Source organism: Helianthus annuus, chromosome 4, assembly GCF_002127325.2.
Source record: "Helianthus annuus cultivar XRQ/B chromosome 4, HanXRQr2.0-SUNRISE, whole genome shotgun sequence".
Lineage (NCBI taxonomy): Eukaryota > Viridiplantae > Streptophyta > Magnoliopsida > Asterales > Asteraceae > Helianthus > Helianthus annuus.
This window is the reverse complement of record NC_035436.2, coordinates 206,552,149-206,696,327: the sequence shown is the minus strand read 5'-3', so window position 1 is coordinate 206,696,327 and position 144,179 is coordinate 206,552,149. Positions and strand designations below refer to the sequence as shown.

The 144,179-nt window shown below is 36.4% G+C and overlaps 7 protein-coding genes across 11 annotated transcripts; 1 reads left to right on the top strand and 6 right to left on the bottom strand.

Annotated features, from left to right (window-relative positions):
- Positions 1 to 4,802: 4,802 nt before the first annotated feature.
- Positions 4,803 to 6,315, bottom strand: LOC110938218 (delta(12) fatty acid desaturase DES8.11). The gene is made up of 2 exons (XM_022180674.2): positions 6,235 to 6,315; positions 4,803 to 6,133 (listed from the first exon to the last, which is right to left on the bottom strand). The coding sequence occupies exon 2, from the start codon at positions 6,111 to 6,113 to the stop codon at positions 4,980 to 4,982; it is 1,134 nt and encodes a 377-aa protein (XP_022036366.1). The 5' UTR covers positions 6,114 to 6,133; positions 6,235 to 6,315; the 3' UTR covers positions 4,803 to 4,979.
- A 39,626-nt stretch (positions 6,316 to 45,941) lies between these two features.
- On the bottom strand, positions 45,942 to 47,478 carry LOC110938221 (delta(12) fatty acid desaturase DES8.11). Its single transcript, XM_022180676.2, has 2 exons — positions 47,383 to 47,478; positions 45,942 to 47,291 (listed from the first exon to the last, which is right to left on the bottom strand). Exon 2 carries the CDS (start codon positions 47,278 to 47,280, stop codon positions 46,147 to 46,149), a length of 1,134 nt encoding a protein of 377 aa, XP_022036368.1. The 5' UTR covers positions 47,281 to 47,291; positions 47,383 to 47,478; the 3' UTR covers positions 45,942 to 46,146.
- A 12,114-nt stretch (positions 47,479 to 59,592) lies between these two features.
- LOC110938222 (guanine nucleotide-binding protein subunit beta) lies at positions 59,593 to 68,195 on the bottom strand. Of its 2 annotated transcripts, XM_022180678.2 has the most exons (7): positions 67,978 to 68,194; positions 67,813 to 67,907; positions 63,717 to 64,080; positions 63,450 to 63,510; positions 62,482 to 62,857; positions 61,263 to 61,376; positions 59,593 to 59,735 (listed from the first exon to the last, which is right to left on the bottom strand). In XM_022180678.2, exons 1-7 carry the CDS (start codon positions 68,081 to 68,083, stop codon positions 59,700 to 59,702), a joined length of 1,152 nt encoding a protein of 383 aa, XP_022036370.1. In that variant the 5' UTR covers positions 68,084 to 68,194; the 3' UTR covers positions 59,593 to 59,699. The 2 variants fall into 2 exon arrangements, with proteins under 2 accessions (XP_022036370.1, XP_022036369.1); XM_022180677.2 differs by lacking the exon at positions 59,593 to 59,735 and having other exon boundaries at positions 61,028 to 61,376; positions 67,978 to 68,195.
- A 3,279-nt stretch (positions 68,196 to 71,474) lies between these two features.
- LOC110938223 (cyclase-associated protein 1) lies at positions 71,475 to 81,176 on the bottom strand. 2 transcript variants are annotated; one of them, XM_022180679.2, is made up of 11 exons: positions 80,778 to 81,173; positions 78,753 to 78,918; positions 78,585 to 78,649; positions 77,200 to 77,500; positions 76,127 to 76,274; positions 75,828 to 75,937; positions 74,371 to 74,426; positions 74,230 to 74,286; positions 74,008 to 74,151; positions 72,461 to 72,543; positions 71,475 to 71,993 (listed from the first exon to the last, which is right to left on the bottom strand). In XM_022180679.2, exons 1-11 carry the CDS (start codon positions 81,168 to 81,170, stop codon positions 71,609 to 71,611), a joined length of 1,908 nt encoding a protein of 635 aa, XP_022036371.2. In that variant the 5' UTR covers positions 81,171 to 81,173; the 3' UTR covers positions 71,475 to 71,608. The 2 variants fall into 2 exon arrangements, with proteins under 2 accessions (XP_022036371.2, XP_022036372.2); XM_022180680.2 differs by having other exon boundaries at positions 71,867 to 71,993; positions 72,449 to 72,543; positions 80,778 to 81,176.
- Positions 81,177 to 89,706: 8,530 nt separating this feature from the next.
- Positions 89,707 to 99,678, bottom strand: LOC110938224 (probable receptor-like serine/threonine-protein kinase At4g34500). Of its 2 annotated transcripts, XM_022180681.2 has the most exons (7): positions 98,679 to 99,676; positions 93,435 to 93,539; positions 92,466 to 92,588; positions 91,853 to 92,023; positions 90,900 to 91,029; positions 90,247 to 90,456; positions 89,707 to 90,000 (listed from the first exon to the last, which is right to left on the bottom strand). In XM_022180681.2, the coding sequence occupies exons 1-7, from the start codon at positions 99,260 to 99,262 to the stop codon at positions 89,923 to 89,925; spliced, it is 1,401 nt and encodes a 466-aa protein (XP_022036373.1). In that variant the 5' UTR covers positions 99,263 to 99,676; the 3' UTR covers positions 89,707 to 89,922. The 2 variants fall into 2 exon arrangements, with proteins under 2 accessions (XP_022036373.1, XP_035844747.1); XM_035988854.1 differs by lacking the exon at positions 89,707 to 90,000 and having other exon boundaries at positions 90,258 to 90,431; positions 98,679 to 99,678.
- On the top strand, positions 94,119 to 96,074 carry LOC110938225. Of its 2 annotated transcripts, none has more exons than XM_035988855.1 (4): positions 94,119 to 94,519; positions 94,641 to 94,710; positions 95,141 to 95,172; positions 95,856 to 96,074. In XM_035988855.1, the coding sequence occupies exons 1-4, from the start codon at positions 94,257 to 94,259 to the stop codon at positions 95,881 to 95,883; spliced, it is 393 nt and encodes a 130-aa protein (XP_035844748.1). In that variant the 5' UTR covers positions 94,119 to 94,256; the 3' UTR covers positions 95,884 to 96,074. The 2 variants fall into 2 exon arrangements, 1 of the variants encoding a protein (XP_035844748.1); XR_002591292.1 differs by having other exon boundaries at positions 94,313 to 94,519; positions 95,127 to 95,172.
- Positions 99,679 to 112,398: 12,720 nt separating the features above from the next.
- Positions 112,399 to 118,390, bottom strand: LOC110938227 (probable LRR receptor-like serine/threonine-protein kinase At2g16250). The gene is made up of 4 exons (XM_022180683.2): positions 116,014 to 118,390; positions 114,525 to 114,653; positions 114,181 to 114,203; positions 112,399 to 113,234 (listed from the first exon to the last, which is right to left on the bottom strand). Exons 1-4 carry the CDS (start codon positions 117,987 to 117,989, stop codon positions 112,642 to 112,644), a joined length of 2,721 nt encoding a protein of 906 aa, XP_022036375.1. The 5' UTR covers positions 117,990 to 118,390; the 3' UTR covers positions 112,399 to 112,641.
- Positions 118,391 to 144,179: the final 25,789 nt, after the last annotated feature.

Sequence of the window (144,179 nt, the reverse complement as noted above, 5' to 3'; positions counted from 1 at the left end):
ATTATAAAATGCAACCTCGGGGTCTAATATGTTAAAAGATTTCTTTTTGGGCTGAAATGGTTAAACTGGTTAAACCATAGGGGCCAAAACAATAATTTACTCTTATTTGTCATTTACTATTTTGTCCCCTCATATTTTTTACCTAAGTCATTTTTACCGATTCATATATTGTTCTCCTCGGAAAATTTGTGTATTTACCACCGCATAAGACATGAAAACACATTTCAAAGTAAAACAAAAAATAAACGTGTAAACGGGTAAACGAGAACTCAACACATTTTTGTTTAACGTGTTTGTAGATTTGGTACAAACTCGTCTACGTGAGAAATAACAATTCCATAATCTACGTTGGCGTGTAGATCTTCTAAGACTACCCGTGTTGAGTCTTCATAGTGAGTTCAAACAAGCCTAAAAATGGAAGAAAAGCACAATTCTCTGATTGCCAATGATTTGGAACCACCGGCTTCATTGGAGCTACAATATTCACAAAGAAGAGTTGGAAGGATGAAGAGGAAAGCTTCGAATCTTAGCAACAGAAATATTTCAGCTTCGCCACGTACCAGCATCCCATTCGAGAGAACCCTTCTCAGTGTTGTTTTCTCCTATCCACGTAGGAGGAACTGAATGATAGGAATTTAGTTCAGTTAGATATTTAGGAGATAAATTCAGGACACAAAGAAAAAGAAGTTTTTGGGGATTTTGGAAGAGTAATTTGTATTCTTTGATATCATATATATATATGTGTGTGTGTGTGTGTTTGTGTGTGTGTGTGTGTGTCTATTTACATGCTAAAGAAAAATAACTGCCTTGTAGGTCCCTAAAGGAGGATCTAAAGAACCTATTCCTTGTTGGTGAACACACAAACAAGTGCGGAATCCTTGTTTATGTGCAAATCAAATCAAAGAACACAAACAAACACAAGATGGATGTCATTGTTAAAGCTCAATGTTTATTTCAGCAGAGTAACATTACATAAACGCTTACAACTCTCTGAAAGTGTTCTCTCTTGATGAAACAGAGTCACTCTGCTGGTATATATAGTCCCGACCAGTAGAGAATACATCGAAATACAAGTAAACACTAAAATACAACGAAACATGGCTTGAAAAAAATACACTACAGCGAAATAGACTTGAAAACTATCGAAATAACTTAAGTTCTTATCGAAATAGGACTTGACATAAGCTTCACATTGAAACACACATGAACATAATGTATCGAATAGAGTATGGTATACTTGTAATCGAAATAGACTAATGTGTACAAGTCTATTTCGATTTCTTATTAATTTCGATCCAACAAATAATACTCTATTTCGATATCAAGATCCATTTTCTATTTCGATGACAATGCTTCTTGAATCTCCATGTTTGTATGTTTATTTCGATGCATTGTCTTTCATCCACTAAGCAAATTAGCATTATATGACAGGAGGATGTCATATATGTTAACCTTGAACTGAATCGAACCGAACCGAGCCACATCCACACAAAAGTGCATCAACACACCTACTAACTACTAACCCACTATTCTTAACCTATGACCCACTGCTGATCAAGATAATGTATGAAATAAACCGGAAGTAACTCAATTAACTAACCAGGTGGCATGTCCCACACTTCCTCATGGTCGGGATTGATAGAGTTGGTGACGGACCCATGAACCCTTTTAAGGGGGTTGAAATTTTTGGGGTCGATAACTATGATTATATATTAAATGTTTAGGTGTGGTTCAGGAAGGTCATATATAAAAAGACAAAATAAAACTCATATACATAACAACTGTACATAAAATTTCATTACAAATGCATAATGAAAATACAATATCTCTAAAGTTGCTCTCTGCGGACTTACACCATCTAGAGAGACATTCCTAACCAAGTCTTTTTCAATAAAACAAATATAACTATCTCTCAAATTATCATCAGCAAATTTGATTGCAAAACAGTCGCAGAAAGGCATTTGCGATGGTTTTGTGACTATTTTGACAGTCACACTCGGTCATTTTCGTAGTATATTCAATTTGTATATAATTTATAAAGTTGGCGACATATATATTGTCGTAAATTTCACCCACACTAACAGTACGCTGCCATTAAGTCAATCAACAAAATTTGATGTCAGTATTCAAACATTTGCTCATTGAGTAGCAACAAAATTAGTAGTAGACAAAAGTATTTTCTATTTTTACTTCTTTGAATTGAGTAGCAACAAAATTAGCGGTAGACACAAGTATTTCCTCTTTTTACTTCTCTGAACTCTAAAATTTGTCTAATTAAGAGCATTCACAACTCCACCATATTCTACCCTATAATTTAACTAAAAATCACATCACCATTTTTATCTTTATCTTACTTACAAAAAATCACATTTATCAAAATTTATCTCTCAACGTAAAAAACTTCTATATCTCATCCAACATTTTTATCTTTTATCTTACTCACAAACACTTATTTTATTATATTCCTTATTTTTATACACTCACGATGATAATTTGATAGAAGATGAATAGTATGGGTCTATTGAATTAGTCTTATGTATCTAACCTATCTCTAGTAGTAAAGTTTTTATTAATTTAGTCCATTCTCCCAAATCTGCTTCTCTAAGTAAACTATTCAATTTTCAGGTTTAGATACTATGCGACGACTAGAATGGCCATACAAAAGTTTTTCTTTGCATATTAGGATATAATGCCACTATTGCAAACAATATAATACGTGGTATAATGCTCTTTCTATATTCTCAACCACAAGTATCGTTGAAAGCTAATAATGTTCTTCATGAAACGAAATTCACGCGACCATGTAGGAGCTTATTAAAGAGGTTTGAATCATGATTTTGGTTCATGTTTTTCTTTCTACTTGGTAAACTTCTCATTACAAGTTAAAGCAATAATATGGTTACTCTGTTGAATTTTTTGGTGTAGTCTGTGTAGAATATGTATAATATATGTATAAAATTTATAGAATTTATTGGTTTTATTCATCATATTAAGTTTTGAATGTTTGAGTGATTTACACCAATACAATCATGTGATGTTATGGCATCATTTGATTTTAGTATTAGAATTTATAAGTAGTAGAAAATCATACGTTTATTTTTCTATTTGATTCCACCAAAAATAATACGATCAAAATGCGGTGGCAAAAACCTTGGTTGCTAAAGCTATTAATAGAGTTGATCGCAGTAGTTACTAACAATCGCAAATCTGGTCACAAGATACGATCGCAATTGTAGTCAGTAACACTTCGGTTGCAAAGTCCATTGCAAAAAGTTCAGCTGCTAATAGTTTAATCACAAAATAGGTTGCAAAAACGATTCAATCACACAGTTGGTAGCTAAATTTAACTTTGGTTGCAAAATCAGTCACAAGAATATTTTGGTTGCAATAAATGGTCGCAAAAATGATTACGAAGGTGACCGCCAAATATGATTGGAAAACAGTCACAGAAAGGCATTTGCGATGGTTTTGTGACTATTTTGACAGTCGCACTCGGTCATTTTCGTAGTATATTCAATATGTATATAATTTATAAAGTTGGCGACATATATATTGTCGTAAATTTCACCCACACTAACATGACACTGCCATTAAGTCAATCAACAAAATTTGATGCCAGTATCCAAACATTTGCTCATTGAGTAGCAACAAAATTAGCGGTAGAGAAAAGTATTTCCTCTTTTTACTTGTCTGAACTCCAAAATTTATCTAATTAAGAGCATTCACAACTCCAACATATTCTACCCTATAATTTAACTAAAAATCACATTTTTCTAAATTTATCTCTTATTCTAGAATACTTCTAACATCTCATCCACCGTTTTTATCTTTATCTTACTCACAAAAATCACATTTTTCAAAATTTATCTCTCATCCTAAAAAACTTCTAACATCTCATCCACCATTTTTATCTTTATCTTACTCACAAAAATCACATTTTTAAAAATTTATCCCTCATCCTAAAAAACTTCTAGCATCTCATCCACCATTTTTATCTTTATCTTACTCACAAACACTTATTTTATTATATTTCTCACTTTTAGACACTCACAGTAATTTGATAGAAGATGAATAGTAGCCTTTAATATATAAAAAAACTAATGTAGCAATATTTCAAATTATAAAAATAAGGTGTAGATTTTGTGATTCTAACATGGAGTGAAAATGGACGATTATTAGAAATTTACTTTAAATTTTTAAAAATAGAAGAAGATCTGGTGGAGTTGTTGTGTATGCTCTAAGTCCAACTGATAATCCCTTCAACCTTAGTTATTTATACCTCTTGATTTTAAAATATAAAAAGTAGTTAATAGACAATATTGTTTTTTAATCTCTACTTAAGTTTAAAAAAAATAAACAAATTTGCTTATTTTAAAAATATATATGTGTAAGTCTTATTACCTACACATTTCTAGATAAATGTTTAAAAATAAAAAATAAAAGATTAAATTAGTTTGATAATTTTTATTTTCATGACCTACATATTTGAATGTATGAAGTAAACTTTTTTGAAAGTAGGAAGAATAGATAAAACAAACTAAGCAATTTAATCAGTTTGTTCTTTTTATAGCCGTAATAATTTAACGTCAAAGATAACAATTAGATTAGGTTATCTTTCCTTCCGCGTTAGAAAGATATAAAACCATTTAAACGATTTGAGTTTGTTTTTTACCGTCGTAATGATTTAGTATTAGATACAACATAAAATTTAAGAATTAAAGTTTAGGGTTTACATAAGATCATCTTTCCTTTTGTGTTAAAAATGATTTGATAGAAAATAGAGATCGCTAATATGGCGCCACTTGTATATTTATGGAGTACATAAAATTAGAAATGATAAGTACACTCACAGAAGATCACAAGAAATTGCACACAAATGGCACTACATAATCAACATGCACGGTTGAGCCATGCATAACCCTTATTATATAGGGAATACAAATACTTAAGCGTACACTTGCATTGTTCATGTACACTGATTACATTTTATGGTACCAATATGTGCCTTTGTGTTCGCTATCTTCATCCGGTTCGATGTAGATGCATTCCTTGGCCTCTCTCCACATCGCCTTGAAAATAGGGGTCCTATCGATCTTATAAAACTCACCCAAGACTGGCTTGATTGCGTCTCTTGCCTCCTTTGCATGATAATGTGGAATGTAGGAGATCAGATGATGCAAGACGTGAGTGTGGGTGACATCATGGAAAACCCTATTCAGGAATCCAAAATCCCTATCAATTGTCGATAATGCCCCTCTGATCCAGTTCCATTCGGTTGAATCATAATGAGGTAAAGAGAGATGGGTGTGGTGCAAATACGTGATCAACACGAAAAACATGTGTACACCTAGCACCGGAATTAAATACATGCATGTCACCCAAGCTGCCCCCTTCGCTTCTACAAGTAGTTTAGTTGCATACAAAACCGCGAGAATACCAATATCAGATATAACAACCTGAATCCTTTCACGCTCAGTGAAAATCGGACTTAGTGGATCAAAGTGGTTGGCGAACCTCCCGTATTTCTTGCCAGAAATGTTAGTCAAGAGGTACAAAGGAAACCCTAGAGTTAACCTGAAAACCAAAGTGAACACTCGACCAGGGGGATTGTTAAGAAGCTTTGAGTAAACTGCAACTTTGGCCTTGCGTTTAGGAATGTAAACTTCATCGTTATCAAGCGAATTCGTGTTGGCGTGGTGGTTCCGATGGCTGTATTTCCAAGAGAAATAAGGGGTATAGAGAGCTGAATGGAGGACGAACCCAACAATGTCATCAATCAATTGGTAGTCACTATAGGCGTGGTGACCACATTCGTGACCGATGACCCATAGCCCAGTGAGGATGCTAGCTTGACAAAACCAGTAAACCGGCCATGCTAAGTAAGCCCACGGGGTAGGTAGAAGAGGGATATATGTGTTGGCAAGGAAGTAAAAGACATAGGCCACAATGAGGTCATGAACAACATAGTAAGATGAACGGATGACAGATCGTTCGAAGCAGTGAGCAGGGATTGCTTTCTTTAGATCACTTAGAGTGAATGGTGGATCAATGGGGACACGTTCGAGGATGTTTTTGCCCTCAGATGGGTCTGACATCCGGCCACCTGCACCCATGTTGGTGGATGTTTGATAACCTGCATACATATATAACAAAAGCAAAATAAAATATATGTATATATATCAAATGAAAGAGACTGAAATACTGGAAGTTTAAGCTCAAGAAAGAAAGTGAGACCTCAGAGATGAGATATGATGTTTGAGTTCTCTTGTGTTCTGCTGGTGAGTGTCTTTGGGGTTCTTCCTGCTTCACTTTTATAACCATGGGTTGCCAAAAAGTTTGGTCCACTAGCTATGCAATTGGTCACTATTTTAATCTCCAACTACCACGTTTGTGAATAATTAATCAATGTTTAGAATACACCAAAGGTATTTTTCTTATTGGGTGCTTAATCAGTTAAATTAAGTTGATCAATGTTTAGAATACACCAAAGATATTTTTTAGAATACACCAAAGATATTTTATGAATAATTAAGTTGAATAATTAATCAATGTTTATGAACTATTTTTACTTCTAAAATAAACTAAAAACTCATAGAAGTTTAATTATATATTGGATAACTATACTAAGAGACTATTTTGAATATTACTAAAGAGACTTATAATACCTTAAATAGTTCTTATATACATACTTGAACGTTTAGTCTTCTATATAGAAGTGACCATTATACTCTAAGAAGTATTTTGATAAAACTAGAAAAATAATCCATACATTGCACTCCTTACACATGGTTCTAAATAATATTTATAAAAGTTAATTTGTAGAGTTTATACGTTGCACTATCTAGATTAGTTAAATATGGGGTGTTAAACGGGTCGTGTTCATGGGTTAATGTGTCAAACTGAAATGTACTTTAAAATTTTATACAAACCCAAACACGACACTAGTATGAAAATTTTGTCATTGATGAGAACCGAAACGCAATACATATAAAAACGACTGATTTAACCAGAATGATCTTTTGTATACTAATACTTTGAAATTACAAATTTACAATTACAACAGGAATACAAATCTATATAATGAATTACGTATAAATTACCGATTTTAATTACTTCTCTTTTAATGTTTAAATTTTCCCATGATATACGCAATTAGGCTTGCAAATGAGCTTCTTCGATGGGAAGTTCGTTTATGTTCTTTATTCTATAAAAGAACAAACATATTTAGTTAGGGACAACAACGGGAAGGGGGCTCTCTCTTCTTTCAGCTAGCTGATTGATTCTCCTGTTCACGAACGAATATGAACACACGTGATGTTCGTTCATTTATTTTCATTTAAGTTTGTTTATCTATACTATATTATAAAACATTTCCTCAAAGGGCTTCTTAAAAATTAAGAGGTATAAGTTTAAATGCTTGTTATACAACACATAATGCATATATTAATTGTTTTAGAAGGGTAAATTCGTCTTTAAAGTCACCAGCCATCCATGTAGAACTATCATCAGCCATCCATTTAGAACTATCATTAAATCATTAATTGGATATAGATTAAATCATGCAATTGGATACTTCCGTTAAAAATTTTTGAGCTCCTCATCATTAAATCATTGATTGATTCAGATTAAATACTATAAATGCTACATTACTACATTCAGCTAAATCCTTACGTTGAAAATTTTTGCCCTCCTCATCATTAAATCATTAATTGATTAACATTAAACACTATCATTAAATCATTAATTGGATATAGATAAATACTACATTTAGATTAAAATGTTCCTGGATTCATCGACATTCAGGTTAAATTTTGAGTCCCCCCAATCATAAACAACCTTCCTCGATTCATCTACATCCTCGTCGGACCTCGAATACGTCACCGAAGCCAACCCGAGTCATCGACGTCAACATTCGAATCTCATCCTACAATCCTTTTTCTCCCGGAGATCGAAGAAACTCACCAGAGCAAGTCGAGGACCTTACACCGTTCGGTATACGTCTTATTTACTTATTGCCAAACCATTCGTTACTAATCTTACATTAAAACCACCATCTATTCATTAATAATCATACCCTGTAAGGTTGATTATCATGGGTTTCAGTAGGATGGGTTAATGTACACTACTAGAAAACTATATATTTTCCTACGAAAGTTTCCCACAAATTTCCCACAACTCAAATTTTGTTACAAATTTTGTACGGTTTTCTAACAAAAAAGAAAACCTAATAAAACCCAAAACTTTTCTACAATTTTCAAACAAAATTTCCACACAAAAACCATTTGTAGCAATTTCGTCACAACATTTATTAGCTTTTCGACAAAATTCAGACAAACTAAACTAAAAGTTTATACAATTTGAAACCACAACAAAAATAAATAATTTAAAAATAAAATTTCTAAATTTGTCGGAAAGTTGTAACAAATTGATACCGTTTGCTACATATTTTCGACAAAAAAGGTTAATCTATTTTTCATTTGTTAATTTTTGAAAAGAAAATAATTTTAAAGAAAAAAAATTTAAATTAGTCAAAAATCTGTAGCAAATTGAAATTAGTTGCTACGGATTTCCTACAAAAAAAACTTAATTCATTTGTAATTATTCATTTTTAGAAAAATAAATAATTTTAAAATAAAATGTCAAATTTGTCGAAAATGTGTAGCAAACTAACACCATTTACTACAGATTTTCTACAAAAAAAAGTTATTTTATTTGTTATTTATCAATTTTAGAAAAATAAATAATCTTAAAAAATAAAGTGTTAGATTTGTCAAAAATTTGTAGCAAACTAATCCCACTTGCTACAGATTTCCTACAAAAACCATTATTTATTTGTTATTTATAAATGTTAAAAAATAAATAATTTTAAAAATAAAAATGTTAAATTTGTCGTAAATTTGTAGCAAACTAACCCCATTTACCACAGATTTCCTACAAAAAAGATTTATCAATTTTAGAAAAATAATTAATTTTAAAAAATAAAGTGTTAGATTTGTCAAAAATTTGTAGCAAACTAATCCCACTTGCTACAGATTTCCAACAAAAACCATTAGTCATTTGTTATTTATAAATGTTAAAAAAATAAATAATTTCAAAAATAAAAATGTTAAATTTGTCGTAAATTTGTAGCAAACTAACAACATTTACCACAGATTTCCTACAAAAAAAGTTACTTTATTTGTTATTGTCAGTTTTAGAAAAATAAATAATTTTAAAAAATAAAGTGTTAGATTTGTAAAAAATTTGTAGCAAACTAATCCCAGTTGCTATAGATTTCCTACAAAAACCGTTATTTATTTGTTATTTATAAAAATTAACAAAATAAATAATTTTAAAAATAAAAATGTTAAATTTGTCGTAAATTTGTAGCAAACTAACACCATTTACCACAGATTTCCTACAAAAAAATGTTACTTTATTTGTTATTTATCAGTTTTAGAAAAACAAATAATTTTAAAAGTTAAAATGTTATATTTGTCAAAAAATTGTAGCAAATTAATCCCACTTGTTACAGATTTCCTACAAAAACCGTTATTTATTTGTTATTTATAAATGTTAACAAAATAAAAATGTTAAATTTGTCTTAAATTTGTAGCAAACTAACACTAGTTACTTCCTAAAAAAAATAATTTTAAAAAATAAAATATTGATATACCATGTCATACTATATGATATACGATACCATACTATACTATAGTATACGATACTATACTATATTGTACGATACCATAGAATCCTATCCTATCCTATCCTATCCTATCCTCTCCTCTCCGATCCTCCCCTCCCCTCCCCTCCCCTCCCCTCTCCCTCTCCCTCTCCCTCTCCCCATCCCCATCCCCATCCCCATCCCCATCCCCACCCCACCCCCACCCCACCCCACCCCACCCCACCCCACCCCATCCCATACCATACCATACCATACCATACCATACCATACCATACCATACCATACCATCCTATCCTATCCTATACTGTACTATAGAGAAAAATGCCCGGATAGTCATTGTGGTTTCGCATTTTTTCACCTATAGTCCCCAACTTTCTAAAATTACCTGAATAGTCCGCAACTTTTTATTTTTTGTTCCCGGATAGTCCCTGAGTCTAACTTCAGTTTATTTTCTCTGTTAAGTGGGTGTGAAATGACAAAAATACCGTTTCCTTTAAACAGTCATCGGTCGTCGTTAGAATCCTACCGGCGACGTCGTCAACCATCATGATGTCATTAGAGAAGAAGGTGATGGTGGAGGGTGGAGGAGGGTGATGGTGGGTGGAGGTTGAAGATGAAATGTGGTGGTGGGGTTTTTCTCTAAAAATGAAGAAGATGCCCGGATAGTTGTAACACCTCGAAATTTTTGCGTCCAATAATGTGCCGACACGTGTCCTAAGTTTACACGTGGCATTGAAGGACTAAAATTGACAAACCTTGAATATATGTAAATTCGAGGATTATAAATGTCAATCAAGGGTAATATACTTTATAGTATCCCTAAATGATGCTCGTACCTTCAAACGGATAAATCATGGATCGTACGGAAACGAAACGCGAAAGAAAGTGAGAGATTACAAGCTATAGGGGTTAAACGTGTCAACATGTTTAATTATACCTCTGAGTGACCATTTAACGAACCCGAGGCTTCGTAACAGTAAAATACGCTCACTAGAATATAATATATAAATTTCGCGAAGTTCCGTTTTAAAACGAGAAAGTTATGATCAAATCCGTATGCGAGGGGTAAAAAGCGTCAATAATAAAAGTTAAAACCTTTCTAATAATATTGAAAATAACCAAGGGACTGAATAATACATAAAAATAACACGAGGCCCTTAGTTGTAAATAACCAAGGGCCAAATCGCAAAGTTGCCCCTTCGGTTCCGAAAGGTCAGGTTATTAATTACAAAGATTCTGATCATGATTATAAAAGATTCAAGTTACCCCTTCAAAACCCGAAAGGTCAAGTTGATGATTACTAAAGATTTCATTATTTATTACTAAAGATTTTATCATTATTACCAAGATTTAGTCATGATTATAAAATATTCAAGTTACCCCTTCAAAACCCGAAAGGTCAGGTTAATGATTACGAAAGATTTCGTTATTAATTACCAGAATCTCGTAATCATTTCAAAAGATTTAAAAGCCTTGAAAAACCACCCTCTCGCGACCCGCGTTGAGATTTGGGGTAAGTGAAGGCGGGCCGCGAGCCCCCTAAGATACGCGCATGATTTTAAAAACCAGGCGACCCGCGTACAAGGTGCATGGTTCCCCCATGCGGGCCGCGTCAGGCGCCCAGATGCAGAAACATGCTTAACTTGGCTGTTCAGCCTTCTAAAAGCCATGACCTGCATTTAAACCTTCAAAGTGACCCCTAAACAACTCCTAAACACTAGGGACACATGTTGGAAGGTTGGGGTTAGTTGGGGGACTTGTGTGTCAAAATTTGTTGTGAAACCTTACTATAAAAGGGCATGTTTGGTTCATAACCAACACACAACTCAAAACACACTCCTCTGGTCATTCTAAAGGCTCTCAAGCATTTCTCTGTATACTCTAAGCAAGACCCAACTTCTGTAAGTCGTCTAGATCCTTTGTAGTTTGATTTATGCTTAGATAACTACTAGAAACCAAACCGTCGTAACTACGGTTTGACTTCAAAATAAATCCGTAATGGCTCAGTCTTATTGCGGATCAAAAGTAGTTATGAGTTGGTATTTATGTGGGTAATAAACCCCTAAAAGGGTTTCCCCTGATCACCACTCTAACCATGTCAAATGTCGAGTCAAACGTGCACCTAAAAAAGTCAACAGAATGTCGTTTTGGCGAATCTTGCATAATCTGTAATGTATATGCTATGAAACCTGTTTAGACACTCATAAAACATGATATTAAGTATATAAACTTGTTTGCGCTCGTTTGAATCGACCATTTGCTATATTGAACCGGTTCGGAGCCGAATGTCGCAAAAGTTTGACTTTTGCATTGACTTCAGTTCTGACCCGTTTTAGTGAGGTATAGATATGCCTTAGGACTCTCTTAGGACCAGGTTACATGATGGTATAACCCTCTGTGACCGGTTCATTGTGTGTCCGAGTCTTTTACGCATTTCCGCTAATCGCCTAAAAGTTGACCGTAACGCCCTTTATAAATTTAAACGAGGTTTTCGGACATGTGAACGGATCATGACCTTGGTTACTGATTTCTAAGCATGTCCCAAAAAATTTCATGTCAATCCGAGGTCCAGAATAGGAGTTATGCCAAATGGCGCAAATTTCGGAACTTTGGTAATTAAATAGCGCATTTAGCATAACGCCTACCTAAACCAAGATTTCGTCCCCAAAACTTTTACCTACTGTTTTAAAATAATATTTGGGGATTTTTAAAGATTTTTAATCATTTTTACCCTGCTCATAACCTACGGTTATGGCTACGGTTCGGTAAATACCGAATATACCCTTTTGGGCCGTAACTTGAGTTCTATAAGGTCTTTTGACCCGATTCCAGTTGCTACTGATTTTAAATAATAAATAAAGTATTTTAGACTTTATAAACTGGTCGGGAAACTCAGATTCCCTGTAGAACTCATAAACCCCTTTAAAAACCTTTAAAATGACCGAAAAACCCCTACGGGGCGTATAAAGGACAAAAACTCGTTACGGGCATTACGGAAGGTATCCTACTGATACCACAACCTCTTTAAGGCATATTAACTTAGGAAACAAGCGTAAGACTCTTACGGTTACCCGATGCGCCTTTTGCGCGTACGGTTCGGCGTACATAACTAGTTTACATGAATTAGCCGATGCGGGTCAAACCATATTGTTTTGACCCCAAAATCCAGAGTGTGAATGTAAGACCCACATAAAACAAGTCTTCGAACTTGTTTGGGCGAAATCACCACTTGTTCCCGGTTTTCGCCTTTCACGCGATTAAACCGTATATATTCCTTTGAAACTGACCGGTCTAAGCTACGGCTATTATAAAGACCCGTTAGGATTCTAATAGGTTGATAAAACCTTCGTTCCAGATTAGGAGCCCAGTAAAAGTACTTGCGACTACTGATTAGAATATACGGCTGAGTTATTATTCTTGCTATTTAAGACAGGAGCTAGCTCAGGTAAATACTCTTAACTTATTTCCCTATACGGGCTTGGGATACGGTATAATAATACCGCTTGGTCGGGTATTGAATATTTAATCGGATTGTGATTAAGTTATTGAGGTAACCCGGTTTGATCTGTATTGTTTGAAATAAAAGCCTTTAGGGGTTAATGACCATGTCCCGGATATCCTTGACATCATTGTATTATAAAATGGTCACGTCTTATGCACGGGGTGTAGGCATACACCTGACAGTTGCATAAGGGAAACGGTATCTCACGCTCAGTGGGCCTATACTTGTGATGTGTCTATTAATCATGACTCGGTTTCTACATCGGGCCCTGAACGTACAACGAACATGTAAAACTGTATACAAGATCATAACTATGATTGTCCCAAGTTATAAAAAGATTAATCTTGCCTCTGGGTATTTTAATCAAAAGATATTTTGTGCCATGTGCATTCAAATAAATTTTCAATCATTTTCCAAAATGAGTCAGTTGAGTGTATTTACCAGTGTAAACTGACGTATTTTTCCAAAAAGATTAAGTGCAGGTGCTATACGTAATAGGCTGGCTACTCCAGGCATCATTATTCAAGTCTTGCAAGCTTTAGATGTCAAAGTCTGTTGAACAATACTTTTCGATATTATTATTTGATCCCCTGTGGATACCTTTCGACTATTTGTAATACATTTGATATTACGAACAATAGTTGAATATAATTATCTTTATGCTTCCGCTGTGCATTATTATATTGTGTGGTTTGACTATGATGTCTCCAACTACGTCACGGTAATCCCCACCGGGCCCACCGGTGATACACGTGGAAATCGGGGTGTGACAATAGTCCCTGTGGTTTGGCCTTTTAAAGGAAGGGTATTTTTGTCATTTCACAGTCACTTAACAGAGAAAACTAACTGAAGTTAGGCCCAGGGACTATCCGGGAACAAAAAATGAAAAGTTGGGGACTATTCAGGTAATTTAAGAAAGTTGGGGACTATAGGTGAAAAAATGCGAAACCACAGTATTAAAATCTACCAGTATTAAACCAACTCCATTTTGACCCGTTAGGCCGTTACCCAACCGATATGGGTTGATTTTGGTTATTTGTATTGATGGGTAAATGGATTTAGAAAGGGAATCTTAAAGGGAAACAAATCGAAAACTGTCCAAAGCATTTTTCAAATGCATCACACCTACTTATCACTTTTGTTATTTAAATAAGTGGCCAGAATGTGCTTTTGGTCAACCACCCAGCCCACCTGTTTCTACTACTGGCCCTTTTGATCTATAACCATTTTGACCCGTTACAAGAACTGTTTCAAGTATGGTTGTCAATAGCGAATAGCAGACGATAGCGACAAACTACCTATATGCTATGTACTGATAGCGATGAAATAGCGGGCGCTATTTCATGTTTAGCGATACTCTAGAGAAAAATTTAAGAAATATCTTATATGTATATTTTATCAAAAAAAAAAAAAATTACAAAAATCTCGCCATCTGTTGCTAAATCCTATAGAGAGCCATTAATCCACTTCGCTACGTAGCGCGCTATAGCGCTCGCTACGGACGCTATTGACATCTATGGTTAACAAAAATTACGGGTGTCACCGGTCATAATTTGGACTACTAAAATCCATTTGCCAAGTTAAAACTTAAAACGACAACCTGAGCATTTGCAGTTGAAATAACCTAAAAGAAAATAGTTCACCTTGTGGTCTAGGGTGAGCCAGGGACTTGGCATGGTTTTCCCAAATTTTCCAACTGTAGATCTGATGGGAGTGAAAAAGAACATTATTTTAGACAAATAATGAAGAAACTAAAGGACTAAATATATGGAGAAAAATGATTTTTTAGAAAAAAAGCTGAAGATATAGATTGAATATATGTATTAACTGAAAATACAACAAAAGAAAAGTACAATACTTAGAATCAACTGCTTTCACAAATTATCTTTGTAACATTTCAAAGAAAAGTGAATACTTAGAATCAACATTTTCTTTCTGAAAATACAACAAAACCACAATAAATGAAGTGAATACTTTTAAATTGGTAACCATGAAAACCCGTTACCGAAAACTCATGGGACCATGACAGTACCTTGCCAACCAACAGGATCATGTAAATCGCAACTTTTGTTGGGCAAGTGGCCTTAAAAGGTTATCGTAGGAAACCGATGGGATCAACATTTGAACCGGAGACCTCTATTAGGGGTAATTAGGTGCGTACTAGTCCCCTTGAAAATTTGAAATACTTGTCATCCACCCATTGGGTGGTAGTTCACAAATATGCAAGTTTTTATAGTTCTCAACCAATTGAACAACCATTTATTGTAGTTTTCTTTTAGTTGTTTACTTAGTTTGTTTATCTTAGGTTAGTGGGTGGTTGTTTACGAAATTGGCACATAACTCTATTTTCTACTTATATACACGTTTTTTTTGTTTTCCAGTTATACGTTTGCATTGGCTTACAAAGACCAAGATTTTGATCTTTCCTTTCAGGTTAGATTTTAATGTTAATTACTATTCTGCTTTTTTAAATTTGAAATTTTATTTATTTTTTTTACATCCCTAGAAAATTGAACTGAACCCTTTAATTGTAGGTTTGATTATTTCTGGTTCATATATATTTGTGTGTGTATAGGAAGATACTAATGAAAGAGACAATTATGGGCCACTTTTGATTCTTATAGGGTTGGTCCTTGGTTATGGTTTATTACCAAATTGCGGGTATCAAGTCGGTTCGGTTTATCACCAGGTGAGATTGAGTTATTGTACCATGCTCACCCCTAATTTTAATTATTACAGCACTGGAACACTGAAAAATGGCAAAAAAAGTCGGAAGCCGGGAGAACAAACCGCAAAAATGACTTATGCCTTCATACAGGCGGGTCAATACGATTTGATCAACACCGTGTCAACATGGTCAGCTAATCATAGTTCTGATTTTAATTAACTACATTTACATTTAACACTTACAAGTTACATTACTCGTTTTTATGTAGGATAAAGAAAAGGGTAAATCAGTTGGATATCTGAAAGTGTTCTTACAGACCCATGCCACTAAGGAATGCAAAAAGATGTTAAAAGATGGGGAGATAACTGAAAAAGATTATGATCAGTTAAAGTTTGTTACCGAGCGTGCAAGACGTTCATATGTAAGCTCTCTTTTATCATTTATTTATAATTATTCTGACGAGTACGCGCAACACTTTTACGAGTTGAAGACATTCATTTGATAAAATTTTAGGTCGCGTACGCGCAACAACTTCAAGATTTGTATGGGGACATAGAATACAATGATTTAGATTTGTGGAAGAGTCTACATCCTGAATGTAAGGGTTGCAAGACGTTTGGCATAGGATCTTCTGATCCTGATTTTTTGGTGACCGGGAAAATATCATCCAGAACTTGTGAGTCTAACGATGATGCCCGACACTCGCAGGAGGTACCATTATTTATTCTTGTTATTTGATATCGTAAAAAAATTTAAGATACTCGGAAGAATGAGTTTGCTGAAATAGATGTAAATAAGTAGGAAATAGAGTTATTCACTAGATGATAATAGGTTTGATCTAAGGCATTCAATCCTCGGCTCGAATCAAACCATGTAAAGCATATATAGTAAATCATTTTTACTGTATATGATTTTTACTATGTAACACAGAAAGAAAAAGTTGCTTCTAAAATCAGCCTCTTAAGTTTCACACCTTGGCTTTACACTTTTTGGTGTAGCAGCAGTAGGTTCAGTAGGTTCAACAAGAACATTCTAATGACATGTATAATATAAGGTTAGAACACACTCTAAGTCATTAAAGTGAGTTTGGTTGCTTCGACCTTAATTAAACACAATACGTTGTTTTAACCAATCTAGAACAATATAAATAATCGGGAAATGATAGGCGCAATTAATTGCACTTATTTTACTTGTCGCGACATGTTAGAAGACTTAAGAAGGTAAGTTGTATGCGTTTGAACACGTCCAGAGCGAAATCTTAACTGTTTTCCTTTAAGTTCACCAGGTAAAAATAGTGTTACCCTTTCAACACATTTGTCATGTAAAACTAAAACGCATTCAAGACAGTCAAATTGGCATAGCATATAAACTGAGTTGTAATAAGTTGTGGTTTCGCCTACCAGACCATACAAGACATGTCTCGTATTCGGATCATATCTTTTGCAAGTGCGTTGACGTCGTATAAACGACATGATTTTGTGTTCTCCCTCTCCTGGAGAAGCTTGCATCAGAAAGAATCATTTATAAACAATAATACGATATTTGAATATCGTATTGTTAAATGATATGTGAATTTTGACCATATGTTTTTGTTAATACGTATTAATTATATCTTTTTGTACAACTTTCAGCTTCAAAAAGTTCAGGCGGAATTAGAAAAAGAACGTGAGGCCCGACAAAAAATAGAATCCCGTTTCGAACAATTTCAAGAAGAGCGCGAAAAAGAGCGGGCCGACCAAGCGGCATGGCAAAAAGCTATGGAAGAAAAGCTCAAAAACATCGGAAATAAGTAAAAGCTCTCGTCTTGTTAAGTATTAGATTGTTAAAGACCGGATTAGTTTTGAATGCTTTTAATTAGGATTATTTGTGCGTTCTGGAATGTTTTAAAATTTTTGGAATGTTTCGAAATGTTGTTTTAATATTTTTTAGAATCTTTTAGAATTTTGCTGCAATTATTTTTGGAATATAATAGTAATTTTGCTGCATTTTTTGCATAAAAAATGGTTTTATTTAATTTCTTTAATTTGTTAAAGCTTGTCACAAATCTGTAGCAAACAGCTTGTAGGAAATTTGTAGCAAACAGTTGCAGGATTTTTTCCTGGGTTGTAGGAAATTTGTAGCAAACAGCTGCAAGATTTTTTCCTGGGTTTGTAGGAAATTTGTAGCAAACAGCTGCAGGATTTTTTCCTGGGTTTGTAGGAAATTTGTAGCAAACAGCTGCAGGATTTTTTCCTGGGTTGTAGGAAATTTGTAGCAATCAGCTGCAGGATTTTTTCCTAGGTTTGTAGGAATTTTGTCGTAACCTTTAAATTTTGTTTTTTTGGTTTGTAGGAATTTTGTCGTAACATTTAAATTTTGTTTTTTTTTGTTTGTAGGAATTTTGTCGTAACCTTTAAATTTTGTTTTTTTTTTGGTAGAAATTTTGTCGTAACCTTTAAATTTGGGTTTTTTTTTGTTTGTAGAAATTTTGTCACAAAACGTAAAAAAAAACATTTTTTAAGTTGTAGGAAATTTGTCGCAAAATTGAAAAATATATTTTTTATTTGTAGGAAATTTGTAACAAACTGTTAAGAGAAAGTTTTATAATTTTGTACGAATTTTGTAGTAAAATAAAAATAATTAGTAATAAGTATGGATAATTTTTCACATTAGTGTTATTAATTTTAAAAGTAAAATATCATAAAATAAAGAGTAAACTTCCGTTTTGCTCCCTGTGGTTTGGTCACTTTAACGGTTTTGCCCCAAACCTTTAAAAATAGCCATTTTACTCCCTGATGTTTTGGTTTTGTTGCCAGTTTGCTCCCTGCGGGGAGCAAAATGGAAAAACAAACAATTTGAATGGAGTTAGAGGCGGGGAGCAAACTGGCAAAAAAACCGAAGCATCAGGGAGTAAAATGGCTATTTTTAAAGGTTTGGAGCAAAACCGTTAAAGTGACCAAACCACAGGGAGCAAAACGGAAGTTTACTCTAAAATAAAATACAAAAATAGGCATAATTGTGGAAGAATTGCAGGAAAAACATAAAAAACCGGTTTGTAGGTATTTTGTGGCAATGCTTGTGACGATAAATTTTTGTCGAAAATTTGTGAGAAATTTTGTCAGAATCTTGTAGCTAACCTGATTTTCGACAAGCATATTTTGCACGAATATTTTTGTAGCAAATCTGTAGGTAAGACCAATTTTCTACAAATTTGCTACAAATTTGGCTGTCACAAAGTAGCCACTTTTCTAGTAGTGGTAGAAGATGACTTATTGTTGGTATGTTCATACTGAAGGAAACAAGGATTCTGGAAAGAAGAAGTATCGCCGGAGACTTCAAAAGCGTCGCCGGAGATCGGAGAAACTCACCAGAGCAAGTCGAGGACCTTACACCGTTCGGTATACGTCTTATATACTTATTGCAAAGCGATTCGTTATTAATCTTACATTAAAGAGTAATCACATCTTGTCTTCTGAGTTGTACCTTAAGAGAAATCTTAATTAAAGCTCTTTTGCTATACAATTTTTATATTTCAAGGTATGTTTGCTTTTCTAACAATTTGGTATGCAGATTGAACTCTTATTAGGCCTGCTAATATGTTTTCTTTGTTTATTGTGGGTAGCTAAATTACATCATGGGCATTTGGCTAATGCGGATGGCAATGGAGATTAGGTCTTGACTATATCTACAGCTTTGTCACTCGTAAGTCTTGTTGATTTGGGTTTTTAAACAGTTTGGCTTGATGGGGAACTTGCTCGATATAAAAACAGTTTAAATTGGGTCCTGCTCAAGAAGTTGTGAAGGCTCGAGCAATTACAGTTCTTAAAACAAAAAAAAGAATGTCAGGTACTCTTTAATACGGCAGACTTTGTGAATCTGCATATATTGTAGATCCATACTTGCATAATATATATTGTTTGTAATTGCAAATGTTAAGAATATGAAATGTCGTATGTGGGTGCATGCATTTTGTAATACTCGACCGTTGGGCATTGGCCCGGGATGCAAACATGACAATACTCGGAGAAGACGTGTGATAAGGTGTACAACAATGGGGGTGTGGTTCTCCCCATAAGGAGATCAAGGCTAGCATACTGAAGCCAGGTGTAGTGATGTGAAGATTGTGTCATTTGTTAATACATACATAGTTGACGTATTCAGAGGTATAGCTTCTATTATGTGTTTTATTTATGTTTTTTAGGTGGGTGTATGAGTGTTCTTTCTTTTATTATAATTATTATTTTTATCAGCATTCTTTTGAAAGTTGTAGAAATCTCAAAGACCTCAATAGACGAGCTAAAGTTTTTTCTATTATTTTTCATTTTTTCCATTTGATTAATCGTTGAGGTTATGAAATATAACTTTCAATTCTATTTGATGATTTTAAGTTTTCATAGTTAAAGTTATGAAATGTACCTTTGAAATCTATTTGAGAATTACAGCAAAATACAGTTCATCATTTTAAGTTTTCATAAAACAATAGTTCATTATTATAAAAAAATATATAGTTCTTTCTATTTTTGAATTTGAGAAACTCGATGTTTAAAAAAGGTTGATAAAAAAAGAATTCCAGAGAGTATTTATAAAATGATTGTGTAAAATATTATACAAAATTTACCTTTCAGGAGGTAATATCTATATCACTATTTATAATCTATACTCTTATCTATAATGCTAACTTGCTAAGACAAATTCAATATGTTGTATTCTCGATTAACCAAGCCAACTCATCTCAATCCAAGTTCACATCTTCTGCTTTTTACCAAGTGAGTTGTATTGTCTATTCCGCTGCAACGCGCGGGTTTCCCACTAGTACTTTAATAAATATATTAGGAGTTATATTTATAAACATTTAATAGGCTTTCTAACTTCTGATATGAATATAAACAATTGATAATTGGGCTTTTTATTAATAAAAATGGGTTTTATAATAGAACTTATCGTAAGTAATCAATAATTTATATAAAAAGGCTAATTTATATTTGGTCATTTGTGTTTGTTTATGTTTGTTCAATTATGTTCATTTAAGCTTATTTTTTTTATGTTCATTTACATTCATAAGCTGTTTATTTAGGTTTTAAATGAACAAACACAAACAAAGATGAACATGCCCAATTTTTTAATAAACGAACATAAATAAAAGAAATTTTTTGATTATGTGCACATGTTTGTGTTCATGTTCGATTAATTTTAAATGAATGAATGATTGTTTGATTAATTTATAAGCCTATATACCCAATTGTTAGGTACTGGAGTGAAGAAGTCAAATAAGTGCTGAAGGTTTATATTTGTTTGAAGTTTTAGGTAGTGAATTTGTGAATTGATTAATACATTCAATGGGGCCAAGTGCAATAAATCATGTGTTTTGAATAACTGACGTTTTTAATACTTATTATCTCTATCTACCCAAATTTGTTTTATTGTTAATGTGACAACCCGAACTTTAAGGTTAGTGCTTTCAGTATCCCGAACTTTAAGGTTAGTACTTTCAGTTCTCATGATTCCGATTCTGGCTATTATTTTCTTTCTTGTTCTTGTTTTTTTTATAAATGGTTCAACACCCGTAACCTTGTTACACGTGTTAAGAGGTAGCGTAGCGAATATTGAGTAATGGGCCAATCTGTATCTTGCCAAGGAAGTGTAGGCAGCCCATCTTATTTGAGCTTAAGCCCAATGTCACGACCAATAATGTACCGCCCCCATTTATCAGGTTTTGTGTATGCGTAATTGTTGTGGTTTATCACAACAACTCAAACAAACCCCTATTCTCTTATATCTTCTACGCCTCTCTTAACACTCCTACCCAATTCGATTAGGATCACTTTTACCCTTTGGTGTGGGCTTAGGCCCAGTTTGGTTAGTTAGGAACAACCGCCCCAAAGCCTTAGGTAATATATATATACGAACTATAATGTCATTATCTTCTTGATTTGCTTACAAGCTAAAACAAACCCTATTACTCCTTCGTAATTACGTACGGCAACAGTAGAGCACCCCCTTCGAGATAACACTTTGTTCGGCAGATTCTCGGTTAGTGTTAATATTCTTCTTGTTGAATATGATGGGTTGAATATTCTTCTTGTTAATATTGCATGTTGTCAGATTATGTCGGTTCATTGGATTTGTAGAATAATGGTTTGGTTAGGGTGGATAAGTTTGGCATTGAATGTGATGGCCATGTGTGTGTGTCAGAAGTAGTCCAAGATATTAACATGAAAGTCATTAAATGATGATGTATTGTTGTTGTTGATATGACTATAGATGCCGAGTGTTGTGGGTTATGATTGTACGTATGATTTTGATTGACAATTATTTGTTGAAATTGAATACGAGTAGGTAATACAAGTAGGTAATATATAAATACAAGTAGGTAATATAAATCGATTGCATCTTTTTTTTATTTTGGACTGAATACAATGGTTAGGCTGACCACACATGGGCCGCACCTCACACACATACGATTGAGTTGTATTTATTAAATTGGGCCAAATACACAACAGTTTGGGCTGCTAGTAATATTAGATGAAATTGTGTATTTGGGTAAATCTTGACTACATGATTGTTGATGATAGTAACTATGCACAGGAATCGTTTGATAGCATGTTGTACCGATAAGGTGTTTAATTCAGTGTTATGTGAACTGGTTGCTAGATTTCTTAGATGAAAGAAGTTTTGGTTGGGCCGATTATAACCAAGCCTGTTTTGCTGGGCCAATAGATGTAGTTGTAACATGAAGGAAGTATTGGGCTGGTGAGTGGGTCAAGTAGGAACCAACAGAATATTGGTCTAGAATTACGTGGGTCACGCTTAGGAGAATTACATGTTGGGTGGTGAACTGTTTAATGGAATCATGGGTTGCACCTTTTTAGTGGACACAATGAGGCTAGGCAATCGTTAGATTTGTCACCACTAATGTGTGTAATTATATGTTAACTGAACTAATTGTGATGAGATATGATATGAACTGAGTATACATTAGAGACTACTTAACTGACTTCTATGGTTTGAACTTTATGTGTGTGCTACGTGTATCTTGAGTGTGTGATATGAGAATAAGGAATACGTAGCTTGTTGTACGTGAAATATGTGATGTATGTGTACGTAGAACTGACTGTTATCGGTAACCCTGTTAGGGCGTGTTCTGTTCGACTAATAAACAAGATATTTAATCTTACCGAGCAAACCGAAGGTGAGTTCACTGCTCTTTTTCCAAGCATGCATCCCGGGGAGGGATATTGGGTAACGTTCCGGGAAGGAATGCTAGTTATTGGGATGTTTGTTATTATTACTCAGTTTCTATCACATAAGACCCCATACATCTGCCGACAATTGCCGAGGAGGCAACGAGGTTATTAGTTGATAGCGCTATTAGGTTTGGCACCCTCACACCGTACCAGGGTGGTCGGGCGTGAACTAATTTCCTTAAAGCATGACCAATGTTTTGATAGAGACATTGGGGTTGGGCAAACACATCTTGTAGCCATTTCGGTAATCGAGTTAATAACAACATCAAATCAAATTGATAAACTGTTTTGTATATACATCTGGTAAAACTAAACTCGGTAACAAAACCTTGAACTCACCAGCGTTGTCTGACACACTTGTTTGCATGCTTGTAGGTCGTTAGCTGTTTTGCATTGGAACTTGCTGTCTGGAGTAGCTGGAATGGACATGGGTCGACTGGGGGAATTAATGCTATTGATTTCTTGATACTATACATTGGTTTTTAAACTATTTAACTTCGTTTATTTTGCTTCTGCTGAATACTTTAGTTTTCTTTTGAACTTAGATGGTGTTTTATTAATAATCAAGAACTTTATTTTAGAATTCATGTATGGGTTCTATGTAATTAGTGGCTCGTTGCTGGTACGTCACACGCCTATCAGGGACACTCCCTAAGTGGTATTTTGGGGGTGTGACAGTTTGGTATCAGAGCCACTGGTTATAGTGAACTTGGTTTTTAAAACGTTTTTATAAAACCAGACTATAACCGAACAACTTCAAAAATCGACCATGACACTCAGCTCCAGATTGCAAGGTTCGTCTTCTGTTTACTTTATGCATTACTTGTTTAGTAGTCATACACTTACAGTTTGCACAAAACGATATATTAGCTACTATGGTGACTTGATAGTGTGACACAACCCTTCGACTTTTGTGAATCATAATCCTGTAGTACCCACTGCTTGGCTATTTGAATGCGGGGGGAAACTTTTAGCGCAAGTTAAGAGGCACCGAGATGAGCATGCAAATCGCCTTATTATTATGGGTGCACACATAATGATAATGTGGGGTGCATGTAAGTCCCAGTGAGGCTTAACGAACGTGAGAAGGATTCTGCCCTATTATGTGTAAACTTGATAGTTGTAGATTTTAATGTGAAACTTGACTTTTACCTCATTTCGACCCTTAAGATAGTTCCCTTCTCTTATTTAGAACCATGAGTGGACGTGGAGGAGGCCGAGGTGGTGGACGTGGCCACATTGCTTTGACGCAGGCCGAATTAACCAACTTGATCAACACTCGTGTAGCTGAAGCCTTAGCGACTTACCAGGATGGTACGATATGTGCCAATTATTTTCTATCCTTGTGTCGTATACTCGAATCTTACCTGTGCGTTGTACGTTCTTTCGTTTTAGGTCAACCTGCGAATCAAAACAATCCACCTGCTCCACCTGCTTGTACGTTCAAGTTGTTTATGGATTGTAAGCCACAGACCTTCAGTGGGACTGAAGGGGCTGTAGGACTCTTGCGATGGTTTGAGAAATCAGAATCGGTATTCGCGATGTGTAACTGTCCTGCTGGGGACAGAGTGAAGTATGCTACGGGCACGCTCGAGGATGGTGCCCTGACGTGGTGGAATGCCCAGGTTCAGATGTTGGGTATCGAAATGGCGAATGCCACCACTTGGGATGACTTTAAGGAGTTGATGAGGGAGGAGTATTGTCCTCGTGATGAGGTTCAGAAATTGGAGAACGAGTATTATAATCTGAAAATGGAGGGATATGAGATTGAAGCATACACGAGGAGGTCCAATGATTTAGCAACCTTGTGCCCTAACTTGTCTCGACCCCCACCTCGTCAAATCGAGTTGTATTTTAAGGGCTTAGCACCAGCTGTTAAGGGGTACGTTACTGCTGCAAACTTAGACAATCTGCCCCGTATCGTTCGTTTGGCACATAAGATCACTGACCAAGAGGTCGAACGTGGCAACTTGCCGCCACGTATTTCGGCTACTACTTCGACTGCTACAGCCACCACACCTGCCAGTGATAACAAACGCAAGTGGAACGACACTAATAAAGCAACCAGTGCGGGTCAATCTCAGAAAAGGCCTGATAACAGCAACAGCCGTAGTTTCAGTCAGCCTTCTTCAGTTAATCAAGGCCAGGGCAGCAATCAGAATCAGGGTTCTTATGTGGGAAAGAAGCCACAGTGCAACAAGTGTGGCTATCATCACTATGGGCAGTGTGTCAGGACTTGTCGTATATGCGAAAAGGTGGGCCATGAGGCCAAAGACTGTAGAGCCCCACAGCCAAAACAGCAGCAACAGCAGAACCAGCAGCACCAGCGACAGCAAAGGCAACAACCTCAGCAGAATCAGGGTGTTAAGAAAGGGTGTTTCCAGTGTGGGGATGAGGGCCACTTCAAGCGGGATTGCCCTCAGTTGAATCAGAATGCCAATAACGACAACAATGCTGGGAACAATAACAACAGGAACAACAACAATGGGGGCAATGGGGGAAATGGTGCACACGTGAGGGTGTTCACTACTGGAGCTGGGGAAGCTGCAACGTAGTGACTGGTACGTTTTCGATAAACGATATATTTGCTTCTGTTTTATTCAACTCTGGTGCCGATTGGAGTTACGTATCTTTGGAGTTTAGTAGTCGTTTAGGATTGAGTCCTACACCTCTTGTCACTAAGCATATAGTAGAACTAGCTAATGGTAAATCGATAGAGGCTTCTCATGTTTTGTTTGGTTCTAAACTCGATCTCATGGGTCAAGTGTTCGACATTGACCTACTCCCTGTTACTCTTGGAAGTTTTGACGTAGTCGTTGGTATGGATTGGCTGTCCAAGCACCAGGTGGAAATTCTTTGCAAGGAGAAAATCGTCCGTATTCCTCTCCCTAGCGGAGAATCCTTATCGGTTCAGGGTCATCATAGTGGTGCCATGGTTGGTATTATCTCGGCAATGAAGGCTCAGAAGTGTTTACGCAAGGGCTACCCTGCTCTTTTAGCTCTTGTTTCTGACTCACAGTCTGATGAGAGAAGGATCGAGGATTTTCTAGTGGTTTGTGAATTTCCCGATGTATTTCCTGAAGAACTCCCTGGTTTACCTCCACATCGTCAGGTGGAATTTCAAATCGACCTCGCGCCAGGAGCAGCCCCGATTGCTCGTGCTCCTTATCGTCTTGCGCCAGGAGAGTTACAGGAGTTGTCGAATCAACTCCAAGAGCTGTTGGATAGGGGTTTTATCCGACCTAGCTCTTCGCCTTGGGGAGCCCCAGTACTGTTTGTAAAGAAGAAGGATGGGTCCTTTCAGATGTGCATAGATTATCGTGAGCTCAACAAGGTGACAATCAAAAATCGCTACCCTTTACCACGCATTGACGACTTGTTTGACCAGCTGCAAGGGTCAAGTTTTTATTCTAAGATCGACTTAAGGTCGGGCTATCATCAGGTACGAGTCAGGGAGGAGGATGTTCCAAAGACGGCTTTTCGAACGCGGTATGGCCACTACGAGTTTTTGGTTATGCCTTTTGGGATGACTAACGCACCAGCGGTCTTCATGGATCTCATGAATCGTGTGTGCAAACCGTATCTCGACGACTTCGTTATTGTTTTCATCGACGACATCTTGATCTACTCCAAGAGCGAGGAGGACCATGAGCGACATCTACGTCTTATCTTGGAGCTCCTGAGGAAGGAGCAGCTTTACGCAAAGTTTTCTAAGTGTGATTTCTGGATTCGGGAGGTACACTTTCTGGGGCATATTGTTAATGAAAAGGGGATACACGTGGATCCTGCTAAGATCGACGCTATTAGGAATTGGGCGGCACCAAAGAATCCTTCGGAGGTGCGACAATTTCTTGGTCTTGCAGGGTACTATCGTCGGTTCATTCAGGATTTCTCAAAAATCGCTCAACCTCTTACCTCCTTGATGCAGAAGAACGTAGTTTATTCTTGGGGAATGAAGCAGGAGGATGCTTTCCAACTTTTGAAGCAGAAATTGTGCAGCGCACCGATTTTATCTCTACCAGAGGGTACCAAGGATTTTGTGGTTTATTGTGATGCTTCTATTCAGGGCCTCGGTTGCGTGTTGATGCAGCGCAACAAGGTGATAGCATATGCTTCTCGACAGTTGAAGGTGCACGAGAAAAATTATACGACTCATGACTTGGAGTTAGGAGCTGTGGTTTTCGCGTTGAAGATCTGGAGGCATTATCTGTACGGTACCAAATGCACCATCTACACGGATCACAGAAGCCTTCAGCATATCTTCAACCAGAAAGAATTGAATATGCGACAACGGCGTTGGATAGAGCTTTTGAACGATTATGAGTGTGCCATCAAGTACCATCCGGGCAAGGCAAATGTTGTGGCCGACGCCCTCAGTCGAAAGGATACTGCACCCAAGCGTGTGCGAGCATTACAACTCACCATCCAATCTAGTCTTCCTTCCCAAATACGAGATGCTCAGGTAGAAGCGCTGAAACCAGAAAACGTCAGGGCTGAAGCTCTACGCGGATCAAGGCAACAGTAGAACAAAGGGGAGACGGCGCCTACTACGTAACCGGACGCATCTGGGTCCCATTCTATGGCAATTTACGAGAACTTGTAATGGAGGAAGCACATAAGTCACGCTACTCAGTACATCCTGGTTCGGATAAGATGTACCACGATCTGAAGACTACGTATTGGTGGCCTAGCATGAAAGCTCACATAGCAACTTACGTTAGCAAATGTTTGACTTGTGCTAAAGTCAAAGCGGAGCATCAGAAGCCCGCGAGTCTACTTCAGCAGCCAAAGATACCCACGTGGAAGTGGGAGCAGATCGCCATGGATTTCGTTACAGGGTTACCAAGGACTCAGGCTGGAAACGATACTATTTGGGTGATTGTTGACCGTCTCACGAAGTCAGCGCATTTTCTGGCAATCAAGGAAACAGATAAGTTTTCACAGCTGGCAGGAGTTTATCTTAAGGAGGTGGTTTCTAGACACGGGGTGCCAACTTCTATCATCTCGGATCGGGATCCGCGTTTCACTTCTGAATTATGGCAGTCAATGCAGAAATCGTCCGGTTCACAACTCGATATGAGTACCGCTTATCACCCACAGACGGATGGTCAGAGTGAGCGCGCCATTCAGACGCTTGAGGACATGCTGCGGGCATGTGTTATCGACTTTGGCAAGAGCTGGGAAACACACCTGCCGTTGATAGAGTTCTCCTACAACAACAGTTACCACACTAGTATTTAGGCAGCTCCATTCGAAGCATTGTACGGGCGGAAATGCTGTTCTCCTCTCTGTTGGGCCGAGGTGGGTGATAGCCAGATCACAGGTCCTGAGCTTGTACTTGAAACTTCAGAGATGATTGTTCAGATCAGGAATCGGATGGCAGCGGCGCGTGATCGTCAGAAAAGCTACGCTGACAAGCGTAGGAAACCGTTAGAGTTTGCAGTGGGTGATCGGGTTATGTTGAAAGTTTCGCCGTGGAAGGGTGTCGTACGCTTTGGGAAGCGCGGTAAGCTTAATCCACGTTACGTTGGGCCATTTAAAATCTTGGAGCGTATCGGTAAGGTGGCCTACAAACTTGAGTTACCTGCTGAGCTGGGTAATGTTCACGATGTCTTCCACGTGTCGCAATTGAAGAAGTGTTTGGCTGATGAAACACTAGTGGTGCCATTTCAAGAACTCAAGATCGACGATAAGTTGCAGTTTGTCGAAGAGCCGATAGAGATCATGGATCGGGAGGTCAAGGTGCGTAAACATAGTCGTATTCCGATTGTGAGAGTTCGTTGGAACTCAAGACGTGGACCGGAGTTCACGTGGGAACGCGAGGATCAGATGAAACTCAAGTATCCACATCTATTCCCAAAGAACAAGTCCAAGCCTGGTGAACCTAAGACTAATGCGACTAGTGAATTTCGGGACGAAATTCCCAATCAAGTTGGGGATGATGTGGCACCTGGGAAAAACCGGCAACAATCTTGATCTATCACTTCATCCTTCTGTGCATACTTGTCAAATTTCGGGACGAAATTTCCTTCAAGTTGGGGATGATGTGACAACCCGAACTTTAAGGTTAGTGCTTTCAGTATCCCGAACTTTAAGGTTAGTGCTTTCAGTTCTCATGCTTCCGATTCCGGCTATTATTTTCTTTCTTGTTCTTGTTTTTTTTTTTTATAAATGGTTCAACACCCGTAACCTTGTTACACGTGTTAAGAGGTAGCGTAGCGAATATTGAGTAATGGGCCAATCTGTATCTTGCCAAGGAAGTGTAGGCAACCCATCTTATTTGGGCTTAAGCCCAATGTCACGACCAATAATGTACCGCCCCCATTTATCAGGTTTTGTGTATGCGTAATTGTTGTGGTTTATCACAACAACTCAAACAAACCCCTATTCTCTTATATCTTCTACGCCTCCCTTAACACTCCTACCCAATTCGATTAGGATCACTTTTACCCTTTGGTGTGGGCTTAGGCCCAGTTTGGTTAGTTAGGAACAACCGCCCCAAAGCCTTAGGTAATATATATATACGAACTATAATGTCATTATCTTCTTGATTTGCTTACAAGCTAAAACAAACCCTATTACTCCTTCGTAATTACGTACGACAACAGTAGAGCACCCCCTTCGAGATAACACTTTGTTCGGCAGATTCTCGGTTAGTGTTAATATTCTTCTTGTTGAATATGATGGGTTGAATATTCTTCTTGTTAATATTGCATGTTGTCAGATTATGTCGGTTCATTGGATTTGTAGAATAATGGTTTGGTTAGGGTGGATAAGTTTGGCATTGAATGTGATGGCCATGTGTGTGTGTCAGAAGTAGTCCAAGATATTAACATGAAAGTCATTAAATGATGATGTATTGTTGTTGTTGATATGACTATAGATGTCGAGTGTTGTGGGTTATGATTGTACGTATGATTTTGATTGACAATTATTTGTTGAAATTGAATACGAGTACGTAATACAAGTAGGTAATATATAAATACAAGTAGGTAATATAAATCGATTGCATCTTTTTTTTTATTTTGGACTGAATACAATGGTTAGGCTGACCACACATGGGCCGCACCTCACACACACACGATTGAGTTGTATTTATTAAATTGGGCCAAATACACAACAGTTTGGGCTGCTAGTAATATTAGATGAAATTATGTATTTGGGTAAATCTTGACTACATGATTGTTGATGATAGTAACTATGCACAGGAATCGTTTGATAGCATGTTGTACCGATAAGGTGTTTAATTTAGTGTTATGTGAACTGGTTGCTAGATTTCTTAGATGAAAGAAGTTTTGGTTGGGCCGGTTATAACCAGGCCTGTTTTGCTGGGCCAATAGATGTAGTTGTAACATGAAGGAAGTATTGGGCTGGTGAGTGGGTCGAGTAGGAACCAACAGAATATTGGTCTAGAATTACGTGGGCCACGCTTAGGAGAATTACATGTTGGGTGGTGAATTGTTTAATGGAATCATGGGTTGCACCTTTTTAGTGGACACAATGAGGCTAGGCAATCGTTAGATTTGTCTCCACTAATGTGTGTAATTATATGTTAACTGAACTAATTGTGAGGAGGTATGATATGAACTGAGTATACATTAGAGACTACTTAACTGACTTCTATGGTTTGAACTTTATGTGTGTGCTACGTGTATCTTGAGTGTGTGATATGAGAATAAGGAATACGTAGCTTGTTGTACGTGAAATATGTGATGTATGTGTACGTAGAACTGACTGTTATCGGTAACCCTGTTAGGGCGTGTTTTGTTCGACTAATAAACAAGATATTTAATCTTACCGAGCAAACCGAAGGTGAGTTCACTGCTCTTTTTCCAAGCATGCATCCCGGGGAGGGATATTGGGTAACGTTCCGGGAAGGAATGCTAGTTGTTGGGATGTTTGTTATTATTACTCAGTTTCTATCACATAAGACCCCTTATATCTACCGACAGTTGCCGAGGAGGCAACGAGGTTATTAGTTGATAGCGCTATTAGGTTTGGCACCCTCACACCGTACTAGGGTGGTCGGGCGTGAACTAATTTCCTTAAAGCATGACCAATGTTTTGATAGAGACATTGGGGTTGGGCAAACACATCTTGTAGCCATTTCGGTAATCCAGTTAATAACAACATCAAATCAAATTGATAAACTGTTTTGTATATACATCTGGTAAAACTAAACTCGGTAACAAAACCTTGAACTCACCAGCGTTGTCTGACACACTTGTTTGCATGCTTGTAGGTCGTTAGCTGTTTTGCATTGGAACTTGCTGTCTGGAGTAGCTGGAGTGGACACGGGTCGACTGGGGGAATTAATGCTATTGATTTCTTGATACTATACATTGGTTTTTAAACTGTTTAACTTCGTTTAATTTTGCTTCCGCTGAATACTTTGGTTTTCTTTTGAACTTGGATGGTGTTTTATTAATAATCAAGAACTTTATTTTAGAATTCATGTATGGGTTCTATGTAATTAGTGGCTCGTTGCTGGTACGTCACACGCCTATCAGGGACACTCCCTAAGTGGTATTTTGGGGGTGTGACAGTTAACTTTTGTTATTATTTAATGAGTAAATTACTGTTTTGGCACATGTGGTTTAGTCAGTTTAACTATTTCAGTCTAAAAAGAAATTTTTAATATATCAGAGACACTGAGATTGCATTTTATAACGGTTTTCACCCCTAACACTAACTTTGTTGCTTTTTTACAGTGTAATGTAAGTTTAATTAAGTCATTGTATAACTTAAGGGTTGTTTTTTATAACTACAAAGTTCTTTAATACTTAAGAGATTATTCATGCAATTACTCAAGTTATTTTTATTATTTTGTTATTTTCACGATTATTATTTAACAAATATGTTTTATAGATACATATAAATATGTATTTTCATTAAGCATTTGTTTTTTTTAAACGTCGTTTTTAAAATTATTTGTTTTTTAACCTTTTTTAAACTGTTTGTCGTTTTTAAAATTATTCATTTTTAAGCCGCTTGTTTATTAAAATCGTTCTTTTTAAAGTTGTTTGTCTTTTAATGTTTTTCTTAAACGATTCATTTTATACCGTTCTTTTTAAAATCATTTTTTTAAACTTTTTTAAACAATTTGTTTTTTAGTCATTAATTTTTTAAAGTGTTTCTTTTTAAACCGTTCCTTTTAGAACCGGTTTTGGTATCGTTCATTTTGAAACTTTGTATTCAGTTTACTTATAGTCATTAGAAAAAATAACTTCAGAAGAAAATGAACGATTCAAAAATCGAGGGAATAATTAAAAACGATCGATTTTAAATGAACGAGTGGTTTAATAAACGAAAATTTAAAAAAAAATGATGTTTATAAAAAAACAAAACCTTAAAAAAATAAGTTAACAAGTGTAAGCAACTAGAAAATGCACAAATTTAATAAATGAAAGGTGGAAAAAAAAACGAATTTTGAATAAACAAACGATCCAAAGAAATGGAAGATTTGAAACGAAATAAACCATTCTAAAAAAGTTTGAAAAATGAACGATCTTTTGCAAACTTTTTATTAGAATGTTCTTTTTTTTCAAATATTTTTTTTTTGTTTTTTATACACGTCGTTTTGTAAAATTTAAATAATGAATGACCTAAAAAGTGAGTAGTTTATAAGTGTTTAAAAAACAAATGATTTAAAAAATGGTATAAAATGAAGTGTTTAAAAAAACTTCAAAATACAAACGACTTAAAAATGATTTTAAAAAACAAATGGTTTAAAAAGGAACAGTTTTAAAAATGATAGATGGTTTAAACAAAATGTGAAATAACAAATTATTTTTTAAAACGACTTTTATAAAAATAAATGGTTAATAAAAATACATATTTATTTGTATATTTATAACGTATTTTATTAAATAATAATCGTGAAAATAACGAAACAATAAAAAAACTAGAGTAATTCCATTAATAATCTTTTAAATATCGAAAGAACTTTGTAATTATCACAAACAACCGTTAAGGCATATATTGACTTAATGACCCTTACACTTAACTGCAAAAAAGTAACTAAGTTAGTGTCAGGGGACAAAACCGTTATAAAATGCAACATCGGGGTCTAATATGTTAAAAAACTCTTTTTTGGGCTAAAATGGTTGAACTAGTTAAACCATAGGGGCCAAAACAATAATTTACTCTTATTTGTTATTTACTATTTTGTCCCCTCATATATTTTACCTAATTCATTTTTACTGATTCATATATTGTTCTCCACAGAAAATTTCTGTATTTACCATCGCATAAGACATGAAAACACATTAAGTAAAATAAAAAATAAACGTGTAAACGGGAACTCAACACATTTTTGTTTAACGTGTTTGTAGATTTGATACAAACTCATCTACGTGACAAATAACAATTCCATAATCTATGTTGGAGTGTAGATCTTCCAAGACTACCTGTGTTGAGTCTTCATAGTGAGTTCAAACAAGCCTTAAAATGGAAGAAAAGCACAATTCACCGTTTGCCAATGAATTGGAACCACCGGCTTCATTGGAGCTACAATATTCACGAAGAAGAGTTGGAGGGATGAAGAGGAAAGCTTCGAATCTTAGCAACAGAAATATGTCAGCTTCGCCACGTACCAGCATCCCAGACGAGAGAACCCTTCTCAGTGTTGTTTTCTCCTATCCACTTAGGAGGAACAGAATGACAGGAATTTAGTTCAGTTAGATATTTAGGAGATAAATTTGGGACACAAAGATAAAAGAAGTATTTGGGGATTTCGAAGAGTAATTTGTATTCTTTGATATCTAATATATATTTGTGTGTGTGTGTGTGTCTATTTACATGCTAAAGAAAAATAACTGCCTTGTAGGTATCTAAAGGAGGATCTAAAGAACCTATTCCTTGTTGGTGAACACACAAACAAGTGCGGACTCCTTGTTTATGTGCAAATCGAATCAAAGAACACAAACGAATACAAGATGGATATCACTGTTAAAGCTCAATGTTTATTTCAGCAGAGTAACATTACACAAATGCTCACAACTCTCTGAAAGTGTTCTCTCTTGATGATACAGAGTCACTCTGCTAGTATATATAGTCCTGGCCAGCAGAGAATACATCGAAATACAAGTTCACACTGAAATACAACGAAACATGGCTTGACAAAATACACTAAAGCGAAATAGACTTGAAAACTATCGAAATAACTTAAGTTCTTATCGAAATAGGACTTGATATAAGCTTCACATTGGAACACACATGAACATAATGTATCGAAATAGAGTATGGTATGCTTGTAATCGAAATAGACTAATGTGTACAAGTCTATTTCGATTTCTTCTTAATTTCGATCCAACAAATAATACTCTATTTCGATGTCAAGATCCATTTTCTATTTCGATGACAATGATTGTTGAATTTCCATGTTTGTATGTTTATTTCGATGCAATGTCTTTCATCCACTAAGCAGATTAACATTATATGGCAGGAGGATGTTATATATGTTAATCTTGAACTGAATCGAACCGAACCGAACCGAGCCACATCCACACAAAAGTGCATCAACACACCTACTAACCCACTATTCTTAACCTATGACCCGCTGCTGATCAAGATAATGTATGAAATAAACCAGAAGTAACTCAATAACTAACCACGTAGCATATCCCACACATCCTCATGGTCGGGAGTGATAGAGCTGGTGACGGACTCATGAACTTTTTTAAGGGAGTTGAAATTTTTAGGGTGAATAACTATGATTATATATTAAATGTATCGGTGTGGTTCAGGAAGGTCATATATAAAAAGACAAAACAAAATAAAACTCATATACATAAAAAATGTACATAAAATTTCATTACAAATGCATGATGAAAATACAAGATCTCTAAAGTTACTCTATGTGGGCTTACATCATCTAGAGAGACATTCCTAACCAAGTCTTTTTCAATAAAAGAAATATAACTATCTCTCAAATTATCATCACCAAATATGATTGGAAAACAGTCGCAGAAAGGCATTTGCGATGGTTTTGTGACTGTTTTGACAGTCGCACTCAGTCATTTTCATAGTATATTCAATATGTATATAATTTATAAAGTTGGCGACATATATATTGTCGTAAATTTCACCCACACTAACAGTATGCTGCCATTAAGTCAATCAACAAAATTTGATGCCAGTATCCAAACATTTGCTCATTGAGTAGCAACAAAATTAGTAGTAGACAAAAGTATTTCCTCTTTTTACTTCTTTGAACTCTAAAATTTATCTAATTAAGAGCATTCACAACTCCAACATATTCTACCCTATAATTTAACTAAAAGACACATTTTTTCTAAATTTATCTCTCCTTCTAAAAAACTTCTAACATCTCTTCCACCATTTTTATCTTTATCTTACTCACAAGAATCACATTTTTTCAAATTTATCTCTCATCCTAAAAAACTTATAAACATCTCATCCACCATTTTTATCTTTATCTTACTCACAAACACTTATTTTATTATATTTCTCATTTTTATGCACTCACAATAATTTGATAGAAGATGAATAGTAGCCTTTAATATATAAAAAACTAATGTAACGGTATTTCAAATTATAAAAATTGTTGGTGCATCCGTCTGTCGACTTCGTCTTGTATCGAGTCTTGTACTTAGAATGTTAGATTAGGGCATGTAGTTCGAGAAATAGTGCTTTAGGTTAATTCTGCTTGTAGTGGTTAATTCCGCTTGTAGGGTAATTCCGCTTGGGATATGCTTGTATGCTAATTTCGCTTGAAAGTGTGTTGGAGTAATTCCGTGCGGAATTAAATTCCGTTTGGAAATCTAATTCCGCTTGGGATTGTTTCAAGCGGAATTACAACTCTATAAATACCCTCCCAAGCGAAATCATTGAAAACATTCTAAGATTCCGGTACCGAAGTGCTGCCGACGTGCCGTTTGATTGTAAACTGGATTAAATCAATAAACAAGGCATTTTAAAGTGATTTCAGCTGTTTTTCAAGTCCGTTTCTCTGTTTCCGCCTCTGAAACGGACAAGAGCTCTTCTGATTGACTCGTTTGGGTCACGATTCGATACTACAATTGGTATCAGAGCTCAGGAAGAAGAGTTCTTGCCAAAACAGCCTTAATTTCTGTCTTCTACACCTTCTTTTTGAAATTGAACTAGTTTTCACGGTCAAAATGTCTTGAATTTCACATATTCTGTGCGAAACGGTGTTTTAATGAATCCTTGAGAAAATTGGACCTTAATTTAATCAAAATTTGATAAAATTGATAATTCCGTTTGAAAAACATATCGCAAAAATGACGTCAGCCTAATTCCGCTCGAAATTACTGATTGATTTAAAACGAAATTAACTAATTCCGCTTCTGAGTATAATTTCGTTTGAGCCTGTTCACACGAAATCACCTAATTTCGCTCGAGATTAACTATTTCCGCTTGAAATAGTTAATTCTGTTTCAAAGTGTTATTCCGTGTGAAGTAATTCCGCGTGGAATTACTAATTCCGTGTGAAATTGGTATTCCGTGTGAGTAATTCCGTGTGAAGATTTAATCTCGTTTGAAGTTGTCTGTGCAGGTAATCTCGTTTGAGGAGGAATTTCACTTGGAAAGATATTCCGTTTGAAACTTCTAATTTCGTTTGAATTTGTAACTTTGTGAAGAAAATGGACGAGGATTTCTACCATGCGTTTGCTACACCGATTGCTCCTGTTACTGCTGCTGAGACATTGTACAGTGAGAATGAGATAGGAACGTACCAAAAACCACCCAAGCTAATGTTCATTGAAGATTTCAAAGGTTGGCAAAATCGATTTGAGAACTGGGTGCAGGCATATAAGTTTGACGCATGGTGTGCTTTAAACAAAGATTACGAGAAATCGAAAAACGAGCGTGGGCTTGAAAAAGCTTTTTGTGATTTTTCTGAGAGTGATAAATTGAAGTATACAAGTGAGAAAATGATGATTAGTCTTCTACAACAAGCAGTAAAGGAAGATATCTTTGTTTTGCTTCAACATGAGGGTACTGCTAGATCGATTTGGAATGCATTGATTCAAAAGTTCAAAGGAAGTGCAGATATGATTAAAAACATAAAGGCGTTACTGTAGAAATCATTTGATATGTTTGTAGCTTTCGAAGGTGAATCAACATAAACAACCATCGACAGATATTGTCATCTTGTTTTGGAAATGGGAAGATTGGATATAAAGAAAGATGATAAGGAGTGGGTTGATAAATTAGCTGAAGCATTACCACAGCATAAGTGGGGAACTTACTTGATGATTGTGAAACACATGAGGAAGTCTGAGAATATGAATTTGGCACAGTTCATTCAGAAAATTGAGGAGCATGAATTGGATATTCAGAAAACTGCTATCATGACGAATCCAAATGCTCAACAAGATGTCAGTTTATATTACAGAGGGAACAAGTTTGAGGCTACCCCCAGCTCCAGCCCAAAGATCAAACTGGTTTTAGTGCTGACAGTTCATCTGGAACAAAGGGTAGTAATGTAACTCAGAGTGGTGGATATTCGTCTTCGTTTTCAAGCTTTGATCCAAATCATACAACCTCAAGTCCTCAAAGACAAAACTCAACAAATCTTCAATGCAATGTTACATTGAACATTCAGAATGGTCAAAATCTGTCTCCAGAAGTTGCAAAACAGCATATGGCATCACTTGTTGCTATGTTGGAATCATATGAAAACTTGATCAGTGGTAAAATTGGAAATCCAATGCTAATCAAAGAGGATTATGACCAGATCGATGCTGAAGAACTAGAGTTGATGGATGTGAAGTGGTGTTTAGCCAGTGCGTTTAGGAGAGCAGAAAAGTTTCAGCAAATCACTGGTAGAGATGAATTTCGGGGAATGGCTACTTCTCCTTTGGGATTTGATAAATCAAAAGTTACATGTTTCCGTTGTAAAGGAAAGGGTCAATTTAAAAGAGAATGTACAAATAAAGAAGCAACGGGGAATCAAGAAAAGAATGATTATTATCAGAAGTCAATTTTTCATCAGATTACTCAACAAAGGGAACCACAAACTGCACATGATCGGGACATTGATGATGGAAAAAGGAAAATGATCGAAGATGCAAATAAGAAAGCTTATTTTGGTATCATTGATTAAGATGATGAGAAAATGGCTGCAGGTTTTAGCTGGGATAAATACGTTCAAGAAAATCCACACTTAAGCTCAGCTTTTGTTGCTCGAATCTTGGAGGAAACATCTGACAAATCTAAACCGAAAAGAATACCGATTTTTCCAGAGTTGGGAGTTGATGCAGATACTGATGATGAAGAAGAATATATTGAAAAAGCTAGGAGAGGTTTAGATACTGATAGTTTAATTTGTTTTTTGCAGAAAAGATCGAGATGTTGAAAGAAAAAAGAGCTGCTCGATTGAAAAGATAATGGGAAGAGACAGAAGCAAGAAAAGCTGCAGAAGATAAAAGAAAAGTAGAAGAAGAGAAAGCAGAAGTTGAAGAAAGTTCAACAAAGAAAGCTGAGGGAGAGAAAACTGAAATAGAATATGAAGAACCAATGATTGAGAAAATAGTAGAAAAAATCGTGGAAGTAGAGAAAGTGGTAGAGAAAATTGTTGAAGTCGAAAAAATAGTCGAAGTTGAGAAACTTGTTGAAGTTGAAAAGACTATCGAGGTTGAGAAGATAATTGAATAAGTGATTGAAGTTGAAAAACCATGTTTGAAGTGTTTAGAATCTTGCAAAACTTGTGAGGAGAAAGATAAGAAGATTGTTGATTTAGAGAAAATTAAAGAAGATTTACTGTCTGATGTGAAGTATGTGAAGGAATCTTATGATGTGCTGAACAAAACAGTTGATAGTCTGAAGAGAACAAATTCAGAAATTGAAAATGCAATGACAAAAATGAACTCGATATTGATGATGAAACAGAAGGTCATCAATGAGTATATTGAAGATTGTGCTAAGCTAAAGCAGGATTTAGAGCTTGAGAAGATTGAGAGTGAAAGGATTAAACGATTACTGTTGAGTTATGCAACATGTGATTATTTGATTGATCGTGTGTATCCTACTGTTGCAGGTCTTGAAGCTTTCAAGAAGGAAAAGACTGAAGATACTGATACTGGTAAGAAACAAAGTGTCAAGTATAACAGATGTCCGCCTTCGATCTATGAGAGTTATTCTCCCAGAAAGCCAAATGAGGAACAAGTAAATAAGGCTCTCAACATCAAGTTAAAGTATGAAATCATTGATGAATTACCAGACAATATTGATGTTACATTCACAGCATCTGACACTGATCATGAGTCTAAGTTATTAAAGAAAGTGGTTGATCAGGTGTTGGATACGGATGAATAGTCAAAACCGGAGTCTAAGTCTGAAAGTTCGAGTTCGTCAGAAAAGAGTCCGAGTTCACCAGTCAAACGGGTTTACAATAAAGAATTCCTGTTGTCAAAATCTAATTTGAATGATGGATCAATTAAAGTAGCTTATACTTTGAATAATTCAGACAAATTATATTCTGATGAAGAATTTCCAATAAGAAGTGTCAAAACTGAAAAGATCAAACAGGTTTTCAAATTAATAGAAATTAACATTTCTGAAATAAAAGATTTAAATATTGATGAAAAACCTAACAAATACACTTCTTCAAGAATTCAACAAAGAGTTAACAGGAAAATGGGTTACGGTTGTGGTTATGGTTTTCAAAAGAAACCAAACCATAACAGTAATTTCAAAAAGAAAGGTCTTGGTTTTAGTTCTTCAAAAAATTATAAAAATGAGAAAAGTTATAAACCAAAAACAAAATTTGTTGCAGGAGGTAGTTTTGATGAAGAGTAGAAGAAACCATTCTGGAAACAATCAAATCAAGAGTTTCTTGCTGAAGTAAAGAAGAATGTGAATAAATTTGCTCCAAGAGTTGACATAAGAACCTGTTTTAAGTGTCAAAAAGCTGGACACATTGCTTGGAACTGCAAAGAGTCCAATTATTCAGAACAGGGAGTTTCTTCTAACTCTGAAATGAGAAGGAAATGTGTTGGTAATTCAGAACAATCAAAAGGAAAAATTGAAGTTGATGAAACTTCAAAACGTTTTTACAAAAGGAAAGGTGATTTGAACAAACAGAAGTGGGTTGTTAAAAGTTCAGATAGTAGTTCTGACAATGAATCTGATTCCATAAAATCAGAGGAGTCATTTGTTGAGAAAAAATTGAAAATTCCATTCCAGAGTTGAACGATGAAAACTTTCCACCGTTAAGGGCAGAAAATTTGAAATCAAAAGGTAGGTTTGAAATTTCAGATCAATTCTTTGTTGGTAAAAAGAAATTTGATGCTGAAAAGGTGTTTAATGGAAAAGTTAAACATATTTTTGGTAAGATGGTTGATGGGAAAGTAAAGGGTGCTAAAGAATTTTATAAATCAAAATGTTGGTGGGATAGGTGTGTACTAGAATCTCCCAAGGCTGGTCAGGCTTGGGGGAGAGTATTTCCTAACTGAAATCCTGACTTGTCGGAGCTCCCAGGTTGGTAAGAGTGGAGCAGGAATTGGCATCATTCTTTGTATCAGGTTTGATTGGATTGACCTACAAGTGGTAAATCAAGGACATTAAGTTGTACTTGATTTTCTACAAGTGGTAGTTGTTATGAAAACCTAAGATTGTAAAAATTGTTCAAAGTGGTTGAAAGAGCAACGTGATGAATTGAACCCTAAACTACAAGTGGTAACATCACAACTAATTTTTCGGAAAAACCATTGTGATTAAAACAAACTTAAGTGTTTTGAAATCATAATGGGAAAATGGTTTGTTGTGAGGGGGAGTTCTGAGTGTTGATGACAAGTGGATGGAGAATTGAAGCTTGAAAATCAGTTGTCACTTTGCTTGTACAGTTTGTTTTCAAATGTCTTATTCATTAGAAAATTTGAAAAAGCCAAAAACATGATAAAATTCAAAAATGAGTTTGTTGTGAAAAAGAGGAAATGATAGTACATCAGTGGACTATCACAACACGCTAAAGAAATGTAAAGTCAAAAATGTGATAAACGATTTCATTGTGGATGTGCCAGTAGGTTTTTGCACATTCAGTAAATTGTTTTCGAGATATAAACATAAAATTCAAACTTGCTTATCTCTTGGGGAACATTTCTTGAATAGATGGGTTACCCCCGAAATCTTGTTTGAAAGGTCTCTCTTTCTGAGATACTAGGTCTTTATACTCAGTGATATCTGGGGTATTATCCCGGGACTTCTGATTTTGCGGAAGCAATGGCCTAGTCCCCGTAAAATACTTTGCATTTGCTTGAAATATAGCATCGCCCTCAGTACAAAAAATGATGAATCATTGCAAAATGTTAATCATGTGTTGTTGAAGAAAAGATTCTCTAAAGGGAACACACCAAAAAGACGAGCCGTCATCTCTTTGCTGAACGGAAGTTCTGACCTGAGCTCTCACGGTTTCGCATTTAACCCTTTACAGATATCATCTAGGTATATTCACCTGTAAGACTGAATATTGGGATCTGGATACGGGAGTATATTCAAGTGGTGGGACACGTGAATAGGTTTAAGTCTATTAAATCACTAATCTCGTATCTTGAAACAGTTGAACTTTGTGTGAAAATTTAAGTGGATCAGTATACTAACAATCTAGGTGAATTGTTTAGAACTTAAAATGTTTAAAGCTTAACGGTGTTAGTGATGTGTCTCAAAAACTGATATGATCCTCTTACACAAACTCGCAAAAATAATGTCTGTAAATATTTCTTTACTGCATTTCATTATAAAACTCCAAAAAGATTTTCAGTGTGTTTTAGCATAAATTTTTTGAAAATACAAAAAGATTTTCGACAACTGATGATGAAAAGCTGATTTTCAAAATTCCAAGTGCTAAACATGACGAAGAGTTTTTGGAAAGAGTTTGTTTGAAAGTTATATTTACAAATGGTCATCAGATATATTAAATGCTAAATCTTTCAGATCGATTCTTGCAATAGTATAAAGTTTGTCAAATTGTTAAAAATCTTATTTTGAGGGTGAGGATGTGTAGGACAGCCTGGATTCTGATTCTGAGTAGAGAGGCAGGTTGCGATCCTGATCCTGTGAAAGCCAGACTACGATCCCAGTACGTCTTGAGGGGGAGTCTGTTAAAGAGGGAGTCTGAAGATGTAAGAGCTAGGAATTTGATCCTGAAGATGCTAGAGACTGATAGAGTATCATCTAAGGGGGAGATTAGCTGAAGATAGAGTTAAAGTGTGATAAGAGCCAGATAGAGATTCTGGAAGCCCGAAGACTGATAAAGACTGAAGACTTTAAAGACTCGACACTTAAGACTCGTCAACATTCGAGGGGGAGTCTGTTGGTGCATGCGTCTGTCGAGTTCGTCTTGTATCGAGTCTTGTACTTAGAATGTTAGATCAGGGTACGTAGTTCGAGAAATAGTGGTTTAGGTTAATTTCGCTTGTAGTGGTTAATTCCGCTTGTAGTGGTTAATTCCGCTTGTAGGGTAATTCCGCTTGGGATATGCTTGTATGCTAATTTCGCTTGAAAGTATGTTGGAGTAATTCCGTGCGGAATTAAATTCCGTTTGGAATTCTAATTCTGCTTGGGATTGTTTCAAGCAGAATTACAACTCTATAAATACCCTCCCAAGCGAAATCATTGAAAACATTCTGAGATTCTGGTACCGAAGTGCTGCCGACGTGTCGTTTGATTGTAAACTGTGTTAAATCAATAAACAAGGCATTTTAAAGTGATTTCAGCTGTTTTTCAAGTCCATTTCTCTGTTTCCGCCTCTGAAACGGACAATAGCTCTTCTGATTGACTCGTTTGGGTCACGATTCGATCCTACAAAAATAAGGTGTAGATTTTGTGATTCTAATATGGAGTGAAAAGGGACGATTATTAGAAATTTACTTTAAATTTTAAAAATTAGAAGAAGATTTGGTGGAGTTGTTGTGAATGCTCTAAGGGGGGTGTTTGGGATTGCTTTTTCAAAATAGATTATGCGTTTTGAATAATCAGAATCAGATAATCAGCTGTAACAAAACGTGCTGCAGAAAGATAGTGTTTGGATTTGATTATGCTGTTTGATATCACAATAATCAGATAATCAACTATTGAGTGTTTGGAAAATATATATATTTTAAAAAATAAATAAGTGAAATGACAAAAAAAGACATTAACCATCAAATCAAACAAATAATATCAAGAAGCCAATAACAACAAACTCCAGTTCAATCGCTACGCCATATGATTTCGATGCAAGGTAAGTAAACAAATTATTCACTATTCTGCATTAGTACCGCAATTGCAACAGATAAACATTCAACTGGATTGCATAATATCTCTTGCAATTCTCTCTCTTACCGAACTCATATACAGATCGTCTTGCCTACGACGTGTAGTTATGTCTTCTTGTGTTCCATTAATTCTGATGGATGTATCACCTTCAACGTCTTGAGTTGGACGATAAGTTTCTTGTTGTGCTTTGTTAAATGCTTCATCAAAATGACCTTTCATCCTAATGTAGCTGTGAATTTCCATGGATGCTATCACAATGTTGACCTGTGTTTCATAAGAGTAAGTAACATGCATATCTTTTAATATTGCCCACCTTGCCTTCCATATTCCAAATGTCCATTCGATCACATTTCTTAAAGATGAGTGATAGTAGTTAAATGTCTCTTTTAGTCCTTTTGGAGCACGTTGGGCAGCTGTTTGGCCTCGACGAAAATCAGGTATACGATAACGAACATCATTTCCTTTATATGGAGCAAGATAGTCTCTGGTATTTGGGTACCCTACATCAACAAAATAGTACTTATCTGTATAAATTAAACTTGTACTTCAATGCAATGGGTTAAGTAAAAATATATCATAAAACACATATAAAATAATACTAACCACCCGTCGGACGAGGAAATTTCACCTCTGGCTTACGTAATGCTTCTAAAAAAATTCTTGTGTCATGTGCAATGCCTTCCCATCCCGCCCATGCAAATGTAAAACACATATTAAAATCACATGCTGCCATGATATTTTGTGTTGCATATCCTTTTCTACCAATATATTTTGCTTGTTGATGTTCTCGAACTGATGCTTTAACATGTGTCCCATCAATAGCACCAACACCCCGCTCGTTTACACCCCTAATCAATTCTGCACAATTAGATTAAACTAAATCATTAAATTAGCAGAGATCCACAGCAAAATTCTGTTAACAATTGCATCCATGTCTCAAATCAGTAAATCTAGCAAATAATTGATCACAAATTGCATAAAAATACTACCTCTTATTTCACAAATTATGTTTGATAACTTTTTCATCTCATCATCTGCATACAGTCATCTAACAACATGCAACTACAGTTCTAATCTATCGTCATTCAAATATATAATTATAATATTCTAGTTTAGTTTCTTCTATCACATGTATATGTTATAATGTATAGTATAGCTCATCATTAGCTGCTACTGAATGAATGTTTATACATGATATACATTATCCGTACACTGTTACATCAACTATATTCTAGTAAATTAAGTTTATATATGATTGATCTGTTACATCAAGCCTTTAAGTAAACATAATTATACTATACATAGGGCATGAGTCGGCCTTCAATAAGGACAACTACTTCCGTTATCAGTAAAATACACTAAACTTGACAGACAGTATGCAAATTAATCATTAATTGTAACCTATCTGTTTTATTTGTCGACAATAAATCATAAGTTAACTCAGCCTCTTAAACCTATCCTGATCCAAACGACGAACAACCAACAGCAATTTCATTGAATCAAACCAATTGCACCAAACCGAAAACAAAAATAATTAACAGGACGAATACCTTACGCAGGGCAAACGTCAGATGCCAGAGGTAACAACAGGAGAAAATTAAGAGACGAGAAACCCTAACGCACCGCTTTCAATCTGTTGTGTGGGAAACGAATGGCTGGAATATCACGCACCAAGAAGAGAAGAAATAGTTAGAAAAACAGAGTGAATTTATACGATTAATGTGAAGAGAAGAAATAGTTAAGAAATAGTTGTGGTGATCGAAGGTAAAGAGGATGATTGGGGATCGTGATGAAGAAGCATACCACTTGATGAAGCGAACTGCAGGCAGCGGAGATCGATCAAAGGATCGTGATGAAGAGGTAAACTTCCATGGGAATTTTGGCGGCAGTTATGGCGCTAAGTTTTGTGGAATCACGTTTTCCTGCAGTAAGGGGTGACTTACTTATGGATTATCACGTTTTGAACTCTACAAAACGTAAAAAAATCACTTTTTATTAATTTTTTACCAAACACTCAAAATAGATTTTTTGCGATTTCAAAACACAATAATCAGATAATCAGGTTGAAAAAGTAATCCCAAACATCCCCTAAGTCTAACTGATAACCCCTTCATCTTAGTTATTTATACCTCTTGATTTTAAAATATAAAAAGTAGTTAATAGACAATATTGTTTTTTTTATCTCTACTTAAGTTTAAAAAAAAATAAACAAAGTTGCTTATTTTAAAAATCTATATATGTGTAAGTCTTATTACCTACACATTTGTAGATAAATGTTTAAAAGTAAAAAAAAAAGATTAAATTAGTTTGATAATTTTTATTTTCATGACCTACATATTTGAATGTATGAAGTAAACTTTTTTGAAAGTATGAAGCATAGATAAAACAAACTAAACAATTTAATCAGTTTGTTCTTTTGATAGCCGTAATAATTTAACGTCAAAGATAGGGTTTAGATTAGGTTATCTTTCCTTCCGCGTTAGACAAGATATAAAACCATCTGAACGATTTGAGTTTGTTTTTTACAGTCGTAATTATTTAGTATTAGATACAACATAAAAATTTAAGAATTAAAGTTTAGGGTTTACATAAGATCATCTTTCCTTTTGTGTTACAAAAGATTTAATAGAAAATAGAGATCGCTAATATGGCGCCACTTGTATATTTATGGAGTACATAAAATTAGAAATGATAAGTACACTCATAAAAGATCACAAGTAAGAAATTTCACACAAATGGCACTACATAATCAACATGCACGGTTTAGCCATGCATAACCCTTATTATATAGGGAATACAAAGACTTAATTAAGCGTACACTTGCATTGTTCATGTACACTGATTACATTTTATGGTACCAATATGTGCCTTTGTGTTCGCTATCTTCATCTGGTTCGATGTAGATGCATTCCTTGGCCTCTCTCCACATCGCCTTGAAAATAGGGGTCCTATCGATCTTATAAAACTCACCCAAGACTGGCTTGATTGCGTCTCTTGCCTCCTTTGCATGATAATGTGGAATATAGGAGATCAAATGATGCAACACGTGAGTGTGGGTGACATCATGGAAAACCCTATTCAGGAATCCGAAATCCCTATCAATTGTCGATAATGCCCCTCTAATCCAGTTCCATTCGGATGAATCATAATGAGGTAAAGAGAGATGGGTGTGGTGCAAATACGTGATCAACACGAAAAACATGTGTACACCTAACACCGGAATTAAATACATGCATGTCACCCAAGCCGCCCCCTTCGCTTCTACAAGTAGCTTAGTTGCATACAAAACCGCGAGAATTCCAATATCAGATATGACAACCTGAATCCTTTCACGCTCAGTGAAAATCGGACTTAGTGGATCAAAGTGGTTGGCGAACCTCCCGTATTTCTTGCCAGAAATGTTAGTCAAGAGGTACAAAGGAAACCCTAGAGTTAACCTGAAAACCAAAGTGAACACTCGACCAGGGGGATTGTTAAGAAGCTTTGAGTAAACTGCAACTTTGGCCTTGCGTTTAGGAATGTAAACTTCATCGTTGTCAAGCGAATTCGTGTTGGCGTGGTGGTTCCGATGGCTGTATTTCCAAGAGAAATAAGGGGTATAGAGAGCTGAATGGAGGACGAACCCAACAATGTCATCAATCAATTGGTAGTCACTATAGGCGTGGTGACCACATTCATGACCGATGACCCATAGCCCAGTGAGGATGCTAGCTTGACAAAACCAGTAAACCGGCCATGCTAAGTAAGCCCACGGGGTAGGAAGAAGAGGGATGTATGTGTTGGCAAGGAAGTAAAAGACATAGGCCACAATGAGGTCATGAACAACATAGTAAGATGAACGGATGACAGATCGTTCGAAGCAGTGAGCAGGGATTGCTTTCTTTAGATCACTTAGAGTGAATGGTGGATCAATGGGGACACGTTCGAGGATGTTTTTGCCCTCAGATGGGTCTGACATCCGGCCACCTGCACCCATGTTTTGATAACCTGCATACATATATAACAAAAGCAAAATAAAATATATGTGTATATCAAATGAAAGATACTGGAAGTTTAAGCTCAAGAAAGAAAGTGAGACCTCAGAGATGAGATATGATGTTCGAGTTCTCTTCTGTTCTGCTGGTGAGTGTCTTTGGGGTTCTTCCTCCTTCACTTTTATAACCATGGGTTGCCAAAAAGTTTGGTTCACTAGCTATGCAATTGGTCACTATTTTAATCTCCAACTACCACGTTTGTGAATAATTAATCAATGTTTAGAATACACCAAAGAATTTTCTATTATTGGGTGCTTAATCAGTTATTTTAAGTTGATAATAATATAAACTATTTTTCATTGGAAAATTTATCATAATCAAGATAAATTATAAAATAATGGAAAATTGTAAAAAAAAAAAAAAAAAAAGAAGGTATCATAGTTTCATGAGTAATACCCACTTAAATAGAACTGTTTTTACTTCTATCGTAAACTAGGGTTGTTCACGAGTCGAACCGAACCGATCAGACCTTTGCTCGTGCTCGGTTCGTATACAAACCGATCCGAACCGAACCGAGCATGTTTTCAACCGAGCCAAATTCGAGCGAACGTCTTTCGATCCGAGCATTTTTTGAACGAACGTCGAGCGAGTATCGAGCTTCCCAGAACAAACAAGGAAACTAACGATGGGAGTGCTACTTATTAGAATAAAGTGCAGTTTCCGTCCCTAATGATTCGTCCAATGGAACACAAGTAAAAATTTAACAAATAACAATGAATACACAAACACTCAACTAGTTCTATCATGATTAACTAAGCGGGAAGATAAATCGTCGACCGATTGGAACATACCCCCCTTGTTCTATCGAAAGTTTGAAATTGAATGAACCGGTTGAAGGAAAACCCTGGCGAGTTGACGTCTTCGTGGGTGGCGATGGAGAAATCGGATAATGATGGCCAATGGGGGGTTTTGATTAGGGTCTTGTACTTCTTAATCGAATGGCGGGTTGAGACTTAAGTATTGATCGACGCTTCACATTTTAGTATTTGAAATTTTGACTCAGTTACTCAAATGAACATTTAATTATTGGACAATGGACTATTGGTATTGGATTTCAATTATAGTTACTTAAATGAGCTCTATTTGGATCTTGGACCAAACATTGATGATGCCGGTCTCTAGTCATTTCATTTTAAATGATACACACACACATATATATAAAATAATCGAGCCAACCGAGCCGAACCGAAGTGAGCGGCCCTTTCCTCGTGCTCGGTTTGTTTACAAACTGACCCGATCCGAACCGAACACTTATTCAATTGAGCTGAATCGAACGAGCAAATTCCGAGCATTTTTCAAGCAAGCATCGAACGAGCGTCGAGCGCCGAGCAATTTGAACAACCCTACCGTAAACTAAAAACTCATAAAGTTTAATTATATATTGGATAGGTAGAGGATCCTGTAAAAAGTGCTCAAAGTGTGAGAAGTGTATTATAACACTATATATAATACTATATAACACCATATAAACACCGTATAACAATATGTAACACCATAGAATACCATATAACACTATGTAACACTATATATCATTATATAACAAATATAACACTATAGGTTGTCTGATAGCATGTATATGATAGATGTATAGTGTTATATTTGTTATATAATGTTATATAGTGTTACATAGTGTTATATGGCATTATATGGTGTTACATATTGTTATACGGTGTTTATATGGTGTTATATAATATTATATATAGTGTTATAATACACTTCTCACACTTTAGGCCCTTTTTACACTATCCTTACACCATATTGGATAATAGTTCTTATATACATACATGAACGTTTAGTCTTCTATATAGAAGTGATTAGCACTGTAAACGAATCGAACGAACACGAACAAAGTCTTGTTCGTGTTCGTCCGTTAAGGAAACAAATATGTTCACGTACGGTTATGAACACTTACCGAACGATATTTTATGTTCATGTTCGTTCATTAAGGAAATGAGCGTGTTCGCGAACGATTCACGAACACAAATAAATTTGGCAAATGCGACGAATGATAAAGGTAGATGACCCAAAGAGTAGCACTAAAACTTGAATCCCTTATTGTGGAACATAGGTCAATCGTATTTGGCGTTGTAAATAATAAGAAAGGAAAGGGAAATGGTATATAAACTAGGTGAAAATGGGTTTCCTAGTTTAATTGTTAGGGTAATAAAACAAATAAAAGTTTAATAATATAAAAAGTATATATAAAATATATGTAAGTACAAAAATCTTTTATTAAACAAAAACATACGAACACAAATGAACGCAAAAGAACGAATGTTCAAGAACACGTTCACGAACACCTTACCGAATGTTCATGAACACAATAGAACGAACGAGCCATCAGTTCATGTTCGTTCATTTAACTAAGCGAACGAAATTTCTTGTTCATGTTCGTTCGTTTTTCGTTTATTAAACGAACGAAAATAAACGAAATTCCCGCCGAACGATTCACGAATTATTTGCTGAACGTTTGGTTCGTTTACAGCTCTAGAAGTGATCATTATACTCTTACGAACTACTACCCTAAGAAGTATTATGATAAAACTAGAAAAATAATCCATACATGGACTCTTTTACACATGGTTCTAAATAATATCTATAAAGGTCAATTTGTAGATTTTATACATTGCACTATCCAGATTAGTTAAATGTGGGGGTGTTAAACGGGTCGTGTTCGTGGGTTAATGGGTCAAACTGAAACATGCTTTAAAATTTTACACGAACCCAAATACGATACTAATCTGAAAATTTTATCATAGATGAGAACCGAAACGCAACACATTTAAAAAACGACTGATTTAACCAGAATAATTTTTGTATACTAATACTTTGAAATTACAAATTTACAATTACAACAAAAATACAAATCTACATAACGAATTACCGTTTTTTAATTACTTCTCTTTTAATGTTTAAATTTTGCCATGATATATTGAACTAGGCTTGCAAATGAAATATTCATGAGCTTGTTCAACGGGAAGTTAGTTTATGTTCTTTATTCAATAAAAGAATGAACATAATAGTTAGAGACAACAATGGGAAGGGGGCTCTCTCTGCTGATTGATTCTCCCAGGGCCGGCTATAAGCATGTGCCGGATGGGCGACGGCTCAGGGCCAAAAACGAAAAAGGGCCCGTAAATTTTTATATAATTTTTACATAATATTCAATATATATAATTATAACCATATGTTTATAACAAAGTAACAGTTGCAGTTGAGTGGTAAAAAAGATGGTTTTTAAGTCGTTGGTTACAAGGTCGAAGCTTGCAGTTAACGTTTTTTACAATTTTCGTACTCAGTGTCCTAAATTAAATGCCCACAACACTTCATTTAATGACAAAAGAAGTATTCTTTCTTCTGCTATGTTTAACTCAAGTTTTCTTTTTCTATTCCCTTAAATTTTCTTTTTCTTTTTTACCAAATTCTTTTATTGTATAATATTATTATTAATTATAAAATATTTTATTTTTTTCCTTAACTTCTAAAATATTTTTTTTTTACAAATTATTCGAATCGACCTGAATTTGTTCGGTTTGTTATAGTACTCGTACTCGGGTTTGATCGAATTGTTGAGTGACACAACGGCACTGAATTTTTGTTTTACTAGGGCGTGTAGGGCCCTTTTTCTTTTGTCTCGCACAGGGCCCAAATTTCTTTTAACATTTTCGAAGACGGCCCTGGATTCTCCTATTCACGAATGAATATAAACACACGTGTGGTTCGTTCATTTATGTTTGGAAACATCTGTTTATGTTCGTTCATTAATTTTCATTTATGTTCATTTAAGTTTGTTTATACTTTAATAAATACAATAGCAGTTATAGTTATAAACATTAAATGAGCTTTCTAACTTCTGATATGAATATAAATAATTGATAATTGTGTTTTTTTATTAATAAAACTGGATTTTAGAATAGAACTTATCGTAAGTAATCAATAATTTATATAAAAAGGCTAATTTATGTTCGTTTATGTTTGGTCATTTATGTTCATTTATGTTTGTTCAATTATGTTCGCTTAAGTTTGTTTTTTTATATTCGTTTACATTCATAAACTATATATTTAGGTTTTAAATGAAAAAAAACAAAAACAAAAATGAACATGAACATACCCATTTTTTAATAAACGAACTTAAACAAAAGAATTAATTTAATTACGTGTTCATGTTTGGTTAATTTTAAATGAATGAATAATTGTTTGATTAATTTACAAGCCCATACCTAATAATTTGGATACACATGACCGCTACCTTATCAGCAGGGCCTTATGGCTTATGTACTGGAGTGAAGAAGTCAAATAAGGGCTGAAGGTATTTGTTTGAAGTTTTAGGTAGTGAATTTGTGAAGTTATGTAATACACTAGTTTTTGCCCCGCCCGCGTTGCGGGGCAATAAACCGAATATTTCTCTCTCATAACATGTATGTTTGTATAGAGGGCAAAATCGTAATTATATTTTGAGCTAGAGACGAAATCATAATTTTAAACTGAGAGCAAAATCATAATTTTGAGCTTGGGGGAGGGGGGGGGATCATAATTTTATTTTGAACTGTGGGCAAAAACGTAATTTTGAGCTGAGGGCAGAATCGTAATTTTAAGGTAGAGGGAAAACAAAAATTTTATTTTGAACTGGGGGCAAAACCGTAATTTTAAACGAAGGGCAAAACCGTAAATTTAAACTGAGTTCAAAATTAAAAATGAGTTTTTGAACCGAGGGCAAAAGCGTAATTTTGAGCTAGGGGCGAAATTATTATTTTATTTTGAACTGGGGGCAAAAACGTATTTTTAAACGAAGGACAAAAACGTAATTTTAAACTGGAAATAAAATAAAATTAAAAAAAGGTTGGTCCAATGGGGGAGTGCCAGGCAGCTGCCTGGCACTATTCCCCCATCTTGTAATTGTATATTTCCCCCATCTTGTAATTGTATATGTAGATAATCAATGGGGCCACGTGCAATAAATTACTTGTTTTAAAAAACTGATGTTTTGAATACGTATTATCTTATATTTTTCTTTTTGATTTCAACTACCCATATTTTGTTTTATTGTTACTTTTGTTATTATTTATTATTTACTCTTTTGTTCCCTCATATTTTTCATAAGTCATTTTCGCCGATTTATATATTGTTCTCCACAGAAAATTTATGTATATACACATTTCAAAGTAAAACTAAAAAAATAAACGTGTAAATGGGAAAACGAGAACTCAACACATTTTTGTTAAACGTGTTTGTAGATTTGATACAAACTGATCTAAGCCCGTTTAAAAAAAAAAAAAAACTTTAACTAGAAATTGTGTTTGATTCACATCAGTGTTATAAATTAATTCACACTTAGACCGGATAGTGTGGTATCAAGCCTCTAGAGGCTTTATCACGTCACATTAGCGTCACATCGGTGCCATGTCACATAGAGAGTTTTAAAGTTTCTCCCTTTAACTTGCATGCAATGGTTTAAAGCCCCTTTAAAGCCCACTATTAAACAAAATAAAAAAATAAAGAGAAGAGATTTGATTGGTTGAAAAGAATGGGCCCACCTTCAAAGCCATTTTCTAGCGTTAGCGTGCTCGCGGAGGGTGGATAGCGCTTCCTCCATGGCGGTCGGGGGTGGCTGATGGCGCCCTGGGGCGCTATAGTTGTCTAGGTGGCAGGGTGGTGCTAAACTACACCCTGTGGCCTTAGAACAACTAATTACATGAAGAGTATATTATTCTATCTTATTCTCAAAGTCGTTAGTACAAGCGTACAACCATAAAGTTACAAGCGAGTTTAAAATATTGGATATCATCGGGTGGTTCCGCTTGTGGCACGATAATACTTCAGTGGTTCGTCAGTGATCCAAATTTCTCATTAAAAAAGATGGGTTTTATTAATCATTTAGTTTGTGAGCATTCAAACTTACTCAACTAAAACAAACACAACAAATGACTTTATTTATCTGTTTATTTATTTACAAAATGAAATGTGTAGTTGTTAACTCGAATTCATGTTTAGATTAGTTTGAAGTTTGCTATCGGAATATAAACACTGAATATACATACAAAGAGATCGTTGAAAATGGATATAAACTTTATTAAACACTATATATACATACAAAGAGATTGTTCAATCTTTTTTGGGAGTGTCATAGTAAACCAAGGAAAAGAATGTCATAATTGTAATTAAATGTAGTCTTGAAGCTTTAATTAACTTCTTAACGATAAATTTAATTATTAATTATGAAATTTCCCTTTTGGAACGACTCGTAATCCTAAATTATTACTTATATTTTTTGAACAGCTAACGAATCCTCCAAATAGTCTATCGGTGAAATTCACCATATCAGGATACTGTCATGGCCCCCGACTCGGTTTTACCCGTTTCAGGAGTCGCGGGACAGAAACCCATGGTATTGTTTATTCTGGCAGCGGAAAGTTTAACATGATCTTTTAAAACTGAAAAAATGCCCACTTATTTTATTTCACATTTTGGGACAAACCCGTAATTTACAATAAGGGTAACTTCACTGAGAAATTTCCGTTTTACAAAAACATGTTTATTTATTTTATTTACTAGCCACATTCTTCAAGTTGGTGTGCTACCCGACACCTTTTTCCTAATTCACCAGTAGTCACCTGAAACATGTTTAAAAAGATTTTATCAGCGGGGAAATACGGGCGAGTCATTCAATTTGCACAAAAGACACATTGTTATAAATTTACAGCATTAAGGGTTTTTATATTTGCCCATATCATATAATTAGTTGGTTCAGCTGTCACTTGACCGAATCTATGACTGTGGACATATCACTAATTAGGCTCGCCCACCTAAAGTGATAAATCGTTAGTAGTAATGTGCACAAAACCCTCACATACTGCCAGTAATTAAAGATTAGCAAAGACTTAATCACTGCAAAATATAATTGGAAAACATTTAGGGTTTTGTAAAGCACTTTGATAAAAAGAGAATGACTCACATTGCAAGTTTAGTTGGATAGAACTTTGCCTACTGATTTAGCCTTGTAACCTAGTTAAATAACAATGCACACGAAACTAGGTCAGTAACTTAATACAACTTTTTACGATAAACTCACGAAATCAAAACCCTCACGACGAATGACAAAGTATAGCCCGGATTCGGGCAGCAGTTAAACATCCATCGGATCGGTTTCAATCGATCGGACATTGTATCGTAGCAGTGATCGAGTTATTACCCTGTTGTCGCAGCAGAGATTCGTGCTTGTGTGTGTTTTTGAACGAAACAGTGAATAACTTTTCGTACGTAACGAATTTTTCCGCCGTAACAACGCAACCATGCAAGTGCCAAACCCCTGATATATATACTGAAAAATGGTCCCTGTCGCGTGGCGCGGCGGCTACCCTTTTAGGGTAGGGTAGCCTCGTGTCCACTTAGCCCAGGTGAGTCAACATTCGACGAAATTCGCGTTTTACAAGCGTTTTCGTGGATAAATATCAATTACGGGATACCCCCCTTGAGTTTTAGGGGGCCTGATCCTAGCTTCGATTGTTCTGAAAATTATGGGTCATGTCCTACTTCTTGGGGGTCTCAATTAGGGTTTCCTAATAGACATAAATAAAATGAGAAATAGTAATTTTAGCGAGAGTTGTTACAGATATACTCGCCTTCCGAACCGGGGAAAACCCTCATCTAGGACCGAATCCCATGAACACTCGCCCGAAGGCACGATAGTGCGATGAGGTAAAACCCGCTCAATTCAAAGATCAAACTAGTGATCGCCGCCTACTCGCCTAGTTTCAATTTCAAATTCTATATATCGATAAAACAATTAAAAAAGGAAATGAGTGGGATGCCAAGGCATCTACTGGTTGGTTCCACCACCCCTTAAACCAATCCCAAGAGTTCTTATTTTTATTATTCTTTTGGTTTAGGTTGATGACATTGTTTTGACTGGATATAGTCAAGAGGAAATAAATAAAATAAAGTCCTTGTTACATATTGAATTCTTAATTAAAGATCTTGGTTTGTTGAATTTTTTTTCTTGGAATTGAAGTTATTAAAAATGATAATGGTGTTTCTCTTTCTTAAAGGAAGTATTGTATAGACTTATTGAATGAGTATTGTATGAAATTGTCTTATAGAACAAAATCATGTTTTAACTAATTTGAGTAAAATAGAAGAGTTGAAAGTTGTTGATGTTACCGAGTATCAAAAGTTGATAGGTAAATTGATTTACTTATCTCACATTAGACCGTTCACTATTTATCTCAATATATGCATAAGCCAACTGAGGCTCATACTCAGATAGCTTTCAAACTACTTAGATACTTCAAAAAGGGCAATTCTTTCCGGTTGACAGCTTTTGCTGATTTGGGCAAAATGTGTGGATAGTAGAAGGTGTGTCACTGGTTTTTGAATATTTGTTGGAGAGTCTTTTATTTCTTAGAAAAGCAAGAAACAAAGTGTGGTTTCAAGATCCTCTGTTGAAACAGAGTACATGTCAATGTGCAGTGCCTCTTGTGAGGTGTTTTGATTGGTGAACATTTTAAGAGAATGGGAAGGTAAGATTGATCTTCCAGTCACTTTAAAACGTGATAACAGTGCAGCTCTTTCTATACCTGCTAATCCTGTGTTCCACGATAATAGCACGCACTTTGAAGTTACTTATTTTTCCTAAGAGAAAAAATAGCATCTGGTATTATCAAGACAGTTGAAGTCAAGTCAGACTTGTTTACCAATGGGTTGTTACCCAAAGGTTATTCTAAAATGCGTAAGTCTTTGAGACTTAAAAAAAACTGTTTACACATTTAAACTGAGGGGATGTTGAAATAACATGTGATACTTATTATCTTCGGTTTAAATGTTTTAGAGTAAAATGCGCGGATAGTCTCTGTGGTTTTGTAAAATAACACCTATAGTCCCCAACTTTTGGAAATTACACCGGTGCTCCCTATGGTTTGACGAGTTGTTACTCGGATAGTCTCTGGAGTGGATGTCCGTTAGTTTTTTCCGTTAAGTCTATCTGAAATTACCTATTGCCCTTTAAGCAAAACAAATATGGATTATTAAAAGTGTAGGCCCACCCTATTTACGTACATCCCTTATAAACAACCTGCTACCCACCTCCACCTCCACTGCCACCCACACCCACCATCACCATAGCCACCCTACCCCTTGACCGCCGGACAAACACCCACCCTCTGCCATTACCCTTTCTCCATCAAGCACCACCCAAACCTCACCCCCTTTTCGCCGATGTTAACGGAAAGACGAGTTTTATGACCATCACCAATCGTGCATCACCGCCCCAACCCCAACTCTTTCTCGAAGAAACCTAAGTAACCGGACTGCGATTCTCAGTTCCTCTAGACGATGTTGTTGGGCGGTCCAGATTGGGTAGACGATTGCCCTTCGCAGGAGGTATACAAGTTGAACGATGGTGTAGGTCTGGTGTCTTGAAAACGACGACAAATTGATTGGGTTCCCCCCATCGCCTATAAACATCCCTCCAGATACGAACTATCCACACTCACCTGGTTAAAACATGCTTCTGCCCACGTTAATTTCTACATTAACTTAGGAACAAGTTGATTTCAATTTAGCATTAATTAGCCGCATAATTAGCGGTTTCCAAAGTCATAGCAAGCCACATTTTCCATCTGAATTAATATATATAATCGTCTTTTTCTTTAGGGAATGACAGGGAATTATTTACAGCAAGCCACGTTTTCGATATCATCTTCAACATCTGCTTTGGCTTTTTAAAGATTACCCTTTGTTGCTTCCTGCAAAAATTATGTAAACTAAATATCAAACAAGTCTTTTCCCCAAATCCATGTTTGATTGTGGGGTTGCCTCTGGAGCAAACATGTAATTTGCCCGGCGGAGGTGGTGCCCCGCGGCCAAGGGGTAGGGTGGCTACGGTGATTGTGGGTGTGGGTGGCGGTGGAGGTGGGTGGCTAGTTGTTTAAAAGGGGGTTGAATAGGGTGGGCCCACACTTTCAATAATCTATATTTGTTTTTTTAAAGGGAGAGGTAAATAGGTAATTTCAGATGGACTTAACGGAAAAAACTAACGGACATCCACTACAGGGACTATCCGAGTAACAACTCGTTAAACTAGAGGGTGATTTGTTGAGGTCATCACACCTACAAAAAGACACTTTGTTATTCTCTGTATTCATATGTTCATTCGTGAGATTAACTCAAATAAGTGAAATAACAATATGTTCTTTCTAAAGAGATCGTTGTGGTCATATGTTTACTGAAAAATAAGGCTAAATTGCACTTTTCGTCCTTTATGTTTCAAGGTTTTTGCAGGCTTTGTCCTTTAAGTTTAAAAACTACACTCTATGTCCTTTATGTTTGCAACCTATAACGGGCGGTGTCATTTCTCATAAACCCAATTAACTTTTTATGTTAAAACTCCTTGTCTCTCTCAACTTCAAACATGAGGGACCTTTTATGTAAAAAAGTGAAACATTCAAAAATAAAACAAAAGCATCAGCCGCCATCTTCTACGTTTATCCGGTCGGCAATTTCGCCGGATTCCAGCAACTCCGGAACCCCATTTCTACGCCTTTTCAGTCCGTTTCTTTCGCAATAAACATCATCTCCATCTTATAACAACTTAACAACGAATTTTCAGCATGTATCTCGTTACTTCGATGGTAATCCGGTAAGCACTACCAATTCCGGCGAACCCAGTACTTCGTCTTCGTCTTTGAGTCGTTTCAACCTGTTTTTCTTGTGACAAATCCCTTTATTACACGCGATTTGCCCTCTTTTGGGTTTGATTATGAAATAGACTTGTTCCTGTGACATGGAGAGTAACAAGCATCCAGGTCGATATCTTACACACACCATAATAGATTCATAGTTCCAGAAAATGAACACACATCATTCATGTAGCTTAACAATTTGCTTAATTCCATTGTCGTTGAAAAACCCCTTATAACTATTTTCATCTTAACTGTTATATAAGTTATAACTAGTCGCATATAAGATCATCATATAAGATCATCTAAAAAGACTGCTTACTAAACCCTTAAATTTTGAGTTATTTAAAAAAAAAGATCTCATCCAACAATGAAACACAGCAACATAATGCAAACAAGAAGATATAAGCAATTCAACCAATAAAGATTGCCTTATGATCCAATAATCCAACCATTTTCAGTAACTCAGATATTCAAAATACCCCAAAAAAAAACTAAGGTAAAAAAATCACCTAAAATTCCACAATAATTGTAATGACATCATTACATCAAAATCCATAAACCCACATAGATCGATTGAATTAACATCAAATTGAACACAAAACAGACCTCATTGCACATCAAAGTCAAGCCCTCTGTTAATCTTAACTCACAGAGGGCAAATCGAGTGTAATAGAGGGATTTGTCACAAGAAAAACAGGTTGAAACGACTCAAAGACAAGACGGCTTTCATCGGAGCGGCTTTCCCTTGTGGTTTGAATCCGAAATCGTCCATTTGAGGAAGCAGATCTGAATAGAGGTGTGGATGTTGAATGATTGAGGCGGTTATTGTTGGTGAAGTTGAATGATGTGTGTGTATTGTAATATATAGATCCAGAGTACAGAGATTTAAGGGGTGTTTGGCCTAGCTTTTATTTTTTTTTGGCTTATGCTTATATTTTAAAGTAGCTGATGCTTATTTTCTTTCATTTGATAAGCTATTTTTAAGTGTTTGGATTAGCTTTTATTCTACAAGTTAATAATTAATAATTAATCTTTAGTTGTTTGTTAAGTTATTTTGCATTATGGGAAGGGGTATAATATCATTGTGTGTAATGGGTAAAAAACCATCTTCTTCAAATAAGCTTATTCAAATAAGCTAAAAAACCATGTTCCCATAAGCTTCTTGGAATTAGCTTATATAAGCTAATAAGCATAAACTTAAAAAGCTAAACCAAACACCCATTAGTGCTTATTTTGTAAAAATAAACTAAAAAAGCTATAAGCTTGGATAAAAAAGCTAGGCCAAACACCCCCTTAGATGAATGATTTGAAGAGATCAGTAGAGTTAGGGTTGGGGAAGACGGTAAAATTATACATATGGTCCTTGTTGTTAAGGAGCTTTACAAAAAGGGGTTTTAACATAAAAAGTTAACTGGGTTTATGAGAAAGGACACCGCCCGTTATAGGTTGCAAAGATAAAGGACATAGAGTGTAATTTTTAAACTTAAAGGACAGCGCTTGCAGAAACCCTGAAACATAAAGGACGAAAAGTGCAATTTAGCCAAAAAATAAATAAATAAATAAGAATACGAACATTGCTACTACTCAAACCATTAACGTTCGTTCCACTTTCACAAACAAAGGTTAACAACATACACTAATATGGTTACATTACATGTACATTACATCTGATATGATCTCTTCATTCAAATCACTTTTCTGTGTCCACCAAAAGCCCAAATCTGTAACCAAAATGTATCATAAATATTAGAATAATCTAATTTTTCAGACCGATGAAAAGAGGTTATAACTGACAACCTAATGACATGTTCCAAATTCTGGAGATGACAATTAAAGTAACACTAACAACCCAAATCAAACCGCTTTTGACTAGTCCATATAATTATCCATAGGAATAGAGAGAGCCTTACCTCTACCCCGTTGGAATAGAGAGAGGTTGCTTCCAATGAGACCCTCGGCTCGATAGTAGTTTTGCATCAAGCATTGGACATAAGGCACATAACACTCAGCAATTGAGACAAATGCCGGTTAGTGCATGTACCCCCTTGTCTTTCGGTCATCAACGCAAACACATGATGCATGATTAACCATCCTCCTCTTTTAACGTTATTTTTCAGAAAAATAGTAAAATAACGTTAAAATTAGTGCACTTTTACGTTTGCCGCCTGAGCGCCCACACATATATACATTATATGCGCATACCGCAAGCGGGGCGTTAATTGAGATTAAATGACTACTTAAAACTAATAACGGGTCAAACGGGTTGATCGGGTATATATGGCAGAAGTTGTCTAAGACCACCCGTAATGGGGCGTTTGTTTTAAATAAAATTCAGAAAAAACGCCGGATCACGCCCCCAAACCATTACACCCCGGCGTTATTGGGCATTATTCGCGAAAAAAGCCCCCTTGGCGTTTTTTGAACCCCTTCTCCTTGTCCAATCACCTTCCATCTCCCTTTTTGTTATCCAATAAGATTTTTTTGAGGGTTTTTGTTTTATTTAATTATTTTACATCTCATTTAACATAATGCTCCAATCCCCACTACACCCATTTTGTAAAAACGCCCAATAATGCCCCATTGCTGACTGGGCTGCCACATGGGCATTATTCACTCCAACGACTACGCATGGTCTAACCAATACTCAAATGCTTACGATGTCCTAAATCAATTACTTACAAACAAAATTGTATTAGTGTTTTAATAATTTTTTATTTGCAAATTAAAAAGAAGGCCAAAAATGTTGGTGATTCCCAAACCCAATTAGTTTTGACCGATTACCATGGTTGTTAAAATCCCGACTAGCATCCGATTTATCGCTATTCGCTAGTCGGAGGTTCACCGGGTAATTTTCCTCAAATCGGCCAATTAATTGATAGATGGTCAACGGCAGCCCTAGGCAGTCCTAATCGGCCAAAATCGACAATTTCGGACAAACTCCGACCATTTCCCGGCCTAACCTTGTAAATAATCGGTGATTGATCTTGTCTACTTAAAAAAACGAGCCAATGAGGGCTTAAAACTTGGCTTGCTAAAAAAATTACACATAAAAATGTGTGCGTATATATATAAATCTGAAGATTACATATAAAATTCCCAATCCGATTAATCCGTACCCCACCGGCCAACTAGCGCCTAGCGATTCTTACAACACTGCCCATTACCTAGCCTACCCGTTATGCCACCTCTATAAAATACCATAAAAGATTTCATGACAATATGCATCGGAAAACCGAGTTTGAGCTAACCTTGAGATCCGTATCCCAACTTCCTGTGCACAATGCACTGCCATCAGAAGATAAACCCAAACAACTGACACGGGCCTCGTGCGAGTTATGAAGTGACCCCAAGTTCAAAATCACCTATTATAAGACATATATATCTGCTTAATTATATAAAACATAATAAGGTATAATAATGCATAAATAGGCCATCCAAGTATCAATTTGATTTTGTTTACATCGATTCTAGCGAAAAATGTGCAGGAAAATCGTAACATAATAAAATCGCCCGAAATTTGAAGCTTTTGTTGCTTCTAGAGCTGTGAAACGACATAAATACTCCTATTTCTACTCAAACATGTGTTTATGATACGATAGAGTTGATGTTTTGAGTAGATCCAGGGGTATTCTAGTAATTTTTAGTTTTTTACAACTACAGATGTGACAGAACTTTAAATTTATGAACTGGCTAAATGCACGGACGGACCCTGTGGTTTGCATTTTGTAATGTATCTAGTCCTCAGCTGACAACTCTAAACGTTTTAACATGTCCAAGTTAGGGGTTAAATGCGTTACAAAGTGCAAACCACAGGGACCAGCCATGTACTTTTGGCAAAAGTTAGGGACTAAATGCGTTACAAAGTGCAAACCACGGGGACTATCTGTGTACTTTCAAAAAGCTAAGGCCTAAGGACCAAATCCAAAATTTTGGTCAACAACGGGGACCATCCGTGTACTTACTCTAGTATTTAAGTGGCCTATCTAGGGGTGCAAACGAGCCGAGCTACTCGCGAGCTACTCGAGCTCGACTCGAAAAAAAGCTCGAACGAGCCCGAGCCTAAAAACAAGCTCGTTTAATAAACGAGCCCGAGCCCGAGCTTCGCTTATCGAGCTCGAGCCGGCTCGCGAGCCTAAACGAGCTTTTTGTTTATATATTTTTTATTATTATATTAAACATATATTTATATAATAATAATTACCATTTATATAAATATAAAAAAAAACTAAATTATATGTATAGTAATAATTATAATTAATATAAATTAATTAATAAATACTAAACGAGTCGAGCCCGAGCCGAGTTCGAGCTTGAAAAATTACCTTCGAGCCGAGCTCGAGCTTTAGAAATAAAGTTCGAATCGAGCCGAGCTCAAGCTCGGGCTCGGCTCGTTTGCACCGTTAGGCCTATCTATACATTACCCCTCAACTAAAATTTAAAAAAAAAATTATAACAGTTAACATTCACCTTTGCTAATAAAGTATCCCATACAAAACAGTCACCATTAGAATATCCAGCAAAGAGAAGCCGGCCCGATATGGAGAACGCAATAGAAGTTACCATAGGTGCATCAGTACCAGTGCCACCTTGCTGCTGCTGTTGTGGTGGGGAGTAAACTTGTAACTGGTGTCCGGTTCTGCTGTCATATAGTCTGCAAGCTCCATCATCTGATCCGGTTCCAAATCTATTTCCGTCAGGAAAGAATTTTACAGAATTAACATCACCCTCGTGACCGTGAAACGTTCTTACTGTTCTACTTGCAACACGAGTGTCCCAAAGGCGCGCAGTTGCGTCACAAGAGCCCGACACAAACATTCGTGTATTTGAGCTATTGATTGAAACACTGAAAAAAAAACCATAAAATAATGTTTAAATAATATAATTTAGATACCCATAACTGTTCATAGAAAAATGAGTAAAATGGCATTTTCGTCCCTGAGGTTTGGCCAGTTTTGCGACTTTCGTCCAAAGGTTTGTTTTCCGCATCTAGATCCAAAAGGTTTGAAATCTTGCCATTTTCATCTGGCTCATTAACTCCATCCATTTTTCTCCGTTAAGTCAGGGGTATTTCTGTCTTTTTTTGTTAACTTAAACTAAAGGATTTTGAATACTTGTACATTATGCTTGTACATAAAGTGGAAAAGACCAAATTGCCCTTTAAGTTAGCAAAACAGACGGAAATACCCCTGATTTAACGAAGAAAAATGGATGGAGTTAACGAGCCGGATGAAAATAGCAAGAATTTAAACCTTTTGAATCCAGATGCGGAAAAACAAACCTTTGGACGAACGTCGCAAAACTGGCCAAACCTCAGGGACGAAAATGGCGTTTTACTCTAGAAAAATTAAAAACTTTTGGGAAAATAATGTTTCGGGTCAATCTGACCCGACGGCCGACTCATTACCCAACCAGCCCGGTTGAGATAAACAAACTACCTTAAAACATCAGCAGTATGTCCCGATTGAAACTCGCCTCCAAAAACAGAAGTTCGGAGTCAAGGGCGGATCTTAGTGGACTAGTGGCAGGGCCATGGCCCTGGCAAGTTTTTCGGCCGTAGTGCTAATTTTCCGTATTTCGATCGAAATTTTGTATATATACTATGTTCGGCCCTGGCAAGTTTTTCGGCCGTAGTGCTAATTTTAGTGCCCGTGTCTTTCGGCCCTGGCAGGTTCAACGGGCAAGATCCGCCACTGTTCGGAGTCCAGTAGTAATATCCCACAACACACACGTCTGATCACCAGAGCTTGTAATTAAATAATTATCTTCCTCAGGAACATATTGACAAGATGACACATAACCCTTGTGACCACTAAGCATTCTTGATACCGGTATATTACCATCTTTATCAGTTGGTGAGCTAAGATTAAAAACGGAGCATACACTATCAAGTCCGCCACATGCAACCGATTGTCCACGTGGCGAGAACGCACATGTCATCACCCATGCACATGGTAGTTTAATGGCGTGTGTTTTCTGACTTGTGAGAGCGTTCCAAACTATTAACCTGCCATCTTGTGATGCACTGACTATTCGATTCTTGTCATGAGTCCAGTCCAGTGAATAAACCTGAAAAGTTTCTTGAAATTGTTGAATTATGTATGTTGAGGTATAATAAATACGTACATTGAAAAAAATAAGTAAAGAGAACAAACTTTTTTTGATGATGTAGAGTGGCAAAACAAGAAAGTTAGATAACGGGTCATTTGGACCGGACCGGACCAGACCAGACTAAAGGAAATCAGGCTTATGCAGGTAATCATCGATTTCATTATCATTGTGTGTTAAGAGGGGACGGGGCGGTCCCGTGATCGCCATTTATAACGCGTTAAACAAGAACGCTACACCGCCGCCACTCCATTTATAACGCGTGGAAATGTAAACGCGTTAACCTGAGCACGCGTGAAACTTTTCTTTTTTTGACCGTTTTTTTTTTGAACGTTGCCTTTTTACCGTTTTTTCCAATTTTTTGACCGTTTGAATATTGATGTTTTTATATAAATACCCACATTTTCAATACACTCAATACAAAAAACCTCTCAACAATTCTCACACTCAATACAAAAAATTCAAAAAACTCTCAACTATTTTACAAGAAATATGGAAGGTTCAAGCAAGAGAGGTGGTGGATCGAAAAAAAGAGGTGGCGGTTCGGGTACGAAGAAAATAAGGCCCAAGGTTCGAGCGAATCTTGGTGAGCCCGATCGATTTAGGTTGCAAGACGAACCCGACCAAGTCCCACCCTTTCAAACCCAACAATATCCACCCTTTCAAACCCAACAATATCCACCCTTTCAATCGCAAACGTACCATAACCAACCGTTCGTTCCACCGTTTCAACCTCACCAATTTCAATCGCAAACGTATCAAACCCAACCCCACACACTCGACCCTCTACTAGAAGACAACACCCTCATCCATCATTTTGCCAAAGCGTGGAATGGACCACGTGAACCACAACCAAGTCTTGACGAGGACGAGGAAGAGGAAGAGGAAGAAGAAGCGGAGGAAGAGGAAGAGGAAGAGGAAGAAGAACAAAATGTTGAGGTTCAAGAAATCGTTCCAATCGGCCGACAACCTTGGACGAGCGAGGAGGAGGTCTCGTTGACGAAGGCGTATTTGCACATCTCGGAGAGTAGGAAACACGGGAACGAGCAACGAAGGGATGCGTTTTGGAGACGGGTTATTAATCATTTTATGAAACTTCCCGGTGCAAATGTCCGAAACATGGACAAAATGACGTCGAAGTGGACGGATTTGAACCAGAAAATTAGCCAGTTCAACGCTTATTTCATTCAAAAGGTATGTTTTTTTATTAAAAACAGTTTATAAAAAAAAACAGTTTTTTATAAAAAAAACAGTTTTTTATAAAAAACAGTTTATAAAAAAACAGTTGTTTATTAAAAAAACAGTTTATTAAAAACAGTTTATAAAAAAAACAGTTTTTTATTAAAAAAAACAGTTTATTAAAAAAAACAGTTTTTTATAAAAAAAAAAACAGTTTTTTTATAAATAACAGTTTATAAAAACAGTTTATAAAAAAAAACAGTTTTTTTATAAAAAAACAGTTTTTTTCATAAAAAACAGTTTATAAAAAAAAACAGTTTTTTATAAAAAAACAGTTTTTTTCATAAAAAACAGTTTATAAAAAACAGTTTATTAAAAAAAACAGTTTTTTATAAAAAAAACAGTTTTTTTATAAAAAAAACAGATTATTAAAAAAACAGTTTTATAAAAAAACAGTTTTTTTGTAGAAAACAGTTTTTTAATATTTTATTTTTTTTGTAGAGCCGAAACCCACAAAGTGGAGCGAGCGAGGCGACGATCATGCAACAAGCCACCGAAATGTATTGCACAACGTACCATAAGAGAACTTTTCCACACGTGGCGGCATGGGAAGTTGCGAGACATCACCCGAAGTGGGTCCCCGTTGAGTTGGTTGACACGCGTGGTCCTACGGCTCCAAAAAATCGAGGCGGTTCGAAAAGATCAAAGACATCCGATTCGGGGAACTACACGACTTCCGCGTCGGATAACTTGCCCCAAATGAACTTAAACGACGAGCCTCTAGACGAACCCCTTGACGAGCCCGTTGAGGAAGATACACCCACAAGGCCACGACGCAGACGAGGTGGTGATTCGTCAAGCAAAGGGAAGGAGGCGGTGGCGGAGTCGATTTTTAGAATCGAAGAGGAGAAAATGACCCAATACAAGATGGCCGAACAAAGAAAAGAAACAATGATGACCCTAAAAGTTGAACGGGAGCAGGCGTACAAGGAACACTTGAAAACGATCGAAAGACAAAATGATTTAAAAATCTTGTGTGAAAAACACGCCCATCTCGACGAACCGTTCAAGTCAATTGTCATCGAACAAAAGCGCGCGATTTGCGCAAAGTGGGGTTGGGAGATGCCATCGGTTTAGTTGTTTTTTTTTATTTGGTTATGTAATTTTTTTTAAAGTTTAATGAAATTTATAATTTAGTGTTTTATTTTTATTTTCTAATTTTAAAATGAAAATTAAAAAAAATGGGAGTGATAGAATCCATCACTAGTGATTCCACCCCTAGTCCATTTCTATCACTAGTGATAGAAATATGGTTGATGACATGTCATGATTTGATTGGAGAGTGGGAGTGATAGAATCCATCACTAGTGATTCCACCCCTAGTCCCCTAATGGCATAGTTGTTAATGGAGAATAGCGTCAAATAGCGATAAGGTACCTATATGCTACATAGCGAATAGTAGTAAACAGCGGGCGGCTATTTTATAAATAGTGATACACTAGAAAAAAAAAATTAAAAATTATATGTATATTATATCAAAGGGATATTGGATTTAAATAACCCCAGCTTTCACCAATAGGCCGATAGCACTCCCAACTTTGGATTTGTACCACAACACTCCCAACTTTCAACTTATTTTCCTTTGGCACTCTCAAACTAACTGAACCCTGACCCAGCTAGTTCTTTGCTGATGTGGCATCTTACTTGACTTTTTTTATGCTGATGTGGCACCTGACATGTCAATTTTTTGCTGACGTGGCATCTGACGTTACACTTTTTGTTGGTGGGGCATCTGATGTGGCACTTGTTTAGTGACGTGACATTTGATGTGGCACTTGTTTAGTGGCGTGTCATCTGACATTAGCTAGTGGGTTAGGGTTCAGTTAGTTTGGAGTGCCACAGGAAAATAAGTTGAAAGTTGGGAGTATTGTGGTACAAATCGAAAGTTGAGAGTACTATCAGCCAATTAGCCAATAGGTGAAAGTTAGAGGTTATTTAAATCCAATATCCCTGTATCAAAATACCCTAATATATGCTATTTTACATGTATATTTAACAAAAACCTAAAATCCAGCTATTTTGTAGCTATATTTAATTGCTATTTATATTAAAGAGTTAACTGCCATTTTCGTCCCTATGGTTTGGTGGAAAATGCCACTTCAATCCAAAAAAAATTGGCGACAGTTCCGTCCTCAACATTTTTGAAACGTGCCACTTAAGTCCAAAAAGATAACGCGCTGTTAAAAACGCTGAGGAAGGAACTTGCGCAAGGCGTTATCTTTTTGGATTGAAGTGGCACGTTTCAAAAATGTTGAGGCCCGGAATTGGCGCAATTTTTTTTTTTACTGAATTGGCATTTTCAACCAAACCTGAACAAAAAATGGGGGCAGTTAACTCTATATTAAAAAAAAACAAAAAATTGTCGCAATCTATTGCTACAACCCTAATGGCGAGCTTGAGTTTAAACAAGCTCGGGCTCGGTTGGTTAACAGAAATTCGAAATGATACGGATACCTTCCCTGTGTGGCCTTGTAAGGTCCGACAACAAACGAGATCAGTCGGACCGAAAGCAACCGGAGACTTCCCTAGCGATTTCGCATATCCAGCAACTACACAAGACATAGTAAAATTACAACAACAACACTGAGAGTAGAAATTTGAAATTGAAAAAAAGCATACTGTCGGTATCGAGAAGTTGAAGACGTTTCTGGTTTAACCGTTGTCGAAGAGAGTTTACAGTTTCCGTTGCAGCGATGTGGCGTTGTTTGAGCTCCGAAACAGACATTATTTTACTGCTCGATTATCATCGGCATTCAGGTGAGTGATGAAATTGGATTATTATTATTAGGGTTTTTGAAAGTGAGTGTTTGTGTGGGAAAACGGAATTGGGGTTGTCGTTGAGATCATCGAAGTATCTCTCCGGGCCCACTCATGCCTGATGTGGCATCAGTACACTCAAAGTTGTCTGGTTCACTCTTTTACCGTTTTTGGTGATTTTTTTTCAACCAATCCTACACATTTACCTCACGTTTATCTTAAAGTATTTAACATCATCTCAATCATTCGCACTACTCAAAGTTATAAAGAAAAACTAAATCAAATATTGAATGTAAATTGATGGGGAAAAAGAAAAAAAGTAAGGAATAGTCGCAAATGTCAAATACACGGCAATTAGGATCAGTGACGGACCACTGAAGTATTATCGTGTCACGAGCGGAATCACCCGATCATATCCATCTCCACAAGGTAATATTATCAATACACCAATTCAGTAGGAAACCCAATAAATATAGAAAAAAAAAACCCTTTTAGGAATTGAACCCAAAACTTAATGGTCTCTAAGTCTTATCTCACCCCCAAAATGTCACTAGGCTATAACGCCATGAACCAAATACAATATATCTATTGTAAATAGTGGGTAAGGATCCTGTAAAAAGTGTTCAAAGTGTAAGAAGTGTGAGAAGTGTATTATAACACTATATATAGTACTATATAACACCATATAAACATCGTATAACAGTATGTAACACCATATAATACCATATAACACTATGTAACACTATATATCATTATATAACAAATATAACACTATACATCTATCATAGACATGCTATTAGACAACCTATAGTGTTATATTTGTTATATAATGATATATAGTGTTACTGTTACATAGTGTTATATGGTATTATATGGTGTTACATATTGTTATACGGTGTTTATATGATGTTATATAGTATTATATATAGTGTTATAATACACTTCTCACACTTCTTACACTTTGAGCACTTTTTACAGGATCCTCTACCTGTAAATAGTTACATGGTTTAGTAACATATATCGTCATTTGCCTCGTTTTACCCGGTTCTTTTGACATGTTTGATTTCTTTTAGCAATCCATTTTATTTTTCATATACGAGCATCAATACTGCTTGCATAATAGAATCTTATAAAGCAACGTCTCAAAAATACAATAGCTTTGAATAAAGATTGCAAACTGTTAAATAATAAATTTTAATTTCATCAAGCAAAGAAACAACTTGATGGGTACAATGAAAAAAAAACAACTTTTTGGTCGTGTATCAAGTTGATGACTTAATAGGTTTCAAGTCACAAAAACTTATAAAATATCAAACTAAAATAACATAATATAAAATAAAATACAAGACCATATCCTTCGGAACAGCGGGGTTGTTAAGTTACTATTTGGGTTGCGGGCCTGCCAACCCCACTTGATGGCCAATGCAGTATCCTGTTTTGATGATGGTCTTCGAGAGGCTATAGAAGACATTGTTGTTTGCGGGGGGTCCTACTTCGGTGACCTTCAGTGGCGTTTGGCATCTTTGCCGATGCGTCTGGGGGGTTTGGGCCTCTTCTCAGCTCGGGATGTTGGAGTTTATGCTTTTGTGGCGTCTAGAGCTCAGTCGTGTGTATTGCAAGACCATATCCTTCGGAACAGCGGGGTTGTTAAGCTTGACGTAGACTTCCAACAGGCCCTTCAGTACTTAAGTATCTCTCTTCCAGACTTTGATATTGGCGGTTTCTATAATATGGACACCGCCCCCCCAAAGCCACAAAAAACTTTGGCGAATGCCCTATTTGACAAAATCGCTCGGAGTCTGGGAGAAACATTCGATTTGTCTCCCCGCCAGAAGGCGGTGATTGAGTGCTTGAAAGGCCCCCATGCGCAAGATTTTTTGACTGTTATCCCGATCGAGGGGCTGGGGCAATGCATGTCGGCTGTTGAGTATAGGGCTATCCTCAAATACCGGCTGATGATCCCTATGTATTCAGAAGACGAAACCTGCCCAATTTGCCGTAAAGCCTGCATGGATAAATACGGGGAGCATGCTATTCATTGTAAGGAGCTCCCTGGTTTCAAATATCGGCACGACTGGGTGAGAGATGTCTTGGGGGACATCTTGAGGAGAGCGGGGATTTCTGCCAAGAAGGAGGCCCCTGTGAATTTCCTTACAGATCCGATGGAAGGGAGATCTACATTAAGACCAGCGGATCTGCTCGTTTTTGGCTGGGCGGGAGGGAAACATGCTTGTGTGGATCTCACAGGAGTCTCCCCCTTAGCTGGTTTAAGGGAAAGCGGGTTTGTAGCAGGACAGGCTATAAGGAAAGCGGAATCTAAAAAGGTGGATAAACACGCTAAAGCATGTGCTGATAACCAACATGCATTTATCCCCTTCGCCTTCGACACCTTTGGCTCCCTAGCTCCAGAAGCTATCCGTTTGTTGACTAGGGTCCAAAAGGTTGTCCACAGCAGTTGCTCATCAACAGGGGGGCAGAGGTTTGTCTTTAATAGGCTAGGGTTTGCTATTCAGAAGGGGGTAGCGGCGCAGCTTGTTGCTCGCTTACCTGCGATATTGATGTAACTCGGCCAGTTGTTTATTTATTTTTATTTTTATAAAAAACTCTCAAAACTTTTCAAATAAACCAACATGTTTGGTTTTCTTTTAGTTTATCCAAACCAACTTCAGCTCGTTGACATCAATATCTTCTAGTGAAGTATATTGGGATTTTCATAACATAGAATAAAATAATTTAGAAAATGACTTAAACAAGATAGAAGAACCATAATTCCAAGACAAATAAAAGTGTAAATTATCTCATTTGAAATCATATGTATGTATATATCTAGTAGCTTGCTTTGTTGAAGAGTAAATATATAACATTTGATCAAATTCTATATACCCAGTGGCGGATCTTAAAAATAATTATAGGGGCAACGTTTCAAAAAAAAAAATTCTATAGGGGCAACAAAATCGAAAAAACGTCAATTTTCTTAAAATAAAAAAAAATTACACTGCCGCCGTAGCGTCAAGGGTAGTGGAGGCTATCCCTTGTTCTAAGGTATATCCGCCCATGTATATACCACAAAACTACTTTTTAATATATAATACAACTTTTTCACGAATGGTTTCTGTGGTTACTAGTGTACTTTCTCGAAGTTAGGGAGCTAAACATGCAATATGGATAAACCATAAGAACAATTTGTGTAATAACTCCTTGTTAACCCAATCAAGATGGTAGTGCGAGGAGACCACTCTCAGACTATGTGTTATGGGGGCTTTATTGGGGCTAGTCGTAGAGGACCAATCCAAGAAACAAATGTGTATAGTTAAGAAATGTGATTGTGGTATATAAATGAAAGGGAAAATTTACCATCATCAATATAAATATAGAAATTCAGTCAAACTCAATGTATACAAATGGTTGTCATTTATTTTCCATTTTTGAAACATATCACAAATACTTAAATAATTTCCAACCTCATTCATCACTTATTAGAACCCAAACCCACTCAAGATGATAGCATAAAGGCAACTACCATAGCAAAAATAATGCATAATAATGCAGCCATGTAGTATAAACTCATATCAGTTGTCACACAGTTGGTTTTACTCCCCATACCCGTATCGGTTTTCTGTGCCTCGTTAACTGTCAAACAGTCCGTTTTATTCTTATTCCCACTATCCGAATTGGTTTTCTGCGCATTATTTACCGTCAAACACCTGGTTTTAATCTCCATATTTGCATCAATTTTTGGTGCATTGTTAACTGTCAAACACTTGGCTTTATTCCCCAAATCCGAATCGGTTTTCTGTGCATTATTACTTGTCAAACATCCGGGTTTACTCTCCGTATACGAATTGGTTTTCGGTACATAATCCCTGCATTCAGAAACCCTGCATTCATAAAGGCAGCGTGTTACAAAGATAATAATTTGAGTAAACTTCCGTTTTGCTCCCTGTGGTTTGGTCACTTTAACGGTTTTTGCCCCAAACCTTTAAAAATAGCCATTTTACTCCCTGATGTTTTGGTTTTGTTGCCAGTTTGCTCCCTGCGGGGAGCAAAATGGAAAAACAAACAATTTGGATGGGGTTAGAGGCGGGGAGCAAACTGGCAAAAAAAACTGAAACATCAGGGAGTAAAATGGCTATTTTTAAAGGTTTGGAGCAAAACTGTTAAAGTGACCAAACCACAGGGAGCAAAACGGAAGTTTACTCTAATAATTTTGAATAAAACGACATACTGAATCAATAAAATGTCGAGATTGTTTTTAGAAAAATCATTTTTGTTGTAAAAAGATTATTATTTGTAATCACATTTTAGAAAAATGGTTGAAACATAGCATGCATACTTCACTGATTACCCTCCAGAGTGCGAGACGGGGGTTGTAACGAACTGGCCATCCTGGTGAGTGTGAATGTACTGATGTGGCAAAGCATGTTCCACCTGCAAACATACAGTTACACCATGCTTGACAACAATCGACAAATCCGACTCGTCATGTGTGTGTGAATGGATCAATTGGGTTATTTTACTAACAGGTCAAAAATCATCCAAATTTGTATTGAAACTACTTTATTGGTCGCCCAAATACGTATCTAGTTTCGTTTACACCAAAGTTGGCTAAAAACATGCCTAATGACAAAAATGCCCTCAAGTTTTTACCATGGTTGTAAAAATCCCGCCTAGGCTCCGATTAATCGCTAATCGGAGGTTCACCAAGTAATGGCCGATTAATCGTTAGGCGCTTAACAATGATCCTATTCCAGCCAAATTCTGGCCAGATTCAGGCCAAATTTCGACCAAACCTTATAAATTCCCTCCAATTACTTAAAAATGGGTAGGGGTTAAAACATGTCTACTTAAAAAAAAAGTAAATTTAAAAATGTGTCTGTATATATAAGACTAAAAATTAGACATAAAAATCCCAATCCTATTAATCCCGATTAATCGCTTGTCGGTACCTCACCGACCGACTAGCGTCTACCGATTCTTACAAGAGGCAGTAATACTATTGTATCATGCTCTCAATAAGCAACCATTCTGTATTTAAAAAAACAGTGTGTTTTTGTCATTTTACCATATATTAAAAAATGTTTTTGATATACATTCTTGGGTGATCGATAAAGCGCTTCCAATATATGGGTCCGCCTGCCCCTGCCGTTTTGACCCATACTAGGAAATATGCTCTTTGATCTAGGGGTGTAAACGAGCCAAGCCGAGCCCAAGCTTGGCTCGGCTTCTTAGTAGTTTTTCAATCTTGGGCTTGGCTCGGCTTCTTAGTAGTTTTTCAAGCTTGGGCTTGGCTCGTTTATTATTTGTTTATCTATATTTATAGTTACTTTTGTTTTTTTATAACTATAGTTTTTTTGTATAAAACATAATATATGTTATATAATTATTTTTATCATACCTTTTATAATAATATTAGTTATCATGTAAAAATATATATTTAATATATTAAATAGAAATAATTATCATTATAAAAGCAAAAGGCTCGTTTAAGCTCGTGAGCCTAGTCTAGCTAGCTCAATAGGTGAAACTTGAGCTCATTCATTTATAGAGCTCCAATATAAGCATTGGCGAAGCTTTATTTTTCCGATTTTTCGCTCGTGGTGTTATTTTTACCGAAAATTTCCGATTTTTTTTGTAGTATATTGGATTTTGAAGAGTCCGGCCCCCACCGATTTAGATTTTGAGAGTCCGGCCCCCACTGAGTTTTCGTTCAAGCTCCGCCACTAAATATAAGCGCGAGCTCGTTTAAGCCCAGCTTGGTTCGAGCTATTAGCGATCCGGTCTCAAGTAGCTCATCATCGGCGCAACTTGTTTACACCCCTACTTTGATCTCAACCCGTTACCCAACCTGCCCTCACTTTAGTAGCAGGATAGAAAAAAAAAAGGAAAGCATACCAGATCAGCATTAGGATCTTCCGAGGGTACCATCACATTAACTTCACTAGCCTTTGAAGTTGTGATAGAAGATCCTAGAGAATCTTTGCTCAAGTACAGCTGGCAACCTGCCGTGTTGTCTATTGATATGGTAGGAGCTGCACCCTGTAAACCAGGTGATATAAGTCGTTTTAAATAACTGCTTTTACGTATAAGCAATCTCTAACCGGAAAAGATGGATACCTGACATTGCACCTCTATACTGCTGCAATTAACAATTTCGAAAGCAGCAACAACATCCTGTTGAAGAGTTCTAACTGTTGGTGATAATATATTATTACAAGCTATGTCATAAGTTTTTATAATCACGAATTTGCCACTGACCGTAAATACAACGCCCATTTTTGTGCATTTGTCAACGGTTATGTTGTTAACTTTCCCTGCACAAAGTAAGTAGATCTCTTAAAAATAGAAAATATAGTCTATAAGAACACGAATTAACTACGAGCAACAGTCACCTAAATTCGTATCACTGATGGAAACTAGAACTGACGGGGTAAATTGGTGGCGGGTTCGAGTCTTGCTCGTTCCCAATGCCCCTACGGTAGCGGATTTACCCCCAGACTTAGGCTTGCTGGGTGGCGGTCTGCGAGGTTGGATCACCTCGGCGGTTGGGAGGACCGTGGAATATCACCCCCCCCCCCCGACAAAATTTCAAATCATTATAATGTCTTTTTTTTAATAAAAAGTAAATTTGATTTATATGATAATAAAAAACTTGCCAAGTTACATCAAAACAGAAGGTAGACGGGCAACAAGCTGCACCGCCACCCCTTTCTGAATTGCAAACTCATGCCCCCCTGGGGCTGAACAATTGCGGTGGATGACCCGTTGGACCCTGGTCAAGAAGTGGATAGCTTATGGGGCTAGGTTTACACAGATGGTCCCTGTGGTTTACCAAAATTTTGGATTTGGTCCCTAGCTTTCCAAAAGTACACAGATGGTCCATATGGTTTGCACTTTGTAAAGCATTTAGTCCCTAGCTTTTTCCAAAAGTACATGGACGGTCCCTATGGTTTGCACTTTGTAACGCATTTAGTCCCTAACTTGGACATACTAAAACCTTTCAATATAGAAAAAATCAATATTCAGTTCTCATCAATATTCAGTTCTATTGCAAACCTTTTTCTCATTTCAATCTTTATACCTGATATTGTAAAACAAGGTTTCCAAGGCCGAGTACTCTCCGAGTAGTCGCTACAAGGTAGGTTGCCGAGGCGACTTTCTTTGACTCCGACTAATTACTCGGAATCGGTCAAACGCGGTCAACCTCTTCCAAAATCGTACCTAGTAGGTCAACTTGGGCCGAGTTTGACTTAAAAAATAATAAAACATAATTTCTATGCCTATTATATTAAAGTATGAATATCATTTTCACTTATTTTGTTATAGATATTAGTAAATTTATGTTAATTGACATATATTTAATTTCCAAAAACTAATTTCTTTATAATTTAACATGTCCGAGTACTCTCCGCCTAGGCCGAGTACTCTCAACTCCCCGGTCGACCGACTAGGGAGCGCCTACCGACTTTTGCAACCATCCCTGATAATAGTAAACCACAAGGACCATCCATGTACTTTACTCGTTTAATTTAAAAGAAGTTATACTAATCTTTCATAACATAAATTTGTAATCATATTTAAATCAAAACGGGCAAAAAGTGTGTGCTGGTGGGCCCAACCCGTCTTGGTCCGCTTTGAAGGCACATAAATATTACTCATTGTGACATGTTACCCTATGGAAATGATAATAGAAAAAGATAAATGGATTATATTACCTTTGATTTGTAGAACGGAATCTTTGCATCCAAAAATATAAACCGTCTGCTTTGGATCACACTCATCAATACACAAATCCTTCACACCAATTTGATACTCAACAACCCATCTGCATATCACGTAAAATAATTATGACTGCAAAAACAATATTGTTGCAATAAAATACAAATAGGCGAATAAAACAGTTTAGGAGGTTGTATGCATTTAAAATAGACTTCGGAAGCTTTTTAACCTATTTACAAGTTCCTCTTTTAGCTAAAGTTTATAGATGATCCGTTTAACATATAACACAACTCACTTGCGACCCATTACAAGTTCAAGCTTTGGAGGTCCGCCTTTAGCGCCAGATGGCACACTCTTGTTGACTTCTTTCACACCGGAACTTACAAAGCCTGCTCTATCTGTTCGGTTTTTGGTCTTCATATCATTTGTAACTTTTTTTAATCCTAAAGGCATCATGATGAAAGTTAATCACTAAACAATGCATTTATAAACAAAAAAGGGGAAAAAAGTGTCGAATAAGTAGAGGTGGAAATTTTGACTCATTTTGTTATAAACGGGTCGAATTAAATTGTGTTTTATCTCAAACATGCAAATGGGTCAATTCAACTTTCTAGTGCATACAAACTTTTCTATAGTTTTGTTCAAAGATTTTGATTAGTCTTGTCAAGCATTATTAACGCATTGATTATTTACTATTTTTCTAATGAAATGCACAAAAAAGTGTCAACACGTCTTTTTTGACCCATGCTAAAAAATGGCCTGTTTCTTTAACTTGTTTTATCTCAAAGTCAAATGGGTCATTTGACATTTTTTTGTTCAAACAGGTCAAATGATCTGAAAACCTCTATCCGTACTTCATACAACCTTCTAAAATTGTTTTCATTAATTAATTTAATTATTCTTGTTAACAATATGTTTTTATAATATTTTAAAGGAAACAGACAAGGACTGTTTGTCTACCACTTACAACCTTCTAAATCATTTATTCAGTGATTTAACTATACCTGTAATAAATATCAACACATTTAGTTATAACTGTTTAAAATATATATACACAAAATAACGTGTTTCTGAGTCAATCCAGTGCGGTTCGACCCATATTTAAAAAACATGACATGTTTCAACCTGAACCTGTTTTGACCCGTTCAGTGGCGAAGCTTGAAGTTTTAGTCGGAGGGGTCGAAAACGTATGTACCCAAAAATTTCTATAGGACCGGGGGGTCGAAAACGTATATACCCAAAAATTTCTATACGAAAACTACATATACAACACTACTGAGCGAAAAGTTCGGGGGGTCGGGCGCCCCTCCCGGCCCCTTAAATGCTACGCCCCTGGACCCGTTAAGAAAAAAATAAAAGGAAACGTACCAGCGGTAACGGGTTTTGAACTGATTTCTTGAAAAACAGCAGCCATTCCTTGTTTTGACGATGAAGATGATGAAGAAGATGATGAGCTGGCAAGTGAAGACGGTGGGGGATTAGGAGCAGCAGGAGCACCTGGTTTTGAAGATTTAGATGGTGCCGTTACGGTTACGCCTGTCGCACTCCATACGGGTCCTAAAGGATAGTGACTCTTAACATAATCCCTTAACCCAGGTACATAAAGTTCCTTCAAAGCTTTTGCCCATTCCACGTGATTCGAGTCTTTGTTTTTGTATTCTACAAGAACCTATATCTAACAGTTTCAATATACTAATAATGATAAGATGGGATAACCGTCCATATTTCAGTTAGAAACAGTTTTCTAGTTATTTTGTAATGCAAGTTATAATAGTCATGCAGAAAGATAACCGATGTATGGGAAAGTTAATAAATGTCCAGAATATACAATTTTTAAACTAATGGACTGTAACGGTTATTTTCAACAAACTACAGGGAGGAAAAACGTAATTAACTCATTTTTTTATATATTATTTTCTAAGTGAGGGGTATTTTCGTCTTTTCATCAAAAACTTAACGGTAATTGGATGGGGTTAACGGAGGTGGACTATTATTGTTACAAAAATGAAAGTGCCGGTATTGTTTTGGCAATTTTTGAACTAATGGACTGCAATGGCTATTTTCAACAAACCACAGGGACGAAAAACATAGTTAACTCTTATAAGGGTTGCAGGGGCGGTGCATTAAACTATCACGGCCACCATCCATCACGCGTTATACCCCACCGCCGGCATATTGTTCAACGCGTTATATTATAACGAAAACACGATTTCGTGATATTTTCAACGCGTTATTATTTTTGTTTTGTGAGTGTAATTGTTGGTTGGGGGGAAATTGTTGGGTGTGGTGGTGAGTGATGACCACCCCGACTAAAAAAGGTTGTGAGTGATGGAAAAATGGTTGATGACATGGCAGAACTTGATTGGTGCTTGTGAGTGATAGAATTCTATCACTAGTGAACCCCCCCCCCCTAAGTATCTATTTTGTTGAAAGTGGAAAATTATTTTAGGACGAGTTAAAAGAGAAGTTGGACGATAATTTGAGACAAGGAGGGTAATAAGGTTACCTAAACGTTAATGAATATAGCGAACCGCAAGAACATACAATGTACTTCTATTCTACCAATATATATACTTACTCTAACCATGTGATGCAACATACATACCATTCCATGACAAAGTATGCAATCTGTTGCATTCAACAGTAAAATAAATGGTATGTGTGTTGCATTACCGAAAGAAAAGTGTGTTGCATACACCAATAAAAATGAATATGCAACGACGCCTACGCAAAGAAGTCCATAAAAGTTTTACCTTGTTGCTGTAAAACTCAGCTGACTGCCAACATTCTTCCACATGTCCAATAGGCATGCTCATTCCTGATAAACCAAGAATTAATAACGATTATCTTGATGCAAGAATTGATATTATTAGCGTTAAAAGTTAAAACACAAGAAATGAAAAAAAAGAATATTTCCTCACCGCAATCTTTTCCTGTGTATGCAATCCATGCTAAAGCGGTTAGACTCTCAGCGGTCGATTTCAAGTGGTTGGAGAAACCAGAGTGCGATCCGGCTTTCATGTGTGCTTCAGTTAATTTTTCATTCAATGGTTTGAGAAATTCCGCCATTCCTCCCGCATCAGGTTTCTGCACAATAGCACCAACGAGAAAGTTATCGAATAAATAACGGGAACGGTAAGGCCTGAAGGTGATGAAATGGTTAAAAACTTAAAATGACGTCATACTGACTTTTTCCACGACTCACAGTAACATTAGTAAACAAACAGGCTCAGTAAAATCCCACTCATAGCAAAACATAAGAATTGGTGAAAAGTGAATATTTACTGTTCCGAAATCAAACGTATACTACTCATATTCAAAAGTGTTTATTTCACTCTCGGATAATCGGAGAAGCAGTTTAGATAACCTTGGCTTTAAGAAGAAGAGCACCCCGAGGTGATATGGCCCCTGAAGCCGAGGCTCGTCACATACACGTGGTGCAAGGTATTCATATAATATTTTTTTTATATTTATGATTGGTTTCTATCATAAAGTACCTATAATTAGATACGAATAACGTCTATGTATGACCTAATACATAAACTATGTTAACATCTATATGTAATATGTGATTAAATACAAAAATAACCTCTATGTACGACCTAAAAGGATACATGTACACCCTCCGAATGCACAAAATCTACAAATGTCCAAGAGGCACATGTTTTTAAACTAAGAGAGAAACAATCTCATACACTCACAAAGCTGATTATTAATGTATCAAAACTTAATAAAGAGACAGGCACCTGTTTCCTTATTCACAAACACCCCCAAGTTAATGTGACTTTCTTGCTTCTGCTTTGTCCCAACTAAATGAATGAGCTTCAATCACTATTATCAAGTATTAGGGTATACGGGGCACCAGCGGGGAGTGGCTTCGGTGACCCAATTCCCCTAGCGGGAACACCGCCGCCATCCCTGCGGTGACCCAATTCGGTGAACGGCATCGGTGGGAGGTTACCGCGTGAAGGGAGAGAGGGAGAGGGTGGCCCACAAGCTTTTCAACCAATCAAATTATTTTCTTTTTTTTTTCTTTTTTTTCTTTTTGAATAAAAAAAGCAAGTCCCCTTTGCCGCCATCAAATTCAAATTGAGGGTGTGAGGGGAATTTAAGAGGGGAGTTGACGTGGCGCGTGCTGATTGGCCGTGCGTAAGAGAGGGGACTCCCCTAAGAGGGGAGTGCCCCTCTCACCCTTATTTATGTCTACTTTTTGTGGTTTTGTTCAAATCCAACTTCAATTTCACATATTGCATCTTGAAGAAAAAGATTTCATAACAATCTATATCAGATCAAAAGAATTTCATTTCTCATTTCCATGAAGACAATCAAATAAAAATAATAATAATCATCTCACACTCAGTAAATCCCACCAATAGCAAAAGCTGAGGTAGGGTCTTAGGAGGGTAAGATGTAGACAGTCTTACCCCTACCCCGTAGGAATAGAGAGACTGCTTCCAGTGAGACCCCGGCTCGATAGTAGTTTTGCATAAAGCCTTGGACATAAGGCACGTAACACTCAGCAATTAGGACAAAAGCTGATTAGCGCATCACCCCCTTGTCTTTACGCTATCAACGCCACCACATGATGCACGATTAACCGGCCCTCGCTTTTTAACGTTATTTTCACGAAATTAGTAAAATAACGTTAAAATTAGTGCACTTTCACTTTTGCCCCCGGGCCACACGCCATAATCTAAGCATGTACATGTGTGTATGTTTTATGTATGCATAAAACAAATTAACTTTCCATTTCATTTTACTACAAACTAACAGTAATCTCGAGATAATTTATACTGATAATATGTGAATGTCTTCATTCCATAATAATTCGAACACAAACAGGCAGAATACATGAATCAGATAGAACAAATAAAACAATATTATATAGAGATACAAAACAAACCTAATAATTTCAATAAATAAATGAAAAATCTAACAAAACTAACCTGAGTTCGTTTTATTTCAACGAGAAGCTCCTTCTGAACACGAAAAGCGTCACTAACAACATTCGTAATATCCTTAACGTGTCCGCCGATCTTCTCCGCAGCAGCGGAAACCTTACCGACGCATTCCGCAATCAGATCATCAAACGCGACAATTGAAGGTTCCGATGAGGCTGATGCGACGGTTTGCGGCTGAGAACCGCCGGAGAGAGATTCTAGCCGCACTACGGCGACCTCCAGCCTCTTCAACAGCTTTTCATCCATCGTTTCGGTAAACAGATCTGTTGTTTTATGCGTGAAGAAGATGACGGTTTTTTGGCTTTTGAAACGCCATAACCGATTTTGTGCGTTTGCAGGTGGTTTCTTACATGTAATCGTGCGTGTGACACGTGTCATTCGGTATTTTATTTTTTTTATTTTTGTTTATTTTTAGTCTCTTGATTTTGAAATGCCATAACTAGTTTTAAAAAGGTAAAATACATATAAGAACAAACTACAAAGTTAACAGACAAGCGATGAAGCGAATATGGTACAACTAGGTTAAAATACATGTAAGAAAGATATGCTCACACGTTTGAGCAATCCGCTATGTTTTGCAAAACCATTTGAGCAAATTGGCACGTTACAAAGATATGCTCACACGTTTCCGCATAATCACCTCAAAGAAGGCAAAGATTATTGTGTACCGTAATATTCCGACGTATCAACGCACACTTCGACGGAAGCCTATCCATTTCTGCCCTCCAAGCTACAATCGCGACTTTCTTCGGGACCCAATTATTCCACTCGAACGTTCTTACATGTAATCGTGCGTGGAATTACTACAATGGCGACCTATCTCATAACTAGTTAACTCAGGGAGCCAATGGACATGATTAAGTAGTACTATTCGGGCTGACAACCCCGTTCACTGGTGGTCGCACCAACTAACACCAGGAGCGGGCACATTGTATGAATATCTCCAGCTTTACCTTAATGTTTTATGAATTATGATAAGACATTAACTAAGGCAAAAATACTTGTCAATAGACAAACTAACACGTCATTAGGCTTGATTGTGACTCATGATGTTATTCTGTTATCTGTTTATTTGTTGTAAAAATATATTGTGTTTATGTCATTCAGTTGGGTTATTGTTGGGCTTTTATTAAGCCTTGGCTTATTGGACTTATGTTTAGTCTGTTCGTTATTGGGCTTATTGTATGTGTGAGCCTGTTTATTGTTACAGAAAATATCTAAGGGCTTGGATGTAAATTGGAGGGCTGTTCGTGTACGTTGCTGATACTTTTGGACTTATGTGAAAGATTGAAGTATAAATACTTCTCCTCTCTCTTCAATCATTCAGTTGCGTAGTTTTTGTACTTTGTCTTCATTGTATCCTCCGATTAGGGTTTCTGTTGTATCCTTTGAAGATTGTGATAATCTCTCAACTGTATCTGAGAGATTTATCTTGTTCTGTTGATGATCATCTGTGGATGATCATCATTGTATGTTTTGTATTTTGTATTCTGTACTTTGATCTTACTATTGTAAGATCTGATCTTACTGTTGTAAGATCTTTGGGTATTTTGGGGGGCAAAACGTTTTGGGTTGGTTTAATAAGATTTTGTCACCTGTTTTGTCGCTATTTCTGTTGTTTGTTTGAGATTGTGTTAAATCCATATATTTCTACATGGTATCAGAGCTAAAAGGCTCTTGATACGTTCTTATTTCCGCTGTGGTGATCTGATTTTTGTTGTTGTTTGTGTAGGTCTGCTTCTAGTTGCAGATCTGGTCTTGTTGTGTTAGATCTTCTGGATCTTGGGAGATTTGTTGATACTCAAACCCTAGCTAGGGTTTCTTATATCTTCTTGAAGAACTGCGTTGGTCTCTAAACCCTCGAAGGTTTAGGGCAAACTAACCAGTTGATTGGTTCTTGATATTGTTTAGAAACTTCAGATCTGGTTAGATCTGGTGTTTCTGGATAGCTTGCACCCACTGTGAGATCCTTCTATCCCTCCTCTTTATTTTTCTGTTGTTGGTTGATCTAGTTGAAGTCGGGGTAGTGAGGACCGGCACTTGATTGTTCTTGATTGTTGTTTCTGTTTTTGTCTTGGTTGGTTAGTGTTGGCTCCTGTATTAAGACCTGTCCAGGCACTATAAGTGACGAACCTGGAATCTGGACACTGATACAGCTTCGCCTTAGGGTTTGTTGTGTTTCTTTCTTGTTGTGTGTATATTTGTTGTCTGTGTTCATTTGTTTTGGTTGTTCATCATGACTGGTAAAGATGATAATGATGGGTCTTCTCAGACCTTGATTAGTAAATTGGACATAGGAGATCCGTTGTTTTTGCATCCTAGTGATTCTAGTTCTCTAACTATAGTTGGTATAAAACTAAAGGGGACTGAAAATTATAGGGTGTGGTCTAGTGCTATGAAATTGGCTCTTGAAGCCAAGAATAAATATGGATTTATAGATGGTAAATGTAAAAAGAATACTGATGATGAAGTACTAAGTTGTCAGTGGGACAGGTGTAACTCAGTTGTTTTAAGTTGGTTGCTAAACTCTGTTTCTGAGGAGTTATACTTAGGGCAAGTATTTTCTAAGTTAGCCTCAGAAGTCTGGATTGATCTAAAAGAAACTTATGACAAGGTTGATGGCTCTATAGTTTATGATTTGTATAAAAAAATTAACTGTATAACTCAAAATGGCAGTTCAGTTTCTGAGTATTATCACAAACTAAACACCATGTGGAAACAGTTTGATGCTGTTGTTCAGCTGCCCACATGCTCTTGTCAAGCTGCAAAAGATTATAATGATTTTTCTATGTTAATAAAATTGATGCAGTTTCTTATGGGTTTAGATGATATCTATATCAACCTGTTAGAACAAACTTGTTGACTAGAGAGCCATTACCTTCTGTCAAAGTTGCTTTTTCTATTGTGTCTAGGGAAGAATCACATAGAAATTCAAGTTCAGGAACTAAAAGTCAAAATGTGTCATTTGTTGCTAAAGGAAATTCATCTTTTGATCAAAAGAAAAAAGAGTTTAGAGGTCCTAACCCTAATCTTAAATGTATACATTGTAATAAACTGGGTCATACTACTGATAGGTGTTTTGAATTGGTTGGATATCCTCCAGGTTTCAAAAAGAAACCTGGATTTCAGAGTGGAAAGAATGTTTCAAATAATAGATCAAATGCTTCATCTGTATCTGTTCCTTCTGTATCTCCTTTTACCCCAGAACAGGTTGCAAAGCTTCTTAGTCTTGTTGGTGAAAAAACTAGTTATGATTCCCAGGGATCTAATATGGGAGGTGAGTCTAATAATGTTGTCAGTGCTATGAGTAAATTTGTTTGTTGTTCTAGTCTGATCAATTTTGGGTTTGATTATAATTGGATCTGTGATTCTGGTGCTAATCAACATATGGTGAAAACTGATAAAGATATGTTTAATTGTGTTGATGTATCTGAGTATGATCTAACTGTTTCACATCCTAATGGAACTAAGGCTAAAGTGTCTAAAATTGGTAATATTAATCTTGCAAAAGGGGTTATACTGTATGATGTGTTTTATGTTCCTGATTATAGTGTTAATCTTCTGTCTGTACACAAACTGTCTAAGGATAGTAAAATTAATGTAGTTTTTAATGAATATTCTTGTTTACTTCAGGGTTCGAAATCAGGGAGAATCCTGGTGACTGGTAAACAGGATAATGGGCTGTATTTTGTGAATAAAAATGGTAATTCAGTGAATTTTTGTTTTAATAGCATGAATAATAGTAATCTTTGGCACAGCAGGTTAGGCCATCCTGCTGGTCAGGTCTTGTCAATCTTAAAAGATGAAATAGGTGTTGCTGATGTATTTAAACACTCTTGTGAAGTTTGTCATAGGGCAAAACAAACTAGGGTACCTTTTCCATTAAGTGAACACAAAACTAAAGATGTAGGTGATATTATTCATTTAGATGTCTGGGGTCCTTATAAGGTTACCAGCAAAGATGGTTTTAAATACTTCTTAACTGTTGTTGATGATTATTCTAGAGCAGTTTGGTGTTATTTGTTAAAAAATAAGATGGAAGTGTTTGAAAACATTGAAAGTTTTTATGAATTAGTATTAACACAATTTAAGAAGAAAATCAAAATTTTTAGAAGTGATAATGGTACTGAGTTTGTGAACAATAAAATGAATGTTTTTTGTAAAACAAAAGGAATTCTACATCAGACATCTTGTGCTTACACACCTCAACAGAATGGTGTGGCTGAAAGAAAGCATAGGCATCTTTTAAATTTGGCAAGATCCTTGTTATTTCAAAGTGGTGTTCCACTTAGTTTCTGGGCTGACTGTGTGTTAACTGCTGTTTATATCATTAACAGGTTACCCTCTTCTGTGCTTCTAGGAAAGAGTCCATATGAAATAATGTTTGGATTTAAACCCTCTTATGCTCATCTTAGAGTTTTTGGTTGTTTGTGCTTTAGCACTGTTTTGAATGACTTAGATAAATTTGCTTTTAATTCTGAAAAATGTGTCTTGATTGGTTATTCTAATGTAAAAAAAGGTTATAAACTTTGGAGTTTAGATAATAAAAGGGAGTTTTACTCAAGAGATGTAAAGTTTTATGAATCTGTTTTTCCTTACAAATCAAGTCAATTAACCAATCAAGATAAGAATATTTCAGAAAGTGTGAATCAATTAAATTTTTTTGACAGTGTTGAAGTTTCAACCATTAACTCTATAAGTCCCAATGATGAAGAGGGGAACAATGATTCTCATGAGGTTGCTGGTAGTGATCAGCAATCATTCCCCTCTACATCTGCCACTCCAACTGATGTTGAACAATCTAGTTCAACCAGTGGAGTTGAAAGTAGTAGTAGTAGTGAAGGATTTGATAGGGCTGAGAACACTGAAACCTCAAATGATGAGAACAACCTGTCTGAGGGAAATAGGTCTAATGTTAGAAGATCAAATAGAAACTCTATTTTACCAAAAAGGTTTGAAGATTTTGTTCTTAATAGTAAAACTAAATATAGTTTAGATAAAGTAGTAAGGTATTCCTGCTTGTCTGCTGAAAATTTGTGTTTTACTACTATGTTGAATAAAATATCTGAGCCAACTTGTTATGAGGAAGCAGCTAAAGATCCCAGGTGGGTTGAGGCAATGAACAAAGAGATGGAAGCTTTGTTCAGAAATAACACCTGGACTCTAGCTGATCTTCCTCAAAACAGGAAGGCTATAGGATGTAAGTGGGTTTATAGAGTTAAGTATAAGTCTAATGGGGAAGTTGAAAGGTTTAAAGCCAGGCTTGTTGCTAAAGGCTTTAATCAAAGAGAAGGTTTAGATTTTGGAGAAACCTTCTCACCTGTTGTTAAAATGGTGACTATTAGAACTGTTGTTGCATTAGCTGTTCATTATAAGTGGCCTTTGTATCAGTTAGATGTGGACAATGCTTTTTTGCATGGGTCCATTACTGAGGATGTTTATATGAAATTGCCACAAGGGTTTTACTCTAAAAATGAAACCAAGGTGTGTAAACTGGTTAAGTCTTTGTATGGCCTTAAACAGGCACCTAGGAAATGGAATGAAAGATTGACAGATGTGTTATTAAAATCTGGATTTATTCAAAGCAAGTGTGATCATTCTTTGTTTATTTTGAATAAAAAGGATGTTACTGTTTTCTTACTTGTATATGTTGATGATGTGGTGTTAACTGGTAATTCTGTTGTTGAGATTGAACATATTAAAAAGATTTTAAATGACACTTTTAAAATCAAAGATCTAGGTAATTTAAAGTACTTTCTGGGGATTGAAGTGTTATATAATAATGATGAAGTCTTGTTTAGTCAAAGGAAATATTGTTTAGAGCTTTTAAGTGAATTTGGTTACTTGGGATGTAAACCTGTAAGTACTCCTATTGAACAAAGTTATTTGGTTACTTCTAAAGTTGATAAAAATCAAAAGTTGCTTAGTAATGTCACTGGTTTTCAAAAACTAATAGGTAAACTAATATATCTGTCTTTAACAAGACCTGATATTAGTTATACTGTTCAGTTTTTAAGTCAGTTTATGCATTCTCCTAAAGAAGTTCATTTGTCTTTGGCATTAAGGTTATTAAGATATTTAAAACTAAGTCCTGGTAAAGGAATTAGTTTTAAAAAAACTGATAAGTTGAATTTGTTTGGATATGCTGACTCTGACTGGGCTAAATGTTTGAATACCAGGAAGTCAGTTACTGGTTATTGTGTGTTTTTAGGAACAAATCTTGTTTCTTGGAAAAGCAAGAAACAAAATGTTGTTTCTAGATCAACTGCTGAAGCTGAGTATAGAGCTATGTGCTCTATTACTTGTGAACTTATGTGGATAAGGAATTTGTTGTCTGAATTGGGTGTTAATTGCTCTTTACCTATGCCTCTTTTTTGTGATAGTCAAGCTGCTCTATCTATAGCAGCTAATCCTGTATTCCATGAACGAACTAAGCACTTTGAGCTTGATTTACATTTCTTAAGAGAAAAAGTTGCTGATGGTGTTATAAAAACTGAAAAAGTTGACTCTGAAAGTCAGCTTGCTGATGTATTTACAAAAGGTCTTAGTGTTATTCAACATGAGACTGCTTGTAAAAAGTTGGGTATGATTGATTTGTTTCACCCAATTGAATGAAGGGGGGATGTAAAAATATATTGTGTTTATGTCATTCAGTTGGGTTATTGTTGGGCTTTTATTAAGCCTTGGCTTATTGGACTTATGTTTAGTCTGTTCGTTATTGGGCTTATTGTATGTGTGAGCCTGTTTATTGTTACAGAAAATATCTAAGGGCTTGGATGTAAATTGGAGGGCTGTTCGTGTACGTTGCTGATACTTTTGGACTTATGTGAAAGATTGAAGTATAAATACTTCTCCTCTCTCTTCAATCATTCAGTTGCGTAGTTTTTGTACTTTGTCTTCATTGTATCCTCCGATTAGGGTTTCTGTTGTATCCTTTGAAGATTGTGATAATCTCTCAACTGTATCTGAGAGATTTATCTTGTTCTGTTGATGATCATCTGTGGATGATCATCATTGTATGTTTTGTATTTTGTATTCTGTACTTTGATCTTACTATTGTAAGATCTGATCTTACTGTTGTAAGATCTTTGGGTATTTTGGGGGGCAAAACGTTTTGGGTTGGTTTAATAAGATTTTGTCACCTGTTTTGTCGCTATTTCTGTTGTTTGTTTGAGATTGTGTTAAATCCATATATTTCTACATTTGTGATGCACATATTACATGTTACACAAAAGCAAACCTTATTGAAACTTTATTGATTGAACAACTTTACTATTTATTTAGTTTTAAACTTACGTTCTCACCACCTTTTTAGTTGACTATTTTAGCATTTTCACGTAATGGTAAAATTGAAGTTAGCTGATAAGCTTTAGTGAAGACCAGCATTTGTCTATCAAAGAAGAATTTATTTCTTTAAGACTTGATTATTTTTGCATTGTTTGCTTGCGTGTTGGAATTGTGATCCAAATCGGACATGTTTGGGTTATTTGAGATTGTTTTGTCCCGATGTATGTCGTGACACATTAAACGCACACTTGGTTATGGCATTACGATCGTCACATCCCTACGTATGTGCCTTGACGGATGTGTAACAACAAACCAAATCAAATTGGAAAACATGTATTTACACTCAAAACCTCAAGAATTTTGATGACCCCGACTCCACATCAAACAAAAAAAAAACTGATGACTCAACCCGGTAGAAAATATCACTAGATAAACATACAAAGAGTGAAAAACTATACCCCCATATGATTAAAAATTTAGGTCCATCAAGTGTGCAAGTATAATAAATTAGGAGTGAATTTTAAATATTGTCCTTTATCTTTATACCTATTTTCAGGTGCTGTCCTTTATGTTTAAAATTGATGAGTTTTGTCATTTATGTTTTCATATCATACACGTTTTGTCCTTTAGGCCTTTCCCAGTTAGTTTTTTCAATTAAATTTAGTCATGTGCTTTGTACATGAGGGCATTTTTGTCAATTCAAAGATTGCAGAAGCTTTGAGCTGTAAATCATCCGTTGAACTTACCTTTGAATTGACAAAAATGTTGCACATGACCAAATTTAACTGAAAAAATTAACTGGGTTAGGCCTAAAGGATAAAATGTGTATGATATGAAAACATAAAGGACAAAACTCGTCAATTTTGAACATAAAGGACAACGCCTGAAAATGGGTATAAAGACAAAGGACAAAACTCGATCATCTAAACATGTAAAACGGGGGGGGGGGGGGGGGGGGGGGGGAGGGAGGGAGGGAGGGAGGCGGCCCCTTAAGCAAAAATCTCATTCGCCTCCTTCAAAGTTTAGTTAAGCCCCCCAACTAGCCCCAGAAAAAAAAATCATGGGCCGCCACTAATCCATACTATCATTGGGTGGATATCCTCCATGTCGAGTGAGGATTGACATGCTTAATGATGAGGAAGTGTACGACTCTTTATACAAGTGTGTGTACGAAGTTTAAATTAAGTATGAAAGTCACAAATGTAAGCTCGTCTCTAAACCAAGGAGGGGTGTCAATTGTATCCATTGTATCTGGTTGATAGGTTGCGAGTTGATTTGTTGAACTGTTCAACCTGAACATGAACCATAATTTTACCCGTGTAAAAACCTCAACTCTAAGTTGTACACACTTAAATCATGCAACCCAAATACAGTTTGATTAACTCGATCATCTAAACATGTAAAACGGGTTGACAGGTAATAAACAAAGTTGTAAATGTGCTAATCATATTGGTGGGTTGTAAAAAATGGGTTAAATGGGTAAGCAGGTCGACTTTAAAAATGACTCATTTAATTAAACAGCTCAACCTGAACACGATCTGTTTATTAAGCAAATAGATATGACAACCAAAAACCACTAGGGGTCCGATAACCGATATGTAAAGCCGTAAAGGTGACAAAATACTTGTTCTTCTAAAAGCTACCATGTTCAATATTTGAGTGCTTTTTGTTTACATACATCTGTTTACATATAGCAAAAGTAACCAAATAATTTCAACTGCAAACAACTCACTCTATTTACAATGCTCTTTCTGAACAAAATATTTTATCTTTAAAAGCATTCGCGTACCTATAATCATTTTAGCGATAAAGAACAAACAAATTTTGATAACGCGCTCGAGAACTAATTCACCGAAGGCGCTTTACTTCCAGCTTCCTCACCCGCACGAAACGTAGCCATATCTCTCTGCGGGCGAGGTTCCTGCAAGATGTAAACGATACTATTTAAGATTTATGCTTACATATTATAATCGTGTACATATTGCCTTCTGTTTTTCATGCCTAAATATTTATGAAAAAAACGAGATCAGCCCAACCCAACCCGACCCGACCCAATCCGACCCGTGACACCTTTTACAAAAAATGATCCTTTTAGACATTTACCCGACCCGACCTGCCCATTTTGTCCTATGGATCATATCTGCTTATTTATGAACAGATAACTTACTGTGCGGAAAGGGAAATCATCTGCCTCGAGCATGTGTACGATTTGGCCCATTTTTGGGCGTTTATTTGCATCCATGTCTATACACCGAAGGCACACTAGCAATACACGCTTCAAAGCTCTAGAAGGTGGTGGCACTTGAATCTTCGGGTCTAGCAACTCTTCGCCGCGACGACTTGCCACCATTCCTTTAAACCAGTCAACCAAATTCATCTAAAATAAATCAAATACAAGAGGATTGATTATAAAACATGTGATAATTTTGGCCCGTTTACCTATGAAGTGTGATAACTTTGACCCGTTTACCAGTGATAAATTTGACCCGTTTACCTATGAAGGGGTCAAATATTTTTTTTCAGCTATATGGGTCAGCAGTTCAAATACAAGAGGATTGATTATAAAACTTGTGATAATTTTGGCATGTTTACCTATGAAGGGTGATAACTTTGACCCGTTTACCAGTGATAAATTTGACCCGTTTACCTATGAAGGGGTCAAACATTTTTTTTCAGCTATATGGGTCAGCAGTTCAAACCCACCATGACCCAGCCCATTTCAACACCTACTAAAAATGACCCTTTTCAACCATAACCAGTTTGACCCGTACCCGACCCGCACATCTTGACACGTATACTTCAATCTTATACTTATAGTACCTCTCCCGGTTCTCGGGAATAATCAACTGGGCTTCTTCCGGTTACTATTTCCATGAGTAAAACTCCAAAACTGTAGACATCACTACACTCATTTAGCATCCCTGTGCTTGCATAGTCGGGTGACACGTATCTGGAAATCAATCACATATATGTTATTGCAGGATGGAAGATTTAAAAAAGGAAAAATTACAAGTTTTGTCCTTTATCTTTATACCACTTTCCAGGCGGTGTCCTTTTTAACGAATGTTGACAGGCGGTGTCCTTTACTAGGTATTTTGTTGCAAGTTTAGTCCTTTACACCCAACCCAGTTAAAAAACCCTGTTAATTGTTGACAGGCGGTGTCCTTTACTAGGTATTTTGTTGCAAGTTTAGTCCTTTACCTAGGTATTTTGTTGCAAGTTTAGTCCTTTACACCCAACAATTAACAGGGTTTTTTAACTGGGTTGGGTGTAAAGGACTAAACTTGCAACAAAATACCTAGTAAAGGACACCGCCTGTCAACGTTCGTTAAAAAGGACACCGCCTGAAAAGTGGTATAAAGATAAAGGACAAAACTTGTAATTTTTCCTTTAAAAAAAATTAAGGCCTTTTTTTGCATAAAATACCAATGTACACCTTTGCCCGGTTTTCGTGGTACTTTCTTTTGTACAATTGAGTCATTAATAACTTTTTGTCCCACTTAGGTCATTATAGGGTATTTTAAGGATGACCCCATCCACATAATGACCCAAAAGGTATGCATAACCATTTTTAAGTCAAGAAATGCGAGAACCGCATAAACACTTATATATATTGCTTTAATTGTGATACATAAGACGGTTATGTAAATCTCCCATTATATCTGGTTAGCACTACGTACAAATGATTACTCCGTTATTGCAGTTCTCAATTAAATACCTTGGTATTTAATACAATAAAATTCTTTAATAACAAGATTAGTGAAATAACTAACCCGAATGTGCCCATTACGCGTGTGGTGACATGGCTTTTTTCAGGTCCTAATAACTTAGCAAGTCCAAAATCAGATACTTTTGCGTTCCATTTTCTATCTAGGAGAATATTGCTTGATTTAACATCGCGGTGGATAACTTTTGGTTCCAATCCTTCATGTAAATATGCCAAGCTAATGCAATTAAACCGTGTTAGGATCGCAAATGATACACTTTCATATTATATAATAATGAGTAATTATAGAATAATTCTTCATAGGGCAATTGTCGATGATCCTATGCACTTTTTTTTTTAATTTTCAAATAAATTAAGTCCCTAAACTTTATAGAATGGACTAGTCATTCAAAAGTCCAGGGATATAATCATTCAAAAATATAGTCAACCATGGGCGGACCTAGCCTTTGGCCAGAGTGAGCGGCACCCCTTGAAAAAATAATTTAGTGTATATTTTTAGCAAAAAACCCGACCGCACCCCTTGAAGTTATGGTTGAACACTTCATCCGCACCCCCAAAAAAAATTTCTAGGTCCGCCACTGTAGTCAACAGGGTTCAACAACTGCAACAACTGCCCGTTTTGAAATGAAAAAAAAATAAAAAAATAAACGAGAGTATACCCTTTTGCGGTCCCGATTGCAATCCTCATTCGGATTTCCCATGTTAAAGGGCTGATAGGTCCAACATCGCCATGCAACCATTGTTCCAGATTTCCATTGTCAACATACTCATACACAAGCAATCTGAATGACGACGGATGCATGCACACTATATTAGTACCTAATATTCGTTTACTTGGTGTTGCGTAAATGGAAAGGGTAACGATCTGAAAGGTAAGCTTTAACTAACATAGATTGATATATAATTAATTCTAATCATCAGGGCAAATTACATAAGGATAGCAGGTAGACGAGCAACAAACTGTGCCGCTATCCCTTTCTGAATAGAAAACCCTAATCTAATAAAAACAAAGCCTCGCCCCTGAGGGGTCGAAAAGTTGAAGAGTAGATTACATATATTTTGATATTAACCAAAACGGGTCGAGTGTGGTTATAATTTATCTTTAACAAAGGTTAGCCTAAAAGATTTAACTATAATATGATTATTAACATGTTAAACGTGTCCAAACTCATCCAATATGTATTGAAATGCATAAAACCTCCAAAATTGATTTATTACATAAAGTAGGATTATTACTTTAACACTACACTTTTTGTAATCGCAATTATTACGTTAATTAGTTTAAATCCAAATAAATTGTTTCGTATCAACCATGGGCGTAGGATAGTAGGGGCGGGAGGGGGCGGCCAACCCCCCGAACTTTTCGCTCAGTAGTGGAGAGTATGTAGTTTTCGTATAGAAATTTTTGGGTATATACGTTTTTGACTCCCTGGTTTTATAGAAATATTTTGGTATATACGTTTTCGACCCTTGGTTGGAAATCTCAAGCTTCGCCACTGGTATCAACCTGACCCATTTAACATGTGCGTAGAAACTTGCTTGTTTTGACTTATTACCCAACCCATCCGACCGGTCCATTTTGCCACCCTATAAACCAAAATAAACTGAAGATGCAAAGCGATAACTACCTTTTAGCACCATCTACACAAAATCCAATTAGACCCACAAGGTTTTTATGCCTTACTTTTCCAATTGCTTCAACCTCTACTTTAAATTCCTTCTCTGCCTGGCCCCTACAAAATATGAGATAATTAAAGTTAAGTGATGCAATATTTTGGTCAAAAAAGCTTCAAGTATGCCTTAATTGGTATACATTACTTTAGAGAAAAAAAAAAAGTAACTAAATAATAAAAGATTAATAGAAGAAAATGGTTAGCATCAAGAGTAATGGGTCATCTACATTTAAAGCCACCATATGAGCCCCATAATAAGTAAATTATGGGGTAAATTACTTTTTGAGTCTCTGTGTTTTAGTGGTTTTAACCATTTGAGTCCAAAATCAAAAAGTTTAACGCCCTGAGTCCCTAGTCATTTATTTTATAACGTTTTGAGTCCAATTTTGTTCATTTTATAACGACTTGAGTCCAAAAAATTGGACAAGTTAAAATTTGGACTCAAAATGACTCAAATGGTTAATGAAAATGCTTATAGGGACTCAGGTCGTTAAATTTTTTGCTTTTGGACTCAACTAGTTAAAACACTAAAACACAGAGACTCAAAAAGAAATTTACCCTAAATGATGTATTGTGGGTCTTTGCTGCAGATCCAAGGTAGAAATTATAAAAAAATTAAAAAATCTCTATACCTAATAAAAGAACAAGGTTCTGCCACTTGGCACCCCCACATTCAACCAATACACATGTCAAAATTCTAGCCAGTCCACATCATCCTATCCTAGGTGTAATTTTGTGAGATTTTTCAATTTTTGTGTATTATTAATTCTTTCAAATATGCTGAAATTTGGGCGGCCAGATTATGTGGATTCAATTTTTGAATTTGAATTCCATTTACTCATCCCAAGAAACTCATTACCCTGTCCTCTCACTATCAACTTTTGGATTCATTATTTCCCTGCACCTTATTTCCTTTTTCCTTTCAGCCAAGAAACCCTAAATTTGTTTTTATTCGTTTACATATTCAAGTTCAACAACGCATCACCATTCCATCTCTCCTTCTTTCCAGTATTCTCCTCTCATTTCCTTTCCGAGTCAAGGTACAACAACTCTAATCAATCAATCATCATCACAACATCAATTTCAATTTTATTATTTTCAGTCTCCAGATCTGCGTTTTTGCGCCTATTTGACGATTGTTTTGTTGATTCTACATTGCAGTTTGTTTTGTTTATCAGCGATGGTGTTTTATCGGAGCGTTTCGCTTCTTTCGAAGCTAAGAAATCGTGTTGTAAGTTGTTTTATAATTCGTTTATTGTTCTGTTCATTTGTATCTGTTATTGATTGATAGTTAATTTGTGTTATTTGACTGTAGTTTGTAACAAATGATAGTATTATTTTGATCAACGTGTTTTAATTGTTTACAAAGTAATTGTTATGATGCACAGTGTAGTTTTAATTTTTTAAACAATTTAGGATTTACTACAATTTGAATAGTTGAATGACCTAATCTGATTTTTTAAGTTAATCGATTGAAGTGAGTTACTTTCGGAAAGCCGATATGTCATAAGTTTTTTCTGTAAACAAAGAACTAAGAATTGATTATTTGTTAGATGTACAGTATTTATATAACAAAGAACATACGACTTTGACTTTGTAATCTCTTAGTGTTTTTCTGTTTATTTCTGTTTCGATTGATGGTGTTAGAGATGATGATATAGCGGAAGACGGTGGACCAGTGGGCTTCTTCAAGGTTAGTTCTATCAGTTTTTTTTTTTTTTTTTAATTTCAAGTGGTGGTGAAGCATAACAGAAGTAAAGAAATTGTTGGTGGGGAATAGAGTATGTTGATCAGTAAAATGGGGAACTAGGTACATAGTGAAATGATAATGGGGAACTAGGTACACAAATCAACTAAGAATCGAAGTCTTCTGTGATATTAGGTTAAAGAAAGAGTGATTTGTATTTTGATTAGTTGTTTTGATGGAAATTGTGAGGTAATTATAGTGGAATTTAATGACCATAATCATGATTTTAGAACTGTAATGCTGTTAAGATTTGTTAGTAGCATTCCCGATCCGAAACCCATATGGGCTGGTTCGTAAAACAACTGTCCGTTTTGACTTTCGACCCATAACTCAATGCTGCCTTGGCCTGGCAATTCTGACCCGTGCATCTAAAACTGGGCGTATAAGGTTTTGGAGCTTCTTTGTTTGAATCAGATTGTATTTTGAATCTTAATTGGACATTACCAGTATACTTCCCTTAGTGAAATTAAAACCATATTCTTTAACTATTCAAGTATCATAGAAGGAATGTACTAAAGGCAAGTGATGCTATTTGATGGCTTCACTTCTGTTCAAGATAATTTAAGATATGAAATGGGACTTGGTGTTTTTTTATTTTTTGATTTTTTATATCTGTTTTTTTTTTTCAGATCGGCTCATACAATGGAGATAGTATGATTTTGGTCCTGGCACTGCTGGTACTGCTAATGTGTATTACAAGTTACAAACAAATCATGGCACTGTCAATGAAGGTGAGGCCCAAGTGATTACACTTCAGTTGTGGATTTATTCAACATATAATAAGTTTGAGAAGTGTATTGAACAAATACAATTTTAAGTTTATATTATTAATATTGAATTTATTTTCATTTAGTTTTCATTAAATCTGAACAAATTCAAAGTATTTTCATATGTTAAACCGCGTGTACACGCGGGCTATAACCTAGTATATATATATGACCACTACAAATTGACCATTTCTTTTAAATAAAATATTAATTAAACATATATGCAACACCCTGTCTGGAAGCACTCCTACATTTCTCACACAAGGCGCACATTCTATACACCAACATCCACGTGATCCAATTTTTTAAATTTATTCCGAAAAGGTGGATTGTGTTCAGCTCCATTTTCCAAAATGGTGAGCATTCATAGTAAGGCTTTCGCATTCTTTACACCAACATCCATGTGAGACACTTTTTTTTTTAACGTAAGAATCGCCGGGTACTCCGTATACGACACCCATTGGCCGAAAGGTAGCCCGCGGCAGCCCAACCTGCACGTACGGAGCCCCTAGCCCACCATGCCACCAGTTCCGGGAAAAAACCCGACCCTGCACCCGCCCGAGTGCACGACAATGCAAAGCCGGTAAAATCCGGGTGGATCAAGAATCGAACTCAAGACCATTCGGTCAGGAGTCTTTCCCTCATTTCCATAACCACTGAGCTATAAGCCCAGGGTTCCATGTGAGACACTAATACAACATGAAAATAGTCAGAATTTAGGTTTTGTTTTTAAACCCGTTTAATAAAAGGATGTGTTTAGATAGTCAGCCCAAAAAGGTTTTGTTTTTAAACCCGTTTAATTTAAGGGGGAGACTATTTGCACACTTGGTGTGTAGATAGTCAGCCCAAAAAGGGTTTTTTTGTTCTATATGCACACCCTGCAGTGTCGAACTATGGCCAAAGTGCGGCGTTTTGGTCCGGTCAACCAGACAAAGACTGACGGGTCTGTTGACCGGACCAAAACGTCGAGCTTTGGCCGCGTTTTTGTCCTGTCAACCAGACACCCTGTCAGTTTTTTGTCTGGTTGACAGGACCAAAACGCGGCCAAAGCTCGGCGTTTTGGTCCGGTTAAGAGACCCGTCAGTCTTTTGTCTGGTTGACCGGACCAAAACGCCGCGCTTTGGCCAAAGCTCGACACTGCAGGGTGTGCATATAGGACAAAAAAGCCTTTTTGATGTGCATATAGGCATTTGGGTGTGCCAATAGGTACACCCTAATTTAAACAGGTTAACCCGCTAACTCATTTAGCTTATTTTTACAACTCATCAACCCGATTAACACGTTTACAATTAGATTACTGGGTTAGGTCAACACGGATAAAAATATGGGTCATGATGTTTCAGTTGAACATATCAACAAGCAACCCGAAACCCGTGAGTCTAACATGATTGATTTATGATTTAGTAACTATGAGTTAAATTGATGCCCATGAAAAATGGGGTCCAAAAATATTAAATTCTCTATTTTATCCATTCTTAGTTTCTTACAGAAACATAAATTAAAATTTAAGGTTGAACAATAAATGCCTATTCTACAAGTTCAAATTTGAAGGGAAATTTTTACGATATTATAATATTTTATTTTAGAGTAAATTACGATTTTGACCCCTGTAGTTATATCACTTTTACCATTTTAGCCCAAAAAAAATATTTTAACATCTGAGGCCCCAACGTTTTTTTTTTCTAACCCTTTTGGCCCCTAACACTAACCTTATCCATTAAATGTTACATTAAATGTTAGGGGCCAAAAGGGTTAGAAAAAAAGACGTTAGGGGCCAAAATGGTTAGAAAAAAAGACGTTGGAGGCTCAGATGTTAAAAAAAAATCTTTTTTAGGCTAAAATGGTAAAAGTGATATAACCACGTGTGCCAAAATCGTAATTTACTCTTTATTTTATATTGCTAGCAGCCGAATATCAAGACAAATTGAGGATGTCTTCTCATGGAAGGACCAATATGCTTTCAACTTAAAAAGTTATTATGATCTAAAGATGGATCAGCTTCCAAATCCAAAAAGTAATAGTTGCTACATTTGTTTACTATTAATTAAAAAGATGTGCTTTTGATACAGCAGTGACACCCTAAAAATGTATTAGATCCTAAAAATGTATTAAAGGTGTAATTTTAGTTTATGATGTACTACTCTTATGTCATTCCCAAAACATAAATATTTTATTTTCCTTTTGTTCCTTAGTTTATTCTTTTAGTTTCATTTAAACAAAAATGTAATACCAAGTCGCCTGAAAGCGTAACCAAGACTTCCGGCAACCATCAATCTTCAATGTTTCGAAAACCAGATCAGACAGCTAGACTGACAACCGGGCATAGAAATGGTCCGGTTAACCCGTTGGTTACCAAATTGGGTGGTCGGACCGGATTTTCAGCTTTTTTTTCAATATATCTTCCATGTAAATCTCATTTTCTTATTAATTTACTCAAGACTCTATATTTTATTTATTTAAGTCTTCATGTATCAATAAATTTGCAAATATATAAAAATTAAAAGAAAACCAGATTTTTAGGTTGTAGCTAAACTCATCATGTTCATAAATTTTGTCCTACCAGTAAACCACTAAGACGTTCGGTTCATTGTCTGGCCCGATCCAGTTCTGAAAACATCTATCAATCTTAAATCTAACAAGATGAGATCAAACTGAAACATAAAACATAAATGGAAGAAAACTCACTTATTGTTTAGAAGATTCTTCACAGCCACCACAGTACCATCACGAACAACCCCTCTATACACAATTCCATACCCTCCTTCTCCGATCACATTCTCCGTCGCAAAATTACTCGTCGCAATCTCAAGCTCGTTCAAACCGTACCACTTCCCCCACCCTAAATTACTCAAATTCTCTGCCGATACCGACGACGCAGCACCGTCGCTACGGCTCGTCCCCGATTCGTTACTACCAGAATTAGTAAACCCTAATTTACTCTCAACAACTTTCACAATCGGTTTAATCTCATCCTTCTCATCATCATCATCCTTCTCAAACTCACTCAATTTAGATGTTTTCTCAGTCGATTCTTCGTTGATCGGTTCGGAAACCAACGGCAGCAGTCCTGAGCTGTGCTTCATGTGCATCCTACGACGTCGTTTAGCATTCGAATTTCGTCGGATACAGAACAGAATCAGTAAGAGCACCACCGTCACGATTATTACCGTGACGATGATGATGACGTAGAGCTTTTGCCCTAGTATAGATGTCTTCGAGGTGAGGCCAACACCGCCTCCGGTGGACGGTGTGTTACCGGAATCCGCCATTGTTTCCGACCAAATCCAATGTTAAAGTTGTCTAAGCAGACAACGTTGCTGACACGATCCACTGAGATTTAGCCTTTGGCTCGGATATATCAAAAAAAATCAGGTGCTAAAAACAGGACAACCGTGACAGAATTCAGTGATGTTGTGATGAGATTGATGTTAAATAGAACGCGTCTCAAAATGAGACTTTCATCACCTATCTATACTAGTTCATACTAGTTCTAGAGAATTCTTAACTAGAGAATTTCATTTAGTCTTGGCATAAAAAAAAAATTAGATGTCAGAACAATGATCACCGTGACGGAATTTAGTGATGTTGTGATGAATTTGTACTAGGTGAGAGAGTGCATTTTTTAAGAGAGAGAAAGAGAAAACAGGGGATTCAGATGGACAAAATAATGGCGGAGTGTGAGTGTAGTGGAGACAATGGGGTTAAATATGATTTCAGAAAGGGTGCTACTTTCTACACCCCCCTATTTACTTTTTTCACCCCCCTCCTCTCACATACTTACAGGTGGGGCCTGCGTGGGACCGACAGTTTTCCTCTCACAAAGGGGGTGTAATCAGGAAGGAGGGGGGGTGTGTATAGAATAGGCCTTTCAGAAAATGTATATTGGAGATTATTACCGTTGAGCCACTACTGGTGATGACTGGACTTTCTAATAGGAGAAAGAGAAAGATTGTACGTTGGTTACGTGAAATGACAGAAATGCCACCACCGTCGGTGTGTTAACGTTTTGTAAAGTCAAATGTTTATCCTTTTACTAGTTTGGTAAGGGTATCTTATTTTCTGAAATCTTTTTTATATCAATAAAATATTAAGAAAAATCAGACGTAATTTAAATTTTTTTATATATATTTGATTGCCTGTCGATTTTATTCATACTTGCCAAGTTATATCAAGATAGAAGGTAGACGGGCAACAAACTGCGTTATCATCCCTTTCTGAATTGCAAACCCAAATCTACCAAAGACAAAACCCCGTCCACCTGAGGCTAAGCAATTTTTGTGGACGACCCGTTGGACCCTGTTCAGGAATTGGATAAATTCTGACGCTAGGGAGTCAAATGTGTCAAAGGAAAAAAGGACAAAAACATGTTGGTTCTCTGCACAAGCTTTAGCGTGCTTATCAACTTTCTCGATTCTGCCTTTCTTGTTGCTTGTCCAGCTACAAACTCGTTTTCCCTTAAACCAACTAGAGGGGAAACCCCCGTGAGGTCCACACAAGCATGTTTCCCCTAGCCCAACCAAATACGAGCAGATCCGCTGGTCGTGGAGTAGATCCCCCTTCCATAGGGTCCGTAAGGAAATTCACAGAAGCCTCTTTCTTAGCCGAAATCTTAGCTCTTCTCAGGATGTCCTACAAAATATCTCGCACCCAGTCATGCCGATATTTGAACCCAGGGAGCTCTTTACAATGCACTACGTGCTCTACGTATTTATCCGGTATAAAATAAACGTATAGTGCAAGATATTGATAAACATAAAGGTATAAAATAAACAAAATATATGACTTTTGAATTACAGGATTTTGTTTTTTTATAAGTCCGGTCAAGCTATCAATCCGTTCACAATTCTACAAGTTGGCCTCATAAGTGACCAGTCGCCCCAAATATATATAGACCGTCTAAGGGGGCAGGGCACCCATGCGGGTACCCTCGTCTGACACTAGCAGCTTGAGGAAGTTCAAGGCACGGTCGTCTTCGCCTGGCACTAGCAGCTTCCCTACGTCACCGATTAAACTGGGTTAAGGAGGTTGGGCCTCATTTTCCTTCGTTGATTGAGCTCTTTCGGAAATCGGCCATTCCCTTCTTCACAGGCTCGGAACTTGTATTCTGAATCTTGAGCTTGGTCGTTGCGTTGGCCTTTGATGATTAGTAGTATTCAATCAGGTTCGAAAATGTGCCATAACATCAGCGCCACCTCTACCGGTATGGCTGGCTGGTTGGATTGGCCAGGAGAACAACTCGTGATACATTTGTTGTTTTGATGCTCTTGTTGAGCGTTGAACGGTCAATATAAGTTAGAAACGGTCAAATGGAACAAGAAAACCGGCGTAGAACTGGTTCGCCGGATTAGATCGACGGAAAATGCAAAGAAGGCGCGATGTCTGATTCTATTTTTTAAAACCAACTTTTAAGGCGCGATGTCAGAAATCTTGCAATATAAGTTAAAACTTAAGCTTTTAAGTTTCTAAAAGAGTTAAATGCCATTTTAGTCCCTGTGATATGGGCCATTTTGTCAGTTTAGTCCAAAGATTTCATTTTTCGCATGTGGGTCCAAAAAGGTTTCAATGTTGCCATTTTAGTTCACTGGGTTAACTTCATCCATTATTTCTATTAACGAGAAGGGCTGTTTGGTCATTTTATATGGCCGAATCGCCTTTTCTAGTTAACATAATTACATATAAAATGACCGAATTGTCCTTCCGGTTAACAGAAAAAATGGATGAAGCTAACCCAATGGACTAAAATAGCAATGTTGAAACCTTTTTGGACCCACATGAGAAAAATGAAAGTATTTGACTAAACTGACAAAATGACCCAAACCACAGGGCCTAAAATGGCATTTAACTCTTTCTAAAATTAGGGGTGCAAACAAGCCGAGCCGAGCCCAAGCTCGACCAGGCTCGAACTCGAGCTTGTTTAACATATGAAAGCTCGAGCTCGAGCTCGGCTCGATTCGAGCTTTATTTCTAAAGCTCGAGCTCGGCTCGAAGGTAATTTTTCAAGCTCGAGCTCGGCTCGGGCTTGACCCGTTTAGTATTTATTAATTAATTTATATTAATTATAATTATTATTATACATATAATTAAGTTATTTTTTTATATTTATATAAATGGTAATTATTATTATATAAATATATGTTTAATATATTAATAAAAAAATATATAAATAGAAAGCTCGTTTAGGCTCGCGAGCCGGCTCGAGCTCGATAAGCGAAGCTCGGGCTCGTTTACTAATCGAGCTTGTTTTTTAGCCTCGGGCTCGAGCTCGTTTAAGCTCGGCTCGTTTGAGCTTTTTTTTTCGAGCCGAGCTCGAATTGCTCGCGAGTAGCTCGACTCATTTGCACCCCTATCTAAAATGACCAAAATGGTCCTTGAAGTTAACTAGTTGATTTTTCGTCCGCGCGTTGCGGCGGGGATCTAATGTCTGGAAAACGTGTGTCGGCAACGGCAAGCAGATACCGAATATCAAAACATAAATAAAAATGACGTGGTAACGATAGTCACTCCGTCCTAAAAAAATGATTTTAAATAATCTAATATATAATAATAGGACCCACACGTCCTACACGTTGGAAATTCGGTTGTTTTCAGTTTAGTTATTACGGTGCTAACACGTTAAAATATGGATGAGTTCGGTACCGGTAACGGCACCGAAAGTACCGATCTGGAAAATCATTGAAATTAGGTACCGGCACCGAAAATGCTCGGTACGATACGGTATGTTATGGTATTTGAAGGTAAAAATCAGTAAATACATGTATGGTGCTAGACCGGTGTCGAACCAAAAGTAACGGTTCTGATGAAAACGCCAAAATGTGGGTACCAAATTGGTACCGAAAATGATTGGTATGGTAAATTTGGTACCGATACGATACCGGTTTGATTACAGGATTTTATACGATTTGCTCATCAATAATATAAATATCCAAGTTAATTTTACATGCTACAATTTATTCATTATAGACAAAGACAAAAAGAAAACAAAATAAGTTGTTGTGTATATAAAATCTCATTCAAACGAAATACAGTTTACTTACAGTGTGTATGAAAAGTAATCTAAACGATGCAATTACTTGCGTTGCTACGTCGCTACAGGATTTGATGAGCTCGGTATCAACCGGTACCGAAAGCAGCGTTACCGAAAATCCCCAAAAATGGGTACCGGTACCGAATATACCTGGTACAGTACGGTTCGGTATCGGTCGGTATTGGTACGGTGCCGGTATTTGAGGGTAAAAACCGGTGAATACCGGTGCCGAATCGATACCGAAAATGTTAAAAGTCGGTACCGATTCGGTACTGAAAATATACCCGGTTTGATAGATTTGATACCGGTACCGGTACCGGCACCCGATACCATTTGCTTATACCGTTGATGAGGGTAAAAACCGGTGAATACCGGTGCCGAACCGATACCGAAAATGTCAAAAGTCGGTAGTGGTTTTGTACCGAAAATATACCCGGTTTGATAAATTTGATACCAATACCCGATACTATTTCCTTATACCGTTGATGGTGTTACTATTCATTGTGTTTGAATTTTAATATATAGAGAATTCTTAAAAAAAAAAGACAATTAAAAACTAGATAATCTAAATTCTATTATTTATTTTATAAAACTTTTAATTCAGAATTTTTTTATAAACAACATCTAAGACTAAGTTTATATATATATATATATATATATATATATATATATATATATAATTTTAAATTAAAAAAAAAGTTTATGGTAAAGGTATAGTGTAACATCCTCCAAAAATGAATGCCCGAACCGACTCGTATTGTGAATCGGATCCTTTAAAAATGAAGAGTTAATTACACAAATGGGTCCTGTGGTTTATACCTAATTTCGCCTTTGGGTACTAACTTTTTATTTTAACAGATTTAGGTTCTATGGTTTCAATTTTGTAACACCTTTGGGTACTAACACCAAAATTAGTTAATTAATGACTAAAATACCCTTGCATTTTTTTAAGTTTATCAATGTAACACATTTGGGTACTAACACCTAATTTTATTTAAGTTTAAATTAATTTTACAAAATCTATTTATTTTTTTTATTTTCATCTTTTTATTATATCTCTTAATTAACATAAAGTCTATTTATATTTTTTATTTTCATATTTTTATTAAATTTCTTATTTAACATAAAATCTACTTGTTACACCAGTATTTTTTTCAAATAGATTTTTTAAATAAAATCTACTAGCTATATAGTTTTATGTAAATTAATTTTCTTACTAGTTTTAAATAATGTAAACCTTACTCGTTTTGAATTTTGGATATATATGATTGATAATAATAATAATAATAAATATCTTTCATGTAAAAAAAATTAAGCCATTTTTAACTCGTTTTTTGTTCATTTACATTTTACTATTTTAGAAAGATATTTAATTTAAATAAAATCTACTAGTTGCACCAGTAAAATCTACTAGCTATATAGTTTTATGTAAATTAAATATCTATTTTACAAAAAAAAAAAAAACGAGTTAAAAAAAAGCTTAAATTTTTTTAGTTTTATTTAAAATACCTAGCTATATAGTTTTATCTAAAATACCTAGCTATATAGTTTTATGTAAATTAAATACCTTTCTAAAATAGTAAAATGTAAATGAACAAAAAAATGAGTTAAAAAAGGCTTAAATTTCTTTTACATGAAAGATATTTATTATTATCAATCATTTCAATCCAAAATTGAAAACGAAAATTTAATTTACATAAAACTATATAGCTAGTAGATTTTATTTAAAAAAATCTATTTAAAAAAATACTGGTGTAACAAGTAGGTTATGTTAAATAAGAACTTTAATAAAAATATGAAAAATAAATAAATAAATAAATAAATAGAGTTTATGTTAATTAAGAGATATAATAAAATAATGAAAATAAAAAAATATATAGATTTTGTAAAATTGATTTAAACTTAAATAAAATTAGGTGTTAGTACTCAAATGTGTTACATTGATAAACTTAAAAAAATGCAAGGGTATTTTAGTCATTAATTAACTAATTTTGGTGTTAGTACCTAAAGGTGTTACAAAATTGAAACCATAGAACCTAAACCTGTTAAAAAAAGAAGTTAGTACCCAAAGGCGAAATTATGTATAAACTACAGGATCCATTTATGTAATTAACTCAAAAATGAATAAATATGAGATTTTTTGTTAATTTTAAGATTGTTACATTTCAGAGTAAAGTTCAATTTTTGTCCTTAGAGTTTACACTCAAGCAAATACAACCCTCTTTTTATTTTATTTATTGTTTAAGGGTAATCTAGTAATTTCGCATACACTTAACTAAGAAAATTAACATAGATTAGTCATAAGGACTACCCGAGTACAAAAAATTATAACCACTAAGACTAACTCTATAATCATTAAAGCATTAGGACCAACTCTACAGTATCTACGAACACAGGGACCAACCATCCATTTAACTCATGGAAAGTTCTTGGAAAAAAAATATAATTATTTTATCTCAAAAGCTAAAAGAATCCGGTTTGTCTCATTTCTCTTTTAGTTTCATATCTTTAGTTATCTGTAAAAACAAGTCAAATAAAATATTTCTAAAGAATAAAGGACACAGAAAATTGGTTATAGAAAGCTGAATGGACGGACCCAAGTACCAAATATCGCACATGATGATCGCCATTTCCTCCTTTGTAAGACAAGAAACACAACATTTCTCAACTGACGTCTTTTTTATTCTTTTTCATTTTACAATTTGCTTCAGAACAAATAAATTATAAAATTATATTTTTATGTAAATTACGGTTGTTTGTATAGTTATACATAACTGAGACCTTTTATATTATTTTGGGTTATGACTTATGAGTGGAAAATGTTTTCAGAATTGTGATCATACAAGTTAGACTCGATTTCGAGTTCACTACAAGCATGGGATATGCTTACCTAGTTTTTTTTTATTATTCATACATTTTTTTTCATGTATTTATTTATTTATTCATTTTATGTATTTATATTTCTATTTCATATATTTATATTTTCATTGCATGTATTTTTAAGCAAAAGTTTTAGCACAAGTTTGATTTTGGTTATTAACCGAACCCAACTGAAAACTGACAATTAAATCGAATAAACCGGACTGATTAACCGAAAATCGATTGTTTAATCAAATAAATTAAACCGATGACTTCGCTTTCTATTGAGGCTAATAATCGAACCGAACCAAACTACGTACACCCATGGCAATGTCTGTTCCCCGTCGCAGTGCGAGGACACCCTTCTAGTATAACAAATATATATGATTTAGTTATTTTATCATAACTTTATATATAACTATATTGTCATTATTATAGAAATAGGGTGAGAGTTGGGTACAAAGTCCATTTTTCCTAGAAAGTGTAAAAAGTCATAAAACAACACAATGTCAACTATAAAACACACTCAAAACCCACAAATAACAAAGTAAAGATTACTAAAACGCCATATTTGTGGGTTTTGTGTTGTGTTTTGTGTTTTGGATGATATGGCTTTGATTATCGAATGACTAACATTAATGTGTTTTATGTTGATTATCATGTTGTGTTTTACATTCGTAGTTCTATGATGGTGTGTTTGACGTTTTTATGGACTGTTAGGGTTTGGATATTGTGTTTTAGTGATCTTCACTGTGTTATTTGTGGGTTTTGAGTGTGTTTTATGGTCGAAATTGTAGTGTTTTATGACTTTATACACTTTGTACACTTTGTAGGAAAAATGGACTTTGTAGCCGAACCTCACCCGAAACAAATATATATATTTAATACAGGTCATATAAATAATAAACTCGGCTAGAGTAGTGAGCCCGGTCAACCTCTATAGGTGACGCTTGGGCACGAGCTCATATGTAAATATAGCTCGAATAGAGGTTCAAGCTCAGACTAGCTTGTTTAAGCTCAATAATTTTCAGCTTTTAACTAGTTGATCACTAGTAGCTTATGAATGGCTTAACACGTTACGTCTTAGATTTAACAATATTAAACCTTACAATTATATCCAGAATTTTAGTGTACATCATTTGAATAAGGATCATTGTAGGATCCCAGGATCCTCTAGACGATGACAAACACAACGAACATCGTTCTTGATTAAGACGAAAACAATAATTGAAAGAATAAACGAGATAAAAGAATAACTATTTCTTAATTGAATCATCACAGATTACATAAACGTATCGAAAGAGTACACATCCTATCACTAACACAAACTGGCACATAGACCCGGACACCGAGTCCACATGGTCACGAAGACCTAAACACACACTTTTGGATTGACCAAGCTAAGTCCTTAATCCAAACTAAACTTGGATTGACTTGGCCAACAACTTTGAAAACCATTTCAAAGTTAGCTAAACTCTGATTGACTTGTGTTGACCATAATTGCGTAAAACACAATTACATGCAGGTTGCCGCACTTACAATCACCAAGAACTTTTAGCGTGCATCATTTGAGTATAAATCACCACTTACGACCTTTATGTGGTTTCACAATGTTTAACAATGAAGTATTTACCATAATACCACACGTGGTTTCATTAGCATGGTTGCAAAAATCTCGACTAGGCGTCGATTAATCACAACTAATCCCGTCTAATCTCAATTAATTCCGATTAATCACTAGTCATCGCCCTACCGCCCAACTAGCGACTAGAGATTACTACAACACTGTTCATTAGTTGGGCTAGTGTGGTGAATTGTTATGAATTTGATGTCGGGTTATAACTTTTGTTAAACATATTTATATTATAAGTAATTATGCATGCCTATTGTTCGATAGAATGCTTAAACCAAGTCACTTGAATCAAAGTGTTCTGGTCTATGTAGTTCATTACATGAAAACATTCAAATTCCTAATATAACTCCATAAATGTGACTCGACTCACAAAAAATCCCTAATTTTCTTTGTACGACTATGTAAGATGATTTAACTGCTTCAAATATTAAAAAAAAAAAACACTCTACACAACTATATAAAGTGACTTTATATAATCGTGTTTAGCAATTTTCAGAAATCCTCAAAAAATTACATCTATGTGAAATAGCTTTACAGAACGTAGTCCATCAAATTTAATAAGTTTTCTGAGCACGACATAAGGGGTTGTTTGGCAACTTGTAAATAGGTAAGTGCTAAATAGTAAGAGGTCTGAACCAAGAGTCAGTATAATGCTTAACCATTCAGAGACAAATGTCTGATCAATTCAAATAAGAGGTCTTAACATTTCAGACTCAGTATAATGCTTGACCATTCAGATTTCTACTCGCGAAATAAACAGTCCAAACTATTATGTGTTAAACCAGTAAGATATCTGAAACATTAAAAACTCATTAAGAGCTGAAACGAACAACCCCTAAGTAAGATGGTTAATTTTACATAGCCTCGTTCTCTAAATATGATAGGTCCACAAAAAGTGACCAATGTGTAAAATTTACTCGTTTGTATCCTTTCATACGTCCAACCTAAATGTCTACAAATTAAGTTGTCCATTATATAACTCCTCTAACGCATTATGATGAAACGTCTAACTTTTTATGATTGATTCACCGTTGTAATTAGTTTCCACGTGTAACTTTCACAACTTAAAATTATGGTAAATCAAATTTTTGAAACAAAAAAGCAACCGTTAATCATCATTAATTGCCTACGAGAAACGTATTATCATATAATATGTCGTGATCCTTTTAATTTTATGAAGGTGTGGGGGACATAAGGTTTGATGATGTACAATAAAAGGTTTGATGATGTACAATAAATGAAGCATCATTTTGTTCGTATGAATCAGTGTGAGGCTTCTATCGAACATTGGCTCCACTTTGGGTCCCATTGTCAAATGAGTAAGACCATGCGTAATGGTAAACAAGAATAATGCCCCCAACATGGGGCATTATGCGCCACGTGTCGCCTAGTCATACTTTGGGCATTATAGAAAAAAAGGTGTAGTGGGGCATTATCCCAATAATGCCCACTCAATCATTTGACAATTATTTTTTTTTTAAATATAAAAGATAAAGTCTTCATTAATTTAAAATATAAATTACAATACTTGAAAAAAAATACAAAAAAAAACAGAAAATTAAAAAAACCGAAAAAAAAAACAGAAAAAAAAACAGAAAAAAAAAAAAAAACTAGATGATCTAAAGTCCATATTTTTCACGTATTTTTTGGCGACGCATTTGAGCCAAGATCAACGCGTCGCCTTGGAGGTGGTCGATCGGTTTGGACAAAAACTCAATGTCCTTTTCCATTTGTCGCGCCTCTTGCAACTCGTTGAACTTTTTGGTTTCAACTACTCGGTCTTTCATAATCTCCCAACGTTTGTGGCCGAGGTCGTGAATATCTTGGAGACGACGGTTCATCTCCTCGAAATCATCCTTTAGGCCGAGATCGGAAGACGACTCGACCGTTTTTTTCCCGGTTCCCTTTCTTCTACCGGTGGGTCGGGCCAACTCGTCTTGAAATTGCTCGTCAACGTCCAACGTTTCATTTAAATCAACATTACGGGCATCGGATGTCGGAGTTGACGGGTCGGCGGAGGATGATGTTTTTGACCTTTTAGCCCGGCGTCTACTACTTGTCGTCATTGGATTAACAAGCGCCCACTTTGGACTTTTTCGTAGTAGCTCCCAACACTTATAGTACGTGAAAGGGCTTTTCGTCCTATCGAACTCCTCCAAAGTCTTTGTTAAAACCCCGACGTCACTTCCACGCCCGAGTCAACGTGTATTCCTCGTCATTCGTCCATTTAATGGTTGTTTTTGCACGTCGAGGCTCATCCTTTTCCTTCTTTTTATGCGACCTTCTGCCGCGTTTCGATTTGTCTTGCACCGGTTCGGGTTGCGACTCCGGCACGACCTCGACATCGGGTTCGGATTCGGGTTCGGGTTGTGACGGTTGCGACCCGCCGGCTTGACCAAAGCCGTAGGTGGGAGGAACAAAAGGAGGGGCGCCACTCAAGTAAGCCGCGTAAGTTAAAAAGCTCGGGTCCATGTCTTGTAGGTTGTACGGGGTTTGCGGTTGGGTTGTGTTCGGGTTCGTGGGTCTTGCGGGGCCACCAAACGGGGGTCGGTATGGATGCATGTTTGTAAAAAAATAGGAGAAAGTGGAGGTTTTTTTATAAAGTAATAGAAGAGAGTGGGTGAGAAAGTAGTAGAAATTTTATAAAAAATTGGAGAAAATGGAATGATATATATATAGTGGGTAAAATTTAGAATTAAAAAAAAAAAATAAGTTTTTGACCGTTGCCAAACGGTCGAATTTTTGGCATCTTTCGAATTCACAGCGTTTTTAAAATCACGCCGGAGCCAATTTTTTTCAAAAAAAACGCCCGGAAACGCCCCATGTAATGGGGGTTCCGGCGTTATGCAGCGTTTTTTGGCAATTTTTTTTAAAAAAAACGCCCCGTTACGGGGGGTCTAATGCATATTGGAGTATTCTTTTTAATATAGTTGTACTCGTATGTTATTACATATATAGACATCAAATTTATATATTTTTAAACATTGTAGTTGACTTTAAAAGATGGGGTAGTTTTGTAGAATAGTAACCAAGTTTTTAAAGTGTTATAATTAAGTCACTCAAGTTTTAAATGTGTTTCGATCAGGTCACGCAACATTCATTTTTCATTAAAATGAAGGGGTTTTTCATCCATTTCATAGGTAACCGTGGTGATGTGGATTTTTGTTTCTTTTTTTTTTTCTTTTATTTGATGCTAACGTCGAGTGATGACGTGGATTGTAACTTGTTTTTTTAATTTTTAATGTAATTAAAGTATTTTTATTTTTAATAAATTTAACTTCATATATTAAAATAATCTGACCACGATATCTTATGCTCCATTTTTTTCTTGACACATGGAAAAAAAGGGCATGACTCGATTTGAATGTTAAGTGATTTAATTGAGACAACAATGATATGAATGACCTAATTAGAACAGTTTTAAAATTTAGTTACTATTCTTTGATACAAAATTATTTTAGATATGTTTTAAACCTTAAAACTTATTTTAATATAACAAATTAGTAAAACTTGTATTTTATGTGATAACTTTTCTAACATAAGACTTTTGGTTCGTGAAACCTTTTTTATTTAATAAAAAAAAATAGAATTTATTCTAATAGGAATTTGTAATATGTTTGGTTTGTAAATCTGTGAAAGGATTTGGAGTAATGAAACCTTTGGAGGTTTCATCTTCACCAAATCACAATCATTTATATTTCCGCCAATCAAATTAACAAGGCTAAAGTTATCACAAACGTTCAAACTTCAAATCAGATAAAAATATTCGAAATGAAAAAACATAATCAATAATAACGCTAAAAGATAAATCAAAATGAAATTACATGTTAGATAAATCAAAATAAATATACATGTTAACTTACAGAATAAACTATTTACACTATTTCATCAAAATATAATATAATGTAAGTTGTATACAATAAACTATTTTTTACCCTTTATGCATCTTTTTTTTTTTTTTTTGAACGGCCAACGAATCCTCCAAATGAGCTACTGGCAAAATTCACCACATCGGGATACACTCGCCTTCCGAACCGGGGAAAACCCTCACCTAGGGCCGAAGCCCGTGAACACTCGCCCGAAGGCACGACAGTGCGGTGAGGTAAAACCCGCTCAGTTCAAGGATCGAACTAGCGATCGCCGCCTACTCGCCTAGTCTCCCATCATCACCAGGTGCCGCAGAAACTAAATGCTAGGGGTAGGAATTGAACTTGGGTCACTTGGGACACAAGGTCTCTCCCTAACCACTCCACCACTAGCTCATTGGCCTCTAATTAATGCATCTAACTTGTTACTTCTAAAGTACCAAATATAACTAACACATGTATACACTCAATGTTTTTTTAATACTTCTAAATTTTTCTTCTAGATACGCCACTGTTGTTGAGGATATTTATCACTTGTGTTTTGTTCTGTTTTTTTGTTTTTGTTTTTTTTTTTTTTTTTTTTTGTCTTTTTTTTTTAGAAACAACAAAAAAATCATTCAAAACATATGTTTCCTTTACGAATTTCTGTCTTCTAATCGTTTTAACAACAAAAAATCATTCAAAACATATGTTTCCTCTACGAATTTCTGTCTTCTAATCTTTTTAATTTATTTTCCTTGTTAAGCTTGAAGCTTTAATCCTAAAACAAATTTAAAAGAAAGTTGGAGGGTTAAAGAGACAAGTTTAATTAAAAGAAAGTTGGATCATAGAAACGTTGTAATCTAAATCTTAAAATTTACTAAAATGTTAAATATGCCAGCAAAACTAAAGTTACTAACATTGTAACATTGGTTTTTATTTTAATTGAGTTTAATTTATAGTTTTTTTTTTCTGGGCATTTTTATATGCATCCCATTTTGTTAAAAAAAAAAAAACACACACACACCAAAATTGACAACCAAGAAGAAAAAAAACCGAAGTTATCTCGATCTGTTTCTCTCCGAAACAGATCGAAACAAAACCCATTGCAATGTACAAGCTCAGCCTAAAAAATACCCGTGAGTAACAACTAAAACCCGCTTGTTTTCAATCATAAACTTAACAACCGAGAGTTGCGGTTTTAGGACCCCGAGCTTTCTATTGTTCCACCGGGGTATGGTGGGTTTACGGTGGGGGTGCGGTATTAACAAAGAACGAATATGTCGATCAACGTACGGAGTTAGATCTCGCTTCATCTTGCACATCCAACGGTTCAGGAAACACATCCTTCGATTGCTTTCTATGTGAAGAAGAATGATCCCCACTCCCCGACTGTGATTCACTCGTCCCCGACCGCTTAACACTACTGGGTCCCACTCCTGCCGCCATCCCCGCCACATCAACCGAGCTCTGCCGCCAGCTACTGAACAAAGCGGCATTCCAAGAACCCCGTGAAGAATTCGTTTTTAGCTTTGCTGAGCTTCCGCTTTCTTCTCTCACCACCTTTAACGGATTCTCTAACGCTTTAACTATATACCTCATTAGCGGTCTTCTAGTGGGCTTCGGGTTGAGACAAGATCTCGCAACAACAGCCATGGCCCACACTTCTTCTAATAAATCCTCGTCTATGATTAAAGACGGATCGATGATGTTTGTCACGAGTTCTTTATCGTATACGTTGATGTACGGTAGTATTTGTTCTAATAGATCTTTTTGGGTCGGGTCGTTTGATGCACTAATTCCCATTTTGCCTGTTACGAGCTCGAGTAACACTTTCCCGAAACAGTAAACGTCATAAGCACATGTCGCAGTTGCTACACCTAATATTGAAGGTACAAAGTAATTTTAGACGCGTAATAATCGGTATAAAATCGGAAGAAATAAAAGGATACATAATTTTGGTAATATTTTTACAAGTAAAATGTCATTTTCGTCCCTGAGGTTTGGCCAGTTTTGCAACTTTCGTCCAAATGTTAGTTTTTCCGCATCTGGATCCAAAAAGTTTGAAATTTTGTCATTTTCCGGCTTGTTAACTACATCCATTTTTCTCCGTTAAGTCAAGGATATTTCCGTCCTTTTTGTTAACTAAAAGGGCATTTCGGTCTTTTTCACTTTATGTACAAGCATTTAGCATAATGTACAAGTAGTCAAAAGAGAAAACCGAATTGCCCTTTAAGTTAACAAAAAAGACGAAAATACCCCCGACTTAACGGAGAAAAATGGATGGAGTTAACGAGCCGAATGAAAATGGCAAGATTTTAAACCTTTTGGATCCAGATGCGAAAAAACAAACCTTTGGACGAAAGTCGTAAAATTGGCCAAACCTCAGGGACGAAAATGGCATTTTACTCTATCGTTTCTTTTCAAAGTATCAAAACCCGACTCTTTAATTCAAGAGTTAACTACTAGATATTTTCGAAAACATCACCGTAAAAAAAAAGAAATCTTCAAAAATGTACAAGTAGTCAAAAGAGTAAAAACCGAATTGCCCTTTAAGTTAACAAAAAAGACGAAAATACCCCCGACTTAACGGAGAAAAATGGATGGAGTTAATGAGCCGAATGAAAATGACAAGATTTTAAACCTTTTGGATCCAGAAGCGAAAAACAAACCTTTGGACGAAAATGGCATTTTACTCTATCGTTTCTTTTCAAAGTATCAAAACCCGACTCTTTAAACTACTAGATATTTTCGAAAACGTCACCGTAAAAAAAAATCTTCAAAAAAGTTAAAGAAAACACGAAAAAAGCAGATGAATATACTTACCCGAAGCACCTTGTTCTGATGTCCTGCAAAAAAAAAAAAAAAAAAATCGGTTAGAATCTCATACTTTTTTTTTAAGTTTTTAACCTATAGCATCCAAAATCATCATGCTATAAAATGAAAATCTTTTAAAGTTTCATGCTCTATATAGAATTTTAGCGTTAGCAAAACGGTATACACACAAACATGAATAGATCAAATGACGCGCATAAAAGCAATAAATTTCTAAAAATAGAACTTGATGCGGAATGATACTCATAGCATAAAAACAGAATTCGTTTTAGCATGAAAAGACAAATTTTTTTCTCTAATTTAAAAAAAAATGTATTAAAGTATGGAGTACTTACTGGGGTAGTCTGAGCAACCTTGTGAACCGATTCGAATGACTTTCTCCTTCTTGAATACAAACTTCACTTAAGCTCCCTAATCGCACCTCGTATTTATCATCAAGAAGTATACTGCTAGCTTGAACATCTCTTCATTCAAAAAAAAAAACATAATTTAGATAAGAGTAAATTACGTTTTTGGCCCCTGTGGTTATATCACTTTTACTATATTAGCCTAAAATAAGAATTTTTAACATATCTGCCACCATGGTCTCTATAACCTTGGTTTTAAATGGCGTGATGCGCTCCGATGCGTGTAGTCCAAAAATCTGATGCGTGATGCGTGATGCGTGATGCGAGCGCACATCACGTATGTGATGCGTTCTTTATAAAAAAATAGTTAAAAATTATTTATACATAAAAACTTATAAAAACATACTTAAAGTAAAACAACTGACGTAATTAGAAGATAAGATTTGTGTTTTTTAGTTCAAATCAAGCATACTAATATGTTAATTATGGAAAAAACCGAACACAGTTCATAAAATCCGGAAAAAAAGCATAAGAAACAATGTTGTGTGCATCAGAGCGCATTATGCGATGAGCGCATTATGCGAAATGCGCGCAATATTCTCGCATCACATAAACGCATCGCATCAGCTGTTGCGATGCGCTCTCATTAGTGCATCGGGCTTTTAAAACCAAGTCTATAACTAACCATTTTGGCCCCTAAGTCAAACCATTTTGGCCCCCATGGTCTCTATAACTAACGTTTTGGCCCCCATGATCTCTAAACTTAAGGGCCAAAATAGTTAGTTATAGAGACCATGAGGGCAGAGATGTAAAATTCTTATTTTGGGCTAATATGGTAAAAGTGATATAACCACAGGGGCCAAAAACGTAATTTACTCTTTAGATAAAAAGGGGTAAATTTTAACATTAATGATGTTTCTTTTTATAGCTTTAGAATGGAGTAATTATGATATTTTGGGTGTTTTAAAAAGACCATGTATGCGACGATTTAATGCATTTTATATCAGATTTGGACATATATGACAAGAATCGAACGAAATGTCATTTATGCATGTTTTTAGAGGAAAAAAATACGTCATATCATGATATCTTGTGTGTTCACTTGTATAAATTATGCGAAAATATGAATTGTCAGTTAAAAGAGTAAATTACATTTTTGGCCCCTGTGGTTATATCACTTTTACTATATTAGCCCAAAATAAGAATTTTTAACATATCTGCCCCCATGGTCTCTATAACTTAGGGGCCAAAATGGTTAATTATAGAGACCATGGGGGCAGATATGTTAAAATTCTTATTTTGGGCTAATATAGTAAAAGTGATATAACCACAGGGGCCAAAATGGTTAATTATAGAGACCATGGGGGCAGATATGTTAAAAATTCTTATTTTGGGCTAATATAGTAAAAGTGATATAACCACAGGGGCCAAAAACGTAATTTACTCCAGTTAAAATAAAAATATATATTTTACATACCTGTGAACCAGGGGTGGAGTACATTCATGATGAAGGTAAGAAAGCGCTTCAGCAGCTCCTAACGCGATTTTTAATCTGGTAATCCAATCCAACGACTGTAAACCGTCATCATCTAGATCGTTTTTCCTGTACAAAGAACTTGACAAATCGCCATTCGGCATGTATTTATAAACAAGAAACTTTCCGTTTTCGTTCTCCAAACAATGTCCCAAAAGCGGCACCAGTCTAGGATGCGATACCTTTCTGAACAAATCCAGTTCCGCCACGTGTACATCCTTCGCCCCGGACCCCACGTCACATCTTTTAATAATTACGGTTACGCCACCCTCAAGAACACCCCTAAATATATCACCCGAATGACCATGTTTGACCAAATTCACATCACTAAAGTCACCAGTGGCCGCAAGAATCTGCTGATACGTAAACGTATCTCCCAAATTAGATGAATCCAACGCCGCCATCGGAGATGGCGGCACTATGACAGCTGGCGCGGGTCCCACCCCGTTTCCTCTTTGAGAACTTGTACGACTTTTTCTACAGCATACAACCACTAGTATCGCAATAACTGATATAAGTACAAAAAGTCCAACACCGCCTATAACCGCCGCCAATATAATCCACTTTTTGTTGCGGTTATGACTGTCACGAGGCGGCGGCAATGTGTCCTCCGGGACACCAAAATTGTCAAAAGTCAAACCCTTTGAAGCGTAAAACGTTGCACATTCTTGCACACTTCTTTGAGTTGTCATGTTTCGAAGACAATTTCTATTTAAGGAAAAAACTCCACGTGCGTAATCGGGTTCCTTGCCTTGTAAGTAATTATAAGACAAATCCACTGAACGAAACCTTCTCAAAACCGGCGTTAAGTTTCCGTAAAACATATTATGCGAAAGATTCAACGCCCCAGATGTGAAATTCGTTAAATTACCATCTGGAACAAGATTCGGTAACAAACCGGTGAAATTATTATTAGCCGCATCGAGAAAACTCAAAGCCGGAAGCGACCATAACTCATCGGGAAGATTACCGGTAAAGTTATTATGATTCAAAACCAAAGTTTCCAACTTGTTTAGAGACGAAAACATATCGCCAGATAAATTACCCGTAAGCATATTGTTCTTGACAACCAATGTTTGCAAGCTCGTTAAGTTTCCGAATTCAACAGGCAATGTCCCGGTAAACGAATTGGAACCGAGATCAAGAACAATCAAGTTACTAACGTTACCTAACTGTGCAGGTAACGAAGAAGAAAGACTGTTACCAGAAAGATTCAAGAATCGAAGATTCGATAAGCTCCGAAACGATTCAGGAACGTCCCCGGATAAGTAATTTAACGACAAGTCGAGTGAAGAAAGATTAACCAACGATCCAAACGACGACGGGATGAACCCGGTGAGCGTGTTTCTCGACAGATCAAGAACCGAAAGGCGTGACAACCGACCTAAACTATCCGGAACGGTGCCGGTGAGCGCGTTATCCGATAAATATAATTCAACAAGATCAGTTAAATTACCAACACTAAAAGGAATAGCACCAGTGATCCGACAAAACCTAAGGTCAAGAACTCGAAGCTTCTGAGCCCGAAACCCTAACCCATCAGGAATGGAGCCTAGAAGGGTGAACCTAGAAGCGTTAAACAAAACCAAATTCGTTAAATTCGCAAACGAATCGACCGAAAACCGGGGGTTTTCGCTTCCAATGCGTGTCCTCTTAAACCCTGAGATATTAATGTTAACAACAGTGCCATTTTGGCAGATAATTCCCACCCAATTTACACAGTGATTGGATTTAATAGGCCATTCTTTTGCTCTTAACCCTAATGATGATCTAAGTTGGAGCAGAGCTGCCCTTTCTGCCCTAAATCTGGATAACACTTGTTGTTGTTCAAATGTAGAGTTGAAAAACAACAATAATAATAATGCAACAATATTATTATTATTATTATTATTATTATTATTATTATTATAATTCCTCATGCTTACAGCATTCGCATTGACATTTTGAAAGCAGAATTAGGGTTTCGTTCTAAGAGATTATGGTACAAAAACAGAATGCGAGTACCTGAATTGATTCTGAAATCTGGAGTGTGAGGAGTTGTGCTTTCTCTCTCTAGAATTTTAGTTGGTACGGAAGAGAGAGAAAGTTGAAAGAATAAAAAAAATGGAGGCAAAAATGATGGAGAAATGTGAAAAAGATAACCTTTTTTTCCAGTGAATTGTTAAGATTTGGTGAGTGAAGGTAAGCTCAGGAATGAAAAGCCTATGCAGCTACTCTCTCTCTACAGGAGTTTTCTCTCTCTAGAAATACATACAGACGAGCGTGTGTGTGCATAGCAATATGTATCTGTCCAAATATATGTGATTTTCTCAATTTAACCTATTATATTTGATTTCTTATTTATTTTTCAATTCTCATATTCTCATATTATTATTATATTATATCAATTAACAACATGAGTTTGCGCCAGTTAACTTTTTTACTTTTATGTTCTGACCACCAAGTTTTCTAACTTCTATCCTTCGTCACTTTTTGTGCACAGAGAGAGTAAGAGTCGATGACTTTTTACACCTACCCACAAGTCTAGAGACAGAGCAGCTGAAAAAGGTTAAGGAGCCCGGCCACCCTTCTTCGGTGACGTTAGTGACTGACGGGCTGTGGCAGATCCGAAGAGACCTACAGCTCGATGATGAGGATGTTGCGGCCTAACCAATAGCGGTGGCGGAGTTCGGAATTATCGCTCACATTCGACGATACGGCGAAGCTCTAGGGTCCGACGGGAGAAGGGTAATATGGTAGGATGAGGATGATGACCGGCACGGGAAGTGTCAGACTAAATGGAGAGCGATAGTGAAGGTGGTTACAGGGTTCAGTGGCGGCGATATTGTGGGGTTGCAGATCCGGAAGTTGGGTGATGGTGGTTTTTGGTGGACACAAGACGCAGCCCAACTGGCGGTGTCGGTTTACCTTTCAGGTGACGGTAGTGATTTTTGTTGAATATTGATGGTGGTTAGAAACCCTAGGTGCCCCCTCTGGTGATGGAGGCTAAGTTTCCGACCAAACTCTGGTAAACTATACTTCAACTGCAGGTCTCATTTTCGATAAGGATCGATCAAAAGTTTTCTTCTTTTCCGCTTGGATGTAGTCCCTCGGGTCACTGATGTTTGAATTTGTTTTGTTTTGAGATGGTTATATATTGTTACCATAGAGTCCTTGGTTTTCAATTTCGTAAACTGAGGTTGTTTATTCCAATATATCGATTTCCTTACTAGATATTTTCAGGGATATAAAGGAAGTTGAAATAAAGAAAAAAAAGGTACGGCTTGCGTGGGCTCGAACCAACTACACCAAAAAACCCTTTTGTTTATAAACACTACAGGTTCTGTTGTTTATAAACACTGTGTTTATAAAAACTACAGGTAACAGGTTCTGTTATGTATTTTTTTATAGCCGGCAGACCAACTTTTTTGGGATGACAATGCATTTAGTTGATCATTTGTTGCTTTAAAGTCGATAGATGTATGTTTGTGTGCCTTAAAGAGTTAAAGATGTATGTATATACTCATAAGAAGAATACAATTACAGTAGCACTTGAGAAGGATACAACAACAAATGAAAGCGAGATATATAAACAAGAAAAAAAGAGTTAACAAAGGCTTTAAATGAACAATTACCAAATTAATAACAATATAGCTTAGTGGCATCTTGAGGGTAAGATAAGGTTTAGGGACCATTAGTTCATTAGTTCGATTCCCACAAAGGGAGTTTTTCCCAAATTTGTTGGGTTTCCTCCTGAATTGATATATAGGCATTATTGCCTAATAGAGATGGATATGATCGGTTGGTTCCGCTGGTGGCACAATAATACTCCAGTGATTCATAAGTGATCCGAATTTGACGTTCAATAAAATAAAATAACAATGTAAAACCAAGGTTTCGTGTCTTTTTTTCTAACTTTTTGGTGACAAATGCAAAATATATGGTTTTGATACCTGTATAATTGGAGTATTTTAAGTTAAAGGACAAGACTCTTGCCCCATTTAAGTCTAAACCACATCCTTGAGTTGTACATAGTTTTAGTAGTTTGTTAGGTTATAATTGTTTTATGATCATGGTATTGCTTAGGTTTCTTTTGTTTGACAAGGGTATTGCTAAGAATGGCATCATCTCTTCTCCTAGCAACAATATCGATAGCGTGAGAATATCAGTACCAGTACCGATGTTTGATTTTTTGGTTTTTGACCGACGTAAAAAATGTGTTGATTGCTATATAGAGTGTTTGTACCGTATCGATACGGTACCGAATCGAACCGACAGCGACTGAAAACCCGCCGCGAAGCGCGGGGATACCCACTAGTATGCATTAAATATTAACATTAACATCTATTATTTTTTTAAATGGCGATTTTCTTGTATTAGTCCATCACACTTTCCAGATTGGAGAGTTCCATTGTTTTACTTCGGTCAGATTATGTTGTTCTAACCAGACTTATGTTGGCTTTAGAGTTTGGCTTGAGCATTCCCTCAAGATACCATACCGCAGGCTGCCACTAGACAATTGTTGTGCTACCACAAGAGCATAACTCTCTGGCGTAACACAAGATAGGACAAAAATCTGGGTGGACTTAGGATAGAGCATAGCACCTCTATAAGGAGGCTAGACTCTTCCATGATTGCCTAATCCACCAATACTATGACTTAGGGCATATTTGGCTAAGCTTTTTGAAACAACTTATTGACTTATTGGCTTTTCCCCTCACATACATCTTCATTGCCAAACATCATTTTAAAGCTTATGACTTTTCAAAAAGCCAATAAGTTAATAAGTTATTTCAAAAAGCTTAGCCAAACATGCCCTTAATCTATCATGACATCTAATCTAAATACCCAATACTATAATTTTAAAGCCGTTAAAAAAATACTATAATTTTCAACATGTTTAGGCATAAAGGTGTTCTAGCTTATGCTTTGTGGTTTTTCGAAAAAAAATTGTTTTTTTTACTTTTAATACAAAACTATTTGATTCTTTACTTTTAACGCAAAACTATATGATTTTTTTATTTTTAACCCCAGAACTTTTCATCTTTTACAATTTAACCTCACAATTTTTTTTACTTTCAATTGTGGTCCACTATACTTTTTATTTTTCGCAAAATTTCCGTTTTACGTTCTGTCCTAAATTTTGCGAGTTAACACGGCGCAACATGCGTGCGTGGTTAAACGTTTTTACGTCGTCTATTTTTCCCGTTTGACAGGTTCATCATAACGCACGGGTCCTAGATCGACGTAGTTATTCTTTTATATGTTTTACGTTTCGATTTATTTTCTTCGCGTTAACACGCTGCAACTTCAGTGTTGGCGGTCGCTGACATTAGTGTGACATTGGTGTTCCTTCCCACCGTAATACGAGGGTGCTTAATACTAGTTTAATTTTATTTTAGATCATATTTTGAAAATAGAAAAGTCAAAAAGACATATATACCATTAATAATTTATTTTATTTATAAATTATTTTAGTTTGTGTTGGACTAAATTGAAGTTTGACTGAGATTTTTGTAATATATATATACACACCTAACAAACATGTTTGTTTAAAGTCAACATCCAAGTTAATCTTGATGTAAAAATTTTGGGATTGATCTCTCTTCTTACTAAAGTCTAAGTTTGAGTTGAGCTCAAACTCATTTAATTTTAACTCAAATACAATGTTTTCGGGATCTGATATCGAGTAATGCAAAAACGTTTGAATCATAGGAAGCTTGCTAGATATCTCTCTAAAGTTTATTTGATAATCAACTAAACTAGTAATTATCCTATAAATCTGTGTACACAGTCGAATCATGATTGAAATAGGCTAAGGGCATGTGTAGTCATAAAGCCCTTTTAGGGGCGTTATGTGACATGTGGCATGCCACGTCACCCCGGGGCTTTATGGGGCGTTATGCAATTTGAGGCCGTAGTCATAAAGCCCCTGTGTAATCATTACTCATTTTTTAATTTTTATTTTTTTAATTCATTTGTAACTTTTTTAAAAATAAAATTCATTTAATTAAATAAAACAATATAAAATGTTAGTTCAAAATTTAAAAAATAAAAACTGAAAATAATAAAAAACAGAAAAAAATAAAAAACAGAAAATAATAAAAAAACAGAAAAAAAATAAAAAACAGAAAATAATAAAAAACAAAACAAAAACAGAAAAATAAATTAAAAAACTGAAAATAAATAAATAAAAAAAACCACAATATCTTTTGAGTTAGCCCAGCCCAGCCCAAAGCCCATAAAAAAACCCTAAAAATCTTTCTTTTTTTCTTGTCTTCCTTCTTCTTCTTCGTATACCTGCAAGCCCCACCCCCCTTTCTATGAAACCTGCAACAAAACAGAAAATACAAAAAAAAAAAAAAAAAAAAAAATCAAACTTCAATTGTTCATCACGCCGCTATAATGTTCGCGCTGGCCAAAAAATTTCAAACATGGCGCCGGGGGGGGCGGTGTTCGCGGCGCCATAATGGCGCTATGGCCCCTTCTCGCGCCCCAGTACACATTGCCTAAATGGCAATAGAGTAGATGGAAATAATCACTAATGGTCCACATATAACATATTTGTTTATTCAAAGCAGACCCTTTAACCCTTTTTAATAACCAAAAGTAGGTTGTCACTTATAATAATGCCACCATCACATTCTCTAAAAGATATATATCTACAATAGGTCAATAGTAGTATTCTTTTAATCACATTAAACTCATTTACCCTTTTAATTATTTTATTATATAGTTTAGTAATAGAAATTGGTGGTATTTAAGGGATATCTAATGTCCTTTATTGGCAATAGTATAATAAATAGATCAATTATTATTATTTAATAAAGTAAATTTTATAATCATCTAAGATAACCATTAAATCATAATTTAATTAAATTAAATTATTAATGTATAATGTCATAATCATAGTGTACTACATAAAAATAAGTGACACCCATAAATACGACTCTTTAAACATGATGTAGGAAAAGTTGGTTTGCGTGTCATAAAGTGGTTTGAATGTGATTAATAACCCTTTTTGGCAATGTTGACTATCAACTTTTTACATGTATATTTATATGATAATCTAAAAGTTAGTTAAAATCTAGAAGTTTTGCTTGGGTTAAAAATAGAACTACTTGTAAGTATATTAGATGGTCGGAGTGGTGTAAATACCCGATGTATATGTTGTAATTTCTTTGCCCTTTGCCCGTTTGGGTCGGGGTGCTGTGTTGTGTTTGGCCTTTTGCCCTTTTGGGTCGGAGGCTGTTTTAATGAAGTTTAATTTTCGAAAAAAAAATCTAAAAAATTAGGTAACTAGTCGTAAAATAAAATTATAGGTATTTTCACTAAAATAATATTGCCGAGCAACCTTTAGTCTTCGTATGTTGGTCTTAAAACTTATAAATAAAAGTAGAATTAGAATCTTCAAGTAATTTTATACCAACTAATTTCATAATTTTTTAAAATGCATAAAATGTCCTTTAAATTTCATCGAACCTGCAGGTTTCATCTTGTATATTTAAAACTTACTAAAACCATCTTTTAGATTTAATCCTTTATCACTAACCTCCTCAAATTCATCACAATCTCAAAATCATGGTTTAATTTATATTCTTTTGTTGATAGGCATAAAAAAATTGTCAAAGTTTCATTGGATCGGTTGAACCAAAGGTGTATGAAGAAGCAAGTTATACTATTCCAGGTTTATTATTAAGGTCAAACAAAGAGGTGATGGATTCAAATAACGAGCTATTGGCTAGAAACAAGATCCTTGAAGCACAATTGAAAGCCAGCAAAGTTGAATCAAAAAATAGAAAGCATGTATACTTCTTAGTTTCATGATGATTTTAAGTGTTGTTTTTGCTAAAATGGTTATGTAATGGAATGGAATGTAGCAATAATTAAGATGTTAATGCAGTGATGTTTTAATGTTAATGGGATATGTTTTAGTGTTATAATCGGCGAACTTAAAAGTATCAACCACCTACGTAAACTGTGGATGATGAAGGAGGATCTAAGTCTACGAGATGCAGAAGTTAGATATGTGGGAGGTATGAAAGTTCTAATTACTTCTAAGGATGAAGAAAGTGCTATGGAAATCCTCAACAGAGATGAGAAGAGCTGGGATCAATGGTTGGGTAACATCCAGCAATGGAATGGTGATGTCATACCATTCCAAAGAATGGCATGGTTAGTAATCAGGGGGGTACCAATTCAGATATGGGGTGATGACGTTTTTAATTGCATAGCGGAAAGATACGGCAAGATAATAGAACCATCTGAGGCTGATGACAGAGATTTAAACTTGAATTACGACGTGGTCGGAGTAATTGTAAATGACGGAGCTCTTATTAATGAAAAGATAAAAATTTGGTGGAAAGGTATGATGCTCGATGTCTGGGTTTCGGAAGCAAATTACATGTGGCAACCTAAACTCGTACCAGATAGAACAAGTGCTAAACAAGGGGTTACAGAAGAACTACCATCGGAAAACGAGGTACCTTCGCCGGAGATTGGAACGCCGATGAATCTGGAAAACGATGGCATACCAAAGGTCGGTGTAGAAACATTGAATGAAGGAAATGAAGAGGTAAGAGAAACATGGGAACAAACGCCGATGAATGAGGAGAGAGAAAAGATAGTAAACGAGGAGGAAAACGAGGTACGAAATGTTGACTCACCAAGGAATGTGGAAGTTCAAAAGTCACAGAACAATGAAGATGCAACAGAACAGGAGACTGGCTGGGCCCAAGACACTCCAAATAATAATCAAAGTGGGCTGAATGAAGAAAGACATAGTGGGCCGACCAGGATGACACATTTTAAAAGAAAAAGAACAAGCCTTGCAAAAAGCTGTTTAGGTAGCTTAAAGCCCAATCAAACAATATTAAAAAGGAAAATCCCAGACTTGAATATTGAATTATCGGATGAATCTAGATTGCGTACAAAAAGGAGAGCTGTGATAAAAAGGAGATACAAGAGGAGAAATAAGGAGACAGTAAGAGAGACGGAAGAAGAAATTAATAACTTTGAACAAACTGGATCTGGGATTGAAGACGAATACGAATCAGATTGGGAGGAGGAATCAAGAGGGGAGGAAAACACGGAAGAAACAACCCCAGCAACACAGGAAAGAGTAATAACTGAGGATGTAGCCGAGATCCAAAGAGAAATCAATGATACAATCAGGGTGGGGCAGGAAGTAGGGGTAGACTTAACACAAAAAGTGGCGATAATCAAAGACGCCATAGCCGAAGAGCAGGTGGAAGATGGTCAAAAATGAATTTTGCGTCCCTAAATTTGAAAGGTGCAGGGGAGCAGGAAAGGGGGTAAAAGTCAGAGAGTTGATAACAAAATTCAATTTATCTTTCGTCGCACTACAGGAAACTCAATTTAGGGATATCCCGGATAACATAGTAAAGAGATTCTGGATTAGTACAGAGTTCGAATACTCGAAGGTGGACGCGGAAGGTAGATCGGGGGGCTTACTTTCAATCTGGGATAAAGGTATGTTCAAAAAATCTGTAGAAGTTAAAAACCAAAATTTCTTATTGATTAAAGGAAAAATAACGGGACTTGAAGAAGAGATAGTCATTGTGAATGTATATGGGCCAACGATTCAATCGAACAGGAGAAGACTTTGGGAAGATATTTTGGATGCGAGAAATAGAATTCAAGGGTTGTGGGTATTACTTGGGGACTTTAACGAAGTGCGTGTGCCAGAGGATCGATATAATTCACAATTTGACATTAACGGAGCAATGTGCTTCAACAATTTCATAAGCACTGGTGGATTTCAGGAATACAACATGAGTGGCAAAAAGTTTACGTTCATGTCAGGTGACGGTACGAACCTCAGTAAGATAGACAGGGTATTGGTGTGTGATGAATTTATGTCTAAATGGCCCAATGCCACATTATTGGCACTTGACAGAGAAATTTCGGATCATAGCCCACTTATACTCATTTCGGTTAATAATAATTTTGGTCCGATTCCATTCAGAGTTTTCAACAGTTGGTTTGGGAAGTTGGGTTTTGATGCCGCCGTGAAGAAAGGAATTGAAAAAACATGTGACTCGACATTTAAAGATGAAATCATGGCAATCAAAATGAAAGCTATTAAAGATGAGCTTAAACAATGGCGAAAGAACAAGAAGGAGGAAGAGGAGAAAGAGTTAACGGAGGCACAAAGCAAATTACTAGCAATTGATAACTTGGCGGAAAATAGGAGGCTTACGGATGACGAGATTCACCAATGGAAGGATTATAAGAAAGTTATTAGAGAATGGCACCAAACACAGTTACTCGATTTACAACAGAAAGCAAGGGTGAGATGGATTGAACTAGGCGATGAGAATACTAGTTATTTTCACTCTGTGGTCAACTGCCATATATCAAGAAATAAAGTCAACGGATTATGGATTGGCGGACAGTGGATTTCAGAGCCTATGGAGATAAAAAATCAATTTCAGAAAGCTTTTAAAGAGAAGTTTAAAGAACCGTTAGTGTCGAGACCAAGAATTGGTGCAGACGGATTCTCAAAAATAAGCTAAAGTTAAGCTGAAGGGTTAGTAGCACCGTTTTCAATAGAAGAAGTTCGTACAGCAGTATGGGATTGTGGCATTTCAAAAGCACCGGGGCCCGATGGCATCACGTTCAAACTTATCAAGACATTTTGGGAAGAATTTAAAGGTACAATAATGGACGTAATGACACAATTCCACACACATGGCTCGATACATCATACTTGCAGTGCATCTTTTATTGCCCTTATTCCAAAGGTATGTGACCCGATGACATTGTCTGACTTTCGACCTATTTCATTAATAGGTGTAGTTAACAAAATAATTTCCAAGGTATTAGCAAACAGAATAAAAGGTGTCATTAAAAGTGTTATATCGGACGAACAATCAGCTTTTGTCTCAGAAAGAAATATTGTGGATGGACCATTGGTCATCAATGAAATAGTAGGTTGGGCGAAAAGAACAAAGAAAAGCATTTTTGTGTTCAAAGCTGACATTGAAAAGGCGTACGACACACTAAACTGGAAGTTTTTAATAACCGTACTAACACATATGGGATTTCCTCCGAAGTGGAGGAATTGGGTTATGGGAATACTTTTCGCAGGAAGAGGCTCGGTTCTAGTAAACGGATCACCAACCGGGGAATTCCAATATAAAAGAGGCTTACGCCAAGGGGACCCGTTATCACCATTCTTGTTTATAGTGGCAATGGAGGCTTTACATAATATGATGAAAAAGGCGAGGAACGCAGAACTGTTTTCAGGGGTTAGACTACCAGGTAACGGCCCAATTATATCACATATGCTATTTGCGGACGACTCAATTTTCGTTGGTGAATGGAACGTAGAGAATGTTATGAATCTCAAAAGAATACTAAGAATCTTCTATCTTATTTCGGGATTGAAAGTTAACCCGAGAAAGAGTCAGTTATTTGGTATATGCCGTACAGATGCAGAAGTAAACGACATGGCTTCAGTCTTCAGATGCAGAGCAGGTAAATTCCCATTCATTTACTTAGGATTGAAAGTGGGGGCAAACATGAATAGGATTGCAAACTGGAAAGAAGTGATAGATACTTTTAATAGAAGATTAACAAGGTGGAAAGCAAAAAATCTATCTTTTGCGGGAAGGGTAATTCTAGTAAAGTCGGTCTTGGGGAGCCTACCTAATTATTATTTGTCGTTGTACAAATGTCCGAAAGCCGTGATAAAAGTTCTTGAGGGGATGCGAAGAAAGTTCTTATGGGGAGGTTGCAACGTTAATAACAAAATTAGATGGGTAAGATGGGAAAAAGTAGTGGCATCTAAGGATTTTGGGGGCCTCGGAATCGGTAACATCAGAGATTTAAACTTAGCTTTATTATTAAAATGGTGGTGGCGTCTAAAGATGGAACCAAACCAAATTTGGGCCAAAGTTATAAAAGCTATACATTGTAATAAAAGAAAAATAATGGCAGTACCAGTGAAAAAAACAGCAACAGGGGTATGGAAAAACATAGGTGAAATTGACGGGGAATTCGCAAAAAAGAACATTAACGTGTCGACGTTTTTGAAAAGCAAAGTGGGAGTGGGGGATAAAACGATGTTTTGGGAAGACACCTGGCTAGTGAACGAGCCGCTGAAGACACGATTTCAAGAATTGCATCAGATGGCTGCGGATAAAAGTGTGCTAGTGGTAGATAACTACAAATTAAATGAAGGGGGCCGACTATGGGATTGGGCTTGGTCTCGGGTACCGGAAACAGATGAGGAAAGAATGCAGATGGAGTGCCTCAACGAACTGTTAGTACAGCACCCGGTCTCTCATGACACTGATACGTGGTACTGGAACGATAGTGATGAGGCAGATTTTACGGTAAAACAGGTAAGGCAAACATTATCAAGACAATTGGATCTTAATTCTCAGAGTGAAGAATTTGTCTGGAACAAATGGGCATCAAGTAAAAGTAACATGTTTCTATGGCGAGCAATGGATGAAAGAATACCAACGGCAACAGCACTTAGGGATCGAGGGGTAACGTTAGCAGATTACAACTGCTGCCTGTGTGGGGCAGAGGAGGAATCGACGAACCATGTTCTATTACTATGCAGTTTCGCGAAGCAAGTTTGGAAATCTATTCTTGAGTGGACCAATTGCCAAGAAATCTGTGCAGAAGTTTCCCTAAAGCAACTGATAAAAGAAATAATGGAGCTGCAGAGGAGTCGAATTAAGAGGAAGGTTGTACACGCTATTATGCTACAAACAGTATGGAATCTGTGGAAAACCAGGAACGAGAAAGTTTTTAGAGGCAAACCGGGCGTCATACAAAGAATCTTGGAGGAAATCAAGGAGGAATCGTACCAATACTTGAAGCAAAGATCAAAGTTCAAATCAATTCAAAGGCAACAGTGGTGGGATTTTAATTTTATTATGTAAAACTTATAATGTAATTTTGATGTAACTGTAACCTTGGCTTCCAATTGCTGGCTGGGAGCGATTTTGTGTTTTTTATTTTAAGTAATGAAAGTCCCGTTTGCTATTAAAAAAAATGTAATGTTGGTATAGTCGCGAGCATAACAAAGTGAATAGCATTAGCGTCTGCGGTAAGCATCTCCCGATAACTTGCATAAAACCTATTAACATGCAGGGGTAAGCCTCTCCCGGCTTCGAACCCATACCAGAACATTGCCGCCACCCACAAGGGTAGGTAAGACGGGTTGGGGTTGCTTTAAGGGGTACCCGTGAACCATTTGAGTTGTTTGAGGTCAAAGATGACCTTGAGATTTGTTGATGGGTTTTTATTGGTTGGGGAGTTTGACTTTATTAAAATTAAAAAATAAATATTAGAAGGGTAGACGCTGCTAGTATTTTATAACAAATGGGTACTTTGAAAGAAAATTGACAAAGCAAAATTTAATTGATTGAGATATGGGTACTATCCTTTACGTTGTGTTCCCGAGTTTAACAAACGAAAGAAAGGAAAAGAAGATAAATTAAGGAGAGAAAAGAAAAAGAGTAGAAAAGAAAATTTTAGTTAGTTTACGTGTTCTCGTCTCTCGAGTTCGAAAGAAATCAAAAAAAAAAGTAAGGATTTGATGTATGAAAAATATTTTCTTTAAAATCTTTACAATTTGAAAGGATTTAAAATTATGAAAAAAAACATCTCCATTTCTTTCCTTAAAAAACTCGAAAACACGACTTTCCTTTTAAATCATTTCAAATCCTTTATTTTCCTCCATAAAATGAAACTCAGAAACTTATAATAACATTGATTTAAATATAGTGTAACGAAGTCAACGAAACAAACAAAGGGCAACTTCACGTTAAACAGTACACAAGTGGGGTAATAATCAGATGGTTGTCGACCTAGAACAGTACCCTGCACCACCTAGCAATCCGATCCCCATTCTTCCAATGTTCACCATCAAACATAAAGACAAAAGGCCAAGATGTATCTTGACCGAACCTTAATGGGCCCACCTTTTACAAATATTATAATTTAGTTTAGTGTTACCTTAAGCTTAAATTCAACTCCATTTTTTAATGATATTATATAAATAACTAGTCTAAGATCCTGCGAATTTCGCGAATGGACTAACACACAAATATATAACTTAAAATTGTTGAAATAATCATTTGAAAGGAATAAACGTTCAAGTAACGAAATCCATCTCTCTACCTACGGGTACGTAATGTATCAAACGAAGTTACAATAGAAAGAGTAAGAATATGGATTTCATATCTAACATTTTTTTTTACAAACCTTTAGGAAGTGACTGGGGTAACTCATAGGACAGGATCAGTTTCATGTGAAAAACGTCATTTTCACACGGAGTGCCAGCTGCACACCAGGGATACTCAGTCAGAAAATTTAGGAATTAACCATGATACAATATATACACTACGCAGTCTAACATACACATGAAAATATATAAGCTAATAAGTACCTGGGCCTTTTATATGAATTAGATACTGCTGATCATGTGTTTACCCCATTGTAGTGTTTAACGTTGTTGTTTACATCATCAGGGGCAGTCTTCTCTTGTTCATTACATGTGTCGTTTTTTCTGTCTTTTGTGTCTTTGCAGCCAAGAACGTTGTTGTTCTCATCTTCAGCCGAAGAGGGATTCGAAAGACTGCTGGAATTCGTTACCAAGCTCTGACTTTGACTTATTTTGACTTCCTCATCATCTGCAAAATCATTTGACCTCAAAAGTCAAACTTTTAGCAAATAGAAGAGTAAAAAGATCAAGAAATAAGAACCTTTTGCAAGAGGTTTAGGGGTATTGGATAAGAGTGTATCAAGGGACTTGACTGCTAATGCACATAGTCTTTGAACCTCTTGACCCGAAGCGAGCCGGTTCACAATACCCCTGGCTTGTTTGACCGACAAATCAGTCAACGGGCCCACATCTGATTTTAGTTCTTGAATACTTTCATTCACAATTTTGTGAAGATTTTCATATCGCACGGTCCCAGTCAATAGCTTTTGGCTTAAAGAAACGCGAAAGCATAATCATAAGTATACATATATATTTTATAAATAAAAAAAAATACTTAAACCAGGATATAGTTTTTGAGGGTAAAAAGGTCAATTCACATCATAAATTTACCTTGTGACTTTTTTCATTATTTCCACCTTGGCACGAGATAGCCTACGTCTTATTGTTCCATGATACTTCTTTGTATTCACAAATAAAGGTCCATCATCAGTTCTCATGTTCAAAGGTAGCATAACTCAACCCTAAAAAAAACAACAAAAAACAAAAACATAATCAAGTCAATCACTCATATTCCCACAAAGTCACTGTGATGAATAATCACTTTTTATCTAAAATTTTAACCCACACAACATATTTGCTCAAAGATAGTACACACCACGATTTGAGGTTCATAAGCAGCGAGCACACCATAATAATGATCACCATAAGGATACTTGCAACATATCTATCATAAATCATTATAGACCACGAAAAAAGTATAAGCGCTAATGACCTCCATATCTAGCGTAATATTGATCAACTAAACAAATAATTATTACCACAGTCGGTTGACCAAACCTGAGCTCAATATGAGCTCCAAATTCCTGTGTAGCATATAAAGAGCACACAATCTGTAAGTACACTCATTTTTTACCATTAGATGAACTCTTAGAATCTACACAATTTAAAAAAATGATGTTAAGGCCTAGGAGTGGCAATCTCCAGCACGACCCGAAATATAACTCCAATATCAAGTTTTGGATTGTCATATCAACCACGGGTCACGATCGAGTTACTTGTTTAATTGAACAGGTCGAGTTCGGGTTGGCTAGTTAACCATATTTAAATAAACTGGTTAATCCGCTAACCCATGTTTTGACCAATTTAACCCATTTTCTAACGACTCACCAACTCGATTAACACACTACAACTTAATTACTACCGGTTGACATGTTTAGATAATGGGTTAAATGATAGTCAGGTTACATAGAGATCATCCAGGAATCATCAATACAACAATAAACATGTAGGGAATGACTTTTTAATCATCATAACCATCAACAATCAAAAGCAACAATAATATACTGGTTTAATAGTCATCAACACACCCTTAAATCTTTTTATGAATATGTGTGTTTAGATCAACCCGACTCAGCCTTGCCATACATATCATTTTTATGAATATATGTGTGTTCAATAGTCATCAATACATACCCAACCTCTCTTATCCTCACATCTTTGCACTTTCTCTAAAGCCGTAGTGACCATAATCAACTTAAACACACATGCAAACACCACTCTGGAAATAGCTTAGTAGTTACCTGCCTTATTTCGTGACACCAACAAAACCGGGATTCAAGCTGGAAGTGCCCATTTCGTTGGGTTCCAAGCAGGCAGTGCCCCTTTAGTAAGCTTTTACACAGTAGTCAGTAAACCCTCAAATCCAGTTAATGGCGGATCTAGCCTAAAAATTTAGGTGTATCACAATTTTTTTTTTAATTAGGGGTATCCTTTGTATAAAACCAAAAAATAAATAAAAATTTTACACTACCTAGACAAAGTTGAGGGGTATTTTTACACAACGTAGACGAAGTTGATGGGTGCTACCCCTGTTTATACACTCCGCCACTAAATCCAGTATCATTCCCTTTTTATAAGAGAATTATGGGAGTGTGGAAAGATATAGGGGCTGTGGATAAAGACTTCACTAAAGTAAACCTGTCAATCCTGGATAACATCATTGCGATGAAACATCCCAGGATTATTGAAACATCCCACTTAAATACTTAGTTGTTTGACCCAAACCCAATAACATTAATAATAAATGTAAATTGCAGCCCAAGATTTAGAAGAATAGGATTAAAAGATTACACTTTTTTAATAATCGTTGGGAATGGAAACAACATCTTTTTTTTTTGCTGGACAGGTGTCTCGGAGGGAGTCCACTATGGCTACGGTGGCCCAAAGTGTGTGCGGTGCTTTCCATTGGGCTTGGAATTGGACCGCTGGCTCTAATAGTTTTGAGGTACAAAATCATCATACTACAAAAAAAAATATACAAATAGCTGAAAATCAAAAAAAAATTGTAACATAATTACTCTTTTTTTTTCATTTTTAATCATACAAATAACTGAAACCAGCAGTCACTATTCCATTTTCTTTCCCGAACTAAAATCCACAATCAATGCTTTTACCTATACTACATGGAATCAAATTACTAGGTACATAAAAAATTATTAGTTTTTTGTATGTTGTTAATGTTCAAAATAATAAGGACCCAGTTATCAATTCACATTGTCAACTCTAAATAATATAGTGCATTACAATTCACTTTGTCAACTTTAAATAATATAATGCGCTAGGATGTGCTCAAATTATACAACGGATTTATTGGGTATACTCAAATTATACAATGGGTTAAAACGGGTCATTCTTACAAACTTGCTTAAAAAATGGGCCCGAATGGGTCAGCTCCACCCATTGCAGCCGCCATTAAATGATATAGTTTTTTTTCTAATACAATCATGTTTCAACTCGACCCTGACCTTTTGGTCAAAAACCGTTTCAACACGAACCACTGTCAGGGAACATAGGATTCCTTGCTCTCCGATTACAGAAAAATCAAACAGTCCGGTTGGAAGAAAGCGGGCAAGGAAAACATACAATATATAAACTTGCAAAGAAATAATGATGTTGTAATAATTAGGAAAGCATGGAAACATGCATATGCAGAATATGTAAACATGTAACAAATGCAAATGTGGGAATAACTTCTAGAAAGACTAATTCTTCAGTTGAAGACACGTGTCACACCCCAACCAATGGCGGAAACATCGGGATGAGACGAAGTGTGAAGATTGCTCGAGACATCATAACACTATTTGTGACGATAATTAAATAATTCCCATTTCATTTCATAACTCTAAATTGTCAACATTACATAAACTCAAGTAACAACAAGTTCAAAAGAAATACATAATATCATAAGCAAAATTGATACGACATATTAAACCTAACGTCTATATGTGTATCTAGGCATCAACGCTACTTCTTTTCATAGCATCGTCATCATCAACCTGTAACATGTTTAAAATACAATTCAATGCAAAAGCAAAGGCGAGTATACAAGTTTGGTACGTACATAACAAAAGATAAGTTTAAACAATTCCTCATAGCAAGCATGTGATTCAAGATAAACGATAAATATGGCATGTGTCTAACATATCAAACCAAGGAAACGCAACATGCTCATGACATTACCTCAAGTTTACGGGCGGGTCGTTAATCCTATAGCGCTACATATGTCACGGTTTGGCTCGTACGAAGTTAATGATAAGTTCAACACATAAGTTTCACCCAAGTTTAAAGTATCAAGCAATCACGTATACAAGCATGTTATAGGAATGTTCATGTGTTTAAGCAAAATGTTCATGTGTAAGTTTGTTGATAGGTAAACATGTTACACCCCAAAAGTGGTAAAAGTAAAAAGGGGAAATACGAATATACTCACGGTGTTTGCAAGCTTTCCCACTTGGATCTCGCGAGTGAGTTGGTGGATGGATTAGTTTGGAGCACCAAGTCCTTCTACACGAGGAAACATAGGTGTGTGAGTTTGGCGTTTAACGGAAGATTATGAAATTGGAGTTTTAATCATAACATAAAGTAGAATAAAGTATGCTACGAAAAGTAATCATCTTTAACTTAGTAACCCTTGTATGACACTATGTAACCAATATGGTTAGAATGTTTTCATGGGTAATATGCCCATTAGAATCATACTTGGTGTTTTAGGTCTTAGATGATATTCTACTACTTTAACATATAAACACAAGTTCAACATTAAAGGTTCGAATGAGTGTATATATATATATATATATATATATATATATATTTAAGTTAAGTATTACATATTATTAAGTTCAATAATTCAAGTAGGAGGTAGAAAATTAAGATCTTCGTTTAGGCACCTCGAGTTATTCATGGATGTCATGTATGGGGTAGGAAGAACATGCTTCCATTTAGGGACCCCTTGAACGTTCACCACTTCACTTGATGTAAAGACAACCAAGGAGGGTCAAGAACTAGGATTAATACAAGTATGTAAATAATCTAAACTAAAAGAAATCATCAAATCATGTGAGGATTTTATGTTGGAACAACCCAAGTTGTTCCACAATCACTCATTCATCAAAGTCTAAGCTTGACATGACTTGTGGGTTAAATACCCTAACAAAACAGAAAGTTTATGAGGTTTAATCCTCTGATTTAAGTGTCTCAACCATGTTTTTAAGCTTAACCAACCATAAGAGAGGTTGTAAGCATTAGGACATTGGTGTGAGATGTGTTAGACACAAGTTGGATGAGAAATAACAAGTTGTTGATTAATAATAAACAAAACAGAAAGTTTCAGTCCATTTTAGGGCAAATCCAAGCATGATTCTTCCAAGGAAAAACCAAGGATTCAAACCCAAGGACATAACAAAGCAATAGGAAGAAGAACCAAGTGATTTGGTTGAGAAATGAGTAAGTTACACTCACTTTTGTAAGTCTTCACGAATCTGTCCAAAACTCAGATTCTCAGCTGATTAGAGAGTAGTTTAGTGAGGATTTAGGAGTTGTGAAAGTGTCAAATGGGTTGGAGAAGGTGGGTATTTATAATGGAAGAGTTAGAAGGTGATTGGAGGTGATTAGAGGTGGATTAAAGGTGATTGGGTGGGTTAGATTAATGGGATTTCGTGCACAACAGCTCAAGAAAACACAATCTGCCGAAACAAGGGCCTCGCGTGACACGAGGGTCCTAGGCGTCACGCGGCGGGTATGGGTCTCCCAACTTTCGTTTTGTTACACTTTAGTCCCTGAAGTTTGTATTTGGTTCCTTTAGGTGCAAACTTGAGAGTTTAGGGACTTGTTTTGATATAAAAGCATAGTATAAGGTGTAGTTAAGCATGGTGATCATAACCAAAGTATATTCAAGTGTATAAATGTCATAACCAAGTATCATTCTCGTTCAAAACACGTTCAAGGCATAAGTTTAGTTTAATTTCAAGTTTAGCACATAGTTTCCAAGAATAACGATTAGACATTGATTGATTCACGAAGTCGAACATACGAGCATACATAGAGTGTGTATAACATAAATGTAACAAAATACAAGCTTCATTAATGATCCAAGTCTCGGTTTTCGCAACGATTACAAAGAAAGAACGATTACAAGAATACAAAGTTTCCAAAAGTAGAAATACGAACAAAACTTTCTATAAATGGAAAGTACAAAAGAGCCGGGCGTTACAGTCTCCCCTCCTTTAGGAAATTTCGGCCCGAAATTTAGGAAGATGTAGGGAAAAGATGAGGATACTTCTCCTTCATATCGCTCTCGAGTTCCCAAGTAAATTCAGCGCCACGTTTTCCTTCCCATCGAACCTTGACGATAGGAATTCGACTGAGCCTCAATTGCTTGGCTCCTCGGTCCATGATTTCGACTGGTTTTTCCACAAAGTGAAGTGTTTCGTTGACTTGTAAGTCTTCGAGAGGGACGCGTAGTCCTTCGTCAGCTAAACATTTCTTTAAGTTGGATACATGGAAGACAGGGTGTACATTGCTGAGTTCTTCAGGCAGGTCCAGTCTATACGCAACCTTGCCAATCCTCTCGAGAATTTTGAAAGGACCAACGTAGCGAGGTGCGAGTTTCCCTTTCTTGCCAAATCGAACCACGCCCTTCCAAGGGGATACCTTGAGAAGCACGAAGTCACCTGTCTCAAACTCCAAAGGCTTGCGATGCTTGTCAGTGTAACTCTTTTGTCGGCTCCTGGCTTTCAATAAGTTGTCTCGAACCTGTAAAATCTTGTCCGTCATCTCTTGTATAAGCTCGGGACCGGTGATTTGAGCTTGACCAATCTCGTGCCAACAAATAGGCGAACGACACTTGCGACCATACAATGCTTCGAAAGGTGCCATTTGAATACTCGTGTTATAACTGTTATTGTACGAGAATTCGACCAAAGGCAAGTGTGAATCCCAGTTGCCACGAAAATCTATTACGCATGAACGAATCATATCCTCTAGGGTTTGGATAGTACGCTCGGTTTGACCGTCTGTCTGAGGATGGAAGGCAGTGCTAAGGTTGAGTTCAGTACCCATAGCAGATTGAAAAGTTTGCCAGAGGCGAGACGTAAAACGAGCATCGCGATCGGAAAGATGTCAATGGGAATACCATGACGACAGATTATCTCCTTAGTGTAGACTTTAGCCAATTTCTCGATCTTGAAATCTTCACGAATAGGGAGGAAGTGAGCTGATTTGGTCAATCGATCAACGATCACCCAAATACTGTCATGACCAGCAGTAGTGCGAGGAATGTCACACCCCAACCGATGGCGGAATCATCGGGGCGCGGCACTGAGCGAAACAGATTGTTCAGAAGTTTCCACAACAACTATCATACAATTCAGTTATATAACACGTCCCATACCGTGTCCCAAATAATAACAAGTTATCATAGAAATCAACTAAACAATATGGGAACTGTTCCGACAACTCAAATTCTTAATTATTACAGACTGAATTAAATATTGTTTTAAGACCTCTAGACGGCTATCCGTAAATCTTACTGACTACAGGTGCCAGTACAAGATCTACAGATAATTATGGCCCTGGGGCAGGTACGTGGACGCTGTCCTAAGGTCACAGGCTCCTAGAAGCTTATTATTGCCTCGCTTCCCTAGCACGCTAGTAGCTTAAACACCTGTCACATACGTTAAAATAAAAGTCAATACATATAATGTAAAGGTGAGTACACAAGTTTGATATAGCATATAGAGTTTGAATAGTTTACGCATAACCAAGCACGTACACAAGGGCAAACGATGCATGTAAATTATCGACATGGGACCATCGATACCAACGACTTCGAGTTGACTGTCCGAGACAGTTCGCAATACATGATTACCACCGTAATCCATGCAAGTAATTGTCCTTAGCAACCCCCGTGGGAACGGGTGCTGAGTCCAAACTATAGTACTACGTTGCTAAAGCAGGTAGATAGCACTCCACGTGTAAACATAATAAACAGCAATCATTTAGACAAGTAATACATGCAAGTAGGTTAGCGTTCAAATAGTTTGTGTTGTTTGTGAATTTGATAGATTACGTATGTAACACCCAAAAGTGCTGAAAGCAAAAAGGGATCGAGTATACTCACAGTGGTTGATTGTGGATTGAAGGGAGCACTGAGAATAGGTTAGCCTGAATAGTTCGATAACACAACGATGAGTAACGTGGAAAGGTAAACAATGTACTTGGATCGAGTAGGCCATTCGATCGGACAGCAGTTCGATCGAGTGGGCTGTTCGATTGGTTTGAAAGTTCGTTCGAACATCCATTCGATCGGCCGGCTGGCTCGATCGGCTGGTTCCTTCAAGTGGATTGTTTCTTCCTTTGATGTGAAGGATGTGTTTGTGTATGATGGTTTGTACTACCTTTCAGGTTGGCCGATCGAACAGCTGTTCGATCGGTTAGCCCAACCGATCGGTTAGCACTTCGTTGTTTTCAAGTATGTCACTCGATCGGCTGGCATGTTCGATCGGGTGACATTCCAATGTTTCGAAAAGTCTAAGTGTTTTGAAGTATAGTATTTCATGATTCGAGCAGTAATGATTACAATCGAGTGGCGTAGTCGATCGAACAGTACCTCGTCAATACTACACTTCATGAGTTTGTGGGACTAAGTGCTAGTCGATCGGTTAGCCTAGTCGATCGGCTGGCATAGTCGTTCGGTTGGGCTGTTCGATCGAACAGCCTAGCCGTTCGGCCAGCTTCTGACATGGTTAGCCGTTCACCTAACACTTGGTTATTTCCCGTTACTTGGTGATGTTTTAGAGATAGTTTGATTACGAGTTGAACCATAAAACTGAAGTCCCCACTTAGCCTACCGACTCGAGCAGGAATCACCCAAACTCGGTCAGAGACGGTTTGGAACCTAAGTTTAACGTTTAACCCGGAATCGGTATATCTCTCGGTAGAACCCGAATCTTGAACCATGTGTTTGTTTAGAATGGTTTATAAATCGGTTCAAGTCTCGTTTTCACCTTTTTGAGTGTAAAAGAGTTGAAAGATAGGTGAAAACCCATCTTCCAATCCTTTTCCACCGTGAAATGTTAAGATCTTTGGAAGATTTTAGGTTATTTTTGTGGAAATCGGTTAGATCTAGCTTATTCATGGTTGAATGAAGTCAAGAACATGAAGTTCTTGATGAACACCAAGAACACCATGATGACATCACTCAAGAACACCTAGATCTTGGTGATTTCATGGATGAAATTCAGATTTTGAAAGATAGAAAGATGGAGAATCGATTAATGAACAAAAACGTACAAGGATTAGAGTGAAATACTTACCGGTTTGAGAGAAATCTGAGATTTAGTGAGAAGAAGAGGCTGGTCGGTCAGAGCTTTTCCAAAAGTGGAAAGCTTGACAAGGACAGCCCTATTTATAGGCTTCCAAAAGAGGAAAGGGTCAGCTGATCGAACAGCATCCCTGATCGAGCAGCTGTCCGATCGAACAGTCTGTTCGATCGGCTAGCCTGTTCGATCAGGTTGCCCTGTTCGATTGGCTAGCCTGTTCGATCAGGTTGCCCTGTTCGATCGGCTTGCCTAGTTTTGAGTGTTTCGCGACGATTTTTGATATTTCGAGTTCGATGAACGATGATTTGAGAATGGTAGAATTCCTAATCAAATTACTTTTAGTTCCAACTACTATATCTACATACAAGTATCCTTACAACCATTTCGGGTTCGATTTCCATTGAGTTTGATTCACCTTTGAGTCTTGATTGATTTGATTGATTCACCACACACTTTAACATAAAAGTAAACATGCACAAGTAACACATAAGGCACACACACACGTATAAAAAGTACTAAAATTCCCACACTTGAGTTCGATGATTGATTTGATTAGCTTGATTATTGATTGACTAGCTTTATTGCGTTGTTACTCCCTATCATTCACAGTCGGTCGTTGATTCACAGTTCGATTATCGGTCGATTAGTTTGATTATACAACACTTACTCCAAATAATACGAAAATCAAAAATGAAACTAAAATGAAATTAATCTTTATTAATCTTTAATTCCAATAACAGTCAACACTTGACTTTGACTTTTGGAAAACACGGGGTGTTACAAGGAAGCTTAGTGATAATATCCATGGCAATGCTCTCCCATTTCCAGATAGGAATTCTTGGTTGTTCGAGTAAGCCAGAGGGACGTTGATGTTCCGCTTTCACCTTTGAACACGTGAGACATTTCGAGACGAAAGTGGCTATATCCTTCTTCATTCCAGGCCACCAATAGGACGTACGCATATCATGGTACATCTTGTCAGCACCAGGGTGAATAGAATACTTCGTGTTATGTGCCTCCTTCATCAGGAACTTGCGAAGATTATCGCGATGAGGGATCCAAATACGATTGAGATAGTATAAAATACCATCAGGTTTGGACACAAGGCTGTTTTCAGCACCACATTGCATCTCGTTATAGAGGTTACCCTTGTTAACAGATGAATATTGAGCGTTACGTATGCGATTCTGAAGATCGAGGATGAGTTGGAAACAACGGATGCTTTTGACATGAGTTTTACGACTGAGAGCATCTGCTACTACGTTTGCTTTACCTGGGTGGTATTTGATTTCGCAATCGTAGTCGTTTAGTAGTTCCACCCAACGACGTTGACGCATGTTTAGTTCTTTTTGATCGAAGATGTGTTGAAGGCTCCTATGGTCGGTGAAGACCACACACTTAGTACCATAAAGGCAGTGTCGCCAAATCTTCAACGCAAAAACAACTGCGCCAAGTTCAAGGTCGTGAGTAGTATAGTTTTTCTCATGTATTTTGAGTTGTCTTGACGCATAAGCGATGACTTTGTCTCGTTGCATAAGCACACAACCAAGACCAAGGCGGGAAGCATCGCAATATACAACGAAGTCGTCGTTTCCATCAGGAAGTGTGAGGATAGGGGCATTGCATAGCATGTCCTTGAGCGTTTGAAAAGACTCCTCTTGCTCGGGACCCCAAACAAAAGGTTTCTCTTTTTGAGTCAAGGAGGTTAAAGGGACGGCGATTTTCGAAAAGTTGGAGATGAAACGATGATAGTAACCAGCAAGACCAAGAAACGAACGAATTTCGGATGGAGATTTAGGTGTGATCCAATTTTTCATAGCTTCGATTTTTGCGGGGTCAACGTGAATACCAAGTTCGTTGACAGTATGACCAAGGAATTGAACTTCTTTTAACCAAAATTCACACTTGGAGAATTTGGCGTATAGACGTTCAGCACGAAGAAGTTCGAGGATAAGACGCAAGTGTTGTTTATGGTCTTCTTGTGTCTTGGAGTAGATGAGAATGTCGTCAATGAAAACGATCACGAAACGATCCAAATATGCTTTGCACACGCGGTTCATCAAGTCCATGAATACCGTAGGTGCGTTGGTCAACCAAAAGGGCATGACCACGAATTCGTAGTGACCATAATGCGTACGGAAGGCGGTTTTAGGCACATCTTCTTCGAGAACTCGAAGTTGATGATACCCAGAACGAAGATCGATTTTTGAAAAGCAGGTCGCGCCTTGAAACTGGTCGAAGAGATCATCGATGCGCGGAAGATGGTATCGGTTTTTGATGGTAAGTTTGTTGAGCTCACGATAGTCAATGCACATGCGGAATGACCCATCTTTCTTTTTGACAAATAGAACGGGAGCGCCCCAAGGAGAAGTACTAGGGCGTATAAAGCCTTTATCAAGAAGCTCTTGGAGTTGGCTTGAGAGCTCTTGCATCTCAGAGGGTGCTAAACGGTAAGGAGATTTAGCGACAGGCACTAAATCGATTCGAAAGTCGACGGAACGAGCAGGAGGCGGACCAGGAAGATCGTCGGGAAATACATCCGGAAAGTCACGTACAACAGGAACGTTGCTTATGCTTGGGCCTTTGTCCCTCTTTTCCACAATGTGGGCGAGAAAGGCGAAGGTACCCTTGCGTAAGCATTTGTTTGCTTTGACACACGACATAAGCTTAAGGCCCTGAAAAGGCTTTTCACCATAGACGTGTAGGGAGTCACCGTTTGGAAGAGGTAAGCGAATAAACTTCTCAGAACAGACAACTTCAGCACGAACTCGCCTAAGCCAGTCCATACCTACTATGACGTCGAAACTACCCATTTGCATAGGTATGAGATCGATTGAAAACGTATGATCGTTAAGGATTAAAGAACAATTGGAGAGAACGGAATCAACAGCGACAGTTTTACCATTAGCGACTTCGACGGCGAAAGATTTTGGCAACTTAGAGCGTTTACACTTGAGCAAGGGCTCGAATTCTAACGATACAAAACTTTTATCGGCGCCAGTATCAAATAGGCATGAAGCATAAACATGGTTAACAAGAAACGTACCAGTAATGACCTCGTTCGCGTTTTGAGCCTGAGCGGTAGTGAGAAGAAAAGATCGACCTCGAGCGGGTTGTAGAGCCTGTTGTTGCTGCTGTTGCTGGGGTTGTGGCTGTGGTTGTTGCTGTCGAGGCTGTTACGGTTGGTATCGTTGAGGGAACAAGTTGGCCATATGGTTGGTATCACCACACGTGTAACATGCTCGCACAGGGGCGACTTGATTTGGAGCTAAAAGGGCTTGGTTTTGGTAGGCCTGTGGTGGGATGCGGCAGTATGGAGAAGTATGCCCATTTCGGCCACACTTGTCGCACTTTCGACAATGAGCGTTTGGAGGGTGATGATACTGGCATTTACCACACTTAGGTTGCGTTCCAGTATAAACCTTGCGTGGAGTCTCATTGTTGGTAGAAGCAGGCACGGTTTATAGGGGTTGTGGGTTTGGCGGAGTGACGACCGCAAAATTTTGGCTTGAAGCCTTCCGCTTCTTGCCTTGGTTTTTCTTGGACGTTTGGGAGGGTACGGGCTCATCAGTGGTAGTGTCAATTGTAGCTTGGCGTGCACTCTTTGTTGAAACCTTGTCAATGGTTCCATGAAGAACGCAGTTGTTGTTAAGTTCGGTGGCTATACAAAAAGCATCTTCAATGGTTTGGGGATTGGCAGAGGCAAGGTGGTTTGTCAGGGAAGGTGCAACACAACGAACGAATTTGGCTATGGTTTTGGGGACGGTTTCAACTTGTCCAGGACAGAGGACACTGAGCTGTTTAAAGCGCGTAATCAGGCCATCCATGTCACTCCCCTTCTGAGTAAGGTTCCAAAATTCGTTCTCCAATTTTTGGAGTTCGTGAGGAGGACAGAAGTGGTCTTTCATAAGCTGTTTGAAATCATCCCAAGGCATAGCATGTGCAACCTCGTTTCCCCTTTTGTTGCGTTCAGTCGTCCACCATTCGAGTGCCTTTTCATGAAACACCCCAGTTGCATTCAAGGTTCTTAGTTCATCAGGGCAGCCACTTTGCAAGAAGGTAAGCTCGATGGCATCAAACCAGTTCATCATGGCGGTAGCGCCATTCTTGCCAGTAAACTCTAAGGGTTTACAAGCCATGAATTGCTTAAACTGGAAGGTCGATTTGGGTTTGTCTGCCTTTGAGTCGACAGAGCCATGCGGTGAATCGGTGTGAATCTTGCTAAAGATGTCGGGTAGGACTTTAGCAAATTGCTTGGCCATGAATTTCATGCAATCTTTTTGAGACATGGCGGTGGAAGTCGAACCCTTCTTTGACTTGAGTTTCTTGGAAGTGCTAGTCGACATCTAGAAGATTGAAAGAGAAGGAAAGGATGAGACTTGATCATAAATTGAAAATAAGGTTTTCGCATGTAAAAGCAAATAAGTGTTCATGTATCATGTAAAGTTCACATAAAGCATAAGTTTCCAACATGTATTCAACAAGTACAACACATATGATTGCGTAAAGGGTATAAATTTAGTTTGTTCACGAGAATTATCATTGTTTTTTATTGCGAAGACGTGCGAAATGAGTTTAAAAGTTTGAAATGAAGAACGTTCAAGTATAAAATCACATATAAATTGAGATACATAAAAGAGAGGCTCAATAAAACATAGGATTGTTTCGGGTAGAGAAACGTCGACAATTCCAAAGTGGGTCGAAAGTCCTTTCGAATTAGAGAAAACGTGCTTTGGCCTATAGGTAAGATACTCTCGTCGAGA

Coding starts and splice junctions, on each gene's coding strand:
- LOC110938223 (XM_022180679.2), bottom strand. CDS start 81,170: ATGACACGTGTCACACGCACGATTACATGTAAGAAACCACCTGCAAAC. Junction 74,427..75,827: donor TTCCGTTCTACAAATCAAAG/GTAATATAATCC, acceptor TACTTTGTGCAG/GGAAAGTTAACAACATAACC. Junction 72,544..74,007: donor AAGATCCTAATGCTGATCTG/GTATGCTTTCCT, acceptor GTATGTTTGCAG/GTGGAACATGCTTTGCCACA.
- LOC110938221 (XM_022180676.2), bottom strand. CDS start 47,280: ATGGGTGCAGGTGGCCGGATGTCAGACCCATCTGAGGGCAAAAACATC.
- LOC110938222 (XM_022180677.2), bottom strand. CDS start 68,083: ATGTCTGTTTCGGAGCTCAAACAACGCCACATCGCTGCAACGGAAACT. Junction 67,908..67,977: donor TCAACTTCTCGATACCGACA/GTATGCTTTTTT, acceptor TGTCTTGTGTAG/TTGCTGGATATGCGAAATCG. Junction 61,377..62,481: donor GGGATACTTTATTAGCAAAG/GTGAATGTTAAC, acceptor GTCTTATAATAG/GTGATTTTGAACTTGGGGTC.
- LOC110938218 (XM_022180674.2), bottom strand. CDS start 6,113: ATGGGTGCAGGTGGCCGGATGTCAGACCCATCTGAGGGCAAAAACATC.
- LOC110938224 (XM_022180681.2), bottom strand. CDS start 99,262: ATGGCGGATTCCGGTAACACACCGTCCACCGGAGGCGGTGTTGGCCTC. Junction 93,540..98,678: donor AAGAATCTTCTAAACAATAA/GTGAGTTTTCTT, acceptor CATATTTTGTAG/GGGCCAGGCAGAGAAGGAAT. Junction 90,457..90,899: donor ATTCCCGAGAACCGGGAGAG/GTACTATAAGTA, acceptor GATTTATTTTAG/ATGAATTTGGTTGACTGGTT.
- LOC110938225 (XM_035988855.1), top strand. CDS start 94,257: ATGCTGAAATTTGGGCGGCCAGATTATGTGGATTCAATTTTTGAATTT. Junction 94,711..95,140: donor CGAAGCTAAGAAATCGTGTT/GTAAGTTGTTTT, acceptor ATGATGATATAG/CGGAAGACGGTGGACCAGTG. Junction 95,173..95,855: donor GACCAGTGGGCTTCTTCAAG/GTTAGTTCTATC, acceptor TTTTTTTTTCAG/ATCGGCTCATACAATGGAGA.
- LOC110938227 (XM_022180683.2), bottom strand. CDS start 117,989: ATGAGGAATTATAATAATAATAATAATAATAATAATAATAATAATAAT. Junction 114,654..116,013: donor ACTCCACCCCTGGTTCACAG/GTATGTAAAATA, acceptor TTTTGAATGAAG/AGATGTTCAAGCTAGCAGTA. Junction 113,235..114,180: donor ATCAGAACAAGGTGCTTCGG/GTAAGTATATTC, acceptor CTTCAATATTAG/GTGTAGCAACTGCGACATGT.